Source organism: Trifolium pratense, linkage group LG3, assembly GCF_020283565.1.
Source record: "Trifolium pratense cultivar HEN17-A07 linkage group LG3, ARS_RC_1.1, whole genome shotgun sequence".
Classification (NCBI taxonomy): Eukaryota; Viridiplantae; Streptophyta; class Magnoliopsida; order Fabales; family Fabaceae; genus Trifolium; species Trifolium pratense.
In genome coordinates, this window is record NC_060061.1 from 9,541,408 (window position 1) to 9,671,993 (window position 130,586).

At 33.1% G+C, this 130,586-nt stretch overlaps 9 protein-coding genes and 4 pseudogenes across 11 annotated transcripts; 6 read left to right on the forward strand and 7 right to left on the reverse strand.

Moving 5' to 3' along the window:
• The first annotated feature begins 9,213 nt into the window (after window positions 1-9,213).
• LOC123917767 (receptor-like protein EIX2) lies at window positions 9,214-16,599 on the forward strand. The gene has a single exon (XM_045969590.1). It carries the CDS (start codon window positions 9,443-9,445, stop codon window positions 12,218-12,220), a length of 2,778 nt encoding a protein of 925 aa, XP_045825546.1. The 5' UTR covers window positions 9,214-9,442; the 3' UTR covers window positions 12,221-16,599.
• LOC123917768 lies at window positions 13,758-16,599 on the forward strand (annotated as a pseudogene).
• Window positions 16,600-19,709: 3,110 nt separating this feature from the next.
• On the forward strand, window positions 19,710-22,507 carry LOC123916761 (annotated as a pseudogene).
• Window positions 22,508-24,741: 2,234 nt separating this feature from the next.
• On the forward strand, window positions 24,742-28,150 carry LOC123919026 (receptor-like protein EIX1). The gene has a single exon (XM_045971248.1). The coding sequence runs from the start codon at window positions 24,940-24,942 to the stop codon at window positions 27,892-27,894; it is 2,955 nt and encodes a 984-aa protein (XP_045827204.1). The 5' UTR covers window positions 24,742-24,939; the 3' UTR covers window positions 27,895-28,150.
• A 1,142-nt stretch (window positions 28,151-29,292) lies between these two features.
• Window positions 29,293-31,425, forward strand: LOC123913786 (annotated as a pseudogene).
• Window positions 31,426-31,571: 146 nt separating this feature from the next.
• Window positions 31,572-33,564, reverse strand: LOC123913788 (transmembrane emp24 domain-containing protein p24delta3-like). The gene is made up of 3 exons (XM_045964637.1): window positions 33,262-33,564; window positions 32,245-32,457; window positions 31,572-31,899 (listed from the first exon to the last, which is right to left on the reverse strand). The coding sequence occupies exons 1-3, from the start codon at window positions 33,466-33,468 to the stop codon at window positions 31,678-31,680; spliced, it is 642 nt and encodes a 213-aa protein (XP_045820593.1). The 5' UTR covers window positions 33,469-33,564; the 3' UTR covers window positions 31,572-31,677.
• A 1,397-nt stretch (window positions 33,565-34,961) lies between these two features.
• Window positions 34,962-40,212, reverse strand: LOC123913785 (phosphatidylinositol 4-phosphate 5-kinase 7-like). Of its 2 annotated transcripts, XM_045964636.1 has the most exons (11): window positions 39,914-40,087; window positions 39,042-39,191; window positions 37,859-38,905; window positions 37,542-37,709; window positions 37,243-37,408; window positions 37,018-37,128; window positions 36,751-36,938; window positions 36,018-36,172; window positions 35,750-35,918; window positions 35,344-35,630; window positions 34,962-35,192 (listed from the first exon to the last, which is right to left on the reverse strand). In XM_045964636.1, exons 2-10 carry the CDS (start codon window positions 39,059-39,061, stop codon window positions 35,348-35,350), a joined length of 2,307 nt encoding a protein of 768 aa, XP_045820592.1. In that variant the 5' UTR covers window positions 39,062-39,191; window positions 39,914-40,087; the 3' UTR covers window positions 34,962-35,192; window positions 35,344-35,347. The 2 variants fall into 2 exon arrangements, with proteins under 2 accessions (XP_045820592.1, XP_045820591.1); XM_045964635.1 differs by lacking the exon at window positions 34,962-35,192 and having other exon boundaries at window positions 35,242-35,630; window positions 39,914-40,212.
• Window positions 40,213-54,866: 14,654 nt separating this feature from the next.
• Window positions 54,867-56,184, forward strand: LOC123917786 (probable 3-hydroxyisobutyrate dehydrogenase-like 2, mitochondrial). Its single transcript, XM_045969611.1, has one exon. It carries the CDS (start codon window positions 54,946-54,948, stop codon window positions 55,867-55,869), a length of 924 nt encoding a protein of 307 aa, XP_045825567.1. The 5' UTR covers window positions 54,867-54,945; the 3' UTR covers window positions 55,870-56,184.
• Window positions 56,185-61,116: 4,932 nt separating this feature from the next.
• On the reverse strand, window positions 61,117-62,851 carry LOC123917787 (F-box/kelch-repeat protein At3g23880-like). Its single transcript, XM_045969612.1, has 2 exons — window positions 62,349-62,851; window positions 61,117-61,945 (listed from the first exon to the last, which is right to left on the reverse strand). Exons 1-2 carry the CDS (start codon window positions 62,847-62,849, stop codon window positions 61,325-61,327), a joined length of 1,122 nt encoding a protein of 373 aa, XP_045825568.1. The 5' UTR covers window positions 62,850-62,851; the 3' UTR covers window positions 61,117-61,324.
• A 33,611-nt stretch (window positions 62,852-96,462) lies between these two features.
• Window positions 96,463-115,212, reverse strand: LOC123917788 (11S globulin seed storage protein 2-like). Of its 2 annotated transcripts, none has more exons than XM_045969613.1 (4): window positions 115,135-115,212; window positions 98,533-98,741; window positions 97,595-98,321; window positions 96,463-96,773 (listed from the first exon to the last, which is right to left on the reverse strand). In XM_045969613.1, the coding sequence occupies exons 2-4, from the start codon at window positions 98,726-98,728 to the stop codon at window positions 96,620-96,622; spliced, it is 1,077 nt and encodes a 358-aa protein (XP_045825569.1). In that variant the 5' UTR covers window positions 98,729-98,741; window positions 115,135-115,212; the 3' UTR covers window positions 96,463-96,619. The 2 variants fall into 2 exon arrangements, with proteins under 2 accessions (XP_045825569.1, XP_045825570.1); XM_045969614.1 differs by lacking the exon at window positions 115,135-115,212 and adding an exon at window positions 100,784-100,966.
• LOC123917790 (glutelin type-A 3-like) lies at window positions 111,625-114,197 on the reverse strand. The gene is made up of 4 exons (XM_045969616.1): window positions 113,978-114,197; window positions 113,559-113,764; window positions 112,777-113,303; window positions 111,625-111,948 (listed from the first exon to the last, which is right to left on the reverse strand). The coding sequence occupies exons 1-4, from the start codon at window positions 114,195-114,197 to the stop codon at window positions 111,795-111,797; spliced, it is 1,107 nt and encodes a 368-aa protein (XP_045825572.1). The 3' UTR covers window positions 111,625-111,794.
• A 4,358-nt stretch (window positions 115,213-119,570) lies between the features above and the next one.
• On the reverse strand, window positions 119,571-122,815 carry LOC123917789 (glutelin type-A 3-like). The gene is made up of 4 exons (XM_045969615.1): window positions 122,636-122,815; window positions 122,325-122,531; window positions 120,771-121,497; window positions 119,571-119,916 (listed from the first exon to the last, which is right to left on the reverse strand). Exons 2-4 carry the CDS (start codon window positions 122,518-122,520, stop codon window positions 119,763-119,765), a joined length of 1,077 nt encoding a protein of 358 aa, XP_045825571.1. The 5' UTR covers window positions 122,521-122,531; window positions 122,636-122,815; the 3' UTR covers window positions 119,571-119,762.
• A 1,903-nt stretch (window positions 122,816-124,718) lies between these two features.
• LOC123914552 lies at window positions 124,719-127,074 on the reverse strand (annotated as a pseudogene).
• Between the last annotated feature and the right edge of the window lie 3,512 nt (window positions 127,075-130,586).

Below are 130,586 nucleotides of genomic sequence, written 5' to 3' on the forward strand. Positions count from 1 at the left end.
CTGCTTACTTAGTGGGTGTAGATAGCAACTAGCCCTCGATTTGAAACATTACAACAACTATATATGATCGTGGCCTCATAGTAATTTCTAAATCGAAACTACTAGTAAATGCTTCTAGGAGGAATCCTATGTTGAAACGGGTCCCAAATATTTGTGGTGCCAATGGAACTTTTAAACTAGTGGAGTGGAGGCACATGCAATGCAAATATAGTAAACACAATGTCTTAAATTTGATTTAAACTCATAGAAAGGTGGAACTTCACCATCAAAGGTAAGACAAAAGTTTAGGACACTAATAAAAAGGGAAAAGGTAAATTAAAAAAATAAAGTCAATGAAAAAAGTTTTTTTTACTCAACAAAAAAAAATTAGTATGTAGCGATATGTGTGTCATATTTTGTTATGTTTGTACAATCAAAAATTGTTATCTAGTGTAATTTTTTAAAACATACCTAAAGTATATGGAAAAAAATAGAAGAGAGATATCGATAAATAATAAATAAACATAATGGCATATATGTTGTGAATGTTTCCATGTTCAAATACACTACTACGTTTTTCAAAACACATGTTAAGTGTTATTTATGTACCAATATATATATAAAATGTTAAGTTCCATACAATGCAAATCCAATTAATGATTTTATTACTGTTATAAGCACTATATATTTGAAGGTATATGAATATTCTAGATATTTCAATATAATTAAATATGTGAGCTTATGCAATTTATCATTTTATAATATTAACACGGATGCTGTGAGTTTGTTTACAGATTCATCCTTTTTATTTTTAGCGATTTTGAATTTGTATTGCATCAATGTACTTAATATTATATTATATTTATTCTCATTTTTTATTATTACAAAATTAATATTTTACTTAAAAGGATAAGAGTCTATATATCTTTGAACTATTTCTAAAATCTATATTAGACTTACACTTAAAAAAATTGTAAATATCTTACAATTTATTTATTTTTTTGTAAATAAATACAAGTATTTCAAAAAAAATAATTAATTAATTTTTTTCTAAATATGTTTATGGCAAAACTCACACTAAATGCTGAATACAGGAGTATTTATGTCTTTGAAATGTGCATAAATCAAACGTCTTTGCATCTTTTTAACTCTACTCATGCATGGCTTATTAAAATATGCACTAATATTGTTGCAAATTGCCTTGAAAACGTGAAGAAAAACAACACTAGTCTGCTGTTTTCCGCCCCGGGCGGAAAACCTGTGTTCCGGGCGGAAATTTGAAGCAGGAAAAGGGGTGCTCACTGTTTTGCCGCCCCAGGCGGAAATACTGGTGTTTCAGGCGGAAAAAGCTGTGTTTCAGGCGGAAATCGCTGCAGAGTATTTAAAGGGTCACGTTTTCTGTTTTTCATAACAAGTTTTTAGGGTTTCTGAGGCCAACATACAAACTAGGGTTATAAGAGAAACATCTTGTGAAGACTCTAGGGTTGGGTAATCATTCTATCACCTTGGGAAACACTTTCATTGAAATCTCTTGGTCACGGGAAGAGATTTGGGAAAAAAGGGTAGAAATAGGATAACTCTATTTTCTTGCAACTCTTTTGAGAATCTCATTGTAATCAAGGAACAAAGTTTGATAGTGGAACGGAGAGCTGCTCTCTCCCCCAGATTAGGTCACATTGACTGAACTGGGTAAACAATTTATTGTGTCCTTTTCTTTTCTCGCCGTTTATCATTATTTGTGATTATTATTGCCGTTCGCTTATTTTGATTGCTTAATCGTATTTGCTTCACACATCAAGATTATTATTGGTGTGATATTATCGAATTCACAACAATTGGCGCCCACCGTGGGGCAAAGGATCAAACGAATTAAGTATCATGGGTTCTAAGTGGGACATCGAGAAGTTCACCGGGAGTAACGACTTTGGGTTGTGGAAGGTGAAGATGAGGGCAATATTAACTCAACAGAAGTGTGATGAGGCGCTTCTAGGAGAGGCACACATGCCTGCTACTTTGACACCAGCAGAAAAGACCGAGATGAATAATAAAGCACTGAGTGCGATTATTTTGTGCCTTGGGGATAAGGTGTTGAGAGAAGTAGCGAAAGAAAAAACATCTGTGGCTATGTGGACCAAGCTTGATGCGTTGTATATGACGAAGTCTTTGGCACATAAGCAGTGTTTGAAAGAACGGTTATTTTTCTTTCGTATGGTGGAGAATAAGTCGGTAATGGAACAACTATCGGAGTTCAATAAAATTATTGACGATTTGGCGAACATTGATGTGAACCTGGAAGATGAGGACAAAGCGTTTCACCTGTTGTGTGCTTTTCCCAAGTCTCTTGACAATCTCAAGGATGCATTGCTATATGGCAAAGAAGGCACTATCACCTTGGATGAAGTCCAATCGGCCTTGAGAACCAAGGAGTTGACTAAACTCAGAGATATGAAAATTGATGATAGTGGAGAAGGCTTGAATATTGCAAGGGGGAGAAGTGAAAACAAAGGGAGAGGAAAAGGGAAGAAACACAGGTCCAAGTCTAGGGCAAAGGGTGATGGTGGTGGCAAGTTCAAATGTTACCATTGTCATGAACCAGGTCATTTCAAGAAGGACTGTCCCGAGAGAAGGGGTGGTGGTAGTTCGTCAGTTCAAATTGCCGCTAGTGAGGAGGAAGGTTATGAGAGTGCAGGAGCACTAACAGTTACAAGTTGGGAACCTGAGAAAAGCTGGGTCATGGACTCAGGGTGCTCATATCACATTTGTCCAAGAAAGGAGTACTTTGAAACCTTGGAATTTAAAGAAGGTGGAGTTGTTCGTCTCGGTAACAATAAGGCGTGCAAGGTTCAAGGTATGGGTACTATCCGTCTCAAAATGTTTGATGACCGTGATTTCCTTTTGAAGAATGTGAGGTATATTCCCGAACTTAAGAGAAATTTGATTTCCATAAGCATGTTTGATAGTCTAGGGTATTGTACTAGAATTGAACGTGGGGTAATGAGAATTTCAAATGGTGCATTAGTAATTGCTAAAGGGTCTAAAATTAATGGTCTTTATATTTTAGAAGGTTCCACTGTTATTTCTAATGCATTAGTAACTAGTGTAGAGGCTGCAGATGTAACCAAACTATGGCATTTGAGGTTAGGGCATGTCAGTGAGAGGGGTTTAGTTGAACTAGCTAAACAAGGTTTGCTAGGACAAGAAAAACTGAACAAACTAGAATTTTGTGATAACTGCACATTAGGCAAACAACACAAGGTGAAGTTTTGGGTGGGAGTGCATAATTCTAGTAGACCATTTGAGTATGTTCACTCGGACCTTTGGGGTCCAGCGTCTGTTTCCACTCATGGGGGAGGTTCATATTTTCTTACTATGATTGATGATTATTCTAGAAGGGTATGGGTTCACATAATAAAGAACAAAAGTGACACCTTTGAAAAATTTAAGGAATGGCATACCTTAATAGAAAATCAAACAGGAACTAAACTGAAAGTGTTGAGAACTGACAATGGCCTGGAGTTTGTTTCAGAGCAATTTAATGAGTTTTGCAGGAAACTAGGTATAAAGAGGCATAGAACCGTTGCATACACACCGCAGCAGAATGGTCTGGCTGAAAGGATGAACAGGACCTTGCTGGAGCGCGTGAGATGTATGTTGTTGGGAGCTGGATTACCCAAAAGTTTCTGGGGAGAGGCAGTTAACACTGCTGCATATTTGATCAACAGATGTCCATCAACAGGAATTGATCTAAAGACACCTATGGAGGTTTGGAGTGGCAAGCCGGCAGACTACTCTAACTTGAAAGTCTTTGGAGCTTTAGCATTTGCACATGTCAGGCAAGATAAGCTTGATGCTAGAGCTGTGAAGTGTGTTTTCATTGGTTATCCCGAGGGTGTGAAAGGTTACAAGCTGTGGAAGATGGAGCCTGGAGGATCAAAGTTTATCATAAGCAGGGATGTCACTTTTGATGAGACCCGGATGGGGATGAAGTGCAAAGACCTGGAGAAAAGACCAGAAACGGGGATGGAGAGAATTCAGTTTGAGGTGGAGCCTTCCATTGATGAGAGGGAAAAGGAGGATGAGACTTAAGTACCTGATGAGAGTGGAAGTGATGAAACAACTGTTCCTGACTATCAGCTAGCAAGAGATAGGGAGAGGAGAGTTATTCGTCCACCTAATAGACTCGGTTATGCTGACCTTATTTGTTATGCTTTGAATGCAGCTGAAGAAGTGCAAGACTCGGAACCAAAGAACTTCAGGGAAGCATCAGAAAGCATAGATAGTCAAGACTGGCTGAAGGCAATGAATGAGGAAATGCTTTCATTGGAGAAAAACCAGACTTGGAAGCTTGTGCCATTACCTAAAAATAAAAGGGTAGTTGGTAGCAAGTGGGTGTTCAAAAGGAAAGAAGGTATACCAGGGGTCGAAGCACCAAGGTATAAGGCGAGACTTGTAGCAAAGGGTTTTACTCAGGTAGAAGGGATTGATTACAATGAAATCTTCTCACCGGTGGTGAAACATTGTTCTATAAGGGTACTTATGGCTATTGTCAACATGTATGATCTTGAGTTAGAACAGATGGATGTGAAGACCGCATTCTTACATGGAGAATTAGAAGAAACTATCTACATGCAACAACCTGAAGGTTTTGTGGAAGACAATTCTAAAGTATGTCTGTTGAAGAAATCTTTGTATGGGTTGAAGCAGAGTCTGAGGCAGTGGTATCGTCGGTTTGATGATTTCTTATTGAAGACTGGATTTGTGAGAAGCAACTATGACAGTTGTGTGTACATGATGAAGAGGAATGAGAAAGTCATTCTCTACCTCCTTCTTTATGTAGATGATATTCTTATGGCAAGTTCTGACAAGCATGAGATTCAAAAGCTCAAGGAGAAATTAAATGGTGAATTTGAGATGAAGGATCTTGGAAATGCGCAGAGGATACTTGGTATGGATATCTTGAGAGACCGGAGTAAAGGTGAGTTGTTCTTATCTCAGCATGATTATTTGAAGAAAGTGGTGGAGCGGTTTAGAATGACAGATTCTAAGGTAGTGAATACACCACTTGGTCACCATTCAAAGTTGTCGATAAAACAGTGTCCTCAATCCGAGGATGAGAGAAAGGAGATGGAGAGTACTCCCTATGCAAGTGGGGTTGGAAGCATCATGTATGGCATGGTTTGTAGTAGGCCTGATTTATCATATGCAATAAGTGTGGTAAGTCGGTTTATGGCAAATCCGGGCCAAGTTCATTGGCAAGCTTTGAAGTGGGTTCTGAGGTATTTGAATGGTTCTTTGAAGGGTGGTCTTAAGTACACAAGAACTGATCCAGGAAGAGATGCCTTGGAGGGATATGTGGATGCGGACTATGCAGGTAATATTGACACTAGAAAATCCTTATCGGGTTTTGTGTTTACATTGTTCGGTACAGCGGTAACGTGGAAGGCCAATCAACAATCTGTTGTAGCCTTGTCAACAACTCAAGCAGAATACATAGCTCTTGTTGAAGGGGTCAAGGAAGCCATATGGTTGAAGGGTATGATTGGAGAAATGGGGATTAGTCAAGGGTGTGTGAAGATACATTGTGACAGTCAGAGTGCCATTCATTTGGCAAATCACCAGGTGTATCATGAAAGGACAAAGCACATTGACATCCGGTTGCACTTTGTAAGAGACATGATTGAAACAAAAGAGATCATGGTACAGAAAATTGCATCAGAGGAGAATCCAGCTGACATGTTCACCAAATCGTTACCTAGAGCTAAGTTCAAGCATTGCTTGGACTTAATTAACTTCGTTGAAGAGTAGACGGAGGTTGGAGAGAGCAGCACGGTGGTTGATGGGAAGTTGACATCACCATCGTTTTAAAGGCAAGGTGGAGATTTGTTGCAAATTGCCTTGAAAACGTGAAGAAAAACAACACTAGTCTGCTGTTTTCCGCCCCGGGCGGAAAACCTGTGTTCCGGGCGGAAATTTGAAGCAGGAAAAGGGGTGCTCACTGTTTTGCCGCCCCAGGCGGAAATACTGGTGTTTCAGGCGGAAGTTTCCGCCCCAGGCGGAAAAAGCTGTGTTTCAGGCGGAAATCGCTGCAGAGTATTTAAAGGGTCACGTTTTCTGTTTTTCATAACAAGTTTTTAGGGTTTCTGAGGCCAACATACAAACTAGGGTTATAAGAGAAACATCTTGTGAAGACTCTAGGGTTGGGTAATCATTCTATCACCTTGGGAAACACTTTCATTGAAATCTCTTGGTCACGGGAAGAGATTTGGGAAAAAAGGGTAGAAATAGGATAACTCTATTTTCTTGCAACTCTTTTGAGAATCTCATTGTAATCAAGGAACAAAGTTTGATAGTGGAACGGAGAGCTGCTCTCTCCCCCAGATTAGGTCACATTGACTGAACTGGGTAAACAATTTATTGTGTCCTTTTCTTTTCTCGCCGTTTATCATTATTTGTGATTATTATTGCCGTTCGCTTATTTTGATTGCTTAATCGTATTTGCTTCACACATCAAGATTATTATTGGTGTGATATTATCGAATTCACAACAAATATAAAGAAAGATAGAGAATTAGAGAACAAAATATTGAGACAAATTTAACATTTTTTTCTTCTCTATACATAATTTAGTCGGCATTTAATTATTGTTTTCTAGTAATTTTATAAAATACATTTAGTGTTTCAAAGATAATAAAAAAAAATTATGTAACATACTTTGGTCGAGTTCAAGTAATTTAGTAGTTGACTTAACACTAATTTAAAAATCAAAGAGCTAGAATAAACAAGTGAATATAACATAAGATCCTAGAGTATGATGAACTATGAAGTTCGCACAATCAACAACAAGCGATGAAAATAAATATTAACTTCCACTTGAAATCTCTCTTTATTGCAAGAAATTAAAGAACAAAAAAAACAAAAAGAAAAATTACCTTGGAGGCAAATCCTCAATCATATAGAACTTTCATTCATCAAATATACAAGCAAACTCTTGAGCTTCCATCAACTCATTATTTTCACCATAGAAATTACCTGCAAGAAGATGAAATTGAGGGATCCAGCCTCAAGGAGGTTTGTCGGAGACAGATTCTCATAGCCCGTTTGACTGACTGGCCACCTCCAATTTATATTTATAAATAGAGGTGGACAGAATGCCAAAATGGCTATGGAATAAGTCCTCTGACAAACCCTAGAGGCAGCTTAATTATATTTTGATTTCAACAAAGAAGTGAGTCAAGGGTTGTTTGTGACTTGTGATGGATGATAATAAACAAAGAAAAGGGTTCCAAGAAACAAGTTTTATATATAGTGGCCAGCTAGCTTTTTGTAGAAAGTGAGGAATTTGTACACAAGCGTGCATGGACTTGTATGTATATATGTTCGGTGCTTCACTCTTTTGAAGACTTTTCATTCAATACCTATAGTTCTGTCTTTACGATAGTACGACTCTACTAGTATTCGTGTGTGTATATGTGTGTTGTTTAATTAATTAATATTGAACTTTTTTATAGCAATAAAAAAAATAGAATAATACCAACAATTAATTGAATATCAAGTAGTAATAAGTGTTAGATGTTCGATTTCTAGCTTCTGCATATGAAGAGAATTTAATTAGGAAATTATCTTATAGAGATTCGTCATTGTTAATAGCAGTAGAAATTTCGTATATATTATAGTAATTCTAAAAAATAAATGGAACAATGGGCAATTTGTTGTTCTACTGCATTTTCTTGTAGTTTTGTATTTATTCTCGTCATTTACATGTTTTATACTTTATAATATATTTGCTGATTAAAAAAAAAGTTGTTGATCATAAGAGTTTGGAGAAAATTATCATTCGATTTACTTTTGTAATAAAGACTTTGGTGTCCTTGGTGTGCAACCAATTATGATGCAGATATATTTTTGGCTCTGTTTTATGACCAATCAACAGTGGACAATAAGCATTTGTTGTGAAATTTTACTGTAAATTTTGACTTGCTGCAAAAGGTGGATGCAAAAATGGGCTGGGCGGATGCCATGTTTCCCACTCAGTTTCTATTTACTTTGTCAACTAACACACTATTTATCAATTCAACCTTTCACATTTATATATTACTTTACTAACTGCATTTAAAGTAAAAGGGAAAAAAAACAAAAAAAACTACATATATAAGTTTAAAATTGCTTTTTTTGATGATGTTTGGAACTTGAATGTCAAGACATTTTGTACAAGGTTATTGAATTACATAATGTTTCATAATTTAGTGTCTGTTTTTTTTTTTTTCAAAATATTGCAAATTTTCAAATAATCATTTACTCTTTGCATAATCATCACACACTTTTGTGGAGTGTAAAACATCTTCATTCCTATAAATCATAGTCATTATTTTTAATTTAATTGTACGTTTAAAAGGATTTAAAATTGGAGATTTTAGGGTCATTTGTTTAAGTTTCTTTAAATATAACTTGTTTTAGTTATGCTTGTGTGTAAAATTCATTTAAAAATTATTTGTACAGGCTAATACTTGTGACAGGTGGTTATATATGGCAAAAAAATGGTTTGTGTGATTATTCAATCAAACGTGTCTATCAAATGTTGCCCGAGGCCCCGAAGCACAGGTTGATTTGTAGACCTCTCCTTTATCAATTATCAAATACTTTGTTTAGAACAAGATTGTTCCATTGAAAGTTTCTTTATTTACTTAGAGATTACTATACAATAAAATTCCGACCAAAGACAACCTTGCTCATCCGGGCGTCGTCAATTCCGCTTAACACTTATTCTTTTATCGTCCTATTTTTGGCTTATTATGATTATCTAGCTGTTTTGAGTTTGTTGGGTATGAGCAGTGTTTTTCCTAATAATGCATTGTACCATGCCTTTTCTTTTTGTGGTTTGATGCACAATGGTCAATCATTACATGTAGGACTATTATTTCCGACTATTTGGAGATCTTGTTCGAATATTAAAAATATCCCTAATAAAAAGAGTAACAAAAGTCATTAAGTTGAGTCTAATGGTGAGATATTTGGTAGTATGTCAGAGATCTTGGATTTTCAATCTTCAACTCATGTTAATCTATTGATACACATTTGATATTTTATGAAAAATTAAAAATATATGATTATTATTATAGGACCTCAAAATTTTAATACCTCATATCGCCGCACACCCGGCACATGGGTGTAGGCCGGCCCTGATTACATGTTTGTTGTCATTTGGTTCACATGTGTTACACGGTTGCACCTCTAAGGAAGGAGGAATGAAGCTTACCAACAATTTCCACACAATGGAGATATCTCTTTTTATTGGAATGCATTTTATGTTACATATTGCTCATTTATGGAATTAAAAATGGCACCATTGCCTTTTTGTTTTTTTAAAAAATTATTAAGGCACTGAAACTCCTATATAAGTAGTGGTGTGCTCATTGAAGAAAATTAAGAAAAAGATATAAAACTAAGAAGTTTCATAATTAAAATAATGGCGAATAGCATATTTCTTCAATTTATTGCAATTATATTCCTTGTAATGCATGGACACGTTCTATGCGGTGGAGGGTTCAACACTCAGTTCATAGCCAGTGAAGCAGAGGCACTTCTTGAGTTCAAGGATGGCTTGAAAGACCCTTCAAATCTTTTATCTTCATGGACACATGGAAAAGATTGTTGCCATTGGAAAGGAGTAGGATGTAACACAACCACAGGTCATGTTATCTCCCTTAATCTCCATTCTTCTAATTCCTTAGATAAACTTCAAGGTCATAATTTAAGTTCATCTTTGCTAAAATTGCCACATTTAAGTTATTTGAACCTTAGTGGCAATGACTTCATGCAATCTAGAGTACCTACTTTTCTAGGTACTATGCAAAATTTAAAACATCTTGACCTATCTCATGCAAATTTTAAGGGGAGTCTCTTTGATAATCTTGGAAACCTTTCTCTACTTGAATCACTTGATTTGAGTGGAAATGGTTTCTATGTCAACAGTCTAAAATGGCTTCATGAACTTTCGTCCTTGAAAGTTCTGGATTTAAGTGGTGTTGATCTTAGTAGTTGCAAAAATGATTGGTTTCATGATATTAGCATAATACTCCATTCTCTTGAAACATTGTGTTTATCGTGTTGTCGACTTCACAAACTACCTAAATTCCCTCGATCTGAACTGAATTGTGATTCTCTTGTAACTCTCGATCTGTCGATAAACTATTTCAATAGTACTATTCCTGATTGGTTGTTTGAAAATTGTCGTCGCCTTCAATACCTTAATCTCTCGAGGAACGCTTTACAAGGTCCAATTCCACATTCAATTGGGAGGGTGACAACTCTTGCAACACTTGATCTGTCACAAAATATGCTCAATGGTTCAATACCAAATTCCATTAGCATGCTTTTGAGTCTTGTATCACTAGATCTATCAGACAATATGCTCACCGGTTCAATACCATCAACATTAGGGCAAGCTCATGGCCAAAGTAGTTTGAAAAAGTTGCATCTTTCTAATAATCTAATAAATGGGTCATTAGAAAGAAACATTCACCAACTATCAAAATTGGTTGTGTTGGATTTAGCTTATAACTATTTGGAAGGTAATATCAGTGATGTACATCTAGATAACTTTAGCAACCTCAAAGTGTTACACCTATCTTTTAACTATATAACTTTGAACATGAGCAAAAATTGGATTCCTCCTTTCCAACTTGAAACTATAGGTTTGGCGAATTGTCTTTTGGGCCCTCAATTTCCAAAATGGATTCAAACTCAAAAGAATTTCTCCCATATTGATATATCAAATGCAAGTGTCTCTGATACTGTGCCAAATTGGTTTTGGGATTTGTCACCTAATGTTGAGTATATGAACCTCTCTTACAATGAACTGAAAAGATGTGGACAAGGTTTTTCACAAAAATTGAAACTTAAAACACTTGATTTGAGAAACAATAATTTCTTATGTCCTTTGCCCCGTTTGCCTCCTAACTCGAGGATGGTGGATTTGTCCCATAATTCATTTTATGGAACAATTTCACATGTGTGTGAGATATTGAGCTTCAATAACTCATTGGAAATTCTTGTGTTATCTTCAAATAATTTGTCAGGAGTCATTCCAAATTGTTGGACAAATGGGACAAACATGATCATTCTTAATCTGGCTAAAAACAATTTTACTGGATTAATTCCAAATTCCTTTGGTTGCCTTGCAAAGCTTCACATGTTAATAATGTCCAACAATAATCTTTTTGGAAAAATTCCCAACACACTAAGAAATTGCCCACTGATGACTTTATTGGATTTACAGTCGAATCGATTTTCAGGGGGCATACCATCTTGGATTGGTACAGACATGCCAATTTTAAAGGCACTCATGTTGGGTAGGAATTCCTTTGATGGAAATATACCAAAAACATTATGCCAACTCAAGTCTTTACAGATGTTAGACCTTTCTGAGAATCAATTGAGGGGAGAGATTCCAAAAAGATGCCACTTCGCTGCAATGGCAACTGAAGAAAGTGTAAATGAAAATTCCTACATGGAATATCTTTCAATTAAGGAAAGTCTTTTGATCTATCTGTTTGAAAGGAATAATCAACTTCTAATGCTATTCCAAAGGAGAAATGCTATGCTTAAAACAATTGACTTGTCATCAAATAATTTAACAGAAGGCATCCCTGTTGAAATGGCAGAGCTAGCTGAATTAATTTCATTAAATTTGTCGAGGAACCAATTGGTGGGTTCCATTCCTTCCAATATTGGTGAACTGAAAAACTTGGACACATTAGATTTGTCGTGGAATCATTTATCATGTGCCATTCCCACTAACATGGCAAATATGGAACGGCTAGCTGTGTTGGACTTATCATACAACACTTTGTCTGGGAAAATTCCATCAGGACCTCAGTTGCAATCATTTTCTGGATTCAGTTTTGAAGGTAACTCACACCTTTGTGGTGAACCACTCGAGAAAGCATGCCCCAGAAACAGTTCGTTCAAAGATGCACATTGCAGTCACAGTGTAGAACATGAAAATGACAGCAACCATGAAGATAAAGGAATGGACATGGAAATAAATCCGTTCTACATAAGCATGGGAATAGGATTTTCCACAGGATTTTGGGTATTTTGGGGATCTTTAATACTCATTGCATCTTGGAGACATGCTTACTTCCGTTTTCTAAGCAACATGAATGATAGGATCTATGTCACAGTAGTTGTTGCATATAATAAATTGCGTAGGAAGCTTCACGCTCAACAACCTCCCATGTAACCAAACTATGTTTGCTTTGTTATTGTGTTAAGAAATAGATGGCACAAAAATTGTATCCCGGGGAGTTGATGATTTTGAATAAAGAATTTCAGCCTTAAACATATCACTATCTATATTCTGTGTTTTGTGTCTCAAATCTGATTTGTTAATGTTAAGTTGACACAATTGCAAAGCTGAATATTGAGCACACTCCTACAAGCAATAACTTTATCACTTTCCTTTAAAATATCCATCATATATAACCAACAGTGTTACAGTGCTACCATTAACACTTCCCTTTTCTGGTTTCAATGTGAATCTATCGTCACTGAGGTTATGACTGCCTGTTATTCCAGGCTATATTGTCTCTTTTCGGTCGCTTCTGTATGCAATATATATGAAGAGGTGTTGTTAAATAGTCATTAGCATTTAGCACTACTTTAATTCATAATAAAGAAATATAGTTGACGAAATGATGATGAAGAAAGCAGATTGTCGTCTGCTGATAATCTGACACATTCACTTAGACTATAGTTGCACCTAACAAACCGTTATAACTAATCTAACTACCCATATCCAGTTATGCTTACAATAGGAAAACAGTTATCTTGTGGTACAAGTATTACACTTTGATTTCTTTGTTATCAATAGCATACCATCTTGGATAGGTTCAAATATGCAAATCCTAGAGACACTCATATTGGGTAGGAATAACTTTGATGAAAAGATGAGTTAATATTTTAATTTGAAAACTTTGGTACTATTTTTTACCCACATTTGAACTCTGAATTAATTTGATTGTGAGATAAATAAAGTAATTATTCTTTGGGCAAAATATATATTACCGAGACCAAGGTTTTAAATTCAATTCCGCATCCGCAATTGCAGCCGCAGTATTGTTGATGCAATAACCTCCGCAACCGCATCACACATCAATTGCGTTGTGATTTTTATTCACGTGTACGGCCACAACCGTTACCGCATCCGCGTCCGCAATTTAAAACCATGACTCAGACATTTCTTTCTTAGAAATTGAAGGGTTAGACAAAATATACAAGAACTAAATGAAGCACAAATGCAAAAGCTAAGAAGAAAACTAACAGTATGTTCTACTCTCTCAAAAAAACATCTTGACTTCAAAAAAGACTTTGACATTTTCTATTTTTTTTTTTTTTGCAAAGGACAAGAGACTTTAGAATAACTTGTAGAAAACGGTACAAGATGATGTTACAATCCTAAATGGAGGGTCACTAGAGATGCAGGGATGAAACTTACAAAAGCTAAACAATAGTGTTGACTTCAATGACTTTGGAATGGAATACTTTTCTTTTCTGGTTAAAAGAAAATATTTTCTACTTTTTCTATGTACTTTAATAATACATTAATACACAGAATATTTTTAACATTTCATATGTGTTAATAATTTCTTTAAAATAATCTTTATTTAATTTATCATTAACAGGTAAAAAAAATTCTAAGGCACCAAAACTCCTATAAGTGGTGGTGTGCTAATTCAAGAAAATTAAGAGTTATAAAATTAAGAATCTTTACAATCAAAATGTTGGTGAATAACAAATTCCTTCAACTTATAGCAAAAATTATTGCATTTCTATGCCTTCTAATGCATGAACACATTCTATGTGATGGAGGGTTCAACACTCAGTTCATAGCCAGTGAAGCAGAGGCACTTCTTGAGTTCAAGGATGGCTTGAAAGACCCTACAAATCTTTTATCTTCATGGACACTTGGAAAAGATTGTTGCCATTGGAAAGGAGTATGATGTAACACAACCACAGGTCATGTTATCTCCCTTAATCTCCATTCTTCTAATTCTTTAGATAAACTTCAAGGTCATTTAAGTTCATCTTTGCTTCAATTGCCATATTTAAGTTATTTGAACCTTAGTGGCATAGATTTCATGCAATCCACAGTACCTTATTTTCTAGGTACTATGGAAAATTTAAAACATCTAGACCTATCTCATGCAAATTTTAAGGGGAGACTCTTTGATAATCTTGGAAACCTTTCTCTACTTGAATCACTTGATTTGAGTGGCAATGATTTCTATGTCAATAACATAAAATGGCTTTCTGGACTTTCTTCCTTGAAATGTCTCGATTTAAGTGGTGTTGATCTTAGCAATTGCCAAAATGATTGGTTTCATTACATCAACATAATACTTCCTTCTCTTGAAACACTGTGTTTATCGGGTTGCCAACTTCACAAACTACCTACCTTTCCTCCACCTCAAGTGAACTTTGAGTCTCTTGTAACTCTTGATGTGTCTGTCAATTATTTCAATAGTATCCCCGACTGGTTGTTTGAAAATTGTCATCACCTTGAATACCTTAATCTCTCAACGAACAATTTACAAGGTCCAATTCCATATTCAATTGAGAGGTTGAAAACTCTTGCAACCCTTGATCTGTCGCAAAATAGACTCACTGGTTCAATATCATCAATATTGGGCCAGGTTAATGGCCAAAATAGTTTGAAAGTGTTGCGTCTTTCTAATAATCAATTAAATGGGTCATTGGAAACAAGTCTTCATCAGCTATCAAAATTGGTTGTGTTGGATTTAGCTCAAAACAATTTGGAGGGTAATATCAATGATGTTCATCTAGCTAACTTTAGCAACCTCAAAGTGTTGGATCTGTCTTTTAACCATCAAGTCACATTCAACATGAGCAAAAATTGGATCCCTCCTTTCCAACTTGAAACTATAGGTTTGGCTAAATGTAATTTGGGCCCTCAATTTCCAAAATGGATTCAAACTCAGAAGAATTTCTCCCATATTGATATATCAAATGCAAGTGTCTCTGATACTGTGCCAAATTGGTTTTGGGATTTGTCACCTAATGTTGAGTATATGAACCTCTCCACTAATGAACTGAAAAGATGTGGAAAAGGTTTTTCTCAAAAACTGAAACTTAAAACACTTGATTTGAGCAACAATAATTTCTTATGTCCCTTGCCCCGTTTTCCTCCTAACTTGAGGATGTTGGATTTGTCCAACAATTCATTTTATGGAACATTTTCACACGTGTGTGAGATATTGGATTTCAATAACTCATTGGAAATTCTTGACTTGTCTGTTAATACTTTATCAGGAGTCGTCCCAAATTGTTGGACAAATGGGACAAACATGATCATTCTAAATCTGGCTAATAACAATTTTATTGGGTCAATTCCTGATTCCTTTGGTAGCCTGCCTGATAAATCTTCACATGTTGTTAATGTACAACAATGATTTTTCTGGAAAAATTCCCAACACACTAAAAAATTGCACAATGATGACTTTATTGGATTTACAGTCGAATCGATTTTCAGGGCCCATACCATCTTGGATTGGTACAGACATGCAAATCCTAGAGACACTCATTTTGGGTAGGAATTCCTTTGATGGAAATATCCCAATATCATTATGCCAACTCAAGTCTCTACATATATTAGACATTTCTGAGAATCAATTGAAAGGAGAGATACCAAGATGAGTCTTCGCTGCAATGGCTACTGATGAAAGTATAAACGATAAATCGTATATGGAGTTTCTTACTATTAAAGAAAGTATTTCAATCTATCTGTCTGAAAGAAAGTCTCTTTTGAACCATTTGTTAGAAAAAAATATTTTTCATGGATATTTTGAAAATCTAAAAATGATTGACTTGTCATCAAATAATTTAACAGAAGGCATCCCTGTTGAAATTGCAGAGCTAGCTATATTAATGTCATTAAATTTGTCGAGGAACCAATTGGTGGGTTCTATTCCTTCCAATATTGGTGAATTGAAAAACTTGGAATTTTTGGATTTGTCAAGGAATCAGTTATCATGTGCCATTCCCACTAGCATGGCAAATATCGAACGGCTATATTTGTTGGACTTATCATACAACACTTTGTCAGGGAAAATTCCTATCGGCTCTCAGTTGCAATCATTTTATGGTTCCAGTTTCGAAGGTAATCCACACCTTTGTGGTGTACCACTCGACAATGCATGCCCCATAAACAGTTCGTTCAAAGATGCACATTGTAGTCACAGTGAAGAACATGAAGATGACAGCAACCATGAAGACAAAGGAATGGACATGGAAATAAATCCGTTCTACATAAGCATGGGAATAGGATTTTCCACAGGATTTTGGGTATTTTGGGGATCTTTAATACTCATTGCATCTTGGAGACATGCTTACTTCCGTTTTCTAAGCAACATGAACGATAGGATCTATGTCACAGTAGTTGTTGCATATAATAAATTGCGTAGGAAGCTTCACGCTCAACAACCTCCCATGTAACCAAACTATGTTTGCTTTGTTATTGTGTTAAGAAATAGTAGATGACACAAAAATTGTATCCAGAGTGTTGATGATTTTGAATAAAGAATTTCAGCCTTAAACATATCACTCTCTTTATTCTGTGTTTGTTCATTAAAACTGATTTGCTAATGTTGAATTTGATCATCCAATGGCTTAATGCGTCATAGTATGGACGATGTTTCACTAGTACAATAACGTTGATGCTAGCATAACCAATATAAGCTTCTTCTGGAAGAATCTCTTCAAATGCCACAATTGTAAAGCTGAAACTCCAAGGCAGATACCTAACTAAGTAACTATCATTAAATTTTCAACATGCATATAATTTTCTTAAGACCTGATCATTAAATTAAACATGTATATATATACTCCAAGCGCAAGGAATGCCTTGAAACGGGGCAGAATTACAAACTGTTATAAACACCAGAACCCGAAAAACACAAAGCAGGCCAGGCATATATAAATTAAAATTTGATTCAAATCCTTATTAAGAAAATTTAGTATGGCAATTGTGGTTTTTGAGTGCAGCCAACAATTGCAACCACAGTATATCGAAATTTTAGAGGCCTCGGCAATTGCAATTGTGGCCGCATCTATTTACAATACGAAGCATCACAATGTAAATGAAAATGACCACAACGCGACTTAGAAACTTTTATTGAAATAGAAATAAACTACTAGTTGAGTGATGAATCATGAACTATTGTTAAGTAGTTATTAGTGTGTCACTTTAATTCATTCTCCAGTTTTGTTTTAAAATGTCGGAGTATCAAAAGTTCCATTAAAAACTTGCTTTAAGGGATCGAGAGCAATCTCGCGGAGACATTGATGGAAGCTTATATAATATAGAATAGATTGCTGCAAAGATTGCTACCGTTAATTAAAATTAACTATCATTTTGTATTCATTGTTTTTTCCTCCAAAATAATACTAACATTTTAGATTATTTTTCCTGGAAAAGCAAAAACCAACAACTTTTAACACTAGAGGACACGCACTGTAGTGAGTTTCTTGGTTATTTCGTTGGATATACGAGTACAAAGAAGAGCATTCATGCAATCAGTAATTGATTCCACGCATGGTGAAGACTGAAGAAGAGCATTCATTCTACTAATGCGGAGACATTGACTATCAGCTAATAAAGATGATTGAGACAGAACAAAGCTAATAACAATAAAGACAATTGGTTGTGTTGGATTTAGCTCAAAACAATTTGGAGGGTAATGTCAGTGATGTTCATCTAGCTAACTTTAGCAACCTCAAAGTTGCAAGCATTGGATTTGTCGAGGAATCAGTTATCATGTGACATTCCCACTAGCATGGCAAATATGACATTCCTCTCTTATTTGGATTTATCATACAACACTTTGTCAGGGAAAATTCCAACCGGAACTTAGTTACAATCATTTGACAACGATTCCTACCAAGGTAATCCACACCTTTGTTGTCCTCCACTGACAAAAGCGTGCCCAAAAAGTGGAAACATTTCATTCGAGGATGCACAATGCAGGAAAAATGAAGGGATAATTGAACATGAAAATGATGGTAACCATGAAGAGAATGGAATAAATCCATTCTAAATAACCATGGCTGCAGGTTTTTTCACTGGATTTTGGGCATTTTGGGGCTCCTTAATATTCATTGCATCTTGGAGACATGCATATTTCCGATTTCTAAGCAACATGAATGATAGGATCTATGTCACTGTAGTTGTCACGTTTAATAACTTGCGGAGGAAGCTTCACACTCAATAACCTCCCATGTAACCTAACTATATGTTTGCTCTGTTATATTGTTTTGTGTTAAGAAATAGAAGAAACAAAAATTGTCTCTAGTTTGTGGATGATTTTGAATAAAGAATTTCAGCCTTAAAGTTGATTAGTTAAACATCAACACTCTATGGATTTCAAGTCAGATTTGACATAAAAGTAACTGTTAGAATAGAAAATATTCTTAAAAGATATTCATAAGTTTTATATTATTAAGTTTGTTTATTCTCCCTATAATTAAGGGATTTAGTTTAAATTTAAATATATTCACTTGGTTATAAATATCAAAGTAGTATCATACTATTTTATTATCAATAATAATATTTGTTTCTTATTGTTTTCTCCTATTGTTTCACCTAAATACTACAAATTCAACAGTAACTATAGTCTTGAGATTGGTAAATAGTTTACTAAATTTCTTGAGGAATTCCTAAGCATAATCAATTATCCATGTATGATCACTTATATGATTAACATTAACACATAAACCGCAAATAAGACTTCAAATTAAGTCCTACTACCATTTTTATTTTATTTTTAAATCAACCTTTTTTTATTTTTTTAGAAGCCTACTCCAATATAAATTGTTTTTGAAGCCAAAAAAAATGTAGGCCGGCTTCATATAGAACCCTGTACTTGTGGCAAGCCGGCCTTGCTTTCATAATTAATCTTGACTTCATAATAAATAAATCAAATTAATCTTGACTTCGCAATAGATTTTTATTTTTATTATTTCTTTTGCAAAAGACAAAAAGACTTTGAAATAACTTGTAGAAAAATGGGACAAGAGATGACGTTACATTATACTAGATGCAGGGGACTAAGGAAGGAGGGAAGAAACTTACTAAAGCTAAACAATGGCGACACTGTTGATTTCAATTACTTTTAATTTAATCCTGATTTTAAACTAAATAAATTCAAATTTGATGTAATCCTGGTGTAAATGTTAAATCAAATTTAATCCTTCAATCAATCTTAACAAATTAAATTATTAATCATATTTTGCAAAAGGGGCTAAACACAGGGGCATCTGACTCACTTAAGTGACTCGTCACGTCAGTGTTGACTTGGTCAGAATTGACCTTTTGCAGAAGGATTAAAAATAAAGGGTCAAAAGTGAAATTTAAACTCTATAATAATAGTCAGTAATAATATAATAAGGGTCATGCTAACATGTGCTCTAAGGGCACATGTTAGGCTACTTCAAATGGTAATTTGATCTTGAAATAAACAATGTTTTGACTTATAAAATTATGAAATGCACGAGTTACAATGTCAAATTTCTTTTTATAGTACACTAACAAGTGCCCCAAGGGCACATGTTAGCTTTTCCCATATAATAATCAGTGATGGTGAATATAAGTAGTGATCATGTGATCTTTTAGCAATATTAAGAAAGAGTAAGAATTGAAAACCTATAGAATCAAAATGATGGTGAATACCAGTTTCTTTCAATTTATTGCAATTCTATGTCTTCTGATGCAGAGACACGTCCTATGTAATGGAGGGTTCAACTTCAACACTGAAGCAAAAGCTCTTCTTGAGTACAAGGAAGGCTTGAAAGACCCTTCAAATCTTTTATCTTCATGGACACTTGGAAAAGATTGCTGCCATTGGAAAGGAGTAGGATGTAACACAACCACAGGTCATGTTATCTCCCTTAATCTCCATTCTTCTAATTCCATAGATAAACTTCAAGGTCATTTAAGTTCATCTTTGCTACAATTGCCATATTTAAGTTATTTGAACCTTAGTGGCATAGATTTCATGCAATCTACAGTACCTTATTTTCTAGGTACTATGGAAAGTTTAAAACATCTTAACCTATCTCATGCAAATTTTAAGGGGAGCCTCTTTGATAATCTAGGAAAGTTATCTCTACTTGAATCGCTTGATTTGAGCGGCAATGGTCTCTTTGTCAATAATATAAAATGGCTTCATGGACTTTCTTCCTTGAAACTTCTCGATTTAAGTGGTGTTGATCTTAGCAGTTGTGAAAATGATTGGTTTCATGATATTATTATATTACTTCATTCTCTTGAAACACTGCGTTTATCAGGTTGTCGACTTGACAAAATATCTACATCTCCTCCACTTGAACTGGATTTTGATTCTCTTCTAAGCCTTGATCTGTCCATAAATTACTTCAATAGTATCCCTGATTGGTTGTTTGAAAATTATCACCACCTACAAAAACTTAATCTCTCAAGGAATAATTTAAGTGGCCCTATACCATACTCAATTGAGAGGATGACAACATTGACAAGTCTTGTAACACTTGATATATCACATAATATACTCATTGGTTCCATACCAGATTCCTTTGACAAGCTAGTGAGTCTTGTAACACTTGATCTATCATACAATATGCTCAGTGGTTCAATACCATCATCACTGGGCCAAGCTCATGGCCAAAATAGTTTGAATGAATTGCGTCTTTCTTATAATCAACTAAACGAGTCGTTGGAAAGAAGCATTTACCAGCTATCAAAATTGATTGTGTTGGATTTAGGCAAAAACAATTTGGAGGGAAATATCAATGACGCTCATCTAGCTAAGTTTAGCAAACCTCAAAGTGTTAGATCTATCTTTTAACCATGTAACTTTAAACATCAGTCAAAATTGGGTCCCCCCTTTCCAACTTGAAACTATAAGTTTGGCGAAATGTCATTTGGGCCCTCAATTTCCAAAATGGATTCAAACACAGATCAAATTCTCCCATATTGATATATCGAATACAGGTATCTATGATTTCGTGCCAAATTGGTTTTGGGATTTGTCACCTAATGTCGAGTATATGGACCTCTCTTACAATGAATTGAGAAGATGTGGACATGATTTATCACAAAAATTGAAACTTAAAATACTTGATTTGAGCTACAATAATTTCTCATGTCCCTTACCCCGTTTGCCTCCTAACTCGAGGATGTTGGATTTGTCCCACAATTCATTTTATGGAACAATTTCACATGTGTGTGAGATATTGAGCTTCAATAACTCATTGGAAACTCTTGACTTATCTTCAAATAATTTGTCAGGAGTCATCCCAAATTGTTGGACATATGGAACAAACATGATTATTCTTAATCTGGCTAAAAACAATTTGGTTGGATCGGTTCCAGATTCTTTTGGTAGCCTTACATCTCTTCACTTGTTGTTAATGTCCAACAATAATCTGTCAGGAAAAAATTGGTACAAACTTGGTACAAACTTGCAAATCCTAGAAGTACTCTTGTTGCGTAGGAATTTCTTTGATGAAAGTATTCCAAAAACGTTATGCCTACTCAAGTCTTTATGAATATTAGACCTCTCCGAGAATAAATTGACAGGAGGGATTCCTAGATGTGTCTTTCCTGCAATGGCAACACAAGAGAGTGTAAATGAAAAATCGTATATGGAGTTTCTTACGATCAAGGAAAGTCTTTTGATCTATCAGTCTGAAAGGAAGCTTCCACTTTCAATTCCAATGAATGGGATGGATCTTATTATTATTGGAAGATTTGTTGATTTTTTTAGAACAATTGACTTGTCATCAAATTATTTAACACAAAGCATTCCCGTTGAAATGACAAAGCTAGTTGAATTGGTTTCATTAGATTTGTTGGGTAACCAGTTGGTTGGTTCCATTCCTTCCAGTATTGGTGAAATGCAAAACTTGGAATCGTTGGATTTGTCGAGGAATCAGTTATCATGTGCCATTCCCAGTAGCATGGTTAATCTGAATAACCTCGAACTTTTCAACATATCATACAACAGTGTGTCTGGGAAAATTCCACAGGGCAGGCAGTTTAGTATATTCTCCAATGATTCCTACGAGGGTAATCCACGCCTCTGTGGTTTTCCACTCTCACAAAAATGCCGTGGAAATGCAAACAATTCCTTTGAGGAGGCACATTGCAGTCACAGTGACAACCATGAAGATAAAAGCATGGGCATGGAAATAAATCCATTCTACATAAGCATGGGAATGGGGTTTTCTACAGGATTTTGGGCATTTTGGGGGTCCTTAATATTTGTTGCATCTTGGAGACATGCTTATTTCCGTTTTCTAAGCAACATGAATGATAGGATCTATGTCACTGTAGTTGTCGCAATTAATAAATTGAGAAGAAAGCTTCACACTCAACAACCTCCCATGTAACCTAATTATGTTTGCTTTGTTATTGTGTTAAGAAATAGATGACACACAAAATGTATTCAGAGTGTTTATGATTTTGAATAAAGAATCTCAGCCTTAAACATATCACTATCTATATTCTGTGTTTGTGTATTGATTGTGAAATTGCAAGTATACAATTCGTCAACAACCGCAGGGATTTTCTAATTTCACACAAGGCAATAGAACCGATGACTTAGTAGTAGAATTGGTAACATCATTGGGGGGAAATCAAAGTTTTGAATTGCATTCAATCTTAAAATCAAACTTAGACGAGTTTTTGATTATGAAAAAAAGGCGATCAGGTATTTTCGAATCATTTGACTTAATGTGATGGTAATTGAGTGGATATTATATTACTACTCGTATTGCACTCTGTCATGAAAAGAATCACCAAAAATGATTAAGTCCAATTTCTTGAGTTTAATTGAGGTTTTTCAAACAAGATTCCATGAATCACAAAGAACAACAAATCTAGGTCCAAACACAATGTCCATTCTCATGGATAATTGAATTCTAAAATCAATTCACATGTGATCAATATATGAAAAGGCATAAAGCATAAGATTCACTGTTTGACATCAGATTCATACAATTCATAATATCACAACTCAATTATTTAATCCAATTACATAAAATTCAAATTCATCTCAAAATACCTAATCAATGGAATCTAGTGACTCGTAGTAAAGGTGGATTTTGCAAGGAATAGCATGAATCCAATCTTAATCATTAATCTTCAAGGAACTTGATGAAAGGCTTCAATGGAGTGCTTAGGATATGCTTCAATGGTGTCAATTTGTAACTGAGTGAGTAACCCCAAAACAGAGGTTCATTTTCCTTTAAATAGCTTCAAACAGGGTCTGTACTGGCGCGAAACGCAGCAAAGAACACGTATCACGCAGGTCAAACCAAACCGCATGAATTTTTATCTCGCAATTATGATGACTTTTATGCTCAAAACCAAACCAAACCGCAATGCGAGCACCCCTACTCGAGATGACTTTTATTTTAATTTAATATTTGCTTTTTTTTTTCAAGTAGCCTAGTGGCTAGAAAATCCACCTTAGAGGTGAATAAGTAGAGTGTCCCGGGTTCGAACCTGAACTCCTACACATATAGTGCGATGTCTCCACCAACTCAGTCAAGCTCACGGGGACATTTGCTTTTTCTTTTTAAACATCAAATTTTGACCAAAAAAATTGACTTTAAAATCATGTGATTTGACTTAACAAATTGAATCTATCGAGCCGAACCGAACTGTTCGTGAACTTTAAATGAGCCGAACTCGAGTTGAAAAAGAGTTTGTATCGAACTTGAGCCGAATTTTGAGCTAAACCAATTCCTGTCAAGCCGAGCTGAGCTCAGACGAGTTCGACTCAGCTCGACTCATTTCCGGCCCTAGCTTATATAATATAGAATAGATTGCTACCGTTAATTAATGGAAGCTTGTATTCTTCATTGTTTTTTCCTCCAAATTTCCTGGAAAAGCAAAAACCAACAACTTTTAATATTTAAGAGTGGAGGACACGCACTGCAGTGAGTGAGTTTCTTGGTTATTTCGGTGGAAACCAAAATGAGAATAATATAATAGATATATGAGTACAAAGAAAGTAGGAAGTGGATGGATCAACGAGTAATTGATTCCATACATGGTGAAGAGCATTCATTCAACATCAAGATCAACTAAATCTTGCTTTTCTTAATAAATTAAAAAACATATATCAAAGTAATCTTGATTCTTGACTTCACAAAAGATTTCTATTTTTTATTATTTCTTTTGCAAAAGACAAGAGACTTTGAAACTTGTAGAAAAATGTGACAATATGATGTTAAAAAGACCAAGGAATAAACTTAAGGATGAAACTTACTATAAAGCTAAACAATACATCGGTGATGGTGTTGACTTCAAAGACTTTTGTTATTGACTATGCCTACTCTTTCACGTTACAGACTTCAGGAACGACCTAGTCAAAGGTGTCCCTTTTGCCTGCCCCCATTCCACTAACGATTAGACTATGTCTTGCCATGCTGGCTAGCCGGGGGGTCTATCATTTGGATTTGTGTGTGCGCGACCTACTCTGGATAGTTCTTAACGGCTGGTGTTTTCCCAGTCGGATGAGGGTTGAGTATCGGGTCAATGGTGCGAAAAATCAGTCATGAACATGCGGATGCGGGTCTCTAAAATCAGCCATGATACTGTTAAGATGTAAATTAATCGAAACCGATCGAATTTGACTGATGCTTAGCCTAATCCAGTATCCAGCTTATACTGTTGGGTATTGATACTTCATAAACAAAATGTAATGTCTTAATAAACAATGTAATTTCGGTACCAAAATATTTAACTCATATTTTACATGCAAATGTAACTGCCAAGAAGTAACTCTTTTATAAATAAGAATATAATAATCAGTGATCCTGAATATAAGTAGTCGTGTGCTCATTCAAGAAAATTAAGAATGAGTTAGAACTCAGAACTAAGCCTTTAGAATCAAAATAATGGTGAACAAGAGTTTCCTTCAATTTATTGCAATTCTTTGCCTTCTAATTCAGGAACACGCTCTATGTGATGGAGGGTTCAACGCTCAGTTCATGGCCAGTGAAGCAGAGGCACTTCTTGAGTTCAAGGAAGGCTTGAAAGACCCTTCAAATCTTCTATCTACATGGACACTTGGAAAAGATTGTTGCCAATGGAAAGGAGTAGGATGTAACACAACCACAGGTCATGTTATCTCCCTTAATCTCCATTCTTCTAATTCCTTAGATAAACTTCAAGGTGATTTAAGTTCATCTTTGCTCCAATTGCCATATTTAAGTTATTTGAACCTTGGTGGCAATGATTTCATGCAATCTAGAGTACCTTATTTTGTAGGTACTATGCAAAGTTTAAAACATCTAGATCTATCTCATGCAAATTTTAAGGGGAGACTCTTTGATAATCTTGGAAACCTTTCTCTACTTGAATCACTTGACTTGAGTGGCAATGATTTCTATGTCATCAACAATCTAAAATGGATTCATGGACTTTCTTCCTTGAAAACTCTCGATTTAAGTGGTGTTGATCTTAGCAATTGTCAAAATGATTGGTTTCATGACATTAGCATAATACTTCCTTCTCTCGAAACACTGCGTTTATCGGGTTGCCGACTTCACAAACTACCTACCTTTCTTCCCCCTCAAGTAAATTTTGAGTCTCTTGTAACTCTTGATCTGTCTGTCAATTATTTCAATAGTATCCCCGACTGGTTGTTTGAAAATTGTCATCACCTTCAAAACCTTAATCTCTCAAAGAATAATTTACAAGGTCCAATTCCAAATTCAATTGGGAGTATTACAACCCTTGCAACACTTGATCTATCACATAATATTCTCATTAGGTCAATACCAGATTCCATTAACTTGCTTTTGAGTCTTGTAGCACTTGATCTATCATACAATATGCTCATTGGTTCAATACCATCAACATTTGGTCAGGTTAATGGCCGAAATAGTTTGAAAGTGTTGCGTCTTTCTAATAATCACCTAAGTGGATCATTGGAAAGAAACATTTACCAACTATCAAAATTGATTGTGTTGGATTTAGCTCAAAATAGTTTAGATGGTCATATCAGTGATGTTCATTTATCTAACTTTAGCAACCTCAAAGTGTTTGACCTATCTTTTAACCATATAACTTTGAATATGAGCAAAAATTGGGTTCCTCCTTTCCAACTTGAAACTGTAGGTTTGGCAAACTGTCATTTGGGCCCTCAATTTCCAAAATGGATTCAAACACAAAAAAACCTCTCCCATATTGACATATCAAATGCAAGTGTCTCTGATACCGTGCCAAATTGGTTTTGGGATTTGTCACCTAATGTTGAATATATGAATCTCTCTTGCAATGAGCTGAAAAGATGTGGACAAGATTTTTCTCAAAAATTCAAACTTAAAACAATTGATTTGAGTTACAATTATTTCTCAGGTCCCTTGCCTCGTTTGCCTCCTAACTCAAGGATTGTGGATCTGTCCAACAATTTATTTTATGGAACAATTTGGCAAGTGTGTGAAATGTTGGGTGTCAATAACTCATTGCAAACTCTTGACTTATCTTTTAATAATTTGTCAGGAGTCATCCCAAATTGTTGGACATATGGGACAAACATGATTATTGTGAGTCTGACTAAAAATAACTTTATTGGGTCAATTCCAGATTCTTTTGGTAGCCTCACAAATCTTCACATGTTGTTAATGTCCAACAATAATCTTTCAGGAAAAATTCCAGACACTCTAAAAAATTGTCAAGTACTGACTTTTTTGAATTTAGAGTCGAATCAATTTTCAGGGCCGATACCATCGTGGATTGGTACAGACATGCAAATTCTAGAGGCACTCTTGTTGGGTAGGAATTCCTTTGATGAAAATATTCCAACAACGTTATGTCCACTAAAATCTTTACGGATGTTAGACCTTTCTGAGAATCAATTGAGGGGAGAGATTCCAAGATGTGTCTTTCCTGCAATGTCTACTACTGAAAGTGTAAACGAAAAATCGTATATGGAGTATCTTACAATTAAGGAAAGCCTTTCCATCTATCAGTCTGAATGGAAGCTTGCACTTCGAACTCAACTCAGACGGCCAAACAGTCAGCTTCGATTGTTTATTTCTGGACGTCGAGTTGATGGTTTTAAAATGATTGACTTGTCATCAAATTATTTAACCGGAGGCATTCCTGTAGAAATGACAAAGCTAGTTGAATTAGTTTCTTTAGATTTGTCGAGGAACCAATTGGTGGATTCCATTCCTTCCGATATTGGTGAACTGAAAAACTTGGAATTGTTGGATTTGTCGTGGAACCAATTGGTGGGTTCCATACCCTCCAATATTGGTGAAATGGTAAACTTGGAAGTGTTGGATTTGTCGTGGAACCAATTGGTGGGTTCCATTCCCTCCAATTTTGGTGAAATGATAAACTTGGAAGCATTGGATTTGTCAAGGAATCAGTTATCATGTGACATTCCCACTAGTATGGCAAATATGGTATTCCTCTCTTATTTGGATTTATCATACAACACTTTGTCTGGGAAAATTCCAATCAGCAATCAGTTACAAGAATTTTACAACGTTTCCTACCAAGGTAATCCACGCCTTTGTGGTGATCCACTGACAAAAGCGTGCCCAAAAAGTGGAAAAATTTCATTCGAGGACGCACAATGCAGGAAAAATGAAGGGAAGATTGAACATGAAAACGATGGTAACCATAAAGAGAATGGAATAAATCCATGGTACATAACCATGGCTGCTGGATTTGTCACTGGATTTTGGGCATTTTGGGGCTCCTTAATATTCGTTGCATCTTGGAGACATGCTTATTTCCGTTTTCTAAGCAACATGAATGATTGGATCTATGTCACAGTAGTTGTCGCATATAATAAATTGCAGAGGAAGCTTCACACTCAAGAACCTCCCATGTAACCTAACTATGTGTTTGCTTTGTTATTGTGTTAAGAAATAGATGACACAAAATTGTATCTAAGAGTGTTGATGATTATGAATAAATAATTTCAGCCTTAAACATGTCACTATATATATTCTGTGTTTGTGTGTATCATTATGAATTTATGATCGATGTAAATCTTACTAGTCTTTGTTTCCTAATCAAAGTGATCATATGACAAAAAAAATTTGGAAATTTTCTTGCAATTACTTATATGTAGAACTCAAAAAAATATTTAGATGATGGACGATGTGTCACTAGTAAAATTAAATTGACGCTAGTATAACCTATATAAGCTTCTTCTTCTGGAAGAATCTCTTTAAATGCCCCAATTGCAAAGCTGGATATTGGGCACTCCTACAAGCAATAACTTTACCAGGCCACTTTCCTTTAAAATATCCATCATATATAACCAAGAGTGCTACCTACCATTAACACTTCCCTTTTCTGGTTTCAACGTGAATTAGAGATCCATCTTCACATGGAATGGCTAATATTTGTCAATGAACTGATAACCCTTAGTAGAATAGTTCCTTCGGGATAAATTTTTCTTTTCATAACAAAATAATCGAATCCAAATTAAACCTTGTTTAAGGGATCGAGAGCAGTCTCACGGAGAATAGATTGCTTGCACAGATTGCTACCGTTAATTAAAATTAACAATCATTTAGCAGTCTTATATTATTTTTTCTGGAAAAGAAAAACCAACAACTTTTAACTTTTAAGAGTGAAGGACACGCACTGCAGTGAGTTTCTTCGTTATTTCGGCGGAAACTAAAATGAGAATAATATAGATATATGACTACAAAAAAAAGTAGTGAGTGGATGGTTCAACGAGTAATTGATTCCATGCACGGTGAAGAGCATTCATTCAACATCAAGATCAACTAAATCTTGCTTATAAATTGATAAACAAATATATCAAAGTAATCTTGACTTCACAAAAGATTTCTAGCTATTTTTATTATTTCTTTTGCAAAAGACAAGAGACTTTGAAATAACTTGTAGAAAAAAATGGGACAATATGATGTTAAAGAGACTGAGGAAGGAAAAGGATGAAACTTACTACTAAAGCTAAACAATACAATGGTGACCGTGTTGACTTCAAAGACTTTTGTGAGGTTATGTGAACAAGGAGAAGAGAATCAACAATGGCAGAACCTCATTAGAGAGAAAGTATAGGTGTGCAATGAGCGCAGAATTGTAAAATCTTATTCACAAACTTCAAAAAGTTACAATCACTAATGTAAGCTATTTATACAAGTGCTTAGACTATAGTTGCATCTAACAAACAGTTATAACTAATCTAACTACCCATATTCTTTAGCCAAAAAAAAAAAACTACCCATATTCAGTTATGCTTACAATAGAAAAACAGTTATCTTGTGGTACAAGTAACTGTTATTACACTTTGATTTCTTTGTTATCAACAGCATACCATCTTGGATAGGTTCAAATATGCAAATCCTAGAGACACTCATATTGGGTAGATGACAACTCTTGCAACACTAGATCTATCGCATAATCAACTCACTGGTTCAATAGTAGATTCTATCGGCAGGATTCTGAGTCTTGTAGCACTTGATCTATCATACAATATGCTTACCGGTTCAATACCATCGAAATTGGGCCAAGATAGTTTGAAAGAGTTGCGTCTTTCTAATAATCGATTAATTGGTTCATTGGAAAGAAGTCTTCGCCAGCAATCAAAATTAGTGGTGTTGGATTTAGCTCAAAACAATTTGGAGGGTAATATCACTGATGATCATCTAGCTCATTTTACCAACCTCAAAGTGTTTGACCTATCTTTTAACCATCGTGTAACATTGAACATGAGCGAAAATTGGGTTCCTCCTTTCCAACTTGAAACTATAGGTCTGGCGAATTGTCTTTTGGGCCCTCAATTTCCAAAATGGATTCAAAAACAGAAGAATTTCTCCCATATTGATATATCAAATGCAAGTATCTTTGATACAGTGCCAAATTGGTTTTGGGATGTGTCACCTAACGTTGAGTATATGAAGTGAACCTCTCTTACAATGAGCTTAGTAGTTGTGGACATAATTTTTCACAAAAATTCAAACTTAAAACACTTTATTTGAGTCACAATGATTTATCATGTCCCTTGCCTCATTTGCCTCCTAACTCAAACACTTTGGATCTGTCCAATAATTTATTTTATGGAACAATTTCACATGTGTGTGAGATATTGGATTTCAATAACTCATTGGAAACTCTTGACTTATCTTCAAATGATTTGTCAGGAGTCATCCCAAATTGTTGGACATATGGAACAAACATGATTATTCTTAATCTGGCTAATAACAATTTGGTTGGATCAATTCCAGATTCTTTTGGTAGCCTTACATCTCTTCACTTGCTGTTAATGTCCAGTAATAATCTGTTAGGAAAAATTCCAGATACTCTAAAATATTGCCAAGTGCTTACTTTTTTGAATTTAGGGTGGAATAAATTTTCAGGACCCATACCATCTTGGATTGGTATAAACCTTCAAATCCTAGAGGTACTCTTGTTGGATGGGAATTTGTTTGATGAAATTATTCCAACAACGTTATGCCAACTCAAGTCTCTACGGATATTAGACCTTTCTGAGAATCAATTGAAAGGAGAGATACCAAGATGTGTCTTCCCTGCAATGGCTACTGATGAAAGTATAAATGAAAAATCGTATATGGAGTTTCTTACAATTAAAGAAAGTTTTTCGATCTATTTGTATGAAAAGAAGTCTTTTTATGGAGGTCAATTTGCAAATCTAAAAATAATTGACTTGTCATCAAATTTATTGACTCAAAGCATCCCTGTTGCAATTGGAAAGCTAGTTGAATTGCAAGTGCTAAATTTGTCGAGGAACCAGTTGGTGGGTTCCATCCCTTCTAATATTGGTGAAATGCAATCTTTGGAATTTTGGGATTTGTCGATGAATCATTTGTCATGCGCCATTCCCACTAGCATGGCAAATATTGATCAACTCGTTATGTTGGACTTATCATACAACACTTTGTCTGGGAAAATTCCTATCGGCACTCAGCTGCAAGCATTTGATGGTTCCAGTTTTGAAGGCAATCCACACCTTTGTGGTGAACAACTCGACAAAGCATGCCCCAGAAACAGTTCATTCAGAGACTCACATTGCAGTCACAATGAAGAACATGAAATTGACAGCAACCATGAAGACAAAGGAATGGGCATGGATATAAATCCGTTCTACATAACCATGGCTGCAGGATTTTTCACTGGATTTTCGGCATTTTGGGGCTCCTTAATACTCGTTGCATCTTGGAGACATGCCTATTTCCGTTTTCTAAACAACATGAATGATTATTGCCAAACTATGTTTGCTTTTATTGTTAAGAAATAGTAGATAACACAAAAATTGTATCATGAGAATTGATGATTTTGAATAAAGAATTTCAGACTTAAGCATATATTACTGTCTATATTCTGTTTTTGTTTATCAAAACTGATTTGCTAATGTTGAATATGATCATCCAATGGCTTACTACGTCATAATACGATGATTGATGTAAACCCAAATCTGTTATCATCTTGTTTTTAAACCCTGATCAAAGTGATCATATGATAATATACGTCATAATAAACATCTATGGATAAGAAAAGTTGGAAACTTTGTAAGTGGTAACGAAAATTTTCTGGCTACTACATATGTAGAACTCAAAAAAAAAAAACTTTAGTTTGTGGTTGATGTTTCACTAGTAAAATTAAATTAACGCTAGTATAACCTATATAAGCTTCTTCTTCTGGAAGAATCTCTTCAAATGCCACAACTGCAAAGCTGAAACTCCAATGCAGATACCTAATGACATAATACTAAACCATGCCACTCTCCCATTTGTTCTTTCACTCACGGTCCTCATTTCTGCTTCCCTTCCCTTCAGATAGAGCAAATTCTCATGAATGGCCTCTACTGCTCCTTCTAGCTTTCTCAGTTCAAGCTCCACGCCCTAGGGACAATCACATGTAGAGACGGAAATTAGAAGGGGAAAAAAAAAGGCATTCCAAAGAAAACAGGAGTTGTAGATTTTAATTCAGATTTGGATCCTCTACCTTAGTTTCATGTTACACAAGAGAGAATGGCACAAAATTAACTATAGTCTTGAGATGGTTAAATAATTTACTATACTCCTCAGCATAATCAAGTATATACAAACACTTATATTATATCAAGGAAACATGCAAATTTATGAAGTTCTTAAAAACCATTTTAAAACAAGTCCTATCTACATGACATTGAGTTATTTATTTTTATGGTATTGTCAATTACAAAATTATAGATATTATTGATTTACCTCAATCTTCTCCTTCTTAGCAACTGAATCCCAATCCTTGGCTGCAATTCCAATTTTCCAGTCAAGATTCACACTAACCTCGCCACCTCCGTGGTTACCGCCATCAACCCAAAAGCATGCCAGGTAGTTCCCAGTCTCTTGAGTCGTAAATGCAAAACTTCCATGTGTTGTGTTCTCTTTGTGATGAAGATTGTTTCCATATGGTGATGTTACCTAAAGAAAACATTCCAAGTAGTAGACCATTTTAAAAATTATCGGAACATTGTAATTGAAGCTCCACACAAGTTAACACGAGTAATGCTCAAAAACATTCATACTTAACAGAAATTTATAATGCCTCCAAAAAGTGTAAGCTTTTCACTAATTCCAAACCTCACCTCAATTCTATACAGACTAGAGACATTTTCGTTCTAAGTTATCATGAAATTGATTCATATGACTCCAAAAATAAGCATATATAACAAACCAAAATTTCACTCGTCTATAAATATATGCAAAACTAAACAAAATAGGTAAAGTGATAGCCATTGAAATTTTAAATAATATAACACCACAGACAAGATAAGAATGCATTCATATGAAACATAACCAAAAAATTGTTGATCAACAAAAGGAATTAGATTTAGGCAACACACTATTACAAATCTATCATTTAATATTTAACATACAAAAAACAAGGTTTTTCAATCAGGTCCACAATTTGAGCTTCCAACTAAATGTGAAATCCTCACTTTCATTCTGTGATCATCAACAAATTTTGCAAAATCAATGCTAATTCTGATTAAGTAATTTTAGTTTTATACTTCAAATTACTGAATGTAGCAACATAAACCCCCACATACCAATATACAAATAAGAATCAAATCCACAACAATTAATGAAAATTGAAGAACAAAAACCAAACAAATCAGAACAAGGAAAAGGGGAAAAACAAAAACAAGAATTATTAACAAAATTGAAGAACAACCCACGAAAGAAAAGACAAAAGGGTGATCAAATAAAAAGAAAAAACGGTACCTTGACAGCGAGAGTAGGGTTACGAGTGTGATCATCTGGAACGACAACATAATCAGCCAAAACGACAACATTGTTCTGAATTTCTTCTGAAACGCATTTGGTACCAGAAGCAGGTAACGTAAGCCAGATAGCTAATGTAGAAGGTAGAAGATTGATTGAGAAGAAGAAAAAGCAGAGAAAGAGAAGTAAAAACGGTGCGTTCCCCATATAAACCCTTCTCTTTCTTTCTTTCTCTCTATTGACACAGAAAGAAAGAACAGAACAAGAATTTAGAATTTGGATCTGTTGTTTTGAACATGGTAGCTTGGTACAAATTTTATTTTATTTTATGTTTAGGTAAATTGTTGTTTCATGAAATTAAAAGATATATGCAGTGTATAATCCAATAAAAATTCATTACTTTGCCACATCATTTTAGTTTTCTTTATTTATGGACTTTTGCCACGTCATTTTAGTATCATAACATGAAGGAAAAAAAAATACTGTAGTGATCTTCAATTGAATGTCAATGTAAAAACTTCTATTTCATTACATTTTTTTGTTTTAGTTTCTAAATAATTTTGTTTCTATATTTTTATAGTTAAATTTTAAGAGTTTACTTCTTGATTATTTATTTTTTAAATACAATTTTTTATGCTCTATTTTGCAAAATATTTTGAGGTTATAAAGGTATAAGTTATGAAAATAAACAAGAAAAAACTAAGGTCTAATTTATTTTCTTACTGATCAAAAAAAAAAAGGTATAAGTTATGAAATTTTTTTAAACAAGCCTATCAGTTACGAAATTATTAAATAATAGACAATTATTTTCTTTGACTAAAAATATAATGCAATTATTAAAAAATTTGTGAGTATAATTCAGTTGATAGGAATGTGATATTATATACGTAGGAATTGGAGGTTGAACCAAGATTCCTCATTTATTCATCTCATTGTATGAATTTTTAGCGTGTCTTTAGTAAGTTATGGTTGATTATTTATGAGCATCTTTTTGCTTAAAGTTAAAACCGTATCTGATCACTTAATGCAAATACTTACGTTGCGACCATTAAGAAATATGCAACTTCAGTACAAAATTAAACAAATCGTCAAACACTTAATACTGGAATTTTTTTCTAAAGTGAAATATTTTGAGACCACAACTGATGGGGTTGTTTGGCGGCAAGAAGTAAGAACCAAACAATTTACACACATGTCTTCAGGAACATGCATAGTGTACATAGAACCGGGAAAAGAACCACCGGTGCAAAAGTTACACCGTGGGATTAGACAAAATGGTTGCAATAGCATTGAAATCGAAAAGTTATAATCCATTCTAGTAGATTGCAAATTACATTTTAATTAAAATAGAGCCACAAAATGTAAATTTAATGAACAGACCTTGAAAATTAAAGGGATATGACTCGTTTGGACCTATTGGCCTAACATGATGTGGTGGTTCCACTGGTCTATCTATAGATATAACAGAAATTAGAAAGTAATCGATCGTTAGTTGGTTCAGTGGTGATTGGCGCTGAACTTCGTAGAGAAAACCACGGTTCGATCTCCCGCAACTGCGATCGGAAGAGGACGGAACCACTTAATGTCAGAACTGACTCCCGAACCAGATTAAACTGGTGGTGTAAGCCAAAAAAAAAAGTACATTCTCCCGAACCATTTTCATTCATCATATCGGTTAAAACAACTTTCTTCATAACCTACTCACTCACCTTCATGAAAAACAACCTTTCATCAGTCATCACTAACATGAACTTGGATCTACCGCGGCTTCATCGTACATTCTCTCTCTTTCTTTGCGCACACAAATATCATAGTCCAATACTATCACTCAAACAATTATGAAGATGCTCAACAAACCAATAATCAAGCCAAAGAATATTAAATGACAATAAGTCTTTTCATGAGCTGTTTGAATTGCAAACCCTCTTTTGCTAAACATGAAAAACAAATCTCAAAGAATTATATAAAATGAAACAAAACTGAGCCAACTAACAAAATATAATATTCCATTCATCCTTTGCAACAATTAATTACAAAGAAATATTAAAACCAAAAAAGATATAAGATAACAAATATACATACATACTCAAGGTGTTTCTGGAAAAACTTTTTTATCCATGAAATTGATGAATCGTTCCGCGTAAATCTTTGGTTCTATTACTGATACAGTAATAGGATCAAACTGTAGTGATTTGTAGACATGCTCAATTTTCTTTTTGACAGTATATTCCTGTAGTATATCAATTATTCCCATGTAGAGTACCACATCATAAACCTCGAAAAGCTCTACTTCCGATTCTTCCACCTTATCTTCTTGAACCAAACTAATAGCTTGCGCCGGCATGTTTACTCCTAATTGCACCGGCAATCTGAGCAACATTCATTATTTATTAATTATTATACATACAATTATTACAATCCTAGTTTAGTGATCTTAAGTATGTTATAGTGCGCGGCAAGAGAAACTAATATAATAGAAGATACTCACCTTGCAGTACCAGGCAGTAAAAGATCAACTTCCTTGTTACCAATAGAGTATGCTCTCAATGTATTCCCTCTAATGTGGGGTCCAGGCGTTGTGTTGACGGAGCTCGGTTCGTGTGCAACTAATAACAAGCCTTTCGGAATAATCAACTGGTCCCCTTGTTTCAGTGTATCTAGTGCAAGAAAATTAAGTCGAAATGTAATCACTAGGTTCGGGAAGAAAAATTACGTCACAATCTAAATAACTGGCATCAGAGGAGAGAGATATTTACCATCTGAAGACGGTAAACTATCCTGCCGCTGCATTGATCCGGCAGGTTCGACTAACGCCTTTAGATTCTCTGGAGCTCTAAAATGCAATCCCAACAGAAGGCTGTAATCAATTATGTGCTGAGATTCCAAGAACGTGCAGTCTAGAGATATTTGCCTGAACCAGAAAAACAAATTTTGGTCATAAGACACAGTCACGAAGTAAATTACCAGCATCTCAGTACTATCTTGGTGTGAGAATATAAATAGTGGGTGGTCCGATAGATAGACTCTTATACCATATTACTACTAATTTCAGCCCTTATCTATATTCAATGTGGGGCACAAGTTTTTCTTGATTAATAATTACAACCGATCATAATTTCTTGCAAATTAGTCCCTCGACCTTGTGGTCTCAGGGGACCAATGATACATCCTATTACATTTACAATATTGTGACCAATATTATTAGTCCATCAAGAAGCCATAGTCCTACTTATAAGAAAGTAGTTAAGCATTTCCTATGAAAAATAACAGAATAACATAATCATCAAATTGGGCAATATATGTTCTACCTAGAAGAACAAAATTGTTACATTTCTAGAAATTTCTCAACAAGTATTTCTTATAATAGACCTTTCCTTGGTGGAAACTTCATAAGACAAGGTTTACTCATATACTCTTTACTAAATAAAAAGAAAAACATGGCATACCGATCACTTCTACAAAAGTTATTCTTATAAAGTAGGAACTTACTTGAACAAGGATTCTCGCAAATTTTTATCCATATGAAATTCATATTTTAGATCAAGATCTTTCAATGTTGCATCGCTATTAATTTTCTCTTTGCTTGTAAATCTTCCTTGTGAAGACCCCTTCAGATCGTAACGACGGTGGATATGAAGTTCTGTGCAAAACATATTTCCCATGACAACGAAACGCACCTAAAGAAGCAAAAAAACAATATTTATAGTTAAACCAATTAACAAGGAGAAAGAACTAAAGGCAGATATTAGGTAATACCTTTTTCCCACCTCTCAGTGTTATTCGATGGATCCCGAAGAATTTTGTAATAAGTGTATTTTCATAACTTCCTACATGATGGTAGTATTTAGGAAGCATATTGAGCAGAACCTATAACAAGAGGAATGTATGCACATAATTATGTACTTAAGAAATCAAGATTCATATGTTTGATGAATTCAAATCAAAATAACTTAATTCAAAGTAAAAGAGGTGACTACAAACCTTTAGCTCATATTTTTTCAGTGTCTTGATTACAAATTTATCATCTTGAGAAATAAAGAATATGCTGCCACTTTTTCCTGGTGAAGTTATGTCCTTTAGAGCACAGTCACCACAAATGGACATCATGTATTCTGCGGCGTCCAATTTGAACATCTCTCTCAAATTCCTAGAAATATATGAAATCACATTAAGAATTTGTGCTTCTAATCATAACTCTAACTAAGAACTCTAATACGCCACTATAATCATAAAGTCATATTATATCAAGAACCTATACATGCTATTCTGATAATGAATACCTGAAAACCATAGGACAATAATCTTTCCAGTAGAAGTCTACAGAACAGTGTGGAGGAGTCAATTGTGAACCCTCCTTGGGAAAGTACATCCTTATCCTAGCTCTTTCTCCAAAATCAGACGACCGAACTTCGCGTGCAGGAACCGGTGTAATTTTTCCTACTGTGTACCTGAGAATTGAGCAAAAATGTTCAAATCAAGGCTTCATATAAAACATAATACCAAATAAATAATTAACTATAGGACATTGGTGATAATACTAGTAACATGAATATAAGATATGTTTTTCCAAAATTCTATTAAAGATCAAATAATTTACCTGATGCCAAGCTGCAAATTAAGCTTCAGATAATGGCTTCGCCGGTCTTGAAAAACACCTATAAATGAATTCTTCTTTACTTGCTTCATACTAAATTTATTTGGCCTTTTGTTCTTATTATGTGATATTTCGGAATACTGCTTAATTCTCTCCACAATTAGAACTCCTTGCATATATTCCCTTTCGAAAACCATATTACTCATACCAGATACATCAGATTGACCTTCATTAGAGGTCTGCGATAACGCGGACGAGGAATCACGACATATACAATCCCCTTCAGGATTTTGATGTCCCCAATTCGCATCCAACGACGAAGTCCTTTGAGATAAAAGACGCGAACTTTTTGATCCACCACTGGCCCGAGCTTTTTCAGAGAGACTACGGTTAAATCTTGAATTCGGAACCTTCCAATCATTATCATTGCTATTAAGAAGAGAACACCACTTCTTTAGAGACGGTTGTTTACCACCAGAAGGATAGAATGTACCTTTTCCGTCCTTTAAACCCTTACTCCATGTTCCAATATAAAGTCCTCCATCTGCAAATCGATAAACTCCAGATCCTTGTCTAAGTCCATTTAACCAACAACCATCAAAAACATCTCCATTAAACCACTTCATAATCCCTCTTCCGTCTATTTTCCCTTTTTTCCAATTTCCAATGTAGGTACTTCCATTTTTCCAAGTAAATTTTCCACTGCCTTCGCGAATTCCTTCTTTCCATAAACCTTCATAATTATCTGTATTGGAATACACCTTTCTTCCGATCCCGTGATGAGCATCCATCCTCCACCCACCTGTGTAAACGCAGCCATTCGATTTTGTAAATGTGCCGTGACCATGAAGGTAACTCCCGGAGAATTCTCCCTCGTACTTTGCTCCTGATGGCCATATAATTAATCCTTTCCCTGACATTTTTCCATCTATCCAATCGCCTTCATATACCGTTCCATTTGACCATGTATACTTGCCGTTGCCATGGGGAAGTATACCCTTGAAATTACCAATGTAGACATCGCCATTTGAAAAGGACTTCTCTTCAAACCTACACTTCACAAGAAACAGCGAAATTCTAACGTATCGCAAAATGCATACATAACAGAATAGACAGATTCAAAACAAAATACAAAACACAAGAGAATGGATAGGACATATATAGTATTAGTTTCTATGAATATTACCTTCCAATATTGTCCTCCATGACTAGAAGAATACCACTGATTTATTTGGATAACTTCAGGAAGTGTACCATTTCTTTTAAAATGTTAAACATGTCACTCACAGATGATAAGGAAATTCATCTCCAGCTTTATATTGTACCTCATGAAAATCTGAAACATATACAATCACAATATATAAGCCTCAAAACACAACAGAAGAAAGTAAAAAACAATGAAGAATCAAGAATGTTTTCTGGAATCTTTTCCCACTAAATTTCAAAGCCGGAACAAGGGCTATGTATGTAGCACCAACACAGACACTAACACAGAACACAAACACACGGACACCGGACACGACACTGACACTAATTTTTAGCAAATGAATTAATCGAATGTAATCACATGTACCACCTACATGTTTCACACACCAAACAGGCAAACACATTCAATCAGTAGTGTTGGTGCTATGAGAATCCTCTAAAGGTTTACACCTGAAAAAATAGGTTGATTGAGCTATGAAAATTGACAACCCCTAAACTTTTCTGTAATCATTGTTAGGGGAGTGTAATCAAAAACATCAAAGGAACAAGATTAATAGCATAAAACCTTCATCACCCCCATCTGAATATACTATAAATCAATATAAAAGAAACTGACAAACCTGAAATCATATACACATGCATGTTGTGGTTTGAGTTGTAAATGAATGATTCAATTCATACCGATGAAGAAATTGAATATAATCAAAAATCAGATCAAAGAAAAGATGAAACACAACACAAGTATAGAAACTTAAAAACTAGCTAGGAGTTCCAAAAACACAAGTAAAATTCTAAACTCCACAACAGAAACAAAACAAAACAAAAAATTGAGATGAGAAAGATAGGAGTAACCTTGGATGAAGACAGGAATCAAAATTGAAACAAAGATGAAGTCATTCCTATTCCAAAGAATTATTAGTATTAAGCAGCTTAAGATAAAAGCTCAAGAATAGAATCCTCCTTATGTAACTGTCAATTATAGCAAGCCGACAAAGCCCCCACCAACAAATAAAGTAAAAATAAATGCAGGTGATCATTATTATAACCTTTCCAGTTAATATATGTACTATGTTCAAATAAAGACACATCAGCACCAGATTTCTTTATGTCTTTGTGTGTACTAATAATAATAAAACATCAAAAAGGAACTTGTCTTGTCTTTCTTACATCACTTTTTTCTTGCTTTAACTCGCCATAATTGATTTTGACATGATATTTATCTGTTCTTGTATGTGGAGTAGAATTAATTTTGTTTGGGTCTTGTTAACATGTGCCCTTATGTTAAGATATAACAAAATAGAAATTCAACATTTAATATAGAAGAAATTTAATGTTTCAAAACTCAAAATGTATAAATTAGCATTTAATAATTTCTATTTTTGCTTTCTTAAAATGTACCTTAAGAGCACAAGTTAACATTCTCCATTTTGTTTTTAGAATTGATTGTAACCAAAAATAAAGCTGCGTTTGATACGCTAAAAAACCGGAGATTGGACTGAACAATTTTTGTTGTATCCTGTTTGATTTGAAATTGGTTATCGGACTGGACAAATTAGGTAGCAAGGGATAGAATAAAAACAAGATTTTTTGTCCATCACTAAACCACAGGACAACTATAAAAATACGAAAATACTCATTTTATTTTTTAATATAAAAATATTATCGCACCTTAAATATATAAAATAAACGTTTAAGGTTTAATCAAATTTTGCATTCTATGATGTATTGTAAAAAAGATATGATTTATGTATTTTAGACAACTTGTACGGATGATAAATAGTCGTTCCGTGATTTAATAAGGAACGAAAATTTCAGTTTTGTTCAGTGCATTGGTCTTTCATTTGTCCGATTCCAGAAATAATTTTAAAATTAAACCAAGTATAACTGAAGTGTTTATATCCGGTTTTTATTTTTTAAGAATTTTTTAATACTACCTTCGACCCTAATTATAAGACTCTGTTTGAAAAAAATATACTATTCAAATTTACCTTGTTTTGACCGTGTTTTTTAATAATATATTAGGGACGGATGTAGTATATAAATTTTAGTGTTGAATTCAGTTTTTTTATTTTTTGTTTTCACCATCGGTATTCGGCTCACTTGACCGCCTAATCTGATTCGGGGGTCAGCTTTGACATACAGTCCTCTCCAATCACAGTTGCGGGATATCGAACTATAATTCTAACTACCAAGTTTAGCATCAATTACCACTAGACCAATTAATTGATGTGTTGAATTCATATTACGTACAATTAATTGGACAAAATCAATTGGTCAATATTTGTTCACGACAGAACCAAAACATGTTCTTAAAACAAATATGAACCACCGTACAAAGTGACGACGGTCCTTTTTCACCGACTTAAAAAAAGCTACGGTGTCATTTCAAGTTTCTAATCAATAATAACGTGACAAATGTTTTTCCAAATAGTAATAGTATTAAGGTAATAGGATTGGATGGGAAAGTTTCACATGTCTCTGCCCTGCCGTGCATGGTTGCTTAAAAATTTATCAAAATTTCAACGACCGACCTGTCCCTTTCAACTGGAAGTTAAGTTCTTCTACGTTTGCATGGTTGATTATGAGTGTTCACGGATCAATTATAAATCGAATTGTCTTGAACTCGTTTAAGTTTAAATTCAACTCAAATCAATTTGTTCAAATTTGACGTTGGGTATAGTTTGAGTAAGTAGATTTGGTTAAAAAGTCTCCTATTCGATTGCAATATGGCTGAATATAAGTTTATAAAATAGAAATTAAGTTAAATTTATTGGTACAGTTTGAACCCCGGTCTGTATGCGATGTCTCTGACCAACTAAGTTAAACTTATTGATACAGTTTATGATTTTAAATATGTGAACTTGATCCATTAAGAAATATATGTATTTCTTTATGAAAATAGGAAATTTATTAAGCACCAGCGATTTGGTTATAGCTAGTTTATGATCCAAACAAATAAAATTTTTACTGAATTGATTATTTAAGTTTCATTTTATTTCCTTATTTTTTTTTTTTTTTGTTTAGTCTCCTAAGTTAAACATTATAAAATTTAAAGAATTTAGGTGTCTTGTTAGAGACTAAAATAGCTTAATATTTATAATTTAAGAGATGAAATGTCAAACAGTATGAGATACTTCTATCCACCTCAATAGTCGTAGCTGATGCCAAAGTGTCAAACAGCATCCGATACGAAAGTGATAAAGTGCCAAAGCCCCACCCCACTGTTGTGTTGTGTCTCTCTCATTTTAATTAATAATTCAAATAAAAACAAATTCAATTCATATTTCTCCTAAGAACCAAATTAACCTTTTATTATTATTATTTGTTTTTCTTTTGTCATCGTGAATACTATTCAGAATCTCTTTACAATTCAATTAAAAAATAACTACTTCAAATAAAGAATAAGTGAGTAACTAAGTTAAGGTATAGTCTCTATTAGATAAGTATGATTTAATAGGATAAAAAACAAAGATAAATATGATTTTAATATTATAGCTGTGTCAAATCAATTGAATAAAAATTGATAGGGTTTGTACCAAAAAAATTGGTGGGGTTTATTTATTATTACCTAGAACGTGTTTTACAACAGTAACAGATTCTTTCATTTCTTTACCTGATTCTTGCTTTTGTTTTAGCTCAATCAGCTTGGTTGTATTATTGGTATTTTCTGTGGCCTTACGTTGTTTGGTTTGGTGAGCTGTTAGTCTTCATTGGCTTGGTGAGGTGAATTTTGTTTCTTTTTTTTTTTTGGGTTGTTTTATTAATTTGTATCTTTTGTCTTGTTGATTTTGATGGATTAACCTAGTTGTAATGTTGTATAGTCTTCTCGGCATGTCTTATGAAAATGTTTCAGGCCACTTATTTTTTGTGCAATCAAGCTACGATCAGCTCTCAATCATTTATATTTTAATGCAGTTTTAATTTTCTTAAAAACATATAAACCATTTGTTTAAGATCGAACGACCGTGACTTCTGACTGCATATAGTACACAAATGTTGAATGCACAAACTTCAAATCTCATGTTTTATGCATGCATGTTATAGTTACATCTTTCATCTTGTATTCACATGTTAAACAATGGTTCAGTTTATTGTTTGTTAAATATCAACCTCCATTTAGAATTCCATCAAGTTAGTATCCCAAAAAAATAAATAAATAATTCCATCAATCAATTAATTACTTATCTATCACAAATATAATTGATTTAGCTATGTTTCTTTTCTTTAAGGTGTTTACCTATTTTCTTGAATACTTACTATATTGTAACCACAATTTTTTTTAGGCATATATAAAAGCACAATATTATATGGCCAATTATATATTGTATTAGAAATGATTTTTGAGCAATCATATATTTCCATTTCCTCTTCAAAGTTGAAATAATAGTTATCAGAACATAGTATGACATGTGAAGATGTTTTCTAGAAAATGGTATCCACTTTGAGAAAACACAAAATTTGGGTTTCCATGGGTAAACATGTCACGTGATATATGCAAACATGTCACGTGTTGTATTGTTGTCATTTGCAATCGATACAAAGCTTCTCAATAATCATGAATTTAGGGTAATGAATTTAAATTTGAGTGTTTCATTAAAGAACTTATAATTTTTTCCTTAATAACGATGGATTTTTCCCTAAGCTAGCCTAGCACTAAATAGGTTTTCAATCGTAAATTAGAAATGGAAGAGGGAGAAAACAACTATTTAATTTCTCGTAGTCCAAATAAGATTCTTAATGCACATATTAGTATGACTCATATTTTTAGATGGATTGGTCTATCAACAACAAAAGGTGAAATTGACCCGTCAAAATATGAAAACGTTAATATAAACTAAAATTTAATATAAATACAAAATTTACTGTCAAATACTTAAAAGTTAAAACTAAAAGTGAATATAATTTTATAGATGAGAATTCGAACATTAGTTTTTTGTATTGTGGGAGATGGGAGCAGATTGTCTCCCGTGAAGTAAATGTCCAGTCAATTTTCATTCATTGATTTAAGCAAGAGAGAGAAATGAACAAAAGAAAAAGATGAATTCAAGGGTTAGGATCTTCACTGAACTCCCTGTAGTGAAAACTGCACTTACAATCCATTTCCGTGGGAGATTAATATAAGCTATATGTCAATATGTCATCCAAAATAAGAAGAAAAAACTCCAAGTAGTTATTTTATCAAATAATGAAGATCCAACAATAGAAACACTTGAACCATCATAGGAAACTTCAATAACAATAGAAAATTGGGCATGGATGGTTGGAGTGCATGGACAGAGATTCTTGTCCGAAGAGAGAGGTTGGAGGTGGAACCCGTTACCAAACAAATATTAGAACAAATAATGTGGTACTATTTTATAATAATAGATTTTGTTAGAACCCCCAAACTACAAGGCACATTGGAACCAAGATTATCATAAAATTAAAGTGGCAAACCATGTTTGAAAGGCATTTTGACAACTTATATTGTCTGTATTAATTAAATTATTATTGCTTGCTGATTCAGAAAGTTAGTTATCATGCAGATATAATTAAGGTGACTACTTCTCTACCCTCACATAAATTGAGGGTAGTTGCCCTATGCTGATGTGGCACCAATGAAATTCATCCACGTGTATTTAAGTCAAACATAATTAATTTCTTACCATAAATTATTTTGACTACTTTTATTTTCAATTAATTATATTTTATGTTACTAGTTTTCTTTAATTATATTTTAGACTATGTGTAAATATAATTAGAATTAATTTGATCATTGAATGCTTGTTTCTAAATGTTATATAAAAGACAATACTTTTGCGGAACTTATGGCAATTTACCATGGCTTGAAGATTGCGAGAGACTTGGGTTTTACGAGCATCTTGTGTTATTCGGATTCCCAAACAGTCTTGGATCTTATTTTGAAGGGACATAGCATCTATCATTGCTACGCTGTTGTTATTACTAACATCCAGGATATGTTGAAGTTGAATTGGGACATTACTTTATCTCATTCTCTCAGGGAAGGAAACTTCAGTGCTGATTGGCTTGCTAAGTTGGGTTCGGCGAATGATACCAAGATAAAAATTTGGGAGTCCCCTCCTGAAGCTTTAAAGAGCATTCTTCTGTCTGATGCTTTAAGGGTACTCCACCCTAGAGCTTAGTTTTCTTTTTGTCTTTTTTCTTTTTAGCCAATGTACCAAAAAAAAAAAATGTTATATATTATTGATTCTAAAATATCAATGTTATTAGTAAAAAAAAAAAATCAATGTTATAGATTCGAAAAAATAAATATATATCAATGTTAGTTTAAATAAAAATAATAAGAGAACAAAAACAACAAAGAAAAAAAAACTAATATCTCTAATTTAAATATACAATTCCACTTGTACATTTATTAAATGAAATCAAATAATGCTTCAAAAAAAATCAAATCAAATAATTCATGCTATTCCGGTGTAAATACTCCATCCGTTTCAAATTACTTGTCGTTTTAGAAAAAAAAATTGTTAGCTATCTAAGTCACTCATGTAAATTCCAAATATTTAGGAGTAGTTGAAACCGTAAAAGATTATATATTTGGAAAATTAAAGTTGTTTTTTTAAGTTTTCAAAAAAAAAATGTTTGTTTTTTAAAAAAATTGGTACATAACATATTAAATTTATTGGAAAGATAAAGTGCGTGGAAAAAAACAAAATAAGCTTATTGGTGAATTAAAATAAGGGTATAATAGGAAATTAAGTGCAAAAATACACTTTCTTAAATTTTTTTCCTTCTAAAACGACAAGTAATTTGACACAGAGGGAGTATATAGTATTTATTTTTTCAATCTCTTTAAATCATTGCATAGATTAACGTTGGTCAATATGATGTCGATCTGGCGTGGACTCTGACTGGTAGTGCAAGGGGGCAATTTGATTGACTTTTTAAAATTTCAGGGGGTATTTGCCTATTTCCAAATTTCATGGGGTATTTGACGAATTTTAAAATTTTAAGAGGGTATTTGACGGTTTACTCATTGTAACCCATTACTTGGTGCAATTAATTCGATTCATTTGAGTTTTGAATTTTCAATAAAATGGTAATAAACATTGAATTATATTCCTTATTAGTCAACAATCATAAATCAAATTCTTCTTAACTCAGTGGCCAATCAATTGGATCAATTTTCTTAATTACATTCTCCTAATTTCATTTTGTCTTCTCTAAACTATTTTGTTTTTAATTTTTTTCCGATATGGACAACCAAAGAAAACAAAAACAAAATGACGATGAAAAAATAAGTATAAAAAAAACAGGAAAAAATACGCTAAAAAACATAACATCTAAGAAATTGAAAATCACAAGTTTTAGAATCTTGAAGAAATCCGATAGATCGGTGGCGAAGACTGCAGTAAAGATTGACATCGGATAACACAAAAGCGGAGGAGCCGTAGAATGCTAACATGACGGTGGTGGAGGCTGCAACAGAGATTGAAAGCATTAAGAAGAAGAAGAAAGTTTTTTGACAATAAGAAGAAAGTTTTTTTTTTTACGCGAAGAAGAAAGTTGTTTGAAACGTAATACAATTTGAAGAAGAAGCAAACAAATCAGAAGTAATTAGGTCCAAAATATAAATTCATAGAATATAATACATAAAATATAATTAAATGAAAATAAAAATAGTCTAAATTACTTTATGGTAAAAAATTAATTATGTTTGACTTAAATAAATGTGGATAAATTTCATTGGTGCCACATCATCATAGGGCACCTACCCTCAATTTATGTGAGGGTTAATTAGAAAAAACCTATAATTAATAGTACAAAAATCACACATTCACACATATAATATAGCATCGTATTCTTTCATAATTGACATCTTTGTATGGATGCAAAGTTAACAAAAATATCTTTAATTAATCGATGAATTAATAATTAATAATAATTTCATAACACTTCCACTATAGACGACTTTGATGGAATGGAAAGTGAGAAAATTTTCATTAGTTAATTTGTTAACTAATTGTATGTGGCATGTGTGTGAATGTGACTGTATAGATAGCCCTCAAGATTTTGTTTTGTACTACATTTGTTGATATAGTAATAGTAGGTTTCAAAAATTTGAAAAATACTTGTCAAAAAAATTTTTGAAAAGTAAAATTGAATATATGGATTTGTAGATTATTTGATCAAATTTGAAAAGTAAAATTGAAAAAATTGAATATACTACTAAAAAAGTGACACCCAAAACTGGACAATTGATCTACTACTAAAAAATTGGACACTCAATTTGTAGGACATGGAGAGTATATAATAATCTTATCTAAGTTAACTAGGTCTTTTTCTTTTCTTTTTTTGGTAAGACTAAGTTAACTAGTTCTAATCAACTTATAGCTATTTTTAATTATCACTAAACTAAAGAATATTTGATCTACTACCACTTATTTCTTATATTAGTGACATGAGTTACCTTTTTCTTCTTTTGAAAACAAATCTTTTACTAGTAAAAGGAATGTTAAATTGCTCCTAGGCCTTCATTGTGATGATGTGGCATGCTTTAGAGAGCTCTCATATCTATTTAAAATTTGTCCCACAATTTATTTTGTATGTCCATTCATTCTCCAAAATAATTATCTATATGTTACAATAATAATAGCTCCCAATATTTTTTTTGCAAAGAACAAAAAAAAATGATATATTGATGTTGATAATTATACATGTGAAGTTCAAGTGACAAGTAATTTAAATTAGTAGCAAGTGTAACATATAACATAAATAATAGTAATAATGAAAAAAAGACAAAAAAAAAAGATCAAATTATAAAAGAAAAAATTAATAGATATATGATCTTTCATATTTTACACTACCAAACATAAAATATAAACTATGCATGCATAAATATAATTTGCACTTTGCAAAAATTTACTTTAAATAAATAAACCAAATAAAAAAATTACTACTCAAAAAAATTTCATACTTGACAAAATAAATAAATTTTATGTAGAAAATACTTTAGTTATATTGTTAATTAATTAATTATTATTGTGCTATTATTTTAAAAATAAATAACTTTGTCATACCAACTTTTAAACTATCATTCTTTCATATTCCTTAACTCTTATTCCTTAACTATGACAAATAAATTTATCATACAATCCTTTAAACCTTCATCTTTTCTCATTCCTAACCATTGTGTGTATAAATATATGATTTTGTGCACAAATGCTAAATGTTTGTCATGCAAATTTGAGTTTTCATCATCACTTTTCTTCAACCAACTATTGGATAGATGCTCTTCAATAGGTTCTTCATCTTTTTCACAATTTATTAGTTTCTATATATATAGCAACTTATTAATTGTGTTACTCTTACATTGTGTGAAAATTTTAAAAATCCTTATTTTTATTGATATAATGTTTGTTAGCCTACTTTTCTAACTTTTTTCTTAATTTTTTTCTATTTCTTAACGTTGATTTGACAATTTTTTCATGTGAATTAGGATAAGCGAATAAAAAAGAGACCTCTATTTTTGTCTTTGTTGCATCTTTGATGCTCAAGAAGTCTATGAAAAGTGACAATTTATGTAAGTATGTATCTTTGAGTGCATTTCCACTATATATGTTATTATTCATAATACCATATTTTTACTTACTACCCTACAAAAATATTGCTTATTTTTTCAAGGAAAATATCACTAAAATTATTAGAAGAACAAAACCATCATTTTAATTGTAACAAAAAAAACATCATTTTAATTTTAATATTACTTATTCTTTGCGATAAAGCAATTATTATATTCAATTAAATTTGTCTTTTTAAGTAATCGTGAAAATAAAACCACAAATCCACCTTCATTTGTAAATTAGTTACAATAAGAAAAATAAATATATGAGAAAATCAAGTTTCTTATAACGATAATAAATTTTTAAAAATTTTGTAAATTATTTACAATAAGAAAAATGAATAAATATATGCTCTTTCGCATTTTACACTACCAAACATAAAATATAAACTATGCATGCATAAATATGATTTGCACTTTGCAAAAATTTACTTTAAATAAATAAACCAAATAAAAAAAATTACTACTCAAAAAAATTTCATACTTGACAAAATAAATAAATTTTATGAAGAAAATACTTTAGTTATATTGTTTATTAATTAATTATTATTGTGCTATTATTTAAAAAAAAAAATTGTCATACCAACTTTTAAACTACCATTCTTTCATATTCCTTAACTCTTATTCCTTAACTATGACAAATAAATTTATCATTCAATCCTTTAAACCTTCATCTTTTCCCATTCCTAACCATTGTGTGTATAAATATATGATTTTGTGCACAAATGCTAAATGTTTGTCATGCAAATTTGAGTTTTCATCATCACTTTTCTCCAACCAACTATTGGATAGATGCTCTTCAATAGGTTCTTCATCTTTTTCACAATTTATTAGTGTTTATATATATAACAACTTATTAATTATGTTACTCTTACATTGTGTGAAAATTTTAGAAATCCTTATTTTTATTGATATAATGTTTGTTAGCCTACTTTTCTAACTTTTTTCTTAATTTTTTCTATTTCTTAACGTATATTTGACATTTTTTTATGTGAATTAGGATAAGAGAATAAAAGAGAGACTTCTATTTTTGTCTTTGTTGCATCTTTGATGCTCAAGAAGTCTATGAAAAGTGACAATTTATGTAAGTATATATCTTTGAGTGCATTTCCACTATATATGTTATTATTCATAATACCATATTTTTACTTACTACCCTACAACAATATTGCTTATTTTTTCAAGGAAAATATCACTAAAATTATTCAAACAACAAAACCATCATTTTAATTGTAACAAAAAAAACATCATTTTAATTTTGATATTACTTATTCTTTGCGATAAAGCAATTATTATATTCAATTAAATTTGTCTTTTTAAGTAATCGTGAAAATAAAACCACAAATTCACCTTCATTTGTAAATTAGTTACAATAAGAAAAATAAATGTATGAGAAAATCAAGTTTCTTATAACGATAATAAATTATTAAAAAGTTTGTAAATTACAGTTACTGGGTGGCGCATGTGCATAGACTACAGGAGGTTGAATCAAGCAACAAGGAAGGATCACTTTCCTTTACCTTATATGGATCAAATGTTAGAGAGGCTGGCTGGTCAAGCCTTTTATTGCTTCTTAGACGACTACTCTTGCTACAATCAAATAGCTGTAGACCCGGCATATCAAGAGAAAACAACTTTCACATGATCCATACGGAGTATTTGCATCATTGTTTCAAATTATTTATGTGATATAGTAAATAAGAGAAATGAAAAGAAAGATTCAAAAGAGTATTATAAAATTACGCACCTTTTTATTTTTTCGATAAAAGCTGGAAGAAAGCAAACTCAAACAAATATATTGCCAATTTTCACACACATCAAGCAAAACTAATTAACAAAAACTCAATATGTGATTCCTTTTGTAGTAAACAGAATAGATGTATATATATATATATATAATGAATAATAATCAATAAAACTCAGCTCAACAAAGTCAATATATCAGCACAAGGCAAACATGACTACCTCTAACATACAAAAGTAAAAAAACAACGGTAAGAAGAAAAAAAAGTAAAAAAGCAAAGCAAGTTGCGACTATACTACCACGATGCATAAAAAGAAAATTAAGTTCTTATACTATTACACTATTAGAATAAAATATAATGCACCTCTTCAAACTTATGAATATTAACATATATTCACTAAAAATTATATTAATTGTCCTTAATATACACAAATCTACTATGTAGGTTAATATTAAACAAAATCTTTTTTTTTAAAATAACCTTCTAATTTTAAATATAGATTTATATTAAATATAACCATGTTACTATATTTAAAATATTAACAATCATTTAATTATATATGATTATACTTATCATAATTATTGTTTTTATTGATAAAAAGTATTTTAAATGTGTGTTTTAATCAAACTCATGAAATGAAAGAAAAAAACAAATCATCTATAAAAAAAGAGTACTGCATTCTAATAAGCATTACTAAATTAAATAGAAAATTCGAATAAAAATTATTAAATAAAAAAAATTGAAAACAAAATGAGCGGAGAAAAACCCCATAGAAAAAAAAACCAAACAATAGACAAAAAAAAATCGAGACTAATATAATTGGGATAAAATTTCACCAAGTGAATAATTGATAAGAAACTTCAAGAGAACGAGAGGGAGGTAAGTTGATAAGTTATTTGGCATCTTAAATTGTATAGAAAGGAGTAAGCAGTAACATTGTTATTTGATAGGTAATTTTCAGAATACGAGATCACGTGATAAAAAATGTCAAAACCACCATACTTCTTAGTTCAACATTACTCATAAGCAATATTTTCACCAAGTATAAGTATGTATGACCTCAAACTCTTATTGAAAATAAATAAATAAGTGATACATTAAAAATAAAAAAGCAAAGTGATTTGTGACTAAAATTACAACTCATATAATGAAAACTAAGATTTTATACGATGACACAATTAAAATAAAATATGATACATCATTTCAATAAAAAATATTTTAATTCTGAACAACTTTTTTTTTGTTTTTACACATATATAATATTAAATATAACCATATCGTAAAAACTATTTAACAATATATTTTAATCAAATGTGTGATTATACTTATCACAATTATTATTTTTAATTTATAAAAATATTTTAATTATGTATTTCAATCGAACCCGTGCAACGCACGGGTTTACCCCTAACAACTTAAATTATCATATTTGTTTAAGTATAATATATAATGGAGAAGTCACCATGCAATTGCACTTTAGGCTGAGTGTGCACTCAGATAAACAAACTTAGGATTTGCACTCAAGAAATAAATTAAAGATCAGTTGAGTGGCTTTCCTTTTCACACATATTCTGTTCATGTCATTGGATGTTATAAAAACCAAATCATAAATCAGAAACACGTTTTATAAAACCAGGTTCTTTTGGTTGGTTTAATATTTAATAGCACTCCATACTGATGTTTTAAAATTGGACCATTCAACTAATGAATGTGAGATAGTAGTAGTAATTCGATCTTATGTGTTATAATAAGAAGATGTGACCAGTGACGGAGCCAGGATATTTTAATAGTGGGGGCACCGAATATATAAATTTGTAACATTAAATATATAATCTAAAAAATCTTTCTTTTATAGATAGATCCAATTTTATATTTTCACATTCATCAAGTGCTTAAGGTTAAAATTGGAATAAAAGATAAAAAGTTATAAACTATATAAACTATAAGCTCAAACGATACTTGAAATAACATAGAAAAAATTATAAGTATGAAAGAAAAGTTTTTTTCCAAACACAATTTTATTTTATCAAACAAGCTTATGGGTCCGTTTGGAATAACTTTTTTTTTAAGCTTATATGCAAAACAACTTTTTCAAATAAATAATTTTTTATATGTTATTATAAGTTTTTTTTTTTGAAAACTTGGTATCCAGCTCAAGAACCGACTAATTCGAGAGAACCGATCTTACCGCCCATTGCGGAGGGTCCGTTTAAAGCTGAGTTTTTTTTTTAAAACTTTGTATATATGGACCAACCCACCGAAATTGGCACGAACCTGAGATTTTGAGAGGAGCAAACTCCAAGGTCCTAAGCTAACACCACTAGACCAACCCAAGTGGATATTATTATAAGGTTGTTAATTAGTTTATGAAAAATAGCTTATAAAAATACAGTTTTCGCGTTAGTGAGAATTTATAAATTAACATAAAAAATTATTTGTATAAATTGTTTTACATAAACTTAAAAATAACTATTTCAAATGAACTCAAAATTATAAGCTAGTTTATTTGTGTTACCAAACAAACACTAATATTGCCTTGATGATGACTTGAATTGAGCCTAGTTACTTTTCAAGATGGGTGAATGTGGGGGACTAGTTAAAATATCAACGCTAAAAATTACTAATCGATGATGGGTGAATGTGGGGGAGTAGCATATAAAAAAATTTCTCAAAAAGTTTGTGCAGGCAAGTGCCCACATTACCCCCTTCCTGCCTCCGTCCCTGGATGTGACATGCATGTAGTAGCAATTTTGATGGTATATTGGGCCTTGGTATTAGGCCTAGTTACCATAGTTAGGTAGAGGCCGAGTATATGTGATGTGACATGTAGAGATTAAAGAGAATAAAAATAAGAGTTGATATTTTTTCTTTAAACAAAAAATTTATATATTTAAAGAGATAAAAAAAATTATTTAAATTAAATAAAGGAGAAAAAAAAAATCAAAATGAGTATCTTGGTTTGGGAATGAGAAAACTTTGGTCCTATGTATCTGTTAGTGCAATAGAAAAAAATTAAAATGTGATAGAGAAAATTCAAGAAAAAAAAAATGTAGTTCATTTTTTATGAGAAAAGTTTAGGGCAAAGAGATGGTGTCCCAATATAAGATAGAAAAGACCTTAGAGTTAAAAAAGAAAATACAAATATATTCATATTTATCTCCTTCTAAGTGGATTTTTCATTATTCCAATTGTTGATTTTATACTAGCTAAGATTTTTTTTGGATCACTCTAAACCAGGACTTTGTTAACATTTTTCTAATTCTAAATAGATTTGAAGGGCAAAAAAGCATTTGGCCCATAATTTGCCTTTTATCGTTTTTTCCAAAGTGGGCCATTTGTCATTGAGAATATTTTTTCACACCCTCCATTATTTCTTACAGCGAATTTTTCAAAATATTTTGCTCGCTGTTTAAGGTGTGAACTGAATTTGTACTTAAGTAACGAACCGTATAAAAATATCATTGTTTTGTCCCTCTCACCCTCTACGACAATATTTTGAACGAAACACAGTTTGTTACTTAAAGTGGGAATTCAGTTCGCACTTTGAACCTTATAAAAATATAATTCTTTTGTCGGTAAACTCGAATATGGACCACTTCATTAAGTGGTCCATGGTGGACCAGTCATGAATAACATTATAACGAATACGAATTTTACAAAATTCACCGTTGGATTGAAAGTTTATATCATATAGATCACCCATAGAAAAATTTAGAAAAATTGAAAATCATTTGATATGTTATTGAGACACATCAAGATTAACGGTTTATTAAATAACGTAAATCTTGATAGGTCTCAATAACATATCAAATGATTTACAAAAAATTTTAAAAAAATTATGGATGATCTATACGATATAAACTTTCAATCCAACAGTGAATTTCGTAAAATTCATATTCGGTCGATCACTTGTCCATGGTGGACCACTTGTGAAGGTGGTCCACTGTAGCATTAGCCTTCTTTTGTCCCGCCTCACCCTCGTGAAAATATTTAGAATGAAAAACTGTATGAGTTAGTGGGTGATGAAAAAAAGAAAAAAGAAAAAGGGTTTCAATTTATAGAATTATAGGGTGTGCATGATTGGTCGGTGATATGTCACGGCTGCTCAAGAGTAAATCAAAATATGGTCTTAGACGATGGTCAATTTTGATTTGACAATGAAACCGCTGCGTCATAGCATCGATCAATCACACTGGAATTCTAAAAGTTGAAATCACTTTTTTACTTTTCAATCACCGATTCATACCTTGTTTCATTTAAAATATTTTCAAGGGATAAATGAAGGGTGAAGGGGACAAAAGAAATAGATTTTTATACGTTTTACTAGTTAAAATGCGAATTTAGTAGCGAACTGTATTTTTCTTCTTTTAGATTTTGTGTTTGAAACAGTGATCTTGTAGAGTTTACTGGACTTTTTTATGTTTCTTTACTTTTCCACTCTATTTTTAACAAAAAAGAGCTTTCATGTATTTTACTTAAAAAAATTACTATCCCCCGTGTAAGATTCCTAGTCACTTACCAAAAAAAGTTAGATTCCAAGTCTCAGACACAGCAGCATGGGAAGCAAATACCCGAACCCGATCAAACCATCAGAAACCCGAATCGGGTGGATCGGAATCGGAGTAATGGGCGCCGCCATGTCCTCTCGTCTCATCTCCGCCGGTTACACTCTCTCTTTCTACGCTCGCAACCCATCTCATCCAAACTCCCTCTCTCTTCAATCCCAAGGCGCCAAACTCGCCGATTCACCTTCCCATCTAACAAACTCATCCGACGTCGTTTTCACAATGCTCGGTCACCCCTCCGACGTTAAATCCATCCTCCTTACCCAAAACGGCGTCGTTTCATCTCTAAACCCTAACACCGTCATAGTAGACACAACCAGCTCACATCCAGATCTCGCCAGAGAAATCTCCACAGCAGCAAGAGCTAAAAACGCTTGGTCAATCGACGCTCCTGTATCCGGCGGTGACATCGGAGCAAGAGACGGAAAACTCGCTATCTTCGCCGCCGGTGAAGCCTCTGTAGTTGAATGGCTACAACCTTTATTCAATATTATGGGAAAAGCTACTTACATGGGACCAGCTGGAAACGGTCAGAGTTGTAAGATTGCGAATCAAATAACGATCGGATCAAATTTGATCGGGTTAAGTGAAGGGTTAGTGTTTGCTAAACGAAGCGGGCTTGACTTGGAGCAATTTGTTAATGCAATTAAAGACGGCTCCGCGGGGACGAAAGCATTGGAATTGTTTGGAAAAAGAATGATAAATAGAGATTATAAACCAGGTGGTCATGCTGAGTATCAAGTTAAGGATTTAGGAATGGGTGTTAATTTTGTTGAAGGTGATGATAATAAGGTTGTTGTTTTGCCTGGTGCTTCATTGGCTAAACAAGTTTTTACTGGTATGATTGCTAATGGTGATGGAAAACTTGGTGGTCAAGGTGTTATTTCTGTTATTGAAAGGATTAATGGTAATTAAGTGCATGTTTAGATCGATGGTAAGTTTGACGAATATAAGAATATCGGGATTATGTTGAAGCTCTATGGTATGTGCCGTGTACATAGTTTTGTAAAATCATGGTAATGTTTAGTGATTCTGTCAAATTCGGTGTCAATTCAAATATGCACTAAATTTGACAGCATTTTGGTAATTTTCGTAATGGTAAACTTTGTGTTATGTGTATTCTATAATAATAACTCATCAAATTTACTTGATGAAGTGAATGATAAGTATGTGTTGCTTGTAATTTTGATTGGCCTTGTGGTGCTTTGTTGTTAGTGTTGTTTTCTTATCTAAAAATTAACAAATCTTGATAGGTAACTGCAATCAGCTTATCAATGGTAATACCAAAGATTGCCCCCAAAGCAAGTAAGCCAATCAGTCTGTTCCTCAAGGTGGTTCAATCCCACCTGCAATCAGCTTATCAATGGTAATACCAAAGGTTGCCCCTAAAGCAAGTAAGCCAATCAGTGCTGCTGTTCTGTTCCTCAAAGTGGTTCAATCCCACCCAATAAAGGCATAGGCGGCGATATCGTGGTAGAACACAATGTACTCAATATGATAGGTAATTTAAGTTTTTTAAAAAATACGATAGGTAACTGCAATCAGCTTATCAATAGTTCAATTTAGAAAATAAGTATGTTTTAGGAAAAATATATTTCATCAAAAACATAAACACATGCCTTAACCTCATATTTAAGGGAGAGTAGGAAGAGACATTGAGCTACAGAAGACCAAGATCAAGTGTGAATGTATTAGAACTTAGAAGAAAGAATGATGAAAAAGTAGAGCAAAAGAGAAGATGAAAAGTTTACATTGAGAATGGAAACAACGGATGAGATGAAGATTATTTCCGGTTTCATTTAAGTATTCTCTCCGTCACAAAATATAAACAAAAAGTGTAAGCAAAAAGTGGTCAACTAAAGTTGATAAATTTGGTTTAAAATTTAGTTAAAATACATTCACTTTTGTTGACCCATTTTTGTTTATATTTTAGGACGGAAGAAGTAGTTCTTAAATAGGCACAAAAGTTTGAGTAGAGATCATCTTTCGTTTTTTAAAATAAATGAACACTATAATTACTAAAGTTTAATTGTATAAATACTCAACAATTTTTAAAAGATGATGCAACAAGACAAGTGTTAAGATCAACACTACGGCTTTGTTTGGTTGTAAAGTGAAAGTGAGAGGAAAGAAAGTGGAAGGAATGATTGTATAAGAAAAGAAAGAGAATAGAAAGTGAAGAGATTGATTAGTTGGTTGGTTATAAGAGAAAGTAGAATAGAAAATGAAAGGAAATAAAAATGTATATTTTGTAATTGACATAAATACCCATGTGAATAAAACAATATAGTATCAAATAAGTGAATAAAATAAAAAGCAATAAAATGAGGGTATTTGTGACTTTTCAATCAAAAACTAGCCTCTCTCCATCTTTCCGTCCACTTATGAGCAGAAGATATTTTAAGGTGGGACCCATTCAATTCTTTCTTTCCTTCACCTTTTCATACTCTTCCAAACAGTGGAAAATGGATCTTTCCATCCACTTTCTTTCCTTCCTCTAATCTTTCCATAGAACCAAACACAGTATGCAAGTGTACTACATGCAAATATGCAACAAGACAAGTGTAGAATGCAATATTACAAGTGTAACATTGTGGTTGGTTCATAAAAGGATGGGCTTGGACCAATATGTATGGGCTATGCATTTGGGCCTCAATCATTCTCTATCATTATAATAGGAACTTTTTTCTCCCGACCCCCCTCATTTCTTTTCTACCCCCAAAAAATCATATTTTGCTCCTTGTGGTTTGAAAAAATTTTGTCAACAAACTTCGGTTTTTATGAACCGAAGTTTTTAAACATGAAAAAAAATCGGTTTATATAAACCGAAATAACATATACCTCCCAAAAAGAAGAAAAAATTATGTGAAAATTCATGTAGAGCTACCTGTGGTAAATTTAATATATCTCTCTGAATATAAGTCGTATGCTAATGATTTTTAATTCAGTGTAAAGAAGACAAAATTTACTACAAGATTGACACCGGAATTGTTAAATTTCATTAAGTATAATATGAGAAAATCTACCTACAAGTTTGAGAAAAGTTTCTGCAAAATGTTGTAGAGATACATGTGGTAAATTTATCACAGCTCTCTGAATATAAGTCGTATGCTAATGATTTTTAATCCAGTGTAAAGAAGACAAAATTTACTACAATATTGACACCGGAATTGTTAAATTTCATTAAGTATAGTATGCGAAAAGCTACCTGCAAGTTTGAGAAAAGTTTATGCTCTGTTTCTGTACCAGTACCCATTATTTGGTCAAACTAACCAATTGGATAGTTAACCCTCAAAACAAAAATTATATTTGTATTCTTGACACCCTAAGCTTTCCAACGAGTGGTTGTTTACTCAAATCGGACATCGTTTAGTATTTCAAATAAATTGTGGAAGTTGAGGGTCTCATGCAGAATTTATGTAGGAAAGCTGAAAAAAATTTGGAACACAATATTTCGGTTTATATAAACTGAAATTTTTTAGCATGACAAAAAAATTCGGTTCGTATAAAACGAAGTACCCCCAAAGGGCAAAAACGGAAATTCAGGGGGTAGAAAAGAAATGAGGGGGGGTCGGGAGAGAAGAGTTCTTATAATAGTAATAGACATCTTTTTTGGTCCAGTAAAGATCTCTTCATTTTCTATTATTCGCATTTTCTCGATTATTAAATTTTTTAAATATTTTGAATGTATAAATGAAATTTAGACTGATGTCACACATTTACATTTGTTTATATTTTCAAAACTATAAAATAATGAAAGAAATGAAAATAATACAAAATCGAGAGGATTCCAACTCTTTTTGGTCACATACATAAAAAAATAGTTAATGAAGTGATCTTATCTGATCAGAAATTTGTATGGCCGATGGAGCTCCTCTTCTATACGGTGGTAGTGAATGGGGGATTGTACTTGCAGACATTCTGACATTCAAATTAGAATTTACGTGAAGTGAACGTTTTAGTATAAGAAATTATATTATCTAACTCTCTGCATGAGACGAATATATAGTCTCCAGCACGGAACCAAGACCATATTTAATACGTATCCATGACATCAATGGTTGTCGGAGTAACGTCCGAAAAGTTTTAATTATGGTTATAAATATCAATCATTTTAATGTAGGTCATTACAAAATGGCTAATTTATATGACCGTTGAGCAATGAATTTTTGTGTGATCAAAAGATGACTAAAATTTTGTGCCCACACAAAAATTGCTATATATACTCGTCTTATGGTCTTGGCTCATGTCTACACAAAAAATGCATTAGACACTCTTAACTTCCTAGCATGAGAGACTGTGCAAAGTATTTAAAAGGTCATGCATAATATTATATGTCGGACTAGAACATTTTTAAGTTGACTAATTTTGTCATTTAAAAAAAATTAGCGACGAAGTTCGATGTCCTTCTTCGATCATTCGTAATTATCCTTTACTATTTGTATTAGATCTACATGAAAACAGACATTGAGATCAGCGGCGGATCTAGGGGAGGTTTGAGGTGGGCCGCGGCCCTCCCCCAAAAATTAGGAAATTACTAAAATACCCTTGGTATATTTTAAAATTACATATTTATAATCGTATCATATATACAGTATTTACTAAGGCAAATAATTACAAAAGTAAAGTGATAGTCCAGTGGTTCTGAAGATGGGGAGGCGTGTTTGTCTTCAAGAGCTGAAGGTCATGGGTTCTAACCATGCCTTTTGATTGTTTTCTTTTTAGATATGTTTTTAAAATCATTGTTAATACACATCCTTGATGGTAAAATGATTGTCTTAGACCATTGATGCAAAGACATAATTTTGAAATTAATGTTTTTTTTCATACGATATATCAATTCATATTCATAATTTTTAATTTTACCAAAAAAATAAAACACAACTATTTTCATTTTTTTTTTGTCAAGTAGCCTAATGGCTAGAAAATTCACCTTAAATGTGAATAAATGGAGTGTCCGGAGTTCGAATTCCGACTCCTACATATATAATGTGATGTCTCTGTCAACTGAATTAAACTCACAGAAAAAAAAATTAACAGCCCACCCGAAAAAAAATTCCTCATTCCGCCACTGGAGATCATAAATAAAATTAGCAAGCATATTAGTAAGTTAAATGAGATGAACTAAAAACTAAGAAAGGCGTGAGAAAATTTGTGTAGCCTTCTCACGTGATTGTCATGGAATGGGTTTAGATTGACAGTGACAAGTGCTACTGCATGTGGAATATCATTCACTTCCATAGTACAGTAATGGATTACTATTTCTCAAGTTCTTTTTCTATCAGTTGATTGACAGTGACATTTGCTTCCAATCTCTCTGCCTCATGTCAAATTTTATGCTTGTAAAAGAGATTTGATTTTGATCTCTCAGATTTATTCTCACGTGCTCGACATGATGCAACAATAATGTTTATTCGAAAATGCTAAATAATGTACAGTTTCACACTCTCACTCTCACCTGAGTTGCTTGATGAAACAATAATGTCAAATTTACTTGTTGAAGTGAATGATAATAAATTTTATGTGAATGTGAAGATTAATGGATTAGTATGTGTTGCTTGTAATTTTGATTGGCATTATGGTGCTTTGTTGTTGCTGTTGTTTGTTTTCTTATTTAAATTAACAAATCTTGATAGGTGGGTAACTGCAATCAGCTTATCAATGGTAATACCAAAGATTACCCCCAACACAATATACTCAATATGATAGGTAATTGCAAGCAGCTTATCAATGGTTCAATATGATAAAAAAAAGTCTATAAAATGCGATTCACAATATTAGCTTTATATGTCGTGCTTTCAAAATTTAGTTTTTTTTTACTAACTTATATTTTTAAACTCGGACCCCCTTAAGCTGCATTTCCGGCTCCGTTCCTGGCCTCCGGTCCTAAAGTCTAGATACATTCATTCCACAATAAATTTAAAAAGCAGAAGTTTTCTTATAAATAGGACCAGAGGAAGTAACATACACGGTTAGGACATGTATTTTTTTAGGCAAATTACAGATTATAAACTTCTGTATACCAATCGAAGTCGCAATAAAAGCAATAAATTTTTGTCATGAGACGTTCTAATGCAAAAGATGACAAAAGCATTGATAGTATAATTCAACAGGTCTAATGCAACCAAAGACTAGCAGAAGAAAACCACGACCAATATAAAGTTTCATCCAATCCAAAGACTTTGATTCAATAACTAGCAATAAGTACCAAGGGATCAACCAGCAAAATAGCTAACCATCTAAGGAAAACACAATAAATTAGTCAAAGCATCCAAGGAAAACACAATAAAAGGAGGACATCATGATCATGCCACTTGCACAATCTAACATAAAGTCAGAAAAAGAAACAGTTGCTGCATAAGATAGGAGCTTAATGAGGATGAGGATGAGGAAGAGGCACTACCAAGCTCTGCATATGTTCATCGGCATACCAAATATTGGTGTCAGGAAGTTCAATGTGTTCAACTCTATCATCTCTCAGATTATACATAATACCATCATCAGGAACTTCTTTGCTAACCAGCAACAGGACATCATTTTCAGAGAGACAAACTGGCACCAACAGCCAATCATTTTGAATATTATCAAATTGAAGATGCGCATAGCTAACATTCACCAGCCGAGTCCAAGAATCTTCAACTCCAAACTTTCTCATTTCCCACAAAACAAAATGGGTTTGCATGTGATCATAACAAAAGCACAGACAACCCCTTAAAACAGCCAGAGCTGATATATCGTTGATATCTTCATTAAAACCAGCAGGCAGTGATAAATACTTACCTGTTTCCTTCTGTAGATCAAGCGAAAAAATAACCAATTGTTCGTTACGGGCGAACCAGTTAACACTACCATTAACGAATAATCCCACAGTGCTTTCTAGTAGAACTGGAAATTCGGGGCTAGCGAGAGTCTCTCTCCAAAAACTATCACCCATGCAATGAACTCTCCCCTCCCATTTCTGGGTTGTAACATCCCAAAACACAGCCACCACCTTGCAAGTAGTAAATAGCAAAATTATTCCAAAGATGTATATGTATGTGCTTAAACTAAAGAACAGTATATTTTTTTAGAACACCAATGTGCAAGAATTTGTTATTTTTATATTATATTATGTGTCCCACTTTTTTATTACTAGTGCAACAAATAAGGTGGTAGTTCATACACATAAACATCACCAAAAGATACAAAATGATTTTCAAAAAATCTAAAACAAACAAACAAACAGTCCTATACGCTAAACATAAATGTCATCCATTCAAATTGGATAAGCTATTTGTATAAGCTCCTAATCCAAACGGGCCTTTAGACCAGCTTATGAATAATAATTCAATAAAAGTACACGTTTAAAAATAACCTAATCCAATCGGGCCACAAATCTAAACTCCAAAACTAACCTTGTATGTGTGACTTGAATCATCGTAACCGAATCCAAAGTGAAGATCGGAAGAAGTCGTGATAGTCAAACTTGGTGACTTTTTGGATCTTAATCTTAAAGTAGGGTTCCAAAACCGAACACAAATTGTTTTAACTCCATTATTTTCTTCTTTATCACTGATCAAACACACCAAGCCATTGGTTGAACCTATTGTATAATAAGTATTGTCTTTAAAACCGCGGCACTCATCTTCTTTGACAATGGATGGCGGGTGTTCGAGTGAATATCGGACTGAGCATGGAGTTAGGACCCAAAAATCCTCCATGTCGACGACATCGTGTAAGGTAAGTAAGACGTGTGCATGTTTGGGAGATCTTTGAAGGTGAAGTTTTATGAATTCTGAATCGAAGATGAGTGATTTGTAATGTTTGGAAATGGAGGTGAATCTCACGAGAGGTTTCACTGGAAGATATGAAAAGATTTCCTTAATGAGATCGCGAGGGAGAGTCGGAAGAGACATTGACCTACAAGAGACCGAGTTTGAATGTGTTAGAACTTCTTAAATATAGTAGTAGGTACAAAAAGTTTCAACATCTCTTTGGGGATCTCTTCATTTTCTTTAATTTATTTATTTATTTCTTTGAAAAAATATTTATTTAATTTATTTTAGTCCTTTGTCCCAAAGTATATTATTTTAAACATCTTAAAAACATTATGTACTATGAATTGATAAAAAAAAAAATATGTTTTAGCCTTTATATTTGAAAATAGATAATAAGGTAACGTTAAAACATACTATATAGATGTGATTTTAAAAGAAGCAACGAGTTAAAATATGTATTTGGTTATTTTATTTTAAATTGTAAAGGATAAATGTGAATTTTAGTTAAAATAATAAGGGTAAAAGAGGAAGAAAAAATGAAAAGTTAGAAGCTATAAGCTCAGAAGCTGCTTGAAATAACTTCTGAAAAAGAAACCATAAGTCAGTAAAATAAGCTAAAAACTTTTTCTGAAAAGACTGTTACCAAACAGGTCTTTTAGCTTATAAGTCGTAAGACAAAAGGCAAAAGCTAATTTTTTTGCCTTGCCAAACATACCCTATATTTGCATGTACTATAATAGAAAAATATTGTCAAAGTATATAAATAGTATAGAAAATTAATATTATGTCGTTTTTTTAAGGATGGAGGAAGTTGTAATATTTTCATTATTAAAACTTTAAATATTTATATATTTAAAACTTCAAATATTTTGGAATGTGTAAAACTTTAAATTAATATTTTTCTTTTTTATTAGAATCTGTATAGTTGGAGAACCTAAGTTTGATTTTTCGTGGTAACAATTTTTAGTTACAATTTACTTACTTCGTGGTCGAATTTTAGATTATCGATCTCATTTCTCATGGGAACTAGATGGTTAACGGAAAAAAATTGTATGGTTGGTGGCGCTCCTCTTTTGTATGGTGGTGGTGAATGGAGAGTTGAACCTGCAGACAGTCCGAAGTTCAAGTTATAATTTGCGATAAGTCAATGTTTTGAACTAAAAAATGATATTATGTGAACCCACTTGGGTTGGTTTGGTAGTATTGACTTCAGACCTGAAAGTGTGCTCCTCCTTAAGGTCTTAGGTTTGATTCTATCTGGTGCCAATTTGGATGAACTAATTTAACTTCTTAATAAAAATGATATTATGTAGTTATTCTGCATGAGAGATATATATATAGTCTCTGGTTGGTGTCAGAATAACGGTCGAAAAACCAAAATTAACAATAAATATCAACCATTCTAATGTTAGTCGTTACTGAAATACAGACTTTTTGTGACCGCTGAATAAGAATGCATGACTTTTGGCCAACGTGTAATTAGGTTGAGCTCGATGTTGTGATGAGCTTAGGGCCAGTCTAATTCATGAAGAAAAAATAAAAAATAAAAAATATATATTATTTAAATAATTATATAATTTTTTAAGTAATTTTTAAATGCGTCATCAAAATGTTAGTAGTATTTCATCTGGTCCTAATTATAAGAAATTTTTTGAATATATTTTAAAAAAAAAAAATTATAATTAGGACTAAAAGGAGTAGATGATTAATGGTCGTGTCCATAAAAAAAATGCTCTAAATTGAAATGAATATATAGGAGCACTAAAATTTTTTTAGTAAAAGAAAAAATATTTCTTTTTCTTTCCCTTGAACCAAATTTTCAACATAAAAAGAAAAGAAAAGAAAAGCGTAAGAAAATTTGTGTACTCTTCACGTGATTGTCTTGGAATGGGTTAGAACTTAGAAAGCAGTACTGGATTGACAATGACAAGTGCCACTGCATATGGAAAATTACGTAATTTTCAATTTCTATCATTCTTCAGTTCTTCCATAGAAATGGATTCTCAAGTTCTTCTTTATATCATGTGTCTGGTCGTTTTTAATGGTTCGTTTGATTCTATGGAAAGATTTTGCGTAATTTTTTTTTTCCTACTATTTTTTAATCAAATCATTGCGTAATTTTTTTTTCTCCCACTATCTTTTCATAGAACCAAACGGACCCTAAAATTTGATTGACAATGACAATCTCCCGGCCCAATGCTCATGTCAAATTTTATGCGTGTAAAAGAGATTCGGATTTCTCAGATTTATTTCCTTACGCTCCACACATGATTCAATGATAATCTCTTTTGAAAAATGTTAATTATTTTGAGATAATAGTTAAGAAACTTAAATATAATATTTTTTAAAATTTTAATATAAAAAGAATTATTTTGTAGATATTTTAAGTAACTAATGTATAAAAACATAATTTTTTATATTAAAGATAATAAAATTAAATTTTTTAAAAGTATAAAAATTGATTTTTTTAATACAAATGTTTTCGCTTGATTCCTTAATTAGTATCTCTAAGACACACTAACAAGGATGTTCCTTTTTTTTTCGGCTGGTAAAAATAAGCTATAAACTAGCTGATAGCTGATAAACTTGCTTATAGTTGAAAAGTTAGCTTATAACTGATAGCTGGTGGCTGGTAGCTTATAGCTGAAAAGCTAGTAGAATAAAATTAAAGTGTTTGGCAAATTTAGTTGTTGTAAATACAAAATGACATAAAAATACATGGTTAGTGGATAGTTTTTTTTTTGCTAATTGTTAGTGGGTAGTTATTATAATTTTTAAAAAAAATTAATGAGGGTAAATATGGAATAAAATGAAAAAGCTATAAGCTATAAGCTCATACGCTACTTGAAATAGCATCTCAAAAAACGCTATAAGCCAGTTAGAGAAGCTCGTTACCAAACACTTCACATTTTTTTCAAACAAGCTTATAAGCTAGTTCAATAAGTTATAAGCTAGCTTATTAAACTTACCAAACAGTGCCATAGTAACAATTTTTCTTTGTAGGTGTTTAAACTTTAAAGTACAAGTTTTTTTTATTTTCTGTTAAGTAGTCTAACGACTAGAAATTTCATCTTTTATCTCTCTTAGAGCTTGACCGGCCTATGATCATTTAGGGGGAATTTATATAAATAGTTGGCGTGCTTGTTTGCGTCCAACCGGATGTGAAGTCCTTACTTGTAGCCCTAGGTAAGGCGCGGGTTTAGTCTTCCAAGTAAAGGTTACGAAGTAAATGGAGTGACTTATTTTGATGGACATACTTTATCGCCTTTCCCCGGTAACCTCTGTCTCACTTATTGATCTATAACTGAGGTTAGACAAGTCAGCTTACTCGAACCTATAAGGTTGATAAGTAGGGTGTTCAAAATTTGAACCTCAATTCCTGCATATAAAATATAATGTTCCTACTAACTGAGCTAAACTCACGGACGAGGAGCAAACTTTAGATATGTATGTTCAAAACTTACTCGTATACTCATGGGCGGACCTACATGGTGGCCTATTGTGGCCATGGGCCCATGGCTGCACCAAGAAATTTTAATTTCTTCATACATATATTTGTATGAGGTTAAATATATTTTTGATCTTTATAAAATGGTGACATTTTAAACTTAGTCTTTCTTTAATTTTTATTAAATTTTTAGTTCTTATAAAATTACCATGCCCTCAATTTTGACCCATACTATCAAGACAACGTTTATTTTTGAATGTATTTTCGTAGGTATGTTTAGAAAAAAGTTCATTAAAAAAATGAACTCAAAAAATTTGATTTCCAAACCATGATTTTCATTACTTTTATCTTCAACCGTTGCGTTTTAAAAAATCATATTTAAATTCATGTCTTGTCAAAAATGATAAATAAAAGAGAAGTGCAACTATTTAGCGTTGTAGATTGACACTTGCATAAGTTCAATGCTATGTATGATGAAAAAAATACTAAACTTTTATTATTCCCTTCATCTCTAATCTTTGAGGTTTTTTTTTAGCTTTTTACTTTTGTCCAAAAACATTGATTTTTTTTAAAAAAAAACCAAAGTACAATTTTAATACAATATTTTAATAGTTGTTCTCTTAGGAAAACTAAAACATCAATTAAATAAATTTTTCTCTTTTTTAACAAAAAGTAAGAGTAAAAATAACTTAGGTACTGTTTGGCCCAACTTTTTTTTCGTGTAGAAGTTATTTTAACCACAAAACTAGAAATAATAGTTTTAAAACAAAAATTAAAGTTGTTTGGTAAATTTTACCTTTTTTATAAAAAAAAAAAAGTTAAAAGTTGTTTATTTGTTTTTTTTTTATTATTATAATAGGATTAACAGATATTTTTAATAATATATTATAATTTTTCTTAAAATATAGAAGTTGTTTTCTTTTTACAAGAGCTTTTAAAAATTATTGTTTGGCTTAACTTCTTACTTCTAAGGAAAAAGAAGAGGAAAAAAAGCTACGTCAAACGGTACTTTAACATTTTCCACAAATCATAGCTCAAGTGACAGAAATGAAGAAATTGCTAGTGTCGGACATCATGACCGTGGTTCAAACCCTGATCACTTCACTTTGTTTGTGTGAATTTCGTGTATCAAAAAATAAAAAAACTTAAGATTTTAATATTTATTATTTTTTAATCTACGTGCAAAACTCTAAAATAACCAAAAATTTGAGAAAGATAAAGTACGGAATTTTTCATGCTTGAGTACGTCCAATATAATCTGAAATCTGGCACGCAGTGAACACAATGCTGCACAAGATGCTATAGCACACGTTGCAGCAAGGCAGTCGCAGAACACAGTAAATAAATAAATAAATTGCAGAACAATAAATAAGACAGGAAATTGTTAACCCAGTTCAGTGCAACGTCACCTACTCTGGGGGATACCAATCCAGGAATGAATCCACTATAATAGCTCTAGTTCAAAGCCCTCGACCAACACCCGGTACTTGACTTATCACCTAGACACTACCAATGCAATCCTATCTAAGAACCTCTTAGATAATGAGACCCCGTCCCAAATTCCCTCTAACAACACGTACCATGTTGCTGTCAATAATAATAATCAAGATGGAGACACTCTCCTAGAAACTAGACCACACTCTTGCTTAAAAGCTTATGAGTGAATCACACACACTAACTCCGTGCTTAAAAGCTTAGGAGCAGCTTACAATAAACAACACAAACACAGTCCTAAACTTGCATCAGATTAACACAAGAAAGGCTCACAAAGGACACACACACTAAACCTTTAAAACGCACGCTTTATGAAATACAAGGTTTAGAAATCGCAAGAATAATAGCTTGAGGCTTCACATATTTATAGTCTTCAATTGTCTTGATGGGCAAGTTAGGTCTTCAGACTGATACAGCTGTAGAAAACGCGGCCAACCCTAGATTATTTCCAGAAATATAATTCATGTTGTACCAAACAAAAAAAACGCAAAAATATAATATAATTATATTTTTGTTTTAAATCACTTTCCTTTGACCGACTTCAATAAAACTTGCTGAGTAAGTCTCGTCTTGCCTAGACGCACGTGCCTGAATATATAATTGAAGCAAATCTTGACTCAGATTTGAAATAAAAATTCTGCACGAAAACAGAGCTTCAGTATGCTGTACTATAATGCTACAGCATCTCAGTCCAGCATCTGGCTGGTTGGCTTTTGCAAAATGTAGCCAATCAAAACACCAACAATCTCCCCCTTTGGCAAATTTTGGCTAAAACAACCTTAGGCCAGTGCATAGAGAGATACAGTCTAAACTTTCATTCGAGTCAACATAAGCACACAACTAGGAAAGAAAGTAGAACGATGCTAAGCTATTTAAACTTTCCTTCGAGTCAACATACGCACACAACTAGGAAGGAGAGTAAAGAAATTCATCAGATGAATAGATAGCTAGCACGTAAGCATCAGGCATGCAACAGCGGAACATAACACATCTTAGCCTCAAAGTACAGACAGAGAGAAATAAACTCTCACATAGTGGATTCAAGATCGGAGAAATAAACTCCTTAAAATTTAAGCAACGCCACAGAGAATAGGAAGAATAAATTCCTATATAAGCATGCATATTAAAAGTAGTAGAAAAATAAATTCTACCTACTCCCCCTCAATATATGCATAAACGTTCACTCCCCCTCAAAACATGCATATCACAGAAAAACATGCTATACTAGATGCTATAGCATTTTTCATCACATCATGCACATAAACACTTTTACTCCCCCTTTTTAGCCATAAATTCTGACAAATAAAGTCAGTACCACACAGTAGGAGCAGAACTTCCACAGAGTTATCAGATCATAGAGAAACATAGAGTGCAGAGAGAATCAGAGCATAGGAACTCATAAAGTGCATATGACAGACCATCAGGGCATAGAAAACCTGGAGTATCGGAGCCAAAAGACATGGATTGTACGTGTTACAACCCAGAGAGTCATCAGGGCGTAGCCCTACAAATTAAAATCCAAAAGGACATGCAAATAAAGCATAAGCAGGTCACATAGAAGGACTTGCGTCAGAGTCCTCCTCCTCTACCTCAGTATCACCACCTGCATTATCATCAAGAACACCATAAACAGGCACACTCTTATCAGCATTGCATCTTAACCTCCTAGTACTAGGAGCAGGAGTCCTCTCTGTAAGGGTGAGATTGTCCACATAAATAGCATTGGAATCTGCATTATTATCTTTCTTAACAGATTCATCATGCATAGACAAAGTATTCAAACTCTCATCAGACTGAGAGATCACAACAGTGTTACTATCAGAATACTTCCCTTTATCAGGGATAATAACATTATCTGGAGATTGAGGTACAACAATGTTCTCCAAATTTTCCCGTGCTGCAGATGTTGTAGCATCATGTGCAGCATCTTTCTCAAGAACACTCTTCTTGACATGTTCCAACACAAAGTCATCTTTGACCTCAGTTGGAGCGCTAATATCATTACCAACAAATGTTAAACACAGCAGGGGAGAACACCACATAACTTTCTCTGACAAATACTTTCTCACCACAAGAAACATCCTTATCATCAACAAACACACAATTCTTACCAAATCTTCAGATGTTTCAACATTACCCATAACAGCGTGCATTACTAAATAAGTTGAAGAGAAAACTGCACGCCACACTTGCAATAATTGCTATAACTCTTCAGATAGGCAAATCCCAAGTTTGCCTCGCAATTTTTCAAATTGGACCGCATCTAGAGCCTTAGTAAAAATATCAGCCAATTGTTCTTCAGTTGAAATATGCTCAAGAGTCACAATACCTTCTTCAACTAGGTCTCTAATAAAGTGGTGCCTAATATCAATATGCTTCGTCCTGCTATGTTGGATAGGATTCTTTGAAATATTGATGGCACTAAGATTGTCACAGTACAATGCCATAGCATCTTGTACCACATTGTACTCCAGCAACATTTGTTTCATCCATAATAGCTGGGAGCAGCTACTACCAGCAGCTATGTACTCAGCTTCAGCTGTAGATAAAGATACACAGTTCTGTTTCTTGCTGAACCAAGATATAAGATTGTTGCCTACAAAGAAACAAGCTCCTGAGGTGCTTTTTCTATCATCTGCACAACCTGCCCAATCAGCATCACAATACCCTACTAGCATAGAATTCTCACCATGAGTATACAGGATTCCATAGTCACATGTACCATTCACATACTTCAAAATTCTTTTCACTTGAGCAAGATGACTCATCTTTGGCTCAGCTTGGTACCTAGCACATACTCCTACAGCAAAGGTAATATCAGGCCTGCTGGCTGTAAGATACAGTAAGCTTCCTATCATGCTTCTATAAAGACTTTGATCAACATCAACTCCCTTTTCATCTTTGGTAAGCTTTAAATGAGTTGCTGCAGGTGTTCTTTTATGAGCAGCACTTTCCATACCAAACTTCTTTACTATATTCCTTGCATACTTGCTTTGGGAGATAAAAATAGTATCTTCCATCTGCTTTACCTGGAGCCCAAGAAAGTAGGTTAGTTCACCTACAAGACTCATCTCAAACTCAGACTGCATTTGCTGCACGAAATGTTGTACCATCTCACTAGACATTCCTCCAAAGACAATGTCATCAACATAGATTTGTGCTATCAGAAATTTGCCTTGATCTTCTTTCACAAATAGAGTCTTGTCGTTTCCTCCCTTCCTGTACCCTTGACTAATAAGGAAATCAGTCAATCTTTCATACCATGCTCGAGGTGCTTGTTTTAATCCATATAGAGCTTTCTTTAATTTGTAAACATGATTTGGAAAGCTTGGATCAACAAACCCCTTTGGTTGTTCCACATACACTTCTTCATTTAAGTACCCATTGAGGAAGGCACTTTTCACATCCATTTGGAATAACTTGAATTTTAGAATGCATGCCACTCCTAGAAGTAATCTAATGGATTCAAGACGAGCAACCGGAGCAAAAGTCTCATCAAAATCTATCCCTTCAATCTGTGAGTATCCTTGTGCAACCAGCCTTGCCTTGTTTCTGGTCACAGTTCCACTTTCATCAGACTTGTTCTTGTAGACCCATTTGGTACCAATTACATTTGCATTTTCAGGTCTAGGAACCAAGTCCCAAACTTCATTCCTCTTGAACTGATTTAGCTCTTCTTGCATAGCATTTATCCAGAACTCATCAGTCAGAGCTTCCTTCACATTTTTTGGCTCAAATTTAGACACAAAACAAGCATTAGAAACTAAGTCAAGTGTCCTTCTAGTAGTAATTCCTTGATTGGGATTACCAATAATCAGGTCTGTAGGGTGATTCTTTTGAGTACGAGTAGAAGGTCCTTTCTTTGGAGTAGCAGAGATTTGTTCAGATGCAGTAACCTCTGTATCATTCTTGGATTCATTAGTAGTTTCACAATCTACACCACCTGTTATAGATGCTATAGCATCTTCTGTATCATCTTCAGCAGTTTCACTTGAGGTGTCATCTATTACCACATTTATAGACTCCATCATGGTTTTGGTTCTATTATTATATACTCTGTAGGCTCGGCTATTTGTTGAGTATCCCAAGAATATGCCCTCATCACTTTTAGGATCCATTTTGGTTCTTGGTTCTCTATCAGACAAGATGTAGCATTTACTACCAAACACATGGAAGTGCTTAACAGTAGGTTTCCTCTCTTTCCATAATTCGTACAGAGTAGTTGTAGTTCCAGATCTCAGGGTGACACGATTATGGATATAACAAGCAGTATTCATAGCTTCTGCCCAAAAACCATGAGAAAGTTTCTTTGCATGTAACATTACCCTTGCAGACTCTTGTATAGTTCTATTTTTCCTTTCTACTACACCATTTTGTTGTGGTGTAATGGGAGATGAGAATTTATGTATGATACCTTCAGAGGCACAGAAGTCAGAGAACCTGGAGTTTTCAAACTCCTTACCATGATCACTCCTGATCCTTAATACAACATTGTTTTTCTCCCTTTGAAGTTGAATACATAGATCTTTGAACACATCAAAGGTTTCTGATTTCTTTCTAATAAAATTTATCCAGGTGTATCTAGAAAAGTCATCAACAAAAACATATGCGTACCTTTTTCCTCCTAAGCTTTCAGTTTGCATAGGACCCATCAAGTCCATGTGTAGAAGTTCAAGAACTCTGGTGGTGGTAGGATGCTGCAGCTTTGGATGTGGCATCTTGGTTTGTTTTCCAATTTGACAGTCTCCACATATGCTACCTTCTTCAATTTTGAGATTTGGCAGTCCTCTGATGGCTTCTTTAGATATTGCTTTCTTCATGCTTCTTAGATTAAGATGACCAAGCTTTTGGTGCCATAGTTTTACTTCATCTTCTTTAGTGATTAAGCATGTTGACATATTTGTTTCTTCTTGGGGAACCCATAGATAGCAGTTGTCTTTTGATCTGACACCTTTCATCAAAATCTCACCTTCGTTATTTGTAACCAAACATTCAGACTTGGTGAAGTTTACTTTCATTCCTTGGTCGCATAGTTGACTAATACTTATCAAATTTGCAGTCAATCCTCTTACTAACAGCACATTGTTTAGTTTAGGCAAGCTATTACTTCTGAGCTCCCCTATCCCAACAATTTCTCCTTTTGCACCATCACCAAAGGTAACAAAGCTGGTTGAATAAGACTTTAAACCTACAAGAAATTTACTTATTCCGGTCATGTGTCTTGAACAGCCACTATCGAAGTACCAGTCTTCCTTTGATGAAGCTCTAAGTGATGTGTGAGCAATCAGAGCAGTAATCTCTTCTTCAGGTTGAGTTGTATCACTTTTCTTCTCATTTTCATCTTTAGGTTTCCATTCTTGTTGAGTAGGGGCAGTTGTGGAAACAGGTTTATGCTGAGGACGTCTGTTAGGGTACCCATATAGTTTGTAGCAGTAAGGCCTTATGTGCCCTTTTCTACCACAGTAATGGCATCTCCAAGCATGGTGCTTTCTTCTATTTTTTGACATGGGATGCTGCTGATGATGCTGCGGCTTCTGATAAGGCATCCTTTGCTTTTGAGTTTCTTTAGGCTCCATGTACATGAGGTCAGGACTGTAATTTTTGAATTTATTGACATTCTCATAGCTAAGCCCAATATTTCTAGGCTTTCGAACATTTTTCTCTAAGATTTCCTCCAGTTGTCCATCAGCCTTATGAAGTTTGTCAAGATGCTCATCATCTTTATACAACATGTCAGAGAATTTTCTCAGCCGCCAAATGTCAGTATTTAATTTTTCAATGACTCCTTTAGCTTCTTCAAGATCAGAGGATAGATAATTTACCTTCTTTTGAAGTTCCTCCATCTTTGAGATATTCTCAAATTTTTCTGCTTTTAATTCATTGATGGTTACCTTTTGTTTCTCAATAACCCTGCAGATCTCAAGATCAGAGGACAGAAAATTTACCTTCTTTTGAAGTTCCTCTATCTTTGAGATATTCTCAGATTTTTCTGCTTTTAACTCATTGATGGTTACCTTTTGTTTCTCAATAACCCTGCAGATTTCTTCACTTTTAAGACAAAGTTCCTTGTAGGATGCAGCAAGCTCTTCATAGGTTACCTCTCCATCATCAGATTCTGTATCAGATGTAACAATACCTGTTAAGACTGAGATATGTTTAGCAGTTACAGATGCTGTATCATCTTCTGAGTCATCATCCTCAGACCAACTGACAGTTAGCCCTTTCTTTGCTCTCTTCTGATATGTTGGGCACTCCGGTCTGATGTGACCATATCCTTCACATTCGTGACATCGAATGTTTCTGTTTAAGTTTGATTTTTCATCACCTTTTGGTTTTCCTTGACTTTCATTGCTGCGCATAGTGCTTGGAGCATTGTTTTTGAAATTTGATCTGGGTCTCTTATCCATTCGTTTCAGAACTTTGTTGAATTGTTTTCCCAATAACACCATGGCCTCAGAGATACTCTCATTAGATTCTTCTTCATCCTCCAGTTCTTCTTCATTATTTTTAGATGAGAAGGCAATGCTCTTATTTTTCTTTTCACTTCTTCCATTTGCAACACTTTCATAAGTTTGGAGTGATCCAACCAGTTCATCCAGCTTCATCTCAGATATGTTTTTGGCTTCTTCCATAGCTGTGACTTTCATATCAAATTTCTTTGGAAGTGATCTAAGCATTTTTCTTACTAACTTTTCTTCGGGAATTTTTTCCCCCAAAGCATCAAATTGATTATCATAGTCTAGAATAGTCATATGAAAATCTTGAATTGTTTCCTCCTCCTTCATACGTAAGTTTTCAAACTGAGTAGTAAGAATCTGTAATTTAGACATTTTTACCTGAGGAGTACCTTCATGAACAGTTTCAAGAATCTTCCAAGCTTCCTTTGCTGAGACACATTTTTTGATTAGTTTGAAGATGTGTTTATCTACCCCATTGTATAATGCGTATAATGCTTTTGAGTTTCCCAAAGCAAGCTCATCCTCTTCTTTAGACCAGTCCTCCTCAGCTTTTAGTTTAAGTGTTGGCTTTCCATCCTTGTCAATGACCACGGGGGGGTCCCATCCTTTCAGAACAGCCTTCCAAGTTTTGCTATCCATAGATTTTAGGAAAGCAATCATGCGTGATTTCCAATAATCATAGTTGGAGACACCAACTAGAAGCGGTGGTCTGCTTACAAGCCCTCCTTCCTTTTCAATGTTGCCAGACATTTTCCCTGGAGCTCACCCTATAACCAGAAAGGGTGCCTGCTCTGATGCCAATTGAAATCTGGCACGCAGTGAACACAATGCTGCACAAGATGCTATAGCACACGTTGCAGCAAGGCAGTCGCAGAACACAGTAAATAAATAAATAAATTGCAGAACAATAAATAAGACAGGAAATTGTTAACCCAGTTCAGTGCAACGTCACCTACTCTGGGGGATACCAATCCAGGAATGAATCCACTATAATAGCTCTAGTTCAAAGCCCTCGACCAACACCCGGTACTTGACTTATCACCTAGACACTACCAATGCAATCCTATCTAAGAACCTCTTAGATAATGAGACCCCGTCCCAAATTCCCTCTAACAACACGTACCATGTTGCTGTCAATAATAATAATCAAGATGGAGACACTCTCCTAGAAACTAGACCACACTCTTGCTTAAAAGCTTATGAGTGAATCACACACACTAACTCCGTGCTTAAAAGCTTAGGAGCAGCTTACAATAAACAACACAAACACAGTCCTAAACTTGCATCAGATTAACACAAGAAAGGCTCACAAAGGACACACACACTAAACCTTTAAAACGCACGCTTTATGAAATACAAGGTTTAGAAATCGCAAGAATAATAGCTTGAGGCTTCACATATTTATAGTCTTCAATTGTCTTGATGGGCAAGTTAGGTCTTCAGACTGATACAGCTGTAGAAAACGCGGCCAACCCTAGATTATTTCCAGAAATATAATTCATGTTGTACCAAACAAAAAAAACGCAAAAATATAATATAATTATATTTTTGTTTTAAATCACTTTCCTTTGACCGACTTCAATAAAACTTGCTGAGTAAGTCTCGTCTTGCCTAGACGCACGTGCCTGAATATATAATTGAAGCAAATCTTGACTCAGATTTGAAATAAAAATTCTGCACGAAAACAGAGCTTCAGTATGCTGTACTATAATGCTACAGCATCTCAGTCCAGCATCTGGCTGGTTGGCTTTTGCAAAATGTAGCCAATCAAAACACCAACATAATCATTTACAGCTTTTGATGCGAATAAAATTTGACCTCACCAAAAATAATATTTATTTAATTTATTTTAGTCCTTTGTCCCAAAGTATATTATTTTAAACATCTTAAAAACATTACGTGTACCTATGAATCGGTAAGAGAAAATAATATGTTTTAGTCTTCATATTTGAAAATAAATAATAAGGCAACGTTAAATCATATTTTATACATGTGATTTTAAAATAAGCAACAAGTTAAAACAAGTATTTGGTTATTTTATTTTAAATTGTAAAGGATAAATGTGGATTTTAGTTAAAATAATAAGGGTAAAAGAGGAAGAAAAAATGAAAAGCTAAAAGATATAAGTTCATAAGCTGCTTGAAATAACTTCTGAAAAAAGAAATCATAAGTCAGTAAATTAAGGTAAAAGCTCTTTCTGAAAAGACTGTTACCAAACAGGTCTTTTAGCTTATAAGTCATAAGACAAGAGTCAAAAGCTAATTTTTTTGCCAAGCCAAACAGGCCCTATATTTGCATGTACTATAATAGAAAAGTATTGTCAAAGTATATAAATAGTATAGAAAATTCATATTATGTCGTTTTTTTAAGGATGGAGGAAGTTGTAATATTTTCATTATTAAAACTTTAAATATTTTTATAGTTAAAACTTTAAATATTTTGGGATGTGTAAAACTTTAAATTAATATTTTTCTTTTTGATTAGAATCTGTATAGTTGGAGAAGCTAAGTTTGATTTTTCGTGGTAACAATTTTTAGTTACAATTTACTTACTTCGTGGTCAAATTTTAGCTTATCGATCTCATTTCTCATGGGAACTAGATAGTTAACAAAAAAAAATTGTATGCAGGTTGGTGACGCTCCTCTTCTATATGGTGGTGGTGAATGGAGAGTTGAACCTGCATGGAGACAGTCCGACATTCAAGTTATAATTTGCGAGAAGTCAATGTTTTAAACTAAAAAATGATATTATGTGAACCCACTTGGGTTGGTTTGGTGGTATTGACTTCTGAGAGTGTGCTCCTCCTTAAAGTCTTAGGTTTGATTCTATATGGTGTCAATTTGGATGAACTAATTTAACTTTTTAATAAAAATGATATTATGTAGCTATTATGCATGAGAGATATATATAGTCTCTCGTTGTTGTCAGAATAACAGTCGAAAAACCAAAATTAACAATAAATATCAACCATTCTAATATCAGTCGTTCCAGAAATACTAACTTTTTGTGACTGATGAATAAGAATGCATGACTTTTGGCCAATATGCTATTAGGTTGAGCTCGATGTTGTGATGAGCTTAGCCCGGTCTAATTCATGAAGAAAAAATAAATAATTATATAATTTTTTAAGTAATTTTTTAATGCCTCATCAAAATGTTAGTAGTATTTCATCCGATTTTAATTATAAGAATTTTTTTGAATATATCTAAAAATAAATAAATTTATAATTAGGACTAGAAGGAGTAGATGATTAATGCTTGTGTCCATAAAAAAATGCTCTAAATTGAAATGAATATAGGAGTACTAAAGCGTAAGAAAATTTGTGTACTCTTCACGTGATTGTCTTGGAATGGGTTAGAAAGCAGTACTGGATTGACAATGACAAGTGCTACTGCATATGGAATATTACTCCATTCTTCAGTTCTTCCATAGAAATGGATTCTCAAGTTCTTCTTTATATCATGTGTCTGGTCTTTAATGGTCCGTTTGGTTCTATGAAAAGATAGTGGGAGAAAATAAAATTACGTAAATCAATGCATGAACTTGAACTAATTTTCTTCCACTATTTTTTCATAGAATCAATAGGACCCTAAAAGTTGATTGACAATGACAATCTCCCTGCCCAATGCCCATGTCAAATTTTATGCGTGTAAAAGAGATTCGGATTTCTCAGATTTATTTCCTTACGCTCCACACATGATGCAACGATAATCTCATTTGAAAAATGTTAATTATTTTGAGATATTAGTTAACTTAAATATAATATTTTTTAAAATTTTAATATAAAAAGAATTATTTTTTAGATATTTTAAGTAACTAATGTATAAAAAAATAAATTTTTTCTATATTAAAGATAATAAAATTAAAAATTTTAAGAGTATAAAAAATGATTTTTTAATACAAATGTTTTCGCTTGATTCCTTAATTAGTATCCCTAAGACACACAAATAAGGATGTTCCTTTTCTTTTCATAGTAACAATTTTTCTTTGTAGGTGTTTAATCTTTAAAGGATGTTCTTCTGAATCACTTATTGACATATAATCTGAGGTTAGACCAGTCAGCTTATTCGAACCTATAAGGTTGATAAGTAGGGTGTTCGAAATTTGAACCTCAACTCCTGCATATAAAATATAATGTTCTTACTAACTGAGCTAAACTCACGGACCATGTGTTAGGGGGAGCAAACTTTAGAATATATGTATGTTCAAAAATTACTCGTATACTCATGGGCGGACCTACATGGTGGCCTATTGTGGCCATGGGCCCATGGCCGCACCAAATAATTTTAATTTCTTCATACATATATTTGTATGAGGTTAAATATATTTTTTATCTTTATAAAATGGTGACATTTTAAACTTAGTCTTTCTTTAATTTTTATTAAATTTTTAGTCCCTATAAAAGTTATCATGCCCTCAATTTTGACCCATACTATCAAGACAACGTTTATTTTTGAATTTATTTTCATAGGTATGTTTAGAAAAAAGTTCATAAAAAAATGAACTCAAAAAAATTGATTTTCAAACCATGATTTTGATTACTTTTATATATCTTCAACCGTTGCCTTTTAAAAAACCATATTTAAATTCATATCTTGTCCAAAATGATAAATAAAAGAGAAGTTCAACTATTTAGCGTTGTAGTTTGACACTTGTATAAGTTCAATGCTATGTATGATGAAGAGAATACTAAATTTTTATTATTTCCTTCGTCTCAAATCTTTGATTTTTTTTTTTATTTTTTTACTTTTGTCCCAAAACTTTGATTTTTTTTAAAAAAAACCAAAATACAATTTTAATACAATATTTTAATAGTTGTTCTCTTACGAAAACTAAAAACATCAATTAAATAATTTTTTCTCTTTTTTAATAGAAAGTAAGAGTAAAAATAACTTAGGTACAGTTTGACCCAACTTTTTTTTCGTGTAGAAGTTATTTTAACCACAAAGCTAGAAATAATATCTTTAAAACAAAAATTAAAGTTGTTTGGTAAATTTTATTTTTTTTTATAATAAAAGAAGTTAAAAGTTGTTTGCTTGTTTTTTTATTTTATTATTATAATAGGATTAAGAGATATTTTTAATAATATATTATAATTTTTCTTAAAATATAGAAGTTGTTTTCTTTTTATTAGAGCTTTTAAAAATTATTGTTTGGCTTAACTTCTTACTTCTAAGGAAAAAAAGCTACGTCAAACGGTACTTTAACATTTTCCACAAATCATAGCTCAACTGACAGAAATGTCGAAATTACTAGTGTCGGACGTCATGACCGTGATTCAAACCCCGATCACTTCACTTTTTGTGTGTGTGAATTTCGTTAACCAAGTGTCAGGAATTTATGTTTTGGAATTTGGATCAGTATAATTTACCTTAGTTCAAGCAAGTGTCATGTTAGTATATTTTTTGGATTTTTCATAGGTTTTTTCTATTGAAGACAATTTTATCTGATTTTTCATAGGTTAGTATATTTTTCTTGGAGTATATCATGTTAGAGTGTGAGCTGCAGGCATGCTCATTGGCAAGCCAAGCCCGCGTGTGAGCCAACTGCGGCTGCTAGGCCTGCGCGCGCGTGGTTGCTTAAGGCACAAGTTAGTTGGATAAGTTTGTTAGTTTGTTGTTGATTGATTGTAACTGTTTTGCAAGAGCTATATAAGGCCTTGCCTATGTCAATGAGAACTCAGTGATTGCATTTGCCTTAACATTTGGTATCAGTTTACCTCCAAAACGATCCAATCCGTTAATTCCTAACCGTTGTTAGTTACAAAGATTCATCGTTTTCTTTCGTTTCTTGCTTGACGATCCCATGGCGGAATCAAGCACTTACCTGCAACCATCAATCCCTAGATTTGATGGACACTATGATCATTGGTCAATGCTTATGGAAAATCTACTGAGATCCAAAGAGTATTGGAGTCTCATTGAAGATGGAGTGTTTGTTGCTCCTGCTGGTGCATCGCAAGAACAAATTCAACGTGCACATGAGAGCAAGTTGAATGATCTGAAGGCGAAGAACTTTCTGTTTCAAGCTATTGATAGAGCAATACTTGAAACCATTCTTGCAAGAGGCACAGCTAAAGAGATATGGGACTCAATGCGACAGAAGTATCAAGGATCCACCAAAGTGAAGAGAGCACAACTTCAGGCTTTGAGGAAGGAATTTGAAACTCTTAACATGAAGATTGGTGAATCTATTGAGGAGTATTTCTCAAGAACTCTGTGCATTGCCAACAAGATGAGTAGTCATGGTGAGACTGTGACACAGTCTATGATTGTTGAAAAGATCTTGAGATCTTTGACATCTAGATTCAACTATGTTGCTTGTTCAATAGAAGAATCTAATGACACAACAACCATGACAGTTGATGAGCTGCAGAGCAGCCTACTTGTTCAAGAACAAAGAATGAAGAGTCAGAAAGATGAGCAAGAACAGATCCTCAAGGTCTCTAATGGTGGAAGAGGCTACAATGGTGGTAGAGGAGAAGGTTCTTACAACAGAGGCAGAGGTAGGGCCAGAGGAAGAGGGGGAAGAGGTGCTTCAATCAATAAAGATTCAGTGGAATGCTACAAATGTCACAAACTTGGTCACTATCAAGCTGATTGCCCAAGTTGGGAAGAAGATCATGCTAACTATGCACAATTTGATGAGACAAAAGAAATTCTTTTGATGGCTCAAGAGACTGCAGTCAATGATTCAATAGAATCTGATGATAAGCTAGAATTGTGGTTCTTGGATTCAGGATGTAGCAATCACATGGTGGGAAACAAGAACTGGTTATTTGATTTTGATGACACATTCAAAGACTCAGTGAAATTGGGTGATGATTCAAAGATGGCTGTTGAAGGTAAAGGAAATTTGAAATTGTACATCAAAGGTTTTGTTCAAACTCTCACAAGTGTGTATTACTTACCTGGCTTGAAGAACAATCTACTGAGTATTGGTCAATTGCAGCAAAAGAATTTGACAATTATATTCAAAGATGATACCTGCAAAGTGTTTCATGATGAGAAAGGTTTAATCATGGCCACAGCTATGACTTTCAATAGAATGTTTGTGATCAAAGCACCTGTCATAATCCCTCAATGCATGAAGATCTCAGGAGCTGATGACTCTACCCTGTGGCATCAGAGATATGGCCACTTGAGCTTCAAAGGTATGAATATACTGACTCAAAAGCAAATGGTTATTGGTTTGCCTAAGTTGAAGGAATCAAATGAAAAATGTACAAACTGTATGAAAGGCAAACAACAAAAACAATCTGCACCTAAGAAAAGTTCATGGAGAGCTAGCACAAAGTTAGAACTAGTTCATTCTGATATATGTGGACCAATTAGTCCTGAGTCAAATGGAAAGAAAAGGTATTTCATCACCTTTACAGATGACATGAGCAGAAAGACATGGATTTACTTCATGTATGAGAAATCTGAGGCCCTAACTATGTTTAAAAAGTTCAAAGCACTAGTTGAGAATGAATGTAAGCAAGCCATTCAATGCTTCAGAACAGATAGGGGAGGTGAGTATACTTCATCTGCTTTCAATGAATTTTGTGACACTCATGGCATAAGAAGACAGCTTACAGCAGCTTACACTCCACATCAGAATGGAGTCTCTGAGAGAAAGAATAGAACCATTATGAATATGGTTAGATGCATGATTAGTGAAAAGAATGTTCCCAAAAGTTTTTGGCCTGAAGCTGTGAATTGGGCTGCTCACATACTCAACAGATCTCCCACTTTTGCAGTCAAAGATGTGACTCCTGAGGAAGCTTGGAGTGGGATTAAACCATCTGTAAGCCATTTTAAAGTGTTTGGGTGTATTGCTTATGTACATGTTCCAGATAACTTGAGAAAGAAGCTAGATGACAAAAGTACAGTCTGCATTCATTTAGGCTTAAGTGAAGAATCTAAGGCTTACAAGTTGTATGATCCATGATGAAAATTTAGCAAGTGTACTAAATAGCCGTCAAGTAGTATAATAAAATCGTTCTTTCCGCAGGGATTGTTGTAAATCAATTGTAAATTGAAGACATACTCGTGTAAATTGACATAAATTGTAAAAGGGGGTTCTTGTTTGGTTTCAAGTTCAAATTTTTAAACTTTGGAATTGCTTTGGTGTTTAGATTGATGTAAGAAAAGCGATTGGTCCTTTTTGGGTCATCTAATTACTATTTCTCTTGGTAACGCCATGTATGATAACGAATTATTCAAATTAGTTTCATGATTTGATTAAAACACAATTGATTATGCCCAATGTCTTGGTAACATAATCCTCTCTCATGATCATCAATCCCTAATTTCTTAGTAAGACCTATGATCATGTGAGGAAGAAAAACTTTAATCTTTTAATCTCAATTAACAATCCAAAATTTCTTAAGTGAAAATTAATTGATCAATCGTTCCTAGATCGATGATTTATTCCTATCGTCATAGTAAAACAAATCATTGCAATCATCATATAAGTCGCGAATTCATACAAAGCATTAAGCACAAAGAACAATCAATAGAAACTAACTTCGTAATTCATTAATCATATCATATGACAATCACATAGTTCAAGATCAAAAGTAATTAGAATCACCTAAGGACCAATCATGAGAATTTAGCTAGACATTGCAAATTCAGAAATTACATCAAATAAAATGAAAGAAAGCATGATTACAAGAAGAATCTTGATGTGTTTCCACACTGGAATCCTTGCTTGGTCGCTCTTGATCCTCCAAAATCGCTCCAATAGCTATTCTTTTGCGTAAAAATTCGATAATGATCCAGATCTGATGTTTCCTTTTTATAAAAATGATCAAAAGTAACGTTTTCCGCCTGAGGCACAGAATTTCCGCCCCAGGCGTAAAGAATTACGTTTCAGGCACAAGAAATTTCGCCTGAAACGGCAAAACAGAGAGCAATCTTGATTTTTCAGTGAAATTTCCGCCCCAGGCGGAAAAACTTCCGCCCCAGGCGTAAAAGTCCTTCAATTTCCATCAATTTTTATTTGCTATCTTCCTTCGCATGTAGCTTCAAATCAATGTCTTATTCTTCATGATTTAAGTCAAAAACCTCTAAAATCACTTGAAAATGGTCTTTATTTCCATGTAATGACTAATGTCATCACAACCCCAAACTTGAACTTTTCCTTGTCCTCAAGGAATATCTCAATCTCTAGGAAAACAAAACACTACCTCAATCCATCTGGCTAAACAAACTCAAACTCAATCAAGTTAGACGTAATTTGCATAACATTTCAATGATCAATTTCGTCATGATTCAAATACACACAGCTTCAAATTTAAGCAAAACAAAGAGCATCAAACAAAGATTGACCATACTTAATTTCTTCACACCCTCACCGACTCTCCTGTTTAAGGGTAATATAATCACTCAATCAACACATCATAACTAGACTACTATAAATTTGCAGACATTCTCAAAAATCAATCACCATGTCATGAGCACACACATTAGAGGACTTTTAAAGGTTATAACGTGGCCTGGTTAAAAGGTGGATGGTGGCTTTTCTGGTAAGTGAGTAAAAAAACTTGAAGTCAGATACCACTGAATTGAATAGATACAACACCCCACCCTACTTTGTAAGAATTGATACTAGAGAACAATTTTCTTTCACAAATTTTTCTTTCAAAGAATTCCTTTTTGTTTTCAAGAAGATCACCATGATTATATATATATTTTTTTATTTTTCTTCTCTTTTTTTTTTTTTCGATACTTCTTTTCTTGGTGAACTTCTTTTCTTGGTGAACTTTTGAATTTTTCTTTCATAAATTTTTTTTTTAGTTCTCTAGTACCCCACCCCAAACTTAAGTTGTTGCCAATTCCAAAAGCAACCCCAAACTTAGTGACATGCATTGTGCAAAAACACTAAAGGTATCTAATTCTCCAAGAAAATCATTTTTTTTTTTTTTTTTTTTTATTTTGATAACTTGGGTCAGATAACAAACAAACATTTTTCTTTAAGCTCAACAGGGGTTAAACAAAGGATAAGCAATGATAAGGGTGGCTAGAACAGGCTCAAGGTACCAAACAACTTGCCTCGTGTGTACATCACAACAATAAATCAATTAAAGAGAACATGCGCAAATTCTAGAGACATAGCTAAGTGTGGAATTCTCATAATCATCAAAAGAAATCAGTGTTTGGGCTCAAAATCTCACAGTTTTTGGCTGAATTAAACTATGGTCAATATTTGTGAGAGTCCCTAAACCTTGCCTAAATCATCACTATGATGCATCCGAAACAATCAAAAACATCACAAATTCATATCACACATTTGGTCAACAATTTTGAATCTAAGATGATAGCCAAACAAATTTTCATAGTGTAAAGTTTTCAAAAAGACTAAGACATTCAAAGAAAACAAAACGACTAGCTCAAGTACTTATTATAGACCAACATCAAGCATGCAACAAATTAACAAAAGAATCATAATACACAGGCCAAAAAGAATCTATAGAGGAGAAGGATAGTAAAGGTGAATGACACAAAACCTCAATCCTGCTCGGGCATGTTATGATCATGATCAAAACGAGGCAGATTTCCAGGAAATTGCATTGATGAGGACCCTCCTTCATCTGGAAGGCCAGCTGCCCTCCTTTGGCGAATGTAGGTAGCACGGTTCATTTCATGTGTAGCCGCCATGCTCCTAACTCTTTGATTGTGAGCTTCATCAAAATCATGCATTGTTGGATATCTCGGATAGAAATATGCCGAGACTTGCTCCCGGTAACGCATGGATGCTTGCCATAAGGCGGATGAAGTGTCATAGTGGTCCGCCATATCAATGCCCTGTTGGGTGCTCATGTCCATTTTCCACACCATGTCAGCAAGAACATTCACATCAAATTGCGGAGCTGGAAAACTCTCCATTTCCGGACCTTGTGGTATGTCATGGTGCATCATATTTTCAACATTCTCCTCCCTTTCTTCACCTCCTCCCTCGACCGTATAATCCATCACATCATCCACATCAGCAAATGGAATGAATGTCTTCCCGAAAGTTTTTCTTCTCACATCTCTCACAAAAGCCGTAGTGACTTTTCTAGGCTCTTCCATTTGATCATCATCAAAAGTAGCAACATTTTGATCCAGACACAGTTTAGTGATCAAACAGAGATGTGTTAGACTATATGACCCTGGATCTTTCTGGATAATTGCAGACAAATCATCACTCAGAATTGTGCCCAAATCTATGTCGTCACCTAGCAAGATAGCTTGAAGTGCTAGCCCTACATCCATAGGAATCTCAGAATTGTTCCCACTTGGCTCCACGTTGTTTATCCAAAATTCAGCCCAAATCCGTGGAATATCCAACAAATGAGCGGTTTTAAACCGCTGGGGTGGGAGCTGTCTAGATGGTCTCACCCATATACTTCCTGGTGCAGTCAGCTGAGATTTTAAAGCCTCACGCTTATCTGATGCCATGATTGCCCTATTCTCACGTCGATGATTCAGAACACAGAATTCAGGAACATTAAAATGAAATATCCTATTTATAGTTTCCGGGGAGTAGTCTACATCTACCCCGCGTACTTTAGCAATCCGTGGTGACGAATTTTTCACTCGCCATGCATTACTCAAAAATTCTAATGCTAAAGTACGATTTCCAGACCGAAGACAGAAATTAAACTCATACCAATGCCTGTTGCGGAATTCTGCTTCAATTAAGGGAAATGCTAGCACTTCATCCGTGAGACGCCTTTCAGGTTTGAAATCCTTACTTTTGAGAGTCTGGTACCGATTGTAGGCCGTTGGACGAACAAAACGTGACCGAGGAATTTCAGTCACAACCGGCGTTGGAGGAGGTGGTGATTGCTCTCTAGGCGGTGATGGTGGAGGAGAAGGCGAAGGTGACGGTGTAGGAGTTCGGACTACTCTCCTTTTCTTCACCACTTTTGACCTTGATTTTGAAGACCCAACTTCAACTTCTTTGCCTTTAGAGGATTTTTTGAATATGTTCTTCATGGTGAGAAAGGTAAAGATTGAGAAAGGTAATGGTTTATGGGTGATTGATGAAAAAGATGAAGATTTATGGTGTTTTTGGGTGAATTTTCGTGTAGGGTTTTGAAGGGTTTTTGATTTTGGGTTTTGGAAAAATTTGAAGAATTGGTTGTTGTTGTTGATGGGTTTTGAAGAATAGAGTTGGATGGAAGAAATTTTCGTGGTTTGGTGTTATGGGTGTGAGAGAGGTTGTTGTTTTAATGGGGTTTTGAAGGATTTGGGAGGTTTAGGTTCAAGAGGGGTTTGAGAATTGAGGATGAAATTGGTGAAAGATAATGGGTGAATTTGTTGTGGTTGTTGTTTTAATGAAGGATTTGTGTTGGGTTTGAAAGCTTGGATGGTTGTTAATGGAGGATTTGTGTGAGGAAGGAGATGAAGTTTTGTGAGAAAGGATAAGGTTTGTTGAAGAAGATGAAGTTTGAGAGAAAGAATGAGGGTTTCATGAACTTCTTACGCCTAAAACGAAAATTTCCGCCTGAAACGTCAGTTTTTCCGCCCCAAACGGCAAAACAGAGAGCACCATTTTTTTCAGTATAAATTTCCGCCCCAAACGGCACCTTTTACGCCCCAAACGGCAACCAACATTTTTCAGATTTTTTTTACGCCCCAGGCTCCATTTTTTTACGCCCCAAACGGCAAAACAGAGAGCACATGAATTTTCTTCAAAATTTTTACGCCTTAGGCTCCATTTTTTCCGCCCCAAACGTAATTTCCTGGTTGTACACTTTTCACACTCCTCTTTTTTTCAATTTGACCTGCAAAACACAAAAAATCAAAAGAAAAACTATTACGGTTAAATAAAACCTTGGGTTGCCTCCCAAGCAGCGCTACTTTTAGCGTCATTAGCTTGACGGTCTCGAAATCTCAAGGGTCTTTGAAAAGTACTGCCACCTTGTGGCGATTAAAATCTCCTCCCTTATAAAACTTGAGTCTTTGTCCATTTACTTTGAAAGATTTCTCCTCCTCTCCTGGTGTAAAAATTTCCACAGCCCCGTGTGGAAAAACTTCCTTAATGACAAACGGACCAGACCACCGAGACATCAGCTTACCCGGGAATAACCTTAAACGAGAATTGAACAACAAGACTTGCTGTCCTTTCTTAAACTCCTTTCTTACCAACCCTTTATCATGATACTTCTTTGTCCTTGCTTTAAAAATCACGGCATTTTCATATGCCTGCATCCGCCATTCTTCAAGTTCGTTCAGCTTAAGCAATCTTTTCTCACCCGCAAGACCTGCATCAAAATTTAAAAATTTCACAGCCCAATATGCCTTGTGTTCTAGCTCAACCGGTAGGTGACATGATTTGCCATAAACTAGTTGGTACGGAGAGAACCCCAAGTGTGTCTTGAACGCGGTTCTATAAGCCCAAAGTGTATCATTAAGCTTCATTGACCAGTCTTTCCTTGAAGTAGAAACCGTTTTCTCCAGAATTTGTTTCAATTGCCGGTTAGATACTTCAACTTGTCCACTTGTCTGAGGATGGTATGGAGTGGCCACCTTGTGCTTGACGTTGTATTTCTCCAAGACATTCTCCAAGTATTTGTTACAAAAATGTTTACCTCCATCACTAATGAGAATTCTAGGAACCCCAAACCGAGTAAAAATATTTTCTTTAAGGAACTTCACCACGGTATGAGAATCATTCGCTTGGCAAGGAATAGCTTCCACCCATTTTGTAACATAATCTACACACACCAATATATGAAGATTAGACCGTGAAGATGGGAAAGGTCCCATGAAATCAATCCCCCAACAATCAAAAGGTTCTACTTCGAGCATTTGGTTTAGAGGCATCTCATCCCGCTTTGAAACATTGCCGGTCCTCTGGCAATTATCACATCTTCTAGCAAACTCTACACAATCTGCAAACAGTGTCGGCCAAAAGAAACCACTTTGAAGCACCTTTGCTGCTGTTCGTGGACCACTGTGATGACCACCATATGGAGAACTGTGGCAATGCCACATTATGCTTTGCGCCTCTTCTTCATCAACACATCTACGGATCAAGCCATCTTGCCCCACCTTAAATAGGTATGGATCATCCCAAAAATAGAAGTTAGCATCTCTAAAGAATTTCTTCTTTTGTTGATAGGAATAGTCCTCCGGAATTTCATTTCCTGCTTTGAAATTAGCCATGTCAGCAAACCAAGGCCTTTTAGAAACCATCAACAATTTTTCATCCGGGAACTCTTCATTAATGCACTTCTCTTTTGTGGTCACCATTGGATTTTCTAACCTTGACAAATGGTCCGCGACCACATTCTCCACACCTTTCTTGTCTTTTATCTCCAAATCGAATTCCTGCAAAAGTAGTACCCACCTCAAGAGTCTAGGCTTTGAGTCGCCTTTTGTGAGGAGGTACTTAAGTGCCGAGTGATCTGAAAAAACAACAACTTTCGATCCAATCAGATAAGAGCGAAATTTTTCCAAAGCAAATACTATTGCAAGCAACTCTTTTTCAGTAGTTGTGTAATTGATTTGGTTTTCATTCAAAACCTTGCTTGCATAATATATAGCATGGAAAAATTTCGCATGTCGTTGGCCAAGCACCGCTCCAACCGCATAATCACTTGCATCACACATTAATTCAAAAGGGAGATCCCAATTAGGTGCAACGATTATGGGCGCGGTGACCAACTTTTCTTTAATCACAACAAACGCATTCAAACATTCATCATCAAATTTAAATTCATTTTCCTTCACAAGGAGGTTACTTAAGGGCTTTGCTATTTTCGAGAAATCTTTGATGAAACGCCGATAAAAACCGGCATGACCCAAAAAACTTCTCACTCCCTTAACATTCACGGGAGGAGGCAATTCCTTAATAACCTCTATCTTTGCTTGGTCAACTTGAATGCCCTTTGAAGAGATTTTGTGTCCAAGCACAATACCTTCTTTAACCATAAAATGACATTTTTCCCAATTTAAAACTAAATTGGTACTTATGCATCTCTTCAATACGGCATTCAAGTTGGCTAAACATTTATCAAAAGACTTGCCAAACACAGAAAAATCATCCATAAATACCTCGATTGTGTCCTCCATCATATCAGCAAAAATAGATAGCATACACCGCTGGAATGTGGCCGGTGCGTTGCACAACCCGAAAGGCATCTTCCGGTAAGCAAATACTCCAAAAGGACAAGTAAAAGCTGTTTTCTCCTGATCCGCTGGGTCTACCACAATCTGATTGTACCCAGAATATCCATCCAAAAAGCAATAATAGGCTTGCCCTGCAAGCCTTTCCAACATTTGGTCCATGAATGGAAGAGGAAAATGGTCCTTCCTTGTTGCTGAATTCAACCGTCTGTAGTCTATACACATCCGCCACCCAGTGACGGTGCGAGTGGGTATCAGTTCATTTTTTTCGTTTCTCACAACTGTCATACCACCTTTTTTCGGGACCACATGGACAGGACTTACCCAAGCACTATCCGAGATTGGATAAATCATACCAGCTTCTAGAAGTTTAAGAACCTCTTTCTTCACCACTTCTTTCATGGTTGGATTTAGTCTTCTTTGAGGTTGCACCACAGGTTTGTATTCATCTTCCATTTTTATTTTATGCATACAGAATCCGGGACTAATCCCTTTCAAATCAGAGATGCTCCAACCCATGGCTTCTTTATTTTCTCGCAAGACTCTAGTTAGTTTCTCTGCTTCCAAAGAACTCAACCTGCTGCTTATGATTGCCGGTTGTGACGCATCTTCTCCTAAGAAAACATATTTTAAGTGAGGGGGAAGCTCTTTCAACTCCGGAATAGTAACTTTTAGGTCCTCCTTACCACTAGCTTTCTCTTCCACAGCATACACATTTTCAACATCTTTTTGTGCTTCTTCTTCTTTACATGCTTCAAGTTGACGGAGACAAATTTCAATCTCCTTGTCCCATTCCTCTTCCAAATCATCAATGGAATTAACAATTACTCTTTCTAATGGTAAGGATGGTGTTTCTTCCACTAAGACATCTTCTACCACTTCCTCAATTACGTCAACCTTGTAACATTGCGGCTCATCATCTTGGTGTTTCATAGCTTTGAACACGTTAAACATGACTTGTTCCCCATGTGTTCTCAACATAAGTTCTCCCATCTCTACATCAATCAATGCTCTTCCGGTAGCTAAGAATGGCCTACCCAATAATAACGGCTCTACCTCGGCATCATCTTCCATATCAAGAATTACAAAATCAGCCGGAAAAACAAATTCAGCAACTCTTACCAAAACATCATGAAGTACGCCGTGAGGATGTACAATAGAACGATCAGCTAAAGAGAGCTGCATCTTTGTGGGTTTTGCAACAGCTCCGGGTATCTTCTTCATCATTGACAATGGCATTAGGTTGATGCTAGCTCCTAAATCACATAGAGCTCGACCCACAGAGATGTTACCTATTGAGCATGGTATGGTAAAGCTTCCAGGATCCTTCTTCTTTTGAGGAAGTTTCTTTTGAATTATGGCACTGCATTCCTCTGTCATCTCCACTGTATCATCATCAAGAGGTCTCCGCTTCTTTGTCATAAGTTCTTTCATGAATTTGGCATAGACAGGCATCTGTTCCAACACTTCAGCAAAAGGAATGTTAATTTGGAGATCATGAAGCATCTTCATAAACTTTTTGAATTGTTGGTGATCATTAGCCTTTGCCTTTTTCTTGCGCGGATATGGCAATTTAGCATGGACAGAACTTTCTTTCTCCTCTACACCCTTGCCTTTCTTTTCAACTAACTTCTCATCATTCTCTTTTTCAATTTTTTTCTCTTTCTCATCTTCAACTAACTCCTCTTTCTCACTCTCAATCATTTTCTCTAACTCATTCTCAACTTCTCCCTCATTCTCATTTTCAACTTCTCCCTCAACATTATTTTTTTCTTTTACTCCCTCAACACTAGACTCACTCTTTTTCTTCGTTACAGTCTCAGGTGAAGGAACCACTCTATTTCTCAAATTAATCGCCTTGCAACTTTCATTCCTCGGATTATCCTTTGTAGAACCTTCAAAACCATTATTTTGAGTAGCCGCGAATTGCCTTGACAATTGCCCAACTTGAGTTTCCAAGTTCTTAATTGAAGCTTCATGATTCTTGTTGGCAACATCTTGGTTGGCTTTCATTTGATCTTGGCTAACCTTCATAGCTTCGAAGTTCCCTTGAGTCACCTTTATGAATTGAGTAAGTGTATCCTCTAATTGAGAAGGTCTCCTTTGTTGAGAGTTTTGTGAAGAAGATTGTTGTTGAGATTGATTTGAGTTTTGATTTCCTCCCCAACCAAAGTTTGGATGATCTCTCCAACCTGGGTTATAAGTGTTTGAATATGGATCATACTTAGGGTTGTTCCTTTTGAAGTTGGCTAGGTACTTTGCCTCTTCTGACCCTTCAGGAAAACATTGGCCATTAGCATGCCCTTGTCCACAAAAATCACATTTCACTTCATTAGCTGCCATGACTGGCATTTGGGCATTAGGAGTGCTAGTGAGGTGTTTCAACACAGCTGCCATTTGAGAATTCATCAATGTAGATTGGGCCAAAAGAGTAGTTTGAGTATCAAGCTCTATCATGCCTGCCTTCTTCTTTGCACCACGATCATTTTCAACTCTGTATTCATTTTGAGCCATGGATTCCACCAACTCTCTGGCTTGAGTTTGATTTTTATTTTTCAAAGATCCACCTGCCGATGCATCTAGAAACATTCTAGTTTGAGCTCTCAATCCTTGTGTGAAATGCTGCATTTGAGTATGACTATCGAGCCCATGCTTAGGACACTTCTTCAGGCTTAGTTTGAATCTTTCCCAGGCATCATACAATGTTTCGGAGTCTCCTTGCTCAAAACTTGTAATGTCAGCTCTTCTTTCAAGATACTTGTGAATTGGAAAGTACCTATCCATGAATTTCATCTCTAGCTCTTGCCAAGTAGTGATGGTGTTAGGTGGTATTGTGTCCAGCCAGTCTTTAGCTCTTCCAGTTAACGAGTACTTGAAAAGCCTTAATCTTTTATCTGATTCAGATACTCCTGGTGGGTCTGTGTAGTCACAAGCTTCATAGAAATGCTCCAGGTGGAGATTTGGACATTGTGTTTCTGCCCCTGAGTATTGATTCTCTTTGAGGGCGCTGAGCACTGAATTCTTGATATCAAATGACACATGATTCCTCGGTTGAAAACCCAGATTGGCAAGCTCTCCATTGTTTCTTTGCCCATAGTCTCCTAACGTCCTCTCAGGCACAACTGGTGGAGGTGGATTCTCAGCCATGATGTTGGCTTCGTTGTCCGATGTGTCTGGACTAGAAACCGCTTCTTCACTACTTTCTTGTGCAACACCTGCTAACCGGGCAACCTCTCGGGCTAACCGAACTGCTTTTCTGTTTGCTTTAGCCGTTTTCTCTATTTCAGGATCAAAGATTAGTTCTCTTGCTACTCTCCTACCTTGCATAAACAACCAGAAAATACCTTAAGAAGCAACTGCACTACACAAGAATGAAAATGAAAATAAAATTCAGAACTTATATATTTTTTTTTTTATATATTTATAATTAAAATAAACAAAAACTTAATCAATAAAACAATAAAATTTAAAAGTATGACTCAATTGCCTTGTTGATTTAATCAACAATCCCCGGCAACGGCGCCAAAAACTTGATGAAAATTTAGCAAGTGTACTAAATAGCCGTCAAGTAGTATAATAAAATCGTTCTTTCCACAGGGATTGTTGTAAATCAATTGTAAATTGAAGACATACTCGTGTAAATTGACATAAATTGTAAAAGGGGGTTCTTGTTTGGTTTCAAGTTCAAATTTTTAAACTTTGGAATTGCTTTGGTGTTTAGATTGATGTAAGAAAAGCGATTGGTCCTTTTTGGGTCATCTAATTACTATTTCTCTTGGTAACGCCATGTATGATAACGAATTATTCAAATTAGTTTCATGATTTGATTAAAACACAATTGATTATGCCCAATGTCTTGGTAACATAATCCTCTCTCATGATCATCAATCCCTAATTTCTTAGTAAGACCTATGATCATGTGAGGAAGAAAAACTTTAATCTTTTAATCTCAATTAACAATCCAAAATTTCTTAAGTGAAAATTAATTGATCAATCGTTCCTAGATCGATGATTTATTCCTATCGTCATAGTAAAACAAATCATTGCAATCATCATATAAGTCGCGAATTCATACAAAGCATTAAGCACAAAGAACAATCAATAGAAACTAACTTCGTAATTCATTAATCATATCATATGACAATCACATAGTTCAAGATCAAAAGTAATTAGAATCACCTAAGGACCAATCATGAGAATTTAGCTAGACATTGCAAATTCAGAAATTACATCAAATAAAATGAAAGAAAGCATGATTACAAGAAGAATCTTGATGTGTTTCCACACTGGAATCCTTGCTTGGTCGCTCTTGATCCTCCAAAATCGCTCCAATAGCTATTCTTTTGCGTAAAAATTCGATAATGATCCAGATCTGATGTTTCCTTTTTATAAAAATGATCAAAAGTAACGTTTTCCGCCTGAGGCACAGAATTTCCGCCCCAGGCGTAAAGAATTACGTTTCAGGCACAAGAAATTTCGCCTGAAACGGCAAAACAGAGAGCAATCTTGATTTTTCAGTGAAATTTCCGCCCCAGGCGGAAAAACTTCCGCCCCAGGCGTAAAAGTCCTTCAATTTCCATCAATTTTTATTTGCTATCTTCCTTCGCATGTAGCTTCAAATCAATGTCTTATTCTTCATGATTTAAGTCAAAAACCTCTAAAATCACTTGAAAATGGTCTTTATTTCCATGTAATGACTAATGTCATCAATCCAGTTAAAAAGAGAATTGTTGTCAGCAAAGATGTCAAGTTTGATGAAAGCAAACAGTGGAATTGGGATGATAAGAATACTGAAAATTCCAACAAGATGAGACAGTTAATTGACTGTGATGATGTTGAAATCCCTACCACAGGTTATGCACATGAGACAGACAATGATGCTGAAGAACAAGCCAGCAATTCTCAGAGTGAAGAAATGGATCTAGTTGTGTCTGATTCAGAAGAGGAAGATGGAAATAATGAAAATCCATTGGGCAAAAGAGTTTCAAAGAGGCCTGATTACTTGAATGATTATGAAACAGGTGACATTGAGATTGGAGAAAGCAGTAACAACCAAGCTTTTTTCATTCCAAGTGAAGATCCTATATCTTACAATGATGCTGCAAAGCATGATGTCTGGAGGCAAGCCATGGATAATGAAATTACAGCCATTGAAAGTAATGATACTTGGGAACTAACACATCTTCCTTCTGGAGCTAAGAAAATTGGAGTCAAATGGATCTATAAAACAAAATATAATGAACAGGGAAAGATAGATAAATACAAAGCAAGATTGGTGGCAAAGGGATATACTCAGCAGCAGGGCATTGACTACAATGAAGTTTTTGCTCCTGTGGCTAGATGGGATACCATTAGAACCTTGTTGGCTATAGCTGCAGCTAGAAACTGGTGTGTATTTCAACTTGATGTAAAAAGTGCTTTCTTACATGGTGAGCTGGATGAGGAAGTATATGTTGAACAGCCTTTAGGTTATCAGAAAGCAGGGAAAGATATGGTTTACAAGTTGAAAAAGTCTCTTTATGGATTGAAGCAAGCCCCTAGAGCTTGGTATAGTAAAATAGAAGCCTATTTTTGCAAGGAAGGCTTCATGAAGTGTGCTCATGAACACACTCTCTTTGTAAAGAAAGAAACAGAAAGCAAGGTGATCATTGTAAGCTTGTATGTGGATGATTTGATTTTTACTGGTAATGATCAAAGATTGTTTGATGAATTCAAGAAGTCCATGGAAAAGAATTTTGCTATGACTGACCTAGGAAGAATGAGGTATTTCCTTGGAGTTGAAGTAAAGCAGACCAAGGAAGGTATATTCATGTCCCAGCAGAAATATGCTTTTGAAATTCTCAAGAGGTTCAATATGGAAAACTGTAATGGTGTGTGCAACCCTATAGTGCCAGGCAACAAATTGATGAAAGATGAAAATGGAACAGCATGTGATGCAACTAATTACAAACAGATGGTAGGATGTCTGATGTATATGCTTGCTACTAGACCAGATTTGGCTTTCTCAGTTTGCTTGGTGGCAAGGTTTATGGAGAGGCCTACAGATATCCATGTTGCTGCAGTCAAGAGAATTCTCAGGTACTTGAAGGGCACCATTAGCTATGGATTGTGGTATGAAAAGAGAAATGGTGAGGAACTATCTGGCTGGTCTGATAGTGATTATGCAGGTGACTTAGATGACAGGAAAAGCACATCAGGTTATGTGTTTATGATTGGCTCTAAAGTAGTTTCATGGTCCTCTAAGAAACAGCCTATTGTAACACTATCCACCACTGAGGCAGAATTCATAGCAGCAGCCAATTGTGCTTGTCAAGCCATTTGGTTGTCTAGGGTTCTTGCTCATATCTGTGCAGGCAAGGAAGAATGCATCACTGTATACTGTGATAATAGCTCTTCAATTAAGCTATCAAGGAATCCAGTGATGCATGGAAGAAGCAAGCACATTGATGTCAGATTTCATTTTCTTAGGGATCTAACCAAAGAGGGAAAGATTCAAATGCTGCATTGTTCATCCTTTGAGCAAGTTGCTGATATTATGACTAAGGCTTTGAGCCTTGACAACTTTTGTAGGATCAGGGATATGCTAGGCTTGTATAAGATTGAAGATGTAATTGTGCAAGATGTAATTGTAAACTGAATCTTTGTATAGTATGCAGTTTAGGAGAGGCATTGTTAGAGTGTGAGCTGCAGGCATGCTCATTGGCAAGCCAAGCCCGCGTGTGAGCCAACTGCGGCTGCTAGGCCTGCGCGCGCGTGGTTGCTTAAGGCACAAGTTAGTTGGATAAGTTTGTTAGTTTGTTGTTGATTGATTGTAACTGTTTTGCAAGAGCTATATAAGGCCTTGCCTATGTCAATGAGAACTCAGTGATTGCATTTGCCTTAACATATCATATACTAAATATAAATATGTCTCTTAGTCTAAATTTAATTTAGACATTTCACCCGTTAAGAATCTAACATACATCCGTTGTAGTCAGAAAAAAAAAAAAATACATCCGTTACTAATTTGTATCTGACACTAAATATTGGTCAAGTTAATGTGTAAGACCATTCTATCGTTGATTGATTAATCATCAATTACTAATAAAATAAAATTACTCCAGTTTATACTTTAAAATAAATTGCTCGTCTTAAAGGAGTCAGGTTCTTTACTTATGCATATTATGCAACCTAATTTAATCTACGAGAGAAAGTAGATACTTCCAACATAAGTTTGGAAAAAGTTTGATACTTCCAACATCATCTCATGCAAATTTCATCCGCTTCTAAGAAGGGTTTATTATCCAAATTTCAAAATAAAAAAACAAACAAAGACCTTATTTATTTTTGGTACAAACAAACACCTTATTACTACATAAACCAACATAAGAAATTTATTCTCATATATATAAACAAGTCAAATTAAATAGTAGGGGGAATGAGATTCGTGTTTTTTGTTGTCTTGGATATGAAAAGCTTTTGAAACTTAGAATCCACATTGAAAGACACTTGTTGCACCGTAGGTGATAAGGCTCCCCAAACTGATGTCTTACCAGCTAATTCTTCAAACAATGGCCTGTAAGAATTATATTTAATTTTGTTAGTGCAAGTCACCCTTGATTAACCAAACCAACTACTCCTATGACAAAAAAAAAAAAAAAAATCTAATTCATGAACTAATTTTTTTAAACTGATAATTGAATTTGGTAAAGGAAGAAAACTTTAATATCAACTACATATAGTTTAATTATCTCATAAGTTAAAATGTGTAGAGCATTATATATTTATCCCAAAAAAAAATGTAGAGTGTGTTCTGGTACACCTGAAAGTCTCACATTGTTTAGGAATTGAGACTAAGAGTAGTTTATATACAACTCTCACACACCTTACTTAATCCACTGATACGCCTTTTACAAAGGACAAAATCGTGAGAGCTCATATGAAGCATAAAGCGGACAATACCTTGGAACGTGGTGTGACGCACTTGAGGTTGGAACCAAACTTTAGTGCTAGAAGGAGGGGGTAGACACCTCGTGCCCTCTAGCCCCTCCTTAGCCTTAATTGAGGAGCAACTATTCCGGACACATAAAAAGTCTTACATCGTTTGGGAATCGAGGTTAAAGGTAGGTTCCTTTTACAAGGGACAAAACCACTAGGACTCATATGCGGCCCGAAGCGGACAATACCGTGGTGTGACGCACTTGAGGTAGAATGAAACAATTATTATTGTATTTGAACTTTAATGTAGTACTCCTAAGCTAAATTATATCATTACTATAAATAATTAATTACGGAGGAAAAGAAAAGAAGTGTGATTTTAAATTCTTATATAAATTCATATTTTCTTTTAAAAAAAATGTTTAAAGTTCAATATCTGAATAAGCTCAATCAACTTACTTGGTAGTTGTGACAATAGAATAACTCTCCAATCCTTCTTCACCTGCAATTTGAGCAACCACAAAAAATTGTGGCACAACAATCAAATGACCAACCTTAACTTCACTATCCAAGACACGTTTTCCACTTAATCCCACAATTTCAAATTTTCCACTTCCTCTAGCTATGTAAATTAACTGAATCCCAGGGGTAACTAAGTTTGATGGTGCCTTAATAGCATTAGGTTCAAGTTTAACTCTAATCACACTCAAACCAACATCCTTAATAAAAGAAAAATCTTTCTCTGTTAAGGTTGTGACTAATCCTACATTTTGGGACTTAACTTCTGGGACTTTAGAATCAATGTCATAAACAAAGTCTTTAGTTAGGCTCAATTGTGGCTTAGGCATTGGTTGGTCTTTTTCTAATTTAATTACCACAACACCCTTTTGACTTTGTGTTAACTTATTCACTTCATCTTTATTGAAATTATATACTTTGCTTATTAAATCACTAGAGAAACTTCCTAAAAGTCCTTGAACACCACTTAGGAAAAAATAAGTGAATTCCCCTGGAACATGAGCCGTTGAAGTTTCTCCAAGAAATATAATGTTAAGGTTTGAGTCACCATCATTGAACCACCATGAAACACCTCCAATAGGGACAGGTATAACATCTCCTTTCTTAAGTTTCAAAACTATCTCTTTTTTGGTGTTGGGGAGTATCATTCCAACTACTCCATCAGTCCCTACATTTGAGAAAAAACACGAAAATTTGAGGGAATAATTTTAAAAAACAAAAATTTAAATGTATTTTTAGTCTTCTATTTTTGCTGACAACGATTGAAACGCGGCAAAGCCAACAGAATCAATCATAGAGATCGTCATTTACAAAATATAAAACTATTTTTTTGTTCATTAGATTAGATTAATTAAAACGATGATGATTAATTCTTATACCTTCTGTAACAATACCAACTTTGGATGAATCAGCATAATGAGGAAGAGCAAATCCCCTTGGCTGAAGAACAAGTTGACCAGCACCAACATTCGTCTTAGCCAAAAGTGGAACTTGAGAACTTAACCAAATGTAATAACCACCACCATCTCCCTCGAGCAATGGTTGTGCTGTCTTTGGTGTTAGATCTAACTCCATTGATTTCTTATCTCTTTTGTTCATGAAAAATTAATCAACCATTTCAATTATAAATTAGTGATCCTTTTAAATTTATGTAGAAAAAAGCATAGAAGCATTGACGTAAAACAAATAATTGAATAAGATGTTTTTTTCACAACAAACAAACAAAAATTAAGAAATAGATAATGAAAAAAAAAAATTGCAATTCGACAATTATAGATGATACCATAATGCTAGTTGAAACTTTGGCTAATTTTTTTTACTTATCAAAATATTTTGTTTTGACAAATACTCCCTCCGTCCCTAATTATAAGCACTCTTTCAAAGAAAAAATTTGTCTTTAAATATAAGCCCCATTTAAATTTGTCCCTATTACATCTTTTCTCAAAGGACAATATAATAATTGTAATACCCAAAAAGTACACATTTATTACACTACTAACTTTTCTTAATAATCGTAAAAAATTGCAAAGGGGATTTATATTAAGGGACGGAGGAGTAATTACTTCCACTTAAAAACATGTTTTTAATGTATTAAAAAAAACACATGTTTTTTATTAACAAAACAAATTTACAAAACAACCCTTATAACTTAAATTGGTTTGTAAAGATAAAAGTGGGTTTTTGGTAAATATATATAATGGTAGTATGTTTGTTAATTTACTTCCACATAAAAATAAGTAGGAGTAAGTTAGCAACCTCGTATATATTGTTTTGGTGTTAATCCTCTATTCTTGTTCCGCTAATTCGAGATCCGGCTAGATATAAGTAAAGTTTAACCAACGATTTCAATCTAGATTCGAGCTTACTCTTCCGAACAGGTTTATTTAAATGTAGTTGACCAGCTACAAATTTGTATTTTTGTGCAATCGTGTAGTCACAGTTTCTAGACCGCCTGATCTCAATCGACGTTCTAAAATTTTATGACAGAAATATCATATTTTATAAAATCAAAATATTCATTTACTATGGACATCAAAGGGCCAAAAATCCATGACTACACCCTAAATTAGTGACCGCACTGAATCTGAACCCATGAACTACATCCTTGTTTTTGTATATACGGAGTAGTTGTTTTATATATGTTGGTGTATACTTCAATACTTATGATAATTGAGATATTATTGAGTTTGCTTATTTTTTCTATTCAAAATTTTTTGTTTGTCGTGGCTAGCCCAAAGATATATAGAAAGAACAAATTCTTGCACTCAATCATTCATATCGTAAACTGTGAAATACTCTCTGAAATTTCAAAATTTGTCAAATATCTTCCTGAAATTATAAAACGTCAATCAAATTACCCCTGACATGGACTCTGACTGGTAGTGCCGGAGGCAATTTGATTGACTTTTTATAATTTTAGGGGGTATTTGTCTATTTCCAAATTTTATGGGGTATTTGATGAATTTTAAAATTTTAGAGGGTATTTGACAGTTTACTCCATTCATATTTCTAATTTTTCCATCCGTACATCAATGCTATCGATGTTAAGGCTCATGATAAATAGTATCTTCGGAGCATTTGTTAATTATACAAAAATAAAAGAATTAAAAAATATATTAATATTGAAAAAATAATTTTTTAAATATTAAATGCACAAATTTCAACACATAATATCCTTTATTAATATGTAATAAAATATAAGCAAAAGTTATTTTTTATAGGTTTATTGTATGATTACTATATTTAGACTATATTATAGACTAGATACATTAATCATACAATGAACCTAAAAAATAATTTTTGCTTATATTTTGTTACGGACGGTCTACTTAACTTGTGGCCCGAGTACACTTTTTAGTAATTTCCCAATATTAAATAGTTGAGATATTGATAATATTGCATATACCAAATTAATTATTTGCTAAAAAAAAGGTGCATCTTTAAAAGATAGCTAGACAACATTCCATATCAAATAATGCATCTAAAAAATACAAAAAAAAAATAGAAAATAATAGACAATATTTCAAAATATCAAATAAAAGTCTTCAACTCAAAATGGAAATTAAATCTCACAACAAAAGATTAGAGAAACCATAATTATTATCAAATTCATATAAGTGATGAACATACCTGCAGCGATCTTGGAATTAAAGAAACTGAGAAAAAGCAATGAACTTAGAATGTTGGATTGGAATCTAGATGCGTAAATGTGCAAGCTGAGGTGAAGACTTTGAGGGATATAAATAGAGTTTTAAATGGTAATAGTATTAAGTACTTTATCACAAGAGTTTTACTACTAGTCTGAGACAAGTTGTAATAAATTAATTAATAATTGAATGCTGATATGATTAGCTGGGAAAATAGTAATAGTAGTACTTTTTTGGATTAAACAGATATTAAAAAAAAAAAGATAATATATTAAAAGTTTGAGTATATCTTATCCTCATATGATTAAAACAGTTGTCTGATAATTGTTATTTATTTTTTTCACGAACTTATAATTTTTTTTAGTAGTCTAGTGATTTAAAATTTTAATCTAAAAAGTGAATAAGTGAAATGTCTGGGTTCGAATATCTGCTCATGCATGTGTAATGCAATGTCTCTACCAACTAATAAATTAAGAACACGGAAACACTTATTACTTATTTTTACTATGAAAAATGCTATATATCGCGAAAGAAATTTCACGAACATTTCACGAAGCAGTTATTTGCTTGTTGTATCCTTAATTTTATGGTTCTCCTTCCTTTTTCCTTTTTGCAAAAATAATTTTCTTACTTTTCCACCGATCACCCCTTCACTTTATTAACATAAATGGATCTACGGCTGCCACGTTTGGCTGCAACTGTAAACCCCATTTTTTTACTTCAACATGGCAAGTTCCGTTATCATCCATTGAGACTATGTGTTGCAAATTGCAGCTGACTGAATGAATTATTTGGATTGTTTAAATTTTATTTTGTATTAAAAAATAGTTCATAAGTTGTGTTATGTGTGTTTGTATTGTACATTTTAACTTTGAGTGACAAGCTTTGCCTAGAAGATAAAGTAGCCAGCCTTCGTGATCATTTCGTGAGACAAGTTTTCGCTCTATATAGCATTGCTCTTTTACTATATATGGTTAGTTTATCATTTTTCTTCCTCAATATTATCATTGTTGTCTTGCTTAAAAAAAATGTAAAATACTAATTAAATATATTTTTTATGTCATTTTATATTTATAAGGCTTAATTAGTCTATTGGTCCCTTAAAGACATTTTAGGTTTTACAATGATCCCTTAAAGAAAAAAAGGTTCGGATTGGTCCCTTAAAGGAAAAAAAGGCCCGGATTGGTCCTTAAAGACATATATTTTTGTCATATTGGTCCTAAAAGACATATATTTTTGTCATATATTTTAAGTTTCAAAAAAAAATTGTCAACAAATCACCTTTTTGGTACAAAACAAATACCATTTTTAGGGGAGAAAACATTTGTTGAGATCAAATTTACAACAAATATAAAAATAGAACCTAAAACATTGAATTAAAATAGGGTACTATTTTTAGTGAGTTTAATAAAATAGGAGCGACCAAAAGTAAAATTAAACAAATTATATAATAATATAGCAATATTAACAAATTTTTTAAAATTTTTTGAAGAGATTATCGTCACTTTTGGTCCCCATTTAAATTTCGTCCCTTAGTCAACACTGAAAATTCAATAAGTTTATTATATTTTGTCAAATAGGTTTTAAGGCACGGTTTGGTAAGTCTAATAAGCTAGCTTATAGCTTATTGTACTAGCTTATAAGCTTGTTTGAAAAAAATGTGAGGTGTTTGGTAACGAGCCTCTCTAACTAGCTTATAGTGTTTTTTGAGATGCTATTTCAAGTAGCGTATGAGCTTATAGCTTATAGCTTTTTCATTTTATTCCATAATTACCCTCATTAATTTTATTTATTTATTTTTTAAAAATTATAATAACTACCCACTAACACTTACCAAAAAAAAAACTACCCACTAACCATGTATTTTTATGTCATTTTGTACTTACAACATCTAAATTTGCCAAACACTTTAATTTTATTCTACTATCTTTTCAGCTATAAGCTATCAGCCATCAGCTATCAGCTATAAGCTATAAGCTAGCTTTTTAGCTATAAGCTAACTTATCAATTATCAGCTAGCTTATAACTTATTTTTACCAAACAGAGCCTAAATGTCTTGGAAAATATCACTCTGTATGATACTTATTTACAATGTCTAAATTTAAACTCAGAATTTTCACCGATCATTAGTTGGTTTGATGATATTGGCGCTGAATTTAGTAGGAAATATCATTGTTCGATCCATCAGAACTGCGATCGGAAAGAGGTTTGAACCATTTTATGTCATAACTGACCTCCGAACCAAATTAAACTGGTGATAAAACGAAAAAGTACTCAGAATTCTCTGGCTTATCCACGTATTTGATCACTATATTACTTGGAGAAAAATATCTATATTAAAGGTTTGTTCGGTAAAAGTAAGCTATAAGCTAGCTGATAGTTGAAAAGCTAACTGATAGCTGATAAGCTAGCTTATAATGAAAATGAAAATAATGATATTGAAATGAAAAGAATTGTTTCACGTGAGATACTTGTATTGCTTGCTCTTGTGTGATACACTATTAGTACAATTTATAAGCATAAGACCAACGGTACTATTACATATAAGGAATATCATAAGTGTGGCTTTATTACTATTATTTGGCTAAGCATAAACCAACGGTACTAATATATATGGAAAACTCATTGAGAGCTTTTATGAGTATTATTTGATTTTACTCCATGTATCAAGGCAATGCATTCACACATATTATTTTCCAATGGTTTGTCTTGATTTGATTCTTTAATTGAGGAATCTTCATGATTCTTTACATCCCCCTTCAAGGTTGGCAGAGAGTGTGGATGAACGCCAAGCTTGTAACGAAAAGTGGCAAAGGAATCTTTACCCAATGCTTTGGTGAAAACATCTGCAATTTGTTGAGTTGTAGGTAAGTACTGAAGTTGGAGGTGACCCGTGGTAACTTTTTCTCTGATGAAATGATAATCTATTTCAATGTGTTTGGTACGAGCATGAAACACTGGATTATGAGCCAAGTGAATTGCACTTTTGTTATCACAAAGGAGGAGTGGTCGTCGTTCCAGTTTGATGCCTATGTCATGGAGGAGATGTTGGAGCCACGTTAATTCAGCAGAGGTGGTTGCCAATGACCTATATTCAGCTCCAGTGCTCGAACGAGAGACTGTAGGTTGCTTCTTAGAGGCCCAAGATATGCAATTTGATCCAAGAAAGATGCAATAACCAGTTGTGCTTCTTCTAGTAGTCGGACATCCTGCCCAATCTGCATCACAAAAAGCATTAAGAGTTAGAGAGCTTTGAGATAAATACCGAAGACCGTGTGTCAAAGTTCCTTTGATATAGCGCAAAATGCGTTTGACTGCACGCATGTCCTTTTTTGTTGGATTTTGAAAATGTTGACACACAATGTTTACAGCGTGTGTAATGTCTGGTCTTGTGAAGGTAAGGTATTGGAGAGAACCACATAAACTACGATATTCGGTAGGGTCCACAAATTCGTGATCATCAGATAGTTCAATGGCTTTGTGAGCAATAGGAGTGTTGATTTTTGAAGCTTCGAGCATTTTGGCTTTTGCTAGAATATCTCGTGCATATTTTGTTTGGGAGATTGTGATGCCACCAGAAAAATATCTAATTTCAAGACCTAAGAAATAATGTAGTTGTCCCAAGTCTTTGAGAGCGAAGTCCTTGTTGAGACGTTGGGTAAGACTAGATATGAAGTTTGAATTATTTCCTGTAATGATAACATCATCTACATAGACAAGCAAAATAATAAAGTTAGTGTCATGACGATAAATGAAGAGTGATGAATCAGCTTTACTACATGTAAATCCAATAGAAACAAGACAAGTATATAATTTTTCAAACCAAGCACGTGGTGCTTGTTTGAGACCATAAAGGGATTTATGAAGAAGGCAAACATGATTAGGATACTGCGAATGTACAAAGCCTGGAGGTTGTTCCATGTAGACACGTTCGTTGAGAGTTCCATGTAAAAAAGCATTCTTCACATCTAATTGTTTGAGAGGCCATTTGAAATGTAAAGCTAAAGAGAGAACAACCCGTATTGTTGGAGCTTTGACAACTGGGCTGAAAGTTTCCCCAAAGTCAAGGCCAGGAATTTGTGTATATCCTTTGGCTACGAGTCGAGCTTTAAACCTGTCAATAGTGCCATCTTCTTTCATTTTTGTTCGAAAGATCCATTTAGAACCAACAACATTGGCGCTAGGTGGGCGAGGAACAAGAGACCAAGTATGGTTGTGATGAAGAGCATCAATTTCATCATGCATAGCACTTCTCCAATTTGTGTATTTAAGTGCAGTTTTAAAAGTCTTAGGCTCTTCGGTTGAGATGATCAGGGCATCATGAGAGTGGGGAGTTTTGCTGATGGTTGGGCAATGAAAGTCTTTTAGGTAAGATGGAGGATGTTTGTCTCGTGTTGGTCTACTAGTAGTAGGTATAGGATTAACATGGTTATTGGATATGTGAGGTTCAATATCAACTGATGGTTGGTTAACCGTTGTGGAAGGAGGTGATGGAGAATATGTGCTTGCCTCAATATTAGAGGTAACAGGGTCTATGTTATTGACAATTAAGGGTGGTTGAGTTGAATTAGGTGAAGAGGGGTCAGTTAGATCCAAGACCAGCGGTTTAGAGGTAATGTTTGATGATTCTTTGGGTGCTAAGGTGTCATCTATTTTTCCTGAAAACCATTCATCAGAGTTAGGAAATGTAGTAATGGAAGAATCATAAGATTGTGAGTGTGTGGAATTTGTATGATGTAAATAAGGAAAATAATTTTCATTAAAAACTACATGGCGTGAAATGTAAACACGGTGAGTGTGTGAATCAAGACAACGATATCCTTTATGAAGTGGGCTATATCCTAAAAAGACACAAGACGCAGTTTTTCTAGAAAACTTGTGCAATCCAGGTGTCTTTAAGTATGGAAAACATTGACAACCAAAAATTCTAAGCCCAGAATAATCGGGATGTTTGCCAAAAAGTTTAAAGTATGGAGTGTCCTTACCAATAGATGATAGAGGTAGTCGATTAATAAGATAAACAGAAGTCAAGAAAGCATCAACCCAAAATTTTAAGGGAATATTTGCATGAAAAAGTAAAGTTAACCCCGTTTCAACAATGTGTCGATGTTTTCGTTCAGCAAGACCATTTTGTTCTGGTGTGTAAGGACACGACAGCTGTTGAGCAATACCACTATATGTCAAATGATTCATAAACTCATTTGAGGTGAATTCACCGCCACCATCACTTTGAAATATTTTGATCTTTCTGTCAAAATGTTTCTCAACAAAAGCTTGAAATTTAAGAAAGCATGCATAAAAATCAGATTTATTTTTTAAAGGATATAACCATGTGTATCGAGTAAAATCATCAACAAAAACTACATAATATTGAAATTTTTGAGAGGAAATAGTGGGAGCCGGTCCCCATAAATCACTATGAATTTTTTCTAAAGGAAAATGTGAAGTTGAATTAGATTTATTGAACGAAAGTTTACAACGTTTTCCAAATTGACAACTAGTACATAAAGTATTTTTTGTTAACCAATTTGAAACATTGATGACTTGCTTATTTTCTAAAGTTTGCAAGAATTTAAAATTTGGATGTCCTAAACGTGCGTGCCAAATTTCAGGAGATGCTTCCTTAATAGTGGAAAGAGCTTCAAAAGTTTCCCCCTTTAGTGCATAAAGGTTGCCTTGTTTATGTCCTTCGGCTATGATATTTTGTTTCTGATCCTTAATGACAAAACCATTAGAGTTAAATTCAAAAATACAATCATTATCATTAGTAAGTTGACTAACTGATAATAGGTTCTTTTTGAGGTTGGGCACTACCAAAGTATTGTTTAGACGAAGCTTACCTTGTGTAGTTTTAAGAAATATTTTACCTTTATGGGTGATAGGTAAAGCTTGCCCATTTCCAACAAAAACTTTGTCAGTGCCAAAATAAGGTTTAAGATTTTGTAAGTTACCTCCTGTGTTTGTCATATGGGTGGTTGCTCCCGAGTCAACATAGAAATCTTGATCATTATCATCATTAAGGTATAATGATGCTAATGCTTCTTGGGCTTTTTCTTCTACATTGCTGTAGTCATACCTGTAAAAGCACTTAGTGGCAATGTGATTTGTTCTACCACAAATTTGACAAGCTTCCTTGTTTTCTTCTTTTGGTGGTGCTTTCAAATTGGTACTTGAACTCGGAGCAAACCTGGAGTTAGAGGCTTGAAAGTTGTGACTTTTATTGGGACGATTTTGAGTAAAATTGTGTGAGCCACGTCCTCTATGATTGCTTCTACCTCCACGCATGTTACTTCCTCTTCCTCTATGGGTAAAGAAAGCTTGATTATGATCAATGGAAGACTTTTCTTCAGCAAGATAAACCTGTTCAAAATTTTGCAAAGACATAATAAATTGATGAAATGAAGGGTATGGAGGTTTTGATAGAACTGCAATTTTGAACTCTTTATATTTGATTCCAAGCCCCTTTGAGATTTGGAATACTTTGTCCACATCTGAGAGTGACTTTCCAATGGCTGCAAGTTTGTCACAAATATCTTTGAATTTTCTTATGTACTCATCTAGGGACAAGTTCCCTTTTGATAAGCCATACAAATTATTTTTGAGTTGAGCCTCACTATCTTCACTATTTGGCAGCAGTTGATCATTGATTGTACTCCAAATTGAATAAGCTGTATCTCCACCATAGATCAAACTAAGAGTTTCTTCCTTCATATTGCTAAGGAGCCATGATGTGAGTAATCCATCATTGAACACCCATTGCTCTTTGTCAGGATTGTTTGATTTCTTCCCGGATGAATCAGTGATTTCATCAAGCGGTTTTTCAGAGCTTGTGATGTGATGCTCAAGGTGAAGGCCTCGAATCAATGGTAGGATTTGCGATTTCCATAGCAAGAAATTTGTGGTGGATAGTTTGATTGAAACCAGGTTGGAGCATTGGTGAAATGATGAAATTGTGAGTTTAGGTTCCACTGATACCATAATGAAAATGAAAATAATGATATTGAAATGAAAAGAATTGTTTCACGTGAGATACTTGTATTGCTTGCTCTTGTGTGATACACTATTAGTACAATTTATAAGCATAAGACCAACGGTACTATTACATATAAGGAATATCATAAGTGTGGCTTTATTACTATTATTTGGCTAAGCATAAACCAACGGTACTAATATATATGGAAAACTCATTGAGAGCTTTTATGAGTATTATTTGATTTTACTCCATGTATCAAGGCAATGCATTCACACATATTATTTTCCAATGGTTTGTCTTGATTTGATTCTTTAATTGAGGAATCTTCATGATTCTTTACAGCTTATAGCTGCTAGTTGAAAAACTAACTTATTAAAATTGAGATGTTTGGTAAATTTAACTATTATAAATATAAAATGACCAAAAATACATAATAATTTAATTTTCCATCAACTCATTGTTTGCATTGCATCGTTCTCCTCCTCTCTGCACCACATCAACAATGGCGCTGTTCCACATCAACAATTGCATTTGTGAAAATATAACAAATACAAAATAATCCCTTATAACAACCGCTTATCCTCTTTCATGAATCAATTTCCACTTAAATTACATTTTAAGCTATGTTTAATAATGAGTTTTTTTTTTAAAGGAATGTTTAATAATGAGAGTTGGATAACTACTATCCCATTCACCACTTAACAACACAATTTAGATTCTTCTGCAATCGTAAAAGCTACAAATTTTTTTGTCTTGAAAGATCCATCTAAAAATCCACCAGTTACATGACAAGAATTAAATCACGGTCAAAGAATGAAACGTGACCATAGCAGTGGAGCAGTTTTTTTTCTTTTGTCTTTGAAAGAGTCGGTTTCTCTAATTTAAATAATGGTAATAAAGTAATAAAATGAAAATAATAAGGATAAAAATGGAATAAATTGTAAAAAGTTATAAGCTCAAACGCTAGTTGAATGGTAACACAAATAAGCTAGCTTATAGCTTATTATATAAGTTTATAAATTTGTTTCAAAAAATTAGAGGTGTTTGGTAACAAACTTTTTTTACCAGCTTATAGCTTTTTTCCAGATGTTATTTCAAGTAGCGTTTGAACTTATAGCTAATAGCTTTTTACACTTTATTCCATTTTTACCCTTTAATTTAATAACTACTCAATCTAAAAAAAAACTACCCACTATCAATTATGTCATTTTATATTTATTAACCACTTTAAAAGCTAATTTTACCAAACACTTTAATTTCAATTAGCTAGTTTTTCAGCTATCAGCTAGCTTATAGCTTATTTTTACCAAACAGACCCGAAATAGTATATCAAAAAACGTTATAAGCTGAAACTCGTTAGCAAACACTTCGGGTGTGTTTGGTAAGTCCAATAAGCTAGCTTATAGCTTATTGGACTAGCTTATAAGCTTGTTTGAAAAAAATAAAAGTGTTTGGTAAAAAGCTTTTCTCACGAGCTTATAGCTTTTTTTGAGATGCTATTTCAAGTAACGTTTGAGCTTATAGCTTATAGCTTTTTACAGTTTTTTCCATTTTTAACCTTTAATTTAATTTAATTATTTTTTATAAAAAAAAAACTACCCACTAAAACAAAAACTACCCACTACATATAAATGTCCTTTTATGTCTTTTTATATTTACCAATCATTTAAAAAGTTAATTTTATCAAATACTTTAATTTCAATCAGCTAGCTTTTCAGTTATCCGCTATATGCTAGCTTATAACTTTATTTTACCAAACAGAACCTTCATATTATTATCAAACAAACTTATAAGTTAGTCCAATAAAATATAAACTAGCTTTATGAACTTACATGTTTTTTTTTGACAAAGTTTTGAATTTTTATAAGACGTTTATAACGTGGGTTGGTGGGTGCGCAAAACTCGTGCATGAGCATTTTTAAGAGGGTGGTGCATGTGCATATCAATACGTCATATACTCACCCAATTAATTGTAGATTCGTATTCTTTTTTTCCGTTTAGTGGCGAGATTAGTTAAGTATTTGTGGTTCGAATCTTGACACATTAATATAAAATATGATATTTTTATCAATTGAGTTAAGTCCTTAAGGATTTATAGATTTGTGAGAAAATGGGACATGCACTATCAGGGACGGACCCAAGGGGGAACAAGGAGGGGCTCCAACCCCCCCCATGTTTCACATGTATAAGTTTCCATGTATACGGGTTGTTAATGACATCTTTTAATTTATTCACTCTTATTTAAGGTGCTCGTACATAAATTATTGTGATTTTGTTTAATAATTTTTAGTTAAATATATTTTTAGTCCTTATAAAATTACAAGTTTTTAAATTTTGTCGCTCAGAAAATTACTTTAAGTCTATATTTGTATTTTATAAGAACTATTTTGAGGATTAAATATATCAATTTTTTAAAAAATATTTTCAAATAACTGATGACGCTGCATATAAATTAATATCTTATTCAATTCAATATATGAACTATACAAAATACAAGGCTAGATGTGAATAATTGATTAGTGATATTGATCGATGGATCAACCACTAAAATCTGCACAGGGTAGAGAACGTGAAAAACATCGCAGGAGATAGTTTGCTTCCAAGTTCCATCCAATCAAATTAATAACTTATTTAATATTAATATTTTCCAAAATTAGAATGCACCAACAAAAAAAAAATTAATTCCAAAAGTGGAGGTAGTTTTAAATTAGCCCAATGAGGAAACGTGGGTGCGCAAAATATATATTGTTTTTTAGTTAGACAAAATTCATTGTAGTAGTACATTTTTTTCTTTTTTACAAAACATTGTAGTAGTACATATTATGTGAAACATTACTCAAATAGACCACTTTTATAAGAAACGTGGGTGCGCAAATCCATTGTTTTTTGTTAAACAAAATTCATTACAGAGCTAGTCTAATAAGCTATAAATTAGATAAATTTATTTTTCTCGAACAATCTTATAAGGTAGTCCAATAAGCTATAAAATAATTTATTGAACTTACCAAACACATCCTTAATACTTATAGTAGTATTAAGGGTTTATTTGGTATAAAAGAATTTGCAAGAGAGAAATAAGAGAGAAAAAGAGAAGAAATTCATTTTCTCCTGATTGTTTAGCATAAAAAAAAAGTCTTGTTAACATGTGCATATAGGGCACATGATAAAGTATCTTAATATAGAAATTTAACATTTAATGATACAAGACATTTAATGCTTGAAAAGTTAAAATGCACAAATTCTAAGACATAATTTCTATTTTTACTACCTTAACATGTGTCATATATGCACATGTTAACATTCTCCTAAAAAAAATTGAGAGAGAGAGAAAAAAAAATGATCCGGTCCACTTACTTTTTCTTTCTTCTCTAGCATGCGAAGAAAGTGGGAGCACAAGACACTTTTTCACAAAATTCCAATTTTGCCCTCTTTTTTATCATGAGTCGTTAACTCGTTATACTCTTCTTCTTTTTTTGACGTGTTTTTGGACCAAACCATTATATTTCCACGTTTTGGGTCAAAATCAAATTTTTTTGAACATTTTTTTTGTTAAATGTTGAAATTTTTTTACAAGGCTGAAATTTATTTTGGTGGCTAGGATATAGTGATGTTAACTTTTATTTAATTATGTTCAAAAAACTTTTATTTAATTAAATTGTATTAAGATAAAAAATAATTGATGGTAACTTTTTAAATTAAGGGTATTCTTGTACTTTCAAAAAATAAATAGATTTCTCTTTCTCCTATTTCTTTTCTTATTCTCTTATATTAAACAATACATCAAATCTATTTTATTTCTCACATTTTTCTCTATTCCCACACTCTCTCTTACCTATTTCTCTCTTCACAACTTCTCTTCCAAATCAAACACAGCATAAGTAAAAATTATTAATAGTGTAGCTACAACATCATAACATGCAAACTCCATCCACCCTTTAAGGAAAGGTTTATTATTCAAAACAAACAAACACCTTATTATAACATAAAAAACTGACACAGGGAATTTATTTTGATATATAAACTAAATAGTAGGGGGAATGAGATTTGTGTTTTGAGTGGTCTTAGATATGAAAAGCTTTTGAAACTCAGAATCCACATTGAAAGACACTTGTTGCACCGTAGGTGATAAGGCTCCCAACACCGATACCTTGCCAGCCAACTCTTCAAACACAGGCCTACAATACAACAAATACAATTACTCATTAATATATATGTGCATGTCTAACAGTATAACCAAACCAACTAGTAAAAACTAAGTTTAAGACTCATATACCACAACCAACTTAATATAATGAACCATATTAATGACCTTAATTTTAAATAAAATGCCAGTGTCTATAGAATAATAGTTAAGAAAATAAAATGGAGAATGTTAATATGTGTTTTTAACCGTATATGTTAAGAAAATAAATATAATTTTTTTTCCTGTATATTCATCTCATTTAGGGTTTGTTTGATTTGCAAAACGTAAATACTGAATAAAGTAGTACAAGACAGAACAACACAGGACAAACACTTAAGGTTTTGAACAAATTTGTGTTATACGATATTTGGTAGAAAAAAAGGTTATTCTGCTACTTTAGAAAATTTGTGCAGATGATAAAAAAGTTGTACCGTGGTTCATTGGGAGACAAGAATTTCACTTTTTGTCTTGTCACTTCACTTGACCCCTAGTTTGTCCAGTATCAGGAACAATTTTAAAATCAAACATAGTACCTTTGAAGTTGTCATTTACGGTCTTTTATTTTTTAGCGGATCAAACGCACTATTAATTAGAATATGATTCTTAACCTTTATAGAAAGAAGGTGGGGTGGGAAAGTAGGTAGTAAAACTAATAATTATGGTGAGTTGCATCTTGTCATTAATTAATATAATAATTAATCACGACGAAAAAAATTATAAATTTAATTTTCTAAATAGTAATTCTCGGACACTAGTTAAATATGACCCTTTTCTTAAAAAAGAAAAATCAATGTTCATTTTTAAAGTTGGAACAACTTACTTAGTAGTTGTGACAATAGAAAAACTCTCTAATCCTTCTTCACCTGCAATTTGAGCAACCACAAAAAATTGTGGCACAACAATCAAATGACCAACCTTAACTTCAGTATCCAAGACACGTTTTCCATTTAATCCCACAATTTCAAATTTTCCACTTCCCTTAGCAATGTAAATTAACTGAATCCCAGGAGTAACTAAGTTTGATGGTGCCTTAATAGCATTAGGTTCAAGTTTAACTCTAATCGCACTCAAACCAACATCCTTAATAAAAGGAAAATCTACCTCCGTTAAGGTTGTTACTAATCCTACATTTTGGGCCTCGGTGTCCGGGACTTTAGCATCAATGTCATAAACAAAGTCTTTAGTTAGGCCCAATTGTGGCTTAGGCATTAGTTGGTCTTTTTCTATTTTGATTATCACAACATCCTTTTGACTTTGTGTTAACTTATTGACTTCATCTTTATTAAAATTATATACTTTGCTTATTAAATCACTAGAGAAACTTCCTACAAGTCCTTGAACATAGAGCTGTAAAAAGGGCCTTAAGGGGCCGGCCCTTTAAGGGGCGGACCCACTTATTTTTTATTATTAATTTTATTTAAATTTTAAACACAGTTTTTTTAGGGTGCCGATCGTGGACAGTGCTGATTGAAGAAAAAGAGAATAAGTTCACGACACTAGAAAAATTATTTAAAATTTAAATAAAATTAATAATCAGGAATAAGTGGGTCCGCCCCTTAAAGGGCCGGCCCCTTAAGGCCCTTTTTACAGCTCTACTTGAACACCACTTAGAAAAAAATAGGTGAATTCCCCTGGAACATGAGCTGTTGAAGTTTCTCCAAGAAATATAATGTTAAGGTTTGAGTCGCCATCATTGAACCACCATGAAACACATCCAACAGGAACAGGTATAACATCTCCTTTCTTAAGTTTCAAAACTATCTCTTTTTTGGTGTTAGGGAGTATCATTCCAGCCACTCCGTCAGTTCCTACATTTGAGAAAAATCGCGAAAATTTTTGAACGAATAATTTTAAAAAACAAAAACTTAAATGCATTTTTAGTATTCTATTTTTGTTGATAACGATTGAAACGTGGCATGGCCAATAGAATCAATCCAAAAGATCGTTATTCACAAAATATAAAACTAAATTTTTATTCATGAGATTAGATTAATTAAAACGACGATGATTAATTCTTTTACCTTCAATAACATAACCAACTTTGGATGAATCAGCATAATGAGGAAGAGCAAATCCCCTTGGCTGAAGAACAAGCTGACCAGCACCAACATTTGTCTTAGCCAAAAGTGGAACTTGAGAACTTAACCAAATGTAATACCCTCCACCATCTCCCTCAATCAATGGTTGTGCTATCTTTGGTGTTAGATCAAACTCCATTGATTTCTTATCTCTTTTGTTCATGAAAAATAAACCATTTCAATTATAAATTAGTGATCCATATTACTTGGTTGAAAAAGTAATGCTAAATACACCACTCAAAAACACATTATATATGTATTGTTTTTGTTTTGGTCTTAATTCCCTCGATTCTTGATCTGGTAATTTGCGATTCGGCCAGATATAAGTAAAGTTTAACCAATTATTACTTCAATCTGGATTCGAGTTTATTTTTTTCAAACAAATTTCTTTAAATGTAGTTGATCAACTCCTGATTCGGATTATGTGCAGTCACAATTTTCTAACTGTCTGATCTCAGTCGGATAATCTAAAATTTTATGATTGAAACTTCACATATTATAAAATAAAAATATTCTTTAATTATGGACCGTCTGATCAAGATCAAACGGCCAAAAATTCATAACCGCACGACTGTACGCATTCAGTATCACTGCACAAAATATAAATGTCAATTGTTGGTGTACTTCGGTGCTTGTGATAACTGAGACATATTATTGAGTTTATTTCTTTTTTTGTTAAATCTTTTTTTATTCAAAATGTTTTGTTTGGACATATATAGAAAGAACAAATTCTTGGACTCATTCATATTTCTAACTTTTCCATTCTTTTTTTTTTTTTACAAAATTTTCCTTTGTTTATTTGTACATCAATATGAATGTAAAAGTTTGTACATCAATATTTTTTTGATAAAGAAATGAAAAGTTGAGATATTTGATGATATTGCAATTAATTATTTGCTAATAAAAAAAAAAGGAAGGTGTATATCTTTAAAAGATATCTAGACAGCATTTCATATCAAATAATGCATCTAAAAAATATAAAATAATAGACAATATTTCAAAGTATCAAATAAAAGTCTTCAACTCAAAGTGGAAATTAAATCTCAACAAAAGATTAGAGAAACCATAATTATCATCAAATTTATAAGTGGTGAACATACCTGCAGCGATCTTGGAATTAAAGAAACTGAGAAAAACCAATGAACTTAGAATATTGGGTTGGAATCTAGATGCGTAAATGTGCAAGCTGAGATGAAGACTTTGAGGGATATAAATAGTGTTTTAAATGGTTAAACAAGTAGATTAAATAATATCTGCTGGGAAAACAAGTTGTAGTACTTTTTAAACAAGTTGTAGTACTTTTTATTTTTTTTAGATATTAGAAAAAGATAAATAATCTATCTAATCTACGTAAGAAAATTGATTGTTCTGGAAAACTCTCAATTGTTCTTACTTAAAATGATGTCATGTGTCTAAAGTAAGGATAATTAATGTTCAAAATTTAACAAACTGAATTAAGGTAACCAAGTAATCAGACCATTTTTGGAGCCAACTAAGCCGTTTTGGCTTTAATGTGAGTGAAAAAATCATATTTACACCAAGCCACATGTTTCTCTTAACCGAAATGGTTAGGATCAAAGTAGAAGCTTTTTTGTACCAAGCCACATGCTCCAAGCCACATGCTTCTCATATTTGCACCAAGCCACATGCATCATGTCACCTATCACATCATAATTTTTTTTTTCTCCCAACCTAACTTTTCATTCAAATTCAAATTATTTTCCCATTCTTAAATTTCACTCTATACACATTTGAAATTTCAATCACTTTCATTGTTCTACTTTCTCTCTAGTTTTATTTTCTTTCTAAATCTTTAACTACATTTTCCTTAAATATATAATAATGTACTAAATAAATTAAACAATGGACAAAATATTCTACTAATAATTTTTTTTAAAAAAAATAAAACTATCTTATACAGGATAAGTTATGACTGATATAAATTTCAAAATATCATATGAAACAAATTTTAACCGATAAAATTTTTAAATTACTTATCATATGTGAAACAAGTTCTAAATTATACAAATTTCAAAATAACTATTTTATACAGGATATATAAGTTCTAACTTATATAAATTTCAAAATCACTATTTTATACGAGATAAGTTCTAACTTATATAAATTTCAAACTAACTATCATATACAGAACAAATTTTAACTGATAAAAATTTCAAAATAATTATCATACGTGAGACAAGTCCTAAATTATAAAAATTTCAAAATCACTATTTTATACGGGATAAGTTTTAACTGATATATAAATTTTAACTATCGTATCAAGAACAAATTATCACTAATAATTTGTTTTATAAATTCTAGCTGATATATAAATATATTCTATGTAATTGTTTCTTTCAATTTAAATATTTATAATTGCAACCAATTTGGATTACCAAACTATAACTTAAAAAAAAAAATCGTCATAACGTTACGACCCGTGCGATAACACGAATCTATTACTAGTAATATATTAAAAGTTTGAGCATGTTGATATGATAAAAAAATATTTGTCTGATAATTGTTATTTTTCTCACCAACTTATAACTTATTTTTATTATATATTTATAGTTTAAAGTTTATAGTTTATCATTTTCTCCCTCAATAATATTATCCTTGTCATCTTGCTTAAAAAAAGTAAAATAAAATTAAATAAATTTTTTATGTCATTTTTTATTTATAAACTAGTATAATTAAGAACAGAGCCTAGAGAGATGTGGCCTCGGCTAGTCCCCTTCTAGTTTCGTCTTTGAGTAACTATGAATTATATTCGACGCTTAAAATTCAATAAGTTGGTTTATCCACTATATAAGCTAATTTATCATATATCTAATATGTTTTGTCAAACATATCATAAATTTATCAGATACCGCTCAGAATGATACTTCTTCCGATTTTATTTATAAGCAAAAATTTCTTTTTAGATTCATTGAACAATTGATGGATCTAGACTATATATAAATCAGATACATTGGTTATTCAGTAAATCTAAAAAATAACTTTGATTATAAATAAGACCGGAGAAAATACTTAGTATTTTATAAGGCCTAAATTTAAACTCAAAATTTTCCGGCTTATCCATGTATTTGATCACTAGATTAGAGCATCTTCAATGGTGATACCACTTTGGGTATCATACATTACTAACAAGTGTTTCCTACAATGTCATGTAATATTTATGCAACTATACATATTTTACTCTAATGGTAATACCACTTTTTGAGTATCATACGTTAATGACAAACGGTAATGTTTTGACATATATAGAAGTTATTAAATTGGATAATAATAACATTAAAATTGATACGATATCTTATTTAATGTACCAGTATCATCAATTTTGATATCATCTGTGTCATATCATGGAACTCCAATAATAAAAAAATTAAGGTACCGTATCATTAGTCTATAAAACCCTCGTAGATGTCCTAATAACCTAATTGGAGATGCTCTTACTTGCAGAAAAATATATATTAAATCTATTTATTAATGTTCCAAAATTGGAGTGTACCAACAAAATGATTAATTCCAAAATTCGAGATAGTTTTGAATTTTTATATGACGTGTATAACGTGTGTGCGCAAAACTCGTGGTGCATATCAATAGTATCATACTATCATATATATACTCACCCAAATAATTGTAGATTTGTATTTTATTGGATAAAATAGGACATGCACTATGATTTAATACCAACAAATATTCTACAAATCACCTTAGTACACTTTATTCTAAAGTGGAAGAATAATTGAATTTTATTGAATATTCGTGTAAAAATATTTTATATTAATATAATAGGTGCATTAAACTCTTTATTCAATGAATTTAATTTAGTATTTATATATACTATCGGTGCAAATGTTTTTTACGCATAAGTCTAATAATATATTGTGTTTTTTTTTTTTTTTTTTTTTTACTCAAAATAAGGATATTCATTCATTCCAATAATTGATACAGTACATCACATGCAAATACAAATTCAACATAGCTAAAAACAAAAAGGATGAAACTGCAAACAATCTCACAGCATCCATGTTAATAGCATACAACGGCAATTGCAATATGCCTACAAATAATATAATATGATAAAAGTCACCAGAATGTCCATGCTTCCGGATCTGCAACGATGATGCCCAAATCATTGATCGAATCTGCAATTGATTGAAATCTACCTTTCAAAATGAACCAAACGAACACCGCAACAAGACGGACAAACAAACGCCGTAACAATGACGACCACCAACAAAGCGCCGCACTCAGACGACGAAATCACAAAACAAGAAAAACAAAACTAAAAAAACTTAATTTATGTGAAATCACTTATTTAAATGGAAAGAAAATAAAAAAAACAACTTAGAGGGGTGATTTTGGGTCAAAAATTGACCCAAAAACCACCCCTCCTTGGTGGATGATGAAGAAGAAAAGCAAAATAGGGTTAGAAGAGAGGGGGAGCGGCGGCTGTAACTCCCATTCTTTATTCATTTAAATGCTACGAATCACCAATAATATATTGTGTTTATAAATACATAATGTGGTGTATTAATTAAATGATGTGACAACATATTATTGAATTGAATGCATGTGTAAAATAATTTAGACTAATAGTTGCATATAAATAAAACTTGGGTCTTGCTAACGAGTGTCCCCGGGGCACTCTTTAAGCATTCCATTTAAAGAAACTTTTTATTCAAAAAGTTAAACATTACAATTTCCAATGCATTGACTTTACACATTCCGATAAAAATTCTATAAAAAACTTACTATTTAAGGGCTTAAAGAGTGTCCCGGGAGCACTATTTAGCATTTGCCATAAAACTTTTATTCAATTCAATTTGAACTATACAAGGCTAGATGTCAATAATTGAATCCGGTATGTATGGGTGTGGGATATGGTCCATTGGTCCCTATAGCCTCTGAAAAACAATGAATTTCATTATTGACGGACCACTTGTGAGAGTGGGATATGTATAGTTTGGAAATGGATTCTTTAAATTTATTTTCATCTATGTTTTTTATGTGACCTTAATTTTATTTTTAATTTTTTTTATTTGATATTTCATTTTTATTTAATGATCTCTTTTGTGTCAATGTAGAGAATTCATTTCTTTATAGTTCCTATGTATTGGTCCTTATATATTAATTCCTGATGATATCCGATAATTATGATTGGTTCCGTAAAAAAATTGAAAATAGTTCTAACAAGGATCCGATCTTTTTCAGCGATTGGCTGATTCTAAAAATAGTTCTAACAAGGATCCGATCTGTTTACCGAATAGAGCCAATATATCATTGATGTTAAAACAATCACATGTATAAAAGTACAAGCATGTTCTTCATGTTGTAGTGAAGTGGTAAATATGCTCCGAGACATCATGGGTGTGTCATGTGTGTCAGTGTTTGGAATATTCGAACTTAAACTATCTCATTATTTCTTCTATTATTCGTGTGTGTGTGTGTGTGGTGGTGGTGGGCGAGGGTTGGTCTTGGTCATTAGGACAATAGATAAATAAAAATAAAACACGCACAAAGATACATATTGAATATAGAGCATTTATTTATTTTTTCTTAGTGATACTAATTAAGTAAAAATTATTAATAGTGTAGCTACAACATCATAACATGCAAACTTCATCCACCCTTTAAGGAAAGGTTTATTATTCAAAACAAACAAACACCTTATTATTATAGCATAAAAAACTAACACAGGGAATTTATTTTGATATATAAACTAAATAGTACGGGGAATGAGATTTGTGTTTTGAGTGGTCTTAGATATGAAAAGCTTTTGAAACTGAGAATCCACATTGAAAGACACTTGTTGCACCGTGGGTGATAAGGCTCCAAACACCGATACCTTGCCAGCCAACTCTTCAAACACAGGCCTACAATACAACAAATACAATTACTCATTAATATGTGCATGTCTAACATTATAACCAAACCAACTAGTAAAAACTAAGTTTAAGACTCATACACCACAACCAACTTAATATAATGAACCATATTAATGAGCTTAATTTTAAATGAAAATGCTACTTAGTGTTAAAAGAATACGGTACTAGTTAAGAAAACTAAATGGAGAAGGTTAATATGTGTTTTAACGGTACATGTTAAGAAAACAAATGTATGCAAAATATAAACAATGAACAAAATATTACAGGACAATACAAAACATAACATCACAGGATAAACACCCAAGGTTTTGAACAAATTTGTGTTGTACGATGTTTGATAGACAAAATATTATTTTGGTATTTTAGACAATTTGTTTGGAAGACAAAAAGTTGTAACATAGTTCAGTAAGAGACAAAAATCTTTTTTTTTTTTTGTCCCGTCTCTTAACCTCCAATTTGTCCGATATTGATAACAGTTTAAAATCAAACACGGTACATCTAACATTATAATGTTCAGTTTTTTATTTATTTAGCATATCATGTTAGAGTATCATTTTCAACCTTTAAAGAAGGTGGGGTGGGGAAGTGGGTAGTAATTATGCTTAGCTACATCTTGTCATTAATTAATATAATAATTAATAAGGACGAAAAGAAATGTGAATTTGATTTTCTAAACAATATTTCCGGAATACTAATTTTTTTGTTTATAGTGTTGTAGGACCTCATGCATATTACTCAAATCTCTCACTACTAGACCAAACTGGAACGCCAGTTATATAAGTATACATTTTTCTTAAAAAATGGAAAGATCAATGTTAATTTTTAAAGGTGAAACAACTTACTTGGTAGTTGTGACAATAGAGAAACTCTCCAATCCTTCTTTACCTGCAATTTGAGCAACCACAAAAAATTGTGGCACAACAATCAAATGACCAACCTTAACTTCACTATCCAATACACGTTTTCCACTTAATCCCACAATTTCAAATTTTCCACTTCCTTTAGCAATGTAAATTAACTGAATCCCAGGGGTAACTAAGTTTGATGGTGCCTTAATAGCATTAGGTTCAAGTTTAACTCTAATCGCACTCAAACCAACATCCTTAATAAAAGGAAAATCTTCCTCCGTTAAGGTTGTTACTAATCCTAAATTTTGGGCCTCAGTGTCTGGGGTTTTAGAATCAATGTCATAAACAAAGTCTTTAGTTAGGTCCAATTGTGGCTTAGGCATTGGTTGGTCTTTTTCTATTTTGATCATCACACCACCCTTTTGGTTTTGTGTTAATTTATTGACCTCATTTTTATCAAAATTATATACTTTGCTTATTAAATCACTAGAGAAACTTCCTAAAAATCCTAGAAGACCACTTAGGAAAAAATAGGAGATTTCCCCTGAAACATGAGCTGTTGAAGTTTCTCCAAGAAATATGATACTAAGTTTTGATTCACCATCATTGAACCACCATGAAACACCTCCAACAGGGACAGGTATAACATCTCCTTTCTTAATCTTCAAAACTATTTCTTTTTTGGTGTTAGGGAGTATCATTCCAACTACTCCATCAGTCCCTGCATTTGAAAAAAATTTGAGGCAAAAATTAATAATAGTAATACTAATAATTAAAAATTTAAATGCACTTTGCTCTTCTATTTTACTAAATTTATAATTTTGATTGTCTTATTTTTAAATCCGAAATTATAGTTCACTAATTTTTAAAAAAATTACACTAGTAAATCTTGGTCTTATTTTTGTTGATGTTTCATGTCAGATTATAACTTATATTTAAAAAATATATAAAGTAAGTAGTTTTTTTCGACAAAATAAAATAAGTAGTTAATGACTTATATTTTTTAGTTAATAAAATATACATTAAAAATGTGATTAACAAGTTTTATTGATTTGGATTCTCAGTGACTACCTCATGTATTAATTACATGTTTTAAATATTAATCTGTATTGATATGGAACTTAAAGGTGGATGAATTGAAGGCTAATAGACTTCGTAGTAGATGTTGTAGTTGCTGAGGATCCAAATTGTAATTCTATAACCGGAAAAAAAATGCAATTTTATAATTAATGCAATAACATGATTTAATTTTGTGTTATAAAAAATCTTCTTTGTATTTAAAACCAAAAATTGACAAAAAAGAAAAAAAATATATATATGTACCGTAGTTAGATCTATCTATTTGGTATAAAAATGATTTATTAACACAATTTTTAGATACAAACCTGTTAAATATACTTTTTTTTTATTTTTTAAATAATAGTATAATGTTCTTTCATAGATTTGCATGCACACTCATTCTTTCTTATATTTATACAATATCAAATAAATGTTGGCCAAATTTGTATTCAAAAAAGAAAAAGCAAGTAATTAATGATTAATTCTAACCTTCAATAACATAACCAACTTTGGATGAATCAGCATAATGAGGAAAAGCAAATCCCCTTGGTTGAAGAACAAATTGACCAGCACAAACATTTGTCTTAGCCAAAACTGGAACATCAGAACTTAACCAAGTGTAATAACCACAACCATCTACCTCAAAAATTGGTTGTGCTGTTTTTGGTGTTAGATCCAACTCCATTGATTTCTTATCTTTTTTGTTCATGAAAAATAAACCATTTCAATTTATAAATTAGTGATCCTTATTAAACCTCACAACAAAATATTAGAATACCATAATTATTAAATTCATATACCTGCAATCTTGGAATTAAGAAACTGACAGAGAAGGCAATGAACTTAGCAATATTGGGTTTGGAATCTGAGGTGATATAAATAGAATTTTAAATGGGAAGTATTTTTTTATTAAGGACCACCAGAGTAAAAATTAGTAATAACATGCTAGGTGTGAGACATTATAAAATCATTATTACAACTTTACAAGATTTGTCCAATTAGCCTATCTCTCTATCAAATAAAGTTCATAGTACATTCTAGAAGGACCACTAGAGTATGGGGTAGAGGAGTGACGATTGAGGATTGTCTCCCGTGAAATTTTTTTGGATCTTCCCAAGTGTTGATCATCCATCTTTAATTCTATTTTTTGATAATTAAAATTGTAAGTGGTTAAAAAAATGAAAGGTTGAGATTTCATTGAGAAAAAAATGTGATAGGAGAGAATCCCTTCCCGAGTAGAGGTGAGCAAAAATATTTAAACCGAACAAACTCATAAAAAATGAATTCATACTGATCGAACTAATACTATATTCGGATATATTTATACATATTGTTGGGCCTATGAATAACGGTACAAACAGTTAAACTTGATTGGGTTTGATTTTAAAAATTGAAACATGTGAATTCAACCAAGGTAGTAAGATCATGGGTCATTTTTTGTTTTATATCATATAGCGAAATATACGATAGAAATTCTTTAAATTAATACTCGATAAATTAATAAACTCTTTAAAATAATAAATTTGTCCGATCCCGACTTGAGCCAATGTAAAAAATTGAAAAACTCGGATAAGATAATAATTTTTCGAGAAATTTCCACAACTGCGATATGGAAGGGGCTAAAACCAGTAATGCCAAAATTGATTCTGAATCAGATTAGACGGTCTGGACGTCTAGTAGGCTGAATATTAATGGTAAAAAAAAAAACCTGAGACACTCGTTCCCTTATTTCAATTAGGATTCATGCTCACGTTTTGTATATAAATGTTTTATTGGGTCTGTTCTTTTTCTTTTTAGTACTTGTGATTGAGGCATATTATTGGATCTGTTCTCGTTTTGTATATAAATGTTTTATTGGGTCTGTTCTTTTAATGGTATACTTTAGTACTTGTGATTGAGGCATATTATTGGGTCTGTTCTTTTTCTTTTTGTTAAATCTTTTAGGTTCGAGATGTTTTGTTTGTTGTTGTGACTAGCTCGAAGATAGAAGTTAAGGACAAATTCTTGGGATTCATCATTCATATATTTCCAACTTCATCCTTTTTTTTTTCTTTCAAACCAAAAATGTCCTACGCGTAACTGCATAGATTAATTCATTCAATGTAATTGAGATTCATTTAAGGGTACCTCTCCCAACAAATACTTCTTCATACGCACCGGTCGGAGATCCAACTCAATACCAAATGGTTAAGGGACCCAAGTACCTACCACTTGTAGATCAATGTCCTCGCCAAAGGATTTATTTGTACATCAAGCTTTGTTTTTTTTTTTGTTTACAATAAGCTGGAGATCGAACCCAAAATTTATAACGTACTACCCAAACCCCTCACCACTAGATCAAACCTAGTGACTTCAAGCTTTGTTGTTTTAAATACTCCGTACCAACATACAGTTGAGATATTGATGCTACTAGTATGAGACCCGTGCCAAGCACGGGGGTAAAAATTTACTTATTTTTTTTTATAACATAAATAAAATCTATGATGAATAAAATAACAAAAAACATATGATGAAAAACAATGGTCAATTTTTACAAAATCAAACAACTCATACAATTTCTTTTCGTGATATCTAAACTAATGGTCAATATTTAGGAAACCAAACTTATAATTTATTGACACCATTAACAAAAATATATCATCAAACGGTGAATCTCATTTGAAGTAATAACAGATTTGTGCTACATGGGCTCACACATCTCGATACACCTTCGCATAATATCAATGAAAGTTATTTTTATATCACTGTTGTTGGTTGTGTACACCACTTATACGTAATTCACCTTAAAACAATATAAATGCTTTCTTATCCAATAAAAAAAATGATTCAACATGAATAATAAATAAAACGATTGTCAACACTATTTGAAACTTCAACATAAATGTGCATATATTGAAGCGTGTTTCATAATAGTAATTTGTTATTAATAATAGTCTGAACTGCAAAAAACAAATGTAAAAAAAAAAATGAAGTTAGAAAAAAGTACACAAATAATAATAGATGAAATTTAAGAAACAATAATAGTATATTATAATGTTAAGAACTAACCTGAAAAGTTTAGAAATCTCTATACGTTCTGAAAAACTTCCCGATACACAACATTTGTAGTCTCACTACAAATATTATTATCTTCATCCAAAATCAACAACTTCAATCCCTTTCTAGATGTAACACGCGAGATAAATGCCTACATGAGATAAAGATTGACCTTGACTTTTATTGATGGTCATTGCAAAACAAAGAGTTATTGGAAATTGTCTACGCTTAAATTTAAATGGTAGACCAGGATCACTTGGTAGCAAATTAAATCTAGGAATAAATATTTTATCACCCGCATTTTTTCCTATAATGACCGTAGCACTTATACTTTTCTTTCTTAGTTGAGTCACTGTTAACCTCGTACCATTACATAAACCATTTGCCTGATTAATGTTTCTCAGGAGCATAACAGGACATCCCACTTTTGGTTTCAATTTGTGATTAGGAATCCCCGAAACCTTGATATCATTCAAAAATTATGTTGTGAACCAATCTCCTTGAACCTCTGAATTTTCATCTGATCGAACCCAGGAGTCAGAGCTTAAATATTCTCTCTCATCGCCGGGAATCAATGACATAAGATAATCATTAACATACTCAACTGATTCGAGAGTCGGGGCAAGAATTCCCGTTTCTTGAAAAAAAAAATGGATTGTTTTTTTTTAGATGAAAAATTTGGATCGTTAATATTATCCAGAAAGTTTGGATATACAAAATCGACCAAAGACATCAACGGATTTGTAGTATCAGTTATAAGCAAATCTTCAGGGATTTTAATATTGCTCTGACCATCTTCATCTGCATTGTCATCACTGTCACCAATTGATAGTATCCATTTACCAAATTCTGCAATTTCTTTTTGTCCAGCCGGTATAGATGATGCACCCAATCTCATATTCACAGTAAGTCGCATTACAGTACAATGAGCCCATAATTTCGAAGAATTAATTGCCGAAGAAACAATATCTTGTCTTGACCCTCTCCTGATTACAGGTAATATCTGTCTAAAATCACTGCCAAGAACCACTGTTATACCACCAAACGGTTTGTACTTGTTGAGCGAATGTTTCTTTTTCATAATATCTCGCAAAAATCTATCAACTTGGCTTCACAAATTAGCTCTTCCTGTAGACTATCCTTAAAGTTGGATGTAGACAACTCATTAATTTTAATAGGGATTCCAAAAGTTGAGTGTGCAGTTCTTCCACCCGGTAATAACAGTGCTGCAATTCTGCTAGAAGTTGCATTTAATACAATTAACCATTTTGATCTAACGACAGCAGACAATGTTTTCTATATAAATGTTTTTCCAGTACCCCATAACCATATAAGAAAAAGAAATGACCGTAACCTGAAAGAACAGATTCCATAATCTTATCATATACATCCCTCTGCTCACTGGTCAACATGGATAATAGAGAAGCATGTGTCTTTGCCAATTCAGTCCTATCATAATTAAGGGCATCTACGATAAACATATTTGTGAAGGTCGACATACCGGTATGATATGGATGTGGCATAGGCTTGTACTTCTCAAGAGTTTTTCCATTTAAAAGAAGCACCATTTCAATCTATATTAAACACAAATTCTTCAAATCATTTTCAAGTTGGCGGGAATTTTGCGGGAATTTTTTTTTTACTATTGTGCAGAAAAAACTGTTGATTCTTCTATATTTTGCACAACATTTAGCATATACACGTCATTTGCAAGTTTCACCTTGAAATAGTATTGGTTTTCTTTAGCAATTAATTTCAAGTTATAGCCATATCACAATAATAAATGAATAAATAATATAGTACATCCCTATATAAATTATAAATAAAAAAGACCCGTATAAATTACAAAATAAAAATAAGTCTCTATATTAATATATGAATATAAATATAGTTCCCATATAAATTAAAAAAAAAAAATAGTCCTCGTGTAAGTTACAAAAATAAATAAATTATTAGACCCTGTAAAAATGCAAAAAAGAAAAAAAAAACCTATGTATTAATATATGAGTCATATATATATATATATATATATATATATATATATATATATATATATATATATATATATATATATATATATATATATATATATATATATATATATATATATATATATATATATATATATATATATATATATATATATATATAAAGTAAAATAGATATGAAAAACTACTTACTTACGGATAGTGAATTTCATCATCGAATAGATGATGAACTTTACTTAAAGATAAACTAATTAGAAGATTATGAGTTCAAATTTTGATTGAATTGATTATTGGACAGACTTTACTTATGGTCTACTTGAATTATGGATTACTAAGGATTCCCGTTTACTTATGTTCTACTTTACTTATGTTCTACTTAAATTAAGACCCAAAAAAATAATATGAAATTTTAAATACTTCAAAAGATTAATCATTGCAGTTGCGCGTAGATCACATATTGAAAAGAAAAATGTCTTGCACAATTCTTCACGTTAATTTGCTAAATTATCTTGAGTCATTAGCATGTCTTGTTTGGCTTTGTGAAGAGAAAACAATGCAAATTTTTGGGTCTAAAACCCCAAAAAATGGCCGATGTACACATAAATTATTTTATTAATTAATATTTGACAACAAATATTGTCTAGTTAAGACTACATTAAACAATATATTATTGAGAGAGTACTTTACTACTTTATAGTTCATTTTCTCAAAACCATTTTTTGACTAACATGCATCTAATAATTGTTGTTTTCGACTTTGTGACATATCTCAAAGTGACCTTGAGATTAAAAAGACTTCTATCTTCTCTTCATATCTTTCTTTCTTTATGATCACAATTAATCCTGAAAAATAGAAGAACATAAAATGATTAACATAATAATAATAGAGTAAAGAAGAAAAAATTGAAGAAAATTATACGGACAACAAATATGAGTAATAAAAAGGGAATAAATTGAAATATAAAAAATAATTCACATCACAAATAATCGTGGAAACAACTAATTAATATTAGTTTTAAAATTTCAAGTAAATAAATAACAATTAAAATAACTAAAAGAAAATAGTCATCTGTGTTTCATAATAGTCATTCGTAGAGGAAGAGGGAAACCATAAAAAGAAAAAAACAAATAATTTCCTAGAGGAGGAGTGAAGCCATAAAAATATGAAACAATGAATAAAATAATAGTGTTATGATGCATAGTATATATAGGAAATTAAATCATACTATCTCATAAACATAAGCATGAATGAATATATAAAAGGAAGTATTTTATTCGAATTAAATGTAATTGATATCAATTGTATGAATATTAAAATTCACTTCATTTATATTTTTTTAGCATCTAATATATTCCTATAATAGTTAAGCATATTCTTTATTCTCATTTGGCATCCATCGTATGAACTTTCATGTTCATGAATTGTTCATATGCTATTTTTTGAAGTAAATTTTTCATCGTATTGAAGTAAACAATTGTTAAAAAACATATAAAATTTGCTTTGTGTATTAATATTAATATATTAATTATACACGAAATTTAATTTAATATATAATAATATTTCATATAATTTGCTTTGTTTTCTATGGTGTATAAGATGTCGTGATTTTAATTTTAAATTTTAAATAAATAATAAATATAAATAATTAATAACAATTTGCCGGAAATATATATATATATATTATGTCTATCAATATTAATTTGTCTTGAACGTAAATAAATTTACAATTTTTTTTTTGTTATTTGAATTGAACGTAAATATCAATTTCCTTTTTATATATTACATATTTGATTATTTGAATTTTTGTGTAAAAAAAAGTTATATAAATAATTAATAACAATTTGCAGGAAAAAAAAACTATATATTATGCCTATCAATATAATATTCATTGGTTGTTTGAATTCTTTTTGGTTATTTGAATAGAACATAAATCTCAATTTCCTTTTTATATATTACATGTTTGATTATTTCAATTTTTTCTCAAACAAAAATTAGTTGAAATATTTCCTTTTTAAAATATATGCATTCAATACAAATATTGGAGGATCATTGTGAACAAAGCATTTGAAATTGAACAATAAATACAAATATGTGAGGATGAATGTGAGGAAAGCATTTGAAAAATAGCAATAAATGAGGCTTAAAAAATAAGCCTCAAATGTATAGTATTAAGATTAAGATTAAGATTAAGATTAAGATTATTGCATACCAATTAATTATTTGCTAAAGAAAAGGTGCATCTTTAAAAGATACCTAGACAACAATTCATATCAAATAATGCATCTAATTTTTTTTTTTAAGCAAATAATGCATCTAAATGTAACAACAAAATATTAGAAAAACAATAATTATTAAATTGATGCAGTAAGTGATGAACATATATACATGCGATCTTGGAATTAAGAAACTGAGAGAAAGTGATGAACTTAACAATATTGGGTTGAAATGTAGATGCCTGAATGTGTAAGCTGAGTTTTTTTTTTTTTTTTGACTGGAAAATATCTCATTCATTGCACACAATAAGCTCAGAAAGTACAATAGATGAGACAGGAGCAGGGACATTCCCAAACCATAAATGAGAACCTAAGTTCATAGCTACACCTACGAGGCTATGCGCAGCCATGTTCTTACATCTTTTAACAGCCAAAACACTAACATTTAACAAGCTAAATAAAATATCTAAGCAATCAGCCACAACAAGATCAATTTCAACAATGTTAATTTTTCCTAAAAAACAGTTAACAACATTCTCGGCATCCATTTCCACCACAACATTTTGAAAATTATGGTCTTTGATCCATTGAAGACACCACCTCAAGCCACGAGCTTCTGCCAACAATGGGGAGCAAGACATTCTTTCTCTTTTGGTTGCTGCAACCTGCACAACACCTTGATGATTCCTACCTATTAAACCCCAACAAGTGTAGTTGTTTTTAAAACATCCAGCATCAATGTTTATCTTAACAAAACCCACCGGAGGCGGTTCCCATTTGTTATCCACATCCGAACTGATAATCGGCTCACTGACAACATTAGTTATCAGATTACATGCTACGTTAAATTCTTCAGCCATAAGAGAAATATTTTGGACAACATTCATACAATTAGGGGGCTTTTTGTTAAAGACACTATCATTCCTCATCTTCCAAATAGTCCACAGAGATAGACTAAACAATTGAGTTGCCATGAAGTTCGAATTAGACAACCAGTGCTCCATCCATTGGAAAAAATTCACATCTGTTGGAACATGCAATCCTAGAGGGGACAAAAACCAAAACCTTTGAATTACCTGACAGTGCATAAAAAGGTGTTCTTGTGTTTCTTCTCCATCATGACACAAAGGACAAATAGGATCCAAAGCAACTCCTTTTTGTTCCAGCCTGCATCTAGTTGGAAGGATACGTTTAACAACTCTCCACAAGAAGTTCTTGACTCTTTGAGGCGCTTGAACTTTCCAAATTGACTTCCAAATTCCGGTGTTTCCCGCTGTTGAAGGCTCCGGAATATCTCTTAGAGTCTCCTCTTTAAGAAGATGGTAAGCTGATCGAACTGAGTAGTTACCATTTCTTTCCCAACTCCAGACCTTCTTATCATCAGGTAACCGCCAAGAGAGAGGAATATTGAGGATTTGGTTTGCCTCAAACTCATTGAAACTGTTCATAACGAGCTCTCTTTTCCATTTCTTTAAATCAACATCAATTAATTCTGCAACAACAGCATCTTCGTC

Bases quoted from the DNA above. Each gene is read 5' to 3' on its own strand.
- LOC123917790 (XM_045969616.1), bottom strand. From the start codon at position 114,197: ATGAACAAAAGAGATAAGAAATCAATGGAGTTTGATCTAACACCAAAG. The intron at 113,304-113,558 runs GTTCAAGTAGAG...CCCTTTTTACAG, and splicing joins CCTATTTTTTTCTAAGTGGT to CTCTATGTTCAAGGACTTGT. The intron at 111,949-112,776 runs GTAAGTTGTTCC...GTTGTATTGTAG, and splicing joins TCTATTGTCACAACTACTAA to GCCTGTGTTTGAAGAGTTGG.
- LOC123917788 (XM_045969613.1), bottom strand. From the start codon at position 98,728: ATGGAGTTAGATCTAACACCAAAGACAGCACAACCATTGCTCGAGGGA. The intron at 98,322-98,532 runs GTATAAGAATTA...TCTCAAATGTAG, and splicing joins AGTTGGTATTGTTACAGAAG to GGACTGATGGAGTAGTTGGA. The intron at 96,774-97,594 runs GTAAGTTGATTG...TAATTCTTACAG, and splicing joins TCTATTGTCACAACTACCAA to GCCATTGTTTGAAGAATTAG.
- LOC123917787 (XM_045969612.1), bottom strand. From the start codon at position 62,849: ATGTCTCTTCCGACTCTCCCTCGCGATCTCATTAAGGAAATCTTTTCA. The intron at 61,946-62,348 runs GTTAGTTTTGGA...ACTACTTGCAAG, and splicing joins ATTCAAGTCACACATACAAG to GTGGTGGCTGTGTTTTGGGA.
- LOC123913788 (XM_045964637.1), bottom strand. From the start codon at position 33,468: ATGGGGAACGCACCGTTTTTACTTCTCTTTCTCTGCTTTTTCTTCTTC. The intron at 32,458-33,261 runs GTACCGTTTTTT...TGTTTTCTTTAG, and splicing joins ACCCTACTCTCGCTGTCAAG to GTAACATCACCATATGGAAA. The intron at 31,900-32,244 runs GTAAATCAATAA...GATTGTCCCTAG, and splicing joins CTAAGAAGGAGAAGATTGAG to GGCGTGGAGCTTGAACTGAG.
- LOC123919026 (XM_045971248.1), top strand. From the start codon at position 24,940: ATGGTGAACAAGAGTTTCCTTCAATTTATTGCAATTCTTTGCCTTCTA.
- LOC123917786 (XM_045969611.1), top strand. From the start codon at position 54,946: ATGGGAAGCAAATACCCGAACCCGATCAAACCATCAGAAACCCGAATC.
- LOC123917789 (XM_045969615.1), bottom strand. From the start codon at position 122,520: ATGGAGTTGGATCTAACACCAAAAACAGCACAACCAATTTTTGAGGTA. The intron at 121,498-122,324 runs GTTAGAATTAAT...TTTCAAATGCAG, and splicing joins AGTTGGTTATGTTATTGAAG to GGACTGATGGAGTAGTTGGA. The intron at 119,917-120,770 runs GTAAGTTGTTTC...GTTGTATTGTAG, and splicing joins TCTATTGTCACAACTACCAA to GCCTGTGTTTGAAGAGTTGG.
- LOC123917767 (XM_045969590.1), top strand. From the start codon at position 9,443: ATGGCGAATAGCATATTTCTTCAATTTATTGCAATTATATTCCTTGTA.
- LOC123913785 (XM_045964636.1), bottom strand. From the start codon at position 39,061: ATGGAGGACAATATTGGAAG. The intron at 38,906-39,041 runs GTAATATTCATA...TGTGAAGTGTAG, and splicing joins ATGGAGGACAATATTGGAAG to GTTTGAAGAGAAGTCCTTTT. The intron at 36,173-36,750 runs GTAAGTTCCTAC...TTTCTGGTTCAG, and splicing joins TTGCGAGAATCCTTGTTCAA to GCAAATATCTCTAGACTGCA.